General features: G+C 39.5%; 4 protein-coding genes and 3 long non-coding RNA genes across 12 annotated transcripts in view; 1 reads left to right on the top strand and 6 right to left on the bottom strand.

Moving 5' to 3' along the window:
- The window catches only part of LOC118469711 (uncharacterized), a 9715-nt gene extending 4388 nt beyond the window's left edge, over window positions 1-5327 (bottom strand). Inside the window, exon 1 of the long non-coding RNA XR_004846661.2 lies at window positions 5076-5327. This is a non-coding gene — a long non-coding RNA (uncharacterized LOC118469711). The remainder of the gene's footprint in view (window positions 1-5075) is intronic.
- A 703-nt stretch (window positions 5328-6030) lies between these two features.
- On the bottom strand, window positions 6031-7506 carry ptf1a (pancreas associated transcription factor 1a). The gene is made up of 2 exons (XM_023261664.3): window positions 6764-7506; window positions 6031-6515 (listed from the first exon to the last, which is right to left on the bottom strand). Exons 1-2 carry the CDS (start codon window positions 7380-7382, stop codon window positions 6313-6315), a joined length of 822 nt encoding a protein of 273 aa, XP_023117432.1. The 5' UTR covers window positions 7383-7506; the 3' UTR covers window positions 6031-6312.
- A 25202-nt stretch (window positions 7507-32708) lies between these two features.
- LOC118469713 (uncharacterized) lies at window positions 32709-33740 on the bottom strand. Its single transcript, XR_004846664.2, has 2 exons — window positions 33417-33740; window positions 32709-33267 (listed from the first exon to the last, which is right to left on the bottom strand). It is a non-coding gene; the product is annotated as an uncharacterized LOC118469713 (long non-coding RNA).
- Window positions 33741-77378: 43638 nt separating this feature from the next.
- Window positions 77379-126377, top strand: LOC111583293 (rab effector MyRIP-like). 5 transcript variants are annotated; one of them, XM_035958174.2, is made up of 17 exons: window positions 77379-77617; window positions 80572-80729; window positions 88043-88264; window positions 97443-97579; window positions 101349-101429; window positions 102387-102484; window positions 105322-105402; window positions 107178-107324; window positions 108036-108171; window positions 109938-110497; window positions 112956-114959; window positions 118890-118946; window positions 119884-120063; window positions 121047-121208; window positions 121838-121936; window positions 122043-122103; window positions 122774-126377. In XM_035958174.2, exons 2-17 carry the CDS (start codon window positions 80620-80622, stop codon window positions 122785-122787), a joined length of 4149 nt encoding a protein of 1382 aa, XP_035814067.2. In that variant the 5' UTR covers window positions 77379-77617; window positions 80572-80619; the 3' UTR covers window positions 122788-126377. The 5 variants fall into 5 exon arrangements, with proteins under 5 accessions (XP_035814067.2, XP_023148067.2, XP_023148070.2 ...); XM_023292299.3 differs by having other exon boundaries at window positions 109926-110497; XM_023292302.3 differs by lacking the exon at window positions 118890-118946 and having other exon boundaries at window positions 77380-77617; window positions 109926-110497.
- LOC118471790 (uncharacterized) lies at window positions 91910-93146 on the bottom strand. Its single transcript, XR_004849124.2, has 3 exons — window positions 93077-93146; window positions 92942-93005; window positions 91910-92398 (listed from the first exon to the last, which is right to left on the bottom strand). It is a non-coding gene; the product is annotated as an uncharacterized LOC118471790 (long non-coding RNA).
- LOC111583292 (plexin domain-containing protein 2-like) lies at window positions 123070-139087 on the bottom strand. Of its 2 annotated transcripts, none has more exons than XM_023292298.3 (14): window positions 136032-139087; window positions 133098-133300; window positions 132615-132758; window positions 132206-132275; window positions 131272-131394; window positions 130633-130751; window positions 130454-130553; window positions 130260-130355; window positions 129996-130077; window positions 129011-129071; window positions 128672-128900; window positions 127795-127830; window positions 127486-127640; window positions 123070-127131 (listed from the first exon to the last, which is right to left on the bottom strand). In XM_023292298.3, exons 1-14 carry the CDS (start codon window positions 136114-136116, stop codon window positions 126916-126918), a joined length of 1719 nt encoding a protein of 572 aa, XP_023148066.2. In that variant the 5' UTR covers window positions 136117-139087; the 3' UTR covers window positions 123070-126915. The 2 variants fall into 2 exon arrangements, with proteins under 2 accessions (XP_023148066.2, XP_035814065.2); XM_035958172.2 differs by having other exon boundaries at window positions 127486-127637.
- Window positions 139088-139567: 480 nt separating this feature from the next.
- On the bottom strand, window positions 139568-143745 carry LOC111583291 (peptidyl-prolyl cis-trans isomerase Fkbp12-like). Its single transcript, XM_023292297.3, has 4 exons — window positions 143633-143745; window positions 143497-143544; window positions 142777-142889; window positions 139568-141647 (listed from the first exon to the last, which is right to left on the bottom strand). Exons 1-4 carry the CDS (start codon window positions 143667-143669, stop codon window positions 141522-141524), a joined length of 324 nt encoding a protein of 107 aa, XP_023148065.1. The 5' UTR covers window positions 143670-143745; the 3' UTR covers window positions 139568-141521.
- Window positions 143746-144179: the final 434 nt, after the last annotated feature.

Raw genomic sequence — 144179 nt, 5'->3', positions numbered from 1 at the left:
CTATTTACATATATAGTTACCCCTTGTCCTCTGAAATCAGCCCAGCCTGCTTTATTTTATTATCATCTCAAATGAACTTTCTCCTGAATAGACTGTAGCCTAATATTTCATGATGGGGCACGCAAAAGCTGTGCACAATACCTCTAATATCCCCTCCGCTTTCAGCCACAACAAAGATCATAGCAAGACGTCTTTATGGCTAATTCAGTCAAAGGCACATCTCCCGTCCTCCAGCGCGGAGGTCAGCCCGCCGTGTTCCATCCACCAGGGGGGTTTTCAGAGGCCAGAGGCGGCCAGCTGGCTCCGTCACACCGACACCACACACACACACACACACACACACACACACACACACACACATCCACTCATTTTATTAGTATGAGCAGATAATGCCACAATGCAAGCAGGAAGGGTTTACAGGGTAGCATGGATATAAACTGCACTGCGTAAAAATGTACAAAACCGAGAACTTCTTAACTCAGACCATGGAAAACGTCAAGAATGCCCTTATGCAAAATAATATAAAATACTATATTTGTAATTTATACTTGGGTGGGGAGTGATATGGAATACAGCACTACAACACCAGCAATCTTGCTGTGATTTGCTGTGTGAAAAATTGAGCACGTTGCTTAAAATTAGACACCTGTCAAACCTGCTAAATGATTCTTACGTCTGTATTAAAATGGGTTTCCTCGTCATATTTTACTCTTTATCTCCCGTCTTGACCTATTGGTACAATTACTGTGCTTCAATAATAATGTAAATATGACAGCGGAGGAGTCACAACACATGGCACTAATGAATTGGTGACTGAAATCTCTCTGAGGTAAGTGTCAAAAGTCGGGCTTTCCATCTTTCCATCAGCTGATCACGTCACTTTAGATTTATGACCTCTTCTTAAAATCATTCACGGGACAAGGAGCTGCTCCTGTTTGTTGATGAAGCTCTTCACTTGTCCCATGCTGCTCTCACGGAGGCGCGAGGTACGGCAACGCGCAGAACACAATAACGCCAAACTGGAAACGTGTCTGAAGCTTTTACGCATGGGCACAATGGAAACGTAATCAGAGATAATACAGAAAACGCCATTTTTATAGGATGGTCCGAGGCAACATTTTTAATTTTACATATTCACAATCATCCTCTCGGACTGAAATTCACATTCCATTTGTGCAGCATCGGTTAACTTTACTTTGGCAAAACGCGCCTTGGAGGTGGAGTGGGGCGGAGTATGGTGGCGTATAATAAAATTTCTACGCAACTGGACTTATTTTACTTTAAGTTTTACTTTCATGAGATTTAAGAGAGTTGCGATTTACTGGGGGCACACTGACTTCACTCCCACTCTGTCAGTGCGTTGCAATTGATATTCATGCGTCAGAAGAGCAGTCCTAACAAATCCAAATGCCTCGCTCTCTGAGGCAAACATATGAAATGTTTTTTTTTTCTAAAATGTAAGTCTGCTATTAAGAGACGTTAATCTAACGATTTAGCCATTAATTCGTCTGTTCTAACCACTGTGGCTTTTCTTATTGGGGAAAGCTGTTCGTGCGCCCCGGAGCCACTTGTTGCCGGCGCATAAAGTTGGAGCTTTTGAGAAGTTAAATATCCCGGAAAGAACACAAGTTAGTATCTCAAGGGCCTTACAGGGACAAAAGACCAGCGCCTTAGCACCATATGCTTAATGGCTACAGCCGTCCAGCCTTTATTAATGGCAAAAAGTGGTCCTTTAAAAGTTGGAAAGGCTCCTTTATTTGAGTTAGATGGAGCACTTGCGCACAAAACCAGAAGCGCGCATTGCCATTGACTCGCCCCCTTTCTTTTTCTTTCAGGACTCTGAAGCGGCCACCGTCATCACCCATTTCACTCCAGCATAAGCTTTTCATCACCAGGCTTTGTTCTCGGTGAAAGTAATGCTGCGAATCAAAGAGATGACAATATTTTCCATCAGCTTGGAGACCCTGGACAAGAGCCCTCGAGCTTTGGCAAAATTCAGGGCCGGTTATTCATCCTGTCACTCCGCACCTGTGGTCCCGCATTCAGAGTATACAAACCTGTCCCTATTAACATTAATTATTCACAAACAACACAAAGGCTGAAATAGAGCAGGTTGAAGACTTAGCTTTATGGCTAAATGTTTTATTCCTCTGAAGATGTGCCCAAAGCTTTTTTTCTTCCTCTCGCTCGCAACTGAGTGCCCGTCTCTTTTTCAGTCTTGAGTAGCCCTACAGTTTACATTTTACAATCGCAGCATCTGCTTAATCTTGCGGATGAAAATATGACACAAAACATAGTTAACAGGGGATTTGTTACATCCCGGTAATGAGTGATCAACGCGTGAAACAATGGTGCAGGATGGCGAGAGCCGTATGGTTCCGAGGGCACTCGGGACAGTTTGCTCTCTTGTAGAGAAAGCACCAGGTGATGGCAAGAAAATCGCAATTTCGAGGACAAGAACACACCAAATCCACCTCCTTTCTCCCCTTGAAAAAGTAGAAGACATAAATTTAATTGGCTTATCAAGGCGCGGCGAAAAGACCTCGCTGTTAATTGGCTCCGGGTGCACAAAACAAACGCAGGGACATGTTTGGCCTGTCTGGCCCGCGTTGCGCTTTCAGCCCGGTGTCACATCATTGAAAATGTGTTTTATTATTGCAAAACGTCATGCTTTAAAGTGGCCATATTGTATCCTGGACAAAGGCTGATGGAACATTAAAGACGTGGAAAACGGTGCCAAACCCGTCTTGAAGACACTGCAAGGGCCTCTCTCTTTGCTTGTTTTTAGGCAGCTGCTGTCCAGGGACTCAAGCAAAGAGAAATGAAAAGAGACAAAGTTTGAACTACCAGGTGCATCCCCGGAGAACACGGGGCGACAGATCTCTTCCTGGGGGTAATGAAGATGTAATTTAGACTGGAAGGTCAACTCTTTTAAAAAAAAGAGAAAGAAAAAGAAAAAGACCAGCCGGGATGAGAGAATGATCCCTGCTCCTCCTGCCATACATCCTGTCTTGCGTCCTCCTCAGTCAGCCAACCCAGCAGACACCTTGTGTACTCGGTGCTCACCGTGTCCAAAAATCAGCCGCCCTGCAGAGCAAATCTGAGCGTAATGCGCCTGCGAAGTGGAGTGGCTGACCAGCACAGCCTCGCAGCTGGCCCACTGATGCCATTCTGAAAAGTAAAATTCTAAGCCAGAGGTATCAGTAATAACTCCAGGGGCTCTATTTCGCCAGCGAGATAATCTGCAAATCAGGCAGATTTGTGGCTCTTGCTCAGCGTCTCCCCCGGTGCGCCGAAACGGACACTCAAAGCGGATTTAAAAGAATTAGAGGCAATACAACCTTTTCCTCACTTCGACCTCATGTGTTAGTCAGAGCTGTGTAACTGACATTGATGTTTTAATTCGCCACAGACGTAGTAAACACGACTGCCTTTTTCCTTCATTACTTTTTAATTCACTTTGTGCCACAGAAGTCGACAAAATGCATGTTCAAAGTCGCTGGTGCGTAAAAGTGCCTACGTATTATTAGGTGATTTAATAGAGTATTTACACTTAAAACGGTGCATTTTAGGGAACATTTTTCACATGAAACACGTGAAATGTTCCCTGAAGGTTCATTATAATGAACGTTCAAGCTTAAAATTAATATAATTTTATGGCTAAAAATTCCTTCTTATAGCAGATACGAGAATAGCACAATGTAAGACTTCAGATATCTAAGTAGTTCTCTACTGTGCCTTTTATTATGGACATTACCTGTTGCACATATCACACTGCTTGCTGTGAACGACACTCGTGGTTACAAAGAGCCTTCAAAATAGTGAAAATACTAGTGTCAAAATACCCACAAAAGAGCTGTGAGTCCTGCCTTTAGTATTTACATGCAGGTGATTAAATCCACAATAGCGACGAATAACGGCCTCTTTCAATACTTAAACTTTTTCTATGCAATATGAGCATTTTTAATCTCTCGGGAATAATCTTGAGTTCATTAATTGAATGGAACAGGAGTCATAAAATCAAAGCTAAAAGTGGCGCAAACAGAAAACACTGGAAAGGTTAAGTGAAAAGCCGGCACATATTCCCTTCGAAATCTAAACTGGATTTTTTTTGTCGTTGTTGTTGAAATTATGTGTTTAATGTTGATTGACAACAGTTCCACTTTGGTGCAACAGGTTTTTGATATTCTTTGAACCTCTTTATTGTTGTTACCTCTCTGACATATGATTTTGTTTAATCTAGCTCTGGTAATATTTCCCGTCTAAGCGTCCAGAATATTTTCACAAGTAAGACTTTACTCTCCGAATTGTCTTATCCCTAGAATTCTTGATTATTCCCAGCAGTGTGGTGAGTGTGCAGCTCTCTGTACTGTAGGTGTGAAAGCGCCGTGCATGTCTGTGTGGTGAATCAGCGGCCTTTGAGCTCAGCGCCGGGCCTTTCTCAACCAAATTACCGCTTGGCGTGGCCCATAATGTCCAAGCCGGCGGAGAACTAAAGGAAATAAAACCTGTCAGACTGTTAAACAGTCGTGTCCTTTGAAGCCTTGCCAACCCCGTAGCCGGAGTGACAAGATAGCCGGGAGTATTTCAGCCTGTCCCTTCCGCTTGGCTGCGACCGCACCAAAGAATGTTGAGAGGCGTTTTGCGCTCCGGGCACTAAAACGCATCAACGACACAAAGGCGTTAAGGTGCGAGAAACTACAATGCTACCACTGTTTTAACCCTCGGCTCTGCTGTTGCGCACTCAAAGTGGAACCGGCCCTCCTGCCAAAGTGATGAAGTTGCATTGACTCACTAACATTTGACTTTCTAATGGCTGTAATAGGATTACATGCTCCTGTCGCGCTGGTAATGAGAGCGGACGGACTCCCAGAGGACCTGGAGGGGCCGCTGAGAAGACAGAGAGAGAGGAGGAAAAACATCCCCGGGACCTTCAAAATGTGAGATTGGAAAGCAGAAAAATGTGGCGTTTTATGAATGATTTTTGTCCCAAAAAAGAGTGAAAGAAATGAAGAAAGAAGTTCAACTCCATATCTGATAATAGTTGTGATAAATAGAGACGTGAGCTAACCCACCTGTTACGCTGGAGCTTTTGGAATCCTGAATCCTCAGAGCAGCCTTGCAGCGTGTCCTCCTCAGCCTTGTGCTCGTAGCTTTTGGGCCCGCTCGGTTCATGTATGCGGTGGTGTGTTGGTGGAGTGGGGGCGGCCTCAGAAGAGGCTGTGGGGACACATGTTGGAGGGATGCCGCTACCACGGGAAAATCTGTCCGGCCCGCACCTGCCAGCACAGAGCAGCATTCAACAGCCTCCCACCATCCTGCTTACACGCCCGCGTGCGCTTTAAATACCTTCAGCTGTTGTGGGTATACAGTCTCTTCTCATTAGCATGTCATTTGCATATTTATGTCACAATATTGGGGCTGTATCGGTTTGAGTTAACTGTCAGCTTCCCATTTTCTCACTCAATCAGACTTTCTGGTAAAAGTTAAGCGGCTCAGAGAGTTGCAACGTTCAGTGCGCACCACGCGCAACTGGGCACTATTTCCATTAGATATAAAGATATAAAGTGATTCTTCTTTCATTCATGTACCAGAAATAACGTGTATTGTACTGGCATGAGTAATCTGAAGGTTAAAAATTCACACTGATGTTCTGATCTTGTCAAAAGACCGCAGACCTACTGATTGAAAGGCTAAAAATAAAGTATAAAAGGCAGGTTTTGACCAGTGAGTGTCTACTTTCAAAAGCTCTTTCTCCGGAGCCTACCCTTTAAAAATCCAGCTGTCACTTTAATCATATCAAAAGTTCAGGAGATATAAGCCACATGTTGTGGCTTTCATCCGGAGCTGATATTTGCGCACTTACACTTCTAGAAACGTAACTTTAATTCGAAACATTTCCAAGCTCAATAATGAACCATGTGTTGATGTGTTATTTCCCACTTGACCAGACAGCACTGTTATTAGTTATGCTAATTCTGTTTAAATAATATAATAAAATGATATAGAGAAAGGAGCATACCATTTTTATGTGTAGGTGCATTTATTTGCAGACTGAATATAAATATAAATCATATCATTGTACACCAATATAAAAATACATTTTCTCTCTCATTACAGTTAAATTAAAATATATATTATCACTTGTGGAAAAAATAAATACATGATTGCCAGTTGCCTGAATTACAAAAACAAAATTATCAACATGATAAAACTATTTCGGCTACAACGTGGAGTACAATATCAGAAAATGGAAGCAGATCTTCACATTACAGTGTGTCTTTCAAGTGCACGGCGCACTGGTGTTCGTGTTTAGGCCACCAGGCCGAAGGGAGGCTCATTTTCAATGTCTGTCAGGCCCGCTTTATTGTGCAGTTTTCTGGGGTCTTCCGGTGTCCAGACCTTGGCGGTGCGGATGACGTTCTGTTCCCGGAGCTGCTTTTCATCCGACCAGGACAGAGAGTGACCGGCCAGCGGAGGCAGGCCATAGTCCGGGTCGCTGGGGGAGGGAGACCCTGGAGAGAGAGAGAGAGAGAGAGAGAAGTTAACGTTAATATAAGGCTTTTTATTCGTTCCTTTTCTTCATTGTTGTACTGTTGGCTACATGCGTAAAAAGTCAGGACAACAGATGCGTAAAAACACAGTTCAGAGGGATATAATTTAGTCTTTATGAAAATGCGCAAACTGTACACCAGTGCGCATCTTCTCCACACCACTTGTAATAAAAGAGGAATGAAGCTGCATGTGCTCTGCTCGGACTTACTTGTTCCTCTGTGGCATATGATGACCTTCTTAGGTTGCGCGTGCGTCTCGCTGTTGGAGTTTCTAATGGGCAGATCGGACTGCACGAGCTCGGCCAGGAAGTTGATGTAGCCGATGGCGAGCCGCAGGGTGTCCACCTTGGACAGCCTCTTCTCGTAGGGCAGGGTGGGGATGTGAGAGCGCAGCCCCTCGAACGCGTCGTTGATGGACTGCATCCTCCGTCGCTCCCTGACGTTGGCCGCCTGCCTCAGCTGCTGCATCTCCACCTCCGACCTCATCCTCCGCCTCCGTTTCAGTAACGGGACACCGCGGTGGACCATCTGAGGGGAAAGTTCCGGGGTGCTGTCGGCGCAGCTGTATGAGAAGGTGGAGGAAGAGGAGGAGAAGGACAGGTTGCCGTAGTCGTAGTCTCCATCGTGAGGCGCTGCTCTGTTGCCGCTGTCTTTGCCGTAATAATCTTGGAAATGATTGGTGAGGAAGTCGACGTCGTCATCCAAAAAGTCATCAGTGTCCAGGTGTCCATCTCTGGAGGACTGGTCGGTGAAGAAGTCGTCGTCGTCGAAGTACGGAGGGGAGGAGAAAGAGTCGAGTCCGGAGAAAGGGTCCAGCACACTGTCCATGTCTGTCCGCGCTGAGCCTTTCTCCTGTTGTCGTGGAAACAATGACACGTTGTTTCTTCTTTGATGAACTCGCTGCTCTGCTCTCTGCTCTGCTCAACACTTGGTTTTGGTTGAAGAGCGGCCACGCGAGGATTCTTTATAGCGACATCCATAGTCGCGTGCCGTGTGCCAGGAGAGCCAACCAATGACAGCTCGGTCCGCGAGGCGCACCTCGAGATAGTCGCGTAGAAGCCCCGCCCCCCGCCCCCGTCTAACATCTCTACTGTGACTGACAGGCTGCTCTGCTGCACCGCGCTCCCTTCACAAGTTACAGTTCACGTCTAAATGAATCATTTTGAGATGACTGCTTAAATCACAGCACTTCCACTGGTGTCACACTGTTTACAGCAAACGCCTCTGCTGCTCTAATTTAGATTAGAATGAGTTAACGTGACATTTTAGTTGTCCGTTCACCACCAAACAAGTGTCCGAGTTAACACAGGCTGTAAATAGGCCGAACTGGTAATCTGATAAAAATGAAAGGTTAAGTCAGTTACTTATATAGTTCAAGTAAATAACTACGTGTTCAGGCTGTTTCAGCCAAATACAACTATTCGTTCAAGCTAGACTATTCAATATATATATTGGCTGAAAGGATGAACAACTTGCGCTTAACACTTGGAATGGTTGTAACACTTTTGATATATCTATATTCTTTTACCGCCCTTATACCCCTGTGTTTTGAGCTTTAACGGAGAAAAGTTGATTTTATTATCTTATTTTATCTTGACACAGATTCCAAGAGAGCGCGGTGAGACTAAAGTTTGTTTCTCTGATTGAAGCAATTTCTAGGAAGAGTTTATTATTATTATTGTTATTTATGTAGTAGTAGTAGTAGTAGTAGTATTAATAATAATAATAATAATAATAATAATAATAACAACAATAATAAGAATAAGAATAAAAATAACAATAGCAATGTAGTAATAATAATAATAATAATAATAATAATAATAATAATAATAATAATAATAATAATAATAAAAATACATGCTATTGTTATTATTGTTGTTATTATTATTCAAGATTCAAGACCTTTATTTATCAGAAACACAATTATACATAGTATAATGTGCAGTGAAATGCACTGAGCCCCTGTTAGAAAAAAGAATACAAACACACTAGAGTTTTAGATTTAGTTCAACTTTTTTTCAAAGGAATCACCAAAAATACGGTTTTAGCCTTAATGAGCAACTAATGCTGCTCTTGAGTACCTCCCCGTGCTCCAGCATCTGACGCATCGCATTGTGTTTATCTCAGGTGGAAACAAATCGAATGCGTGAAAAAAAAGCGCAGCCGGCAGAAGACGTGTTGCTTCGAGGCTGCTCTTCCTGCAGCTCTCCGCTCATTTATTCAGCAGTAAGTGGGCAGAAATACATGCACCAGTAGAGTAGTCGATGCGCCACTTGTGCCAGCCAGTGCGGGTTTTGATTGGGAGAACTGGTCGACAAATAAAAGCGCAGTGGTGGGCCTCGGGGCGCGCGCCTCATTGACACCTCACGCGACAAATTAACGCACCCCGGTATACCGAGAGGAGACTGCCCACCGGCCTGTGAGCGCCCGTCTATTCAGTCCATTCAGTGAAAGCAGTCACTTTGTTCCTCGCAGAAAATGGACCTTCTGCAGGGGCAGGCTGCGTGCGCGCGCCCCGCCTCTGTGTGGATATTAGTGTTGATACAAAGCTGGAACGCGGGCCGCGGACCGTGGCCGTGGGAAGAAGGCCACTTGCGTCCTCCTCGCCGAGGCGAGGCAACATGTCGTGTTGTAAATGGGGCTTGTGTTGCTGTCTACATAATGAAGCTGTAGCTGGGAGTCGCACGTCTCTCAACAGACGCACAAAACACGCACATAGAGGTACCAACCAGGTGCTAAACGCAGCACCAACCTCCGACAGCAGCACCACCTCCATGAGCATCCATCACGCTCAGAGGGCCCCGACAGGGAGAGCTGCTGGAACAAGCGAAGAGGAGGAAGCACGATTGATCATTCGGTAACCATCCAGTCTGACAGTCAATTTATGGGTTATTCCAGAACTGATGGACACTTTACGTCCATGCACAAGAAACTAAAACATGCAGTTGTTGTGTACATTTACATGTCTTGAGACCTAATCTAAAAACAAAACAAACAAAAATAAAATTAGAATGTTTGAAAACGTTTTAACAAATACCAATTAAGTCTAGAGTTCCCCCTAAAATATCATTTTTCTCTTGTCCCACCCCCTGATGACGAAATTGAATCTCAAATGAAATTTAAATCTCCTTTTTTGGTGTTATTTTTCTCATTGATGTCTCTTGTAATTGTTGGAAAATTTTTAATCAACACAGTTTTTAAATAATAATTATTAAACATGGAACGTTGGTCCCACAACAACCCTGCTAGCTAAATATCTAGTTTCTACTCTCGAGAAAAAGCTAACATTAAAATGGATTAGCAACTCTGTACTGTGATTAGAGTAGGGTTCGAAAACACCAAATAAAACATGGAATAAAAATGGTACCACTGACGTGTAAGCTGAGTCAAACAAGCGTTGGATAATTTATTACCTATTACTCATGAATATTGAGCAGAAAATTGTAAAAGAGAAGGTTTATATTTCCAACAATTTTGAAGCCCAAATGTCCTCCAATTCTGGTATGAGGGAGCTGACCTTGTGGACGAAAGCGATAATTAAGACCTCACTTATTGTGATGAAACAGAACTAAAAGTGAAACACAGCGTGTCACACACATCATGTGCGGGAAAGAGTGAAAGTAGACCTGGATATGAAAGACCTGTCCATAAGAAACAACAGTTAGTGCAGCCCTCATGGTGAAAGTGTACCTTTGTATTTCCTGTGGTGTGTAAAAGTTGAATGGCCCCTGACTAAACAGCAGCAGGGGTCGGTTGATAATGAACTGCCTGCTGTGTCCGTTTTCTATATTCTTCTTCCCGAAGGTACACTACCGTTCAAAAGTTTGGGGTCACTTCCTTATTTCTGAAAGAAAAGCATTTTTTCAGGGAAGATAACGTTAAATTAATCAGAAATCCAGTCGAGAGCAGGGGTGTCAAACTCATTTTAGATCAGGGGCCACATTCAACCCAATTTAATCTCAAGTGGGCTGGACCAGTAAATCATAAAGTAGAAACCGATGATACCTACAGCTCCAAATTTTTCCTCTTGGTTTTAGTGCAAAAAAATGTACAATTCTGAAAATATTCACATTTAATAAACGATCTTTTGAGAGAACATAGTGCAATTCAGCATTTCAGTGCATAATATTTGACACACCTGGTCTAGATATTGTTAATGTGGTAAATGAATATTCTAGTTTCTGGAAACAGCTGATTTTAATGGAATATCTCCATAGGGGTACAGAGGAACATTTCCAGCAAACATCACTCCTGTGTTCTAATGCTACATTGTGTTAGCTAATGGTGTTGAAAGGCTAATAGATGATTAGAAAACCCTTGTGCAATTATGTTATCACATGAATAAAAGTGTGAGTTTTCATGGAAAACATAAAATTGTCTGGGTGACCCCAAACTGTTGAACGGTAGTGTACGTGATAGAAGACATAAAACCTGTAGGCTCATTTCAATTTAAAATGTGAACGTAATAACCTTCAGGATCCGGCGGCTTTCAAAGGGAAATGTACGTCCTTTTTAAAAAATATCCGTGAGCCTAAAAGTCCAGGCTTTGAAATGGTATATTTTTAAATTTTAAATTCCTTAAGCTCTACATGTGAAAAATCACATTAACTGAGGCATGTTTGTGTTGCGGCTTTTACACTGGATCTTGTCTGATGAACTGTCTAGGTGGTAAAATAATGATAATAATAATAATAATAATAATAATAATAATAATAATAATAATAATAATAATAATAATAATAATAATAATAATAATAATAATAATAATAATAATAATAATAAAAACATAAAAGTTCACCCTCGGAACAATGCCTTGTTTCAACTTTTTCACGAGCACTCCGATTAAAACATTGTCCCCTGTGTGTATGCATGTGTGCTTTTCACTGACAAGTTAGAAAAGTGTGTGTCTCACCCCTTCCTTTTTGCTCAAACCAGATGATAATTCGAACCGTGCAGGTTTTTAACGCGCCGTGACCGCGCGCTCCACGTCGTCTCATTGATAAACGTGCTGTCATTCTGAACAGGCCGACCTGCGCGAGCGGAGCAAGTGTTTGGGTTCCCATCGGTCTGCAGCATGCATGCAGACACACACACGCACACGCACACGCACACGCACACACACACACACACACACACACACACACACACACACACACACACACACACACACACACATATATATTGAACAACTAAATATTGTGATATTGTGATACAGAAATTAACTCTGTATGAGTAACAAATAATGAGTTAACATTTGTTTATGTGTGCTAAATTACAAATATCTTGGTAACTAATTTAAAGGTAACATTTTGAAAATTATCAGGTCACTATAGTTACACTACCATTCAAAAGTTTAGGGTCACATAGAAATGTCCTTGTTTTTGAAAGTGACGCATTTTTTCTTCAATGAAGACAACATTAAATTTATCAGAAATCCAGTCTAGACATTGTTAATGTGGTAAATGACTATTCTAGTTGGAAATGGGTGGTTTTTAATGGAATATCTACATAGGGGTACAGAGGTCCATTTCCAGCAACCTTCAAGTGGTCAACAAAGCAGAGGTTACGGTGATGGTCAAAGATGCATCTAATCAAGTTGCTAAATTACTGTTCAGTAAATCCCTTTAATTTGTTTAAGTCATCCAGATGGATAATCCCCTTGAGCCAGAGATTAGAGGGATTACCACTGAATCACAGTGTGAGAGGATTAGCTTCAGCACTAATTCCACACATTTGTCTGCCATAGTTCACTTTCTGTATTTCCTTTTCCTGTCCCTGACAGGTGAGATGCTCACAGGTGCTAGAAAACCCAAAGAAACACATTTAAAGTTTGGCATTAGACACATACAGACCGATCCATAAGTGTTTGGACAACAAAACATTTTCCACAATGTTGCCTCTGTACACCACCACAATGAACTTCATTGGTTTTGAAATCAAGAAATCAAGTTGTGACTGAAATATAGATCTTAAATAATAATAATAATAATAATAATAATAATAATAATAACAATAATAATAATAATAATAATAATAATAATAATAATAATAATAATAATAATAATAATAATAATAATAATAATAATAATAATAATAATAAAAATAATAATAATAATAATAATAATAATAATAATAATAATAATAAATAATTTAACTGTTTTAACTGTTCAGGAATTACAGTCATTTAACAATGTCCCTCCATTTTTACAGAGGCTCAGTTGGCTGATAAGGAGTTTGATGTTCATGTCTAACCTATTTCCTAGTTATTTCATGACAAATGAAGTAGGTCTGCAGATGAGTCCAAGTTTAATTTGCACCTGGCTGTACCTGGAAATTCTCACCTTGTGGATCAAGAGGTGTCGATGCACTTATATAGAGGCATTATTAAGTAAATTAAACAAAACAAACCTGTGAGAACAGAAACTTTAGAAGTGTTTAAACCAAACAATTTGTTACACTCTGTAACACAATGGAAGAAGACTAAAGTGGATGATCGAACAAAAAAACCCAATAAACATCCAGGAATGGTAAACAAGTCTCTTGAGGAGCCTGGCGTATCATTGTCAAAGTCTGCAATCAAGAGATGCCTTCATGAATACCAGAGGTTTACCTCAAGATGCATACCACTGGTAACAGTCAAGAACAGAGGGGTCAGATCAGACTTAGACTAGACAACACTACCGTTCAAAAATTTGGGGTCACCCAGACAATTTCATCTTTTCCATGAAAACACACTATTATTCATGTGCTAACATAATTGCACAAGGGTTTTCTAATCATCAGTTAGCCTTTCAACACCATTAGCTAACACAATGTAGCATTAGAATACAGGAGTGATGGTTGCTGGAAATGTTCCTCTGTACCCTAGATATTCCATTAAAAATCAACCATTTCCAGCTAGAATGGTCATTTACCTCATTAACAATGTCTAGACTGTATTTCTGATTCATTTAATGTTATCTTCATTGAAAAAAAAATGCTTTCAAAAATTAGGACATTTCTAAGTGATCTCAAACCTTTGAATGGTAGTGTAAATACCTCATAGTGTAAAAATGGTTATAATTATTTAAAAGATAATTTGGTCAGAACGTGGTCTAATTTATGGAAAGTTTAACTTAACAGTTATTTAGTAAATAATCAGTGTACCTTTGTTTTTGAAAGCTATGATTTACAGCATTTAGTTTGTGACTTGTTGAAGATTTCATAAGTTGGTTGGGTCACATAATGGGACCTTGAACTCCTGATCTCTTCTAAAATGATAGCAACAGACCTCAATGTTTGAGTTATCTGATCTGGCTCTACCAGGTCTCAGGTTGGTTGTTGGAGTCAGTCACTGGATTCCAGGAGTCAGTGAAGGTGATCTAGATGTCCAGATAGAAATCTTTGATTTTAAAGTTTGCTGACTACAGTCATCATTCTTTGAACAGTTCTACTGATTCTCATTAGAAAAAATGAAGCATGACAAGTAAATATCTCTGGGTTCCAGAGAGTAGCTTGCTAAATAGACAGGTCATCACTGAATTAGAAAGCACAGTATCTTGAGGTGTTCTGTAAGTATTGGACAATCTGCAATGCACACTTTACATGCCAATGTGCTGTACCAATGAGGGAAGCAGTGCGGCTTTGCCCAGGCTAGAAATATTCACTTCATTTTAAACTGTAACCACAATCAAAACCAATTACCACAGTGACAGCATGTTCAACAATTTCCTCATAGTAAAACCCCTCTACTGGAACATTTTTAAAATATTCTGTTGCTAGTGTAATGAAAATGCAAGTGAAATCTGGTAATTTCAAGTAAAAAAAAGTACTAGTGAGGTATGAAAAACAATTTGATTGGATTTGAGAATCCGGTCTGCACAGTGGCTCCATGGTTAGCACTGTCGCCTCACAGCAAGAAGATCCCCGGTTTGCTTCTCGGCCTAAGCCTGGGATCTTTCTGTGTGGAGTCTGCATGTTCTCCCTGTGCATGCATGGGTTCTCCAGCTTCCTCCCACAGTCCAAAACATGGTTAAATGGTGATTCTAAATCATCAGTAGGTGTGAATTGGTTGTCTGTTTCTATATCAAACTGGTGACCTGTCCAGGGTGTCCCCTACCTTCACCCTAAGTCAGCTGGCATAGACTACAGCATCCCCGTGACCCGAATGAGGATTAAACGGTGTATAGTGGATGGATGGATTTGAGAATCTTGGAAACCTTCAGAAAGAACTAAGCCTCTGTAGCTTCAGATAAGAAATATAAGATAAGAAATTCCAGTTGAAGGCTCTTGGAATCTAGGTGATCAAACTCTGCAGTTCAGTATGGTAGTATCTATTCAAAATCAAATGAAAGACAAAGACAGATCAAGAACAGTTGCTTCAGACTGTATCATTTGTCTTTAATGAGAAAAAACTAAGATGATGAGAGCAGGTCCCAGAGTGTCAGCATGTGTTGGATTAACACTAGGGAGGCCTGAGAATGGCACTGCATGCAAGCAGGATGTGGACATCACACAGACAGATCTCAGCAGTCTGCTTTTATAAAGGTTTTAATGCTTAGTTTTTGTATAAACCGTATAAACCCAAGAAGTGTTCCAGTTTCGGACTGTCCACCCATATAGGGTGTCCCTAAAGTCTGGACGCACAGGAAATCTCATTAACTATAATTTTTTTTGCCTCCAGAGATTAAATATAGCTTTGTCCAAAGAAGAAAGAGTTGAACTGATACTTCTCAGTGGATGTGAAGGATGGTCATATCAAAAGATAGCAGATGAATTTAGTCCACGTCATCCAAGGAGGATTCCGCTTGGCTTTTCCATGATGGCGAAGATGGTTAAAACATTTAAAGAAAGCGGCAGTGTCATGGACAAACCCTGTTCTGGATGACCAAATGTGTCAGCTGAAACTAAAGAATCAGTCATGGCTAAAATTCATGCTAGCCCCGAAAAAAATCACTTCCCTAACCCTAACCCTATCATTCGATATGTCCATCCTTCACTTCCACTGAGAAATACCAGTTAAACTCTTTCTTCTTTCAACAAAGCCATATTTAATCTGTGGAGGCAAAAAAAATATATAGTTAATGAGATTTCTTATGTGTCTAGACTTTAGGGACACCCTGCACAACAACAAGCATATAATTTGTTTGTACTTAGGTTAATGCTAAACAACATCTGACAGTTGTGTGGGAGCAGCAACAGCAATGTTTAGTGGCACTAGTAATTATAATGGAGGCAAAGGAGGAAACCAGGTGATGCAGTTATAGAGACACAAAGCTGGTTTTGAGTAGACTTTTACATGGGAGACAGCTGCAGATTTCAAAGCAAGTTCAATTCAATCTAATTCAGTTAAGTTTTATTTATATCATGCCAATTTGCATTTTGAGGTGTTTCACTTTGGAGGGTGAGGACTTTATAACATCATAAAGAAAAACAAATCCAAAGATTCCCGCTGGATTTCATTTCATGCCAACAGTGCAGATAGTCCACATTATTATTTTTTAACTGCAGGTCTTTGAGTACTTTAAACATACTTATTTTAAACGAAACTCCAATCCTTTCCTCAACCTAACCAAGGTGGTTATTGTGCCTAAACCTTCTCAAACTTGTATTATTTTACTGCAAGCATTGTTTTTTAACTGTGGCTTTGTGCAGTTTACCAGTGGCATATCTTCTACAAACAGTACTATCTGAGGGTATTTCATATCATGCAAGGGTACTTCAAAAATCCTCTGCCTCACCTTGAAACAAGGGGCATAACTCCTATTTTAGGGCAAGACTGTATACTACAAAGTCTTATATCGCTGTCCACAAAATCTCAAGCAATCAGTGAACAAAAAGAGAGAAAAGCTTCAAGCTGGCTGCTGTTGCTGCAGGACAGTACATCCAAACAGTACAGGTGGCAGAAGCAGCAGCGCCTTACTGACCTAGCCTGCGCTGTCTGACTTATTTTTCCAAAACTGAAATCCCAAATACCTGGTCGCCATGCTCAGAGTGTTGATGAAGTCATCCATGCTGTTGAGGAGAATCTGAAGGCTTAAACTGTGACCTTCTTCTGTGAAGGGATAGTGAAGCATGGACATCAGTGGAACAAGTGTATTGAAGTGGAAAAAAATGCTACAACAATTTCTTATGTTATTTTTTAGTATAGTTTCCTATGAAATTCTGGTGAGGCTGAGAACTTTTTGAACTACCCTTCAGTGGGTGACACTCAAATGACATAAGCTTACTGAGTTAGTGCAGGATGAGCACATGAATTTATGAATGTACCTAACTTTTTGGATGAAGAACTGGAGATGATGAACTCACAAAGTGGCTAAATGAAGTAATGTTTAATTATGGCCTATGCACTATCTCTACACCTACACAATGTTGAAGAGAAAATTCATTGTTGATGTAATGAAATTAACTTCTGTGACATGAATCTCTGCCTAAAATGTGTTGACTAATGGATGAGTGACTGTGTGACACTGATGTGTGACCACATTTTGGCTTTGTTTAACCTCTAAACACTAACCAGCTTTTCTGTTTCACTTCACGTTCATTGCCTTGCTCAAGGACAGTAGCTATTGGATGCTGTCGCCTCCTCAGCTTCTAAGATGGACTTAATCCCCAAAAAGAGACCAAAACACCACTCTGATTTCCATTTACCTAGAAGATAACTATCAAAAATACCACTGAAATGTGTCTCACAGTCCTCAAAAGTCCTTGAGGGTTCTTGCTGGGTCAGGGGACTGGGGTCAGTGTGGGCTGGGTAATTGTCTCCTCTGCTGCTGGCTCTAATTGATTTGGGCATTAAGGCTCCAGATTAAGAGCCAGGCTAATATGTGAGGAGGCTGGAGAGAGTCCGCGCTGCCCGGAGGCTGTTGATGTCTGCAGGGCGGATTGAAGGAGATTATCAGTGATTCTCCTATGCACAAAGATCTCAGCTGAAATATGTGTCTGGTGAAGCAGCAAGATAGGGTCAAGGTCTGAGGAAAGAATAATGACTTTTTCTTTTTTTTTTATAACCATATTTTATACTTTTGAGATTTTATAGTGGTACTAGAAAGCTCAAAATTGGTGATGGTATAAAGAACCTATTGTGACTTTGGAAACAGTGGTCAGTAATACCTTACACAAATGATGGAACTGAACTCTCTAAACATCAAGGTCTGTTTAGAGGTGTTGAGGAACATTAATGGTGGTTTAAAGTATTGTAAAGCATTAAATACAGTCGTAGAAAAAGTTTTTAGACACCCATAAAATTTTACACAATCTTAAAAATTATTATGAAATATTTGTAGAAAAATCTTTTTTGTGTTTCAAAATGTGTTGCTGCATTAGACAGACATGAACAAATACAGATGACATTCTATTGTTTATTATTTAAAAGAAAAACTAACAAAACTAAATTCTTGACAGTTTCAATATATCAGTTGTCAACATTCTCGGTGTCAGAGAATGTGTTCAATACTGAACAAAAAATAAGAAAATCATCACATCATCAAATTAATAGTTAATAGACCTGCCATTAGCACGCAGTAGAGCTCTAATCCTGGCTGGCATGTTCCACACGAGCCCTTCACACTGTTGAGGGGTAATCTTGTCCCATTCTTCTTGAATTACTGCTTTTAATTCTTCTAAATTCTTTGGTTTACACTTTGAAACTGATCTTTTGATAATCCACCGCAGATTTTCAATGGGGCTCATATCTGGGGATTAAGCTGGCCACTCTAAGACCTGGATACTGTGCTCCTGCAGCCAAGTTCTACTGGCCCTGGATGTGTGACAAGAGGCATTATCTTGTTGAAACATTCAGTTTTGACCTCGACAGAACAGGGCATGTGCAAAAGGGAGCATGTGGGTTTGGAGAATGGCACAATACTTGGCAGAATTCAATGTGCCATCACAGTCAGTGAGATGACCAACACCAGCAGCACTCATGCATCCCCAAACCATGATACTGCCTCCACCATGCTTGACAGTAGGTGCTGTACATGCTGGAGATAATGCGTCACCTGGCCTTCTGCGTACCCTCACATTAGCAGGAGGAAGATAAAGCTGGAAGCTGGACTCATCTGACCACAGAATCTTCTTTCAAGTTGTTCAGTTCTTGTGTGCTTGGGCCCCACGATGTGGGCTAACCTCTGTCTCTCATTGATCAGGGGCTTCTTGACAGCCTTGTCAGACCTTAAGCCATGATCTAAAAGTTGACCACATACAGTGTGGGTGGAACCTTGGACACCAGTTTGGTTTGACCACTGCTGCTGCTGAAGCTCCTGTGATGTCATTTGGCAGTTTCCCTGCACATGCGGATCAGGATGCGATCATTTCTTGCTGAGCACATAGACTATCCTGTCTGTTGCAGGTACTTAGACTGGAGTAATCTTCATATATTACCAGTACTGTGGAGAGGACAATAAACAGTTGCATCATTATCATTGCATCTATAAACTCAGTTTTTAATTTACAGTGAGGCCTAGTCAAAACTAACACAACAGTCCTGGAATAAATCCTCCTTCATTTTCAGTTTTTGTAGAATTCATTTTGGAGAAGTGTTGGTCCAATTGTGTCATTATTTTGGAAGATTGTTAGTTTGTGGTGCTGTTGAATTCAGGATGCACGGATAAGTGTTTGTATTGTTTTGTCCACCTAATTTATATCAATGAGGCTAAAGAACAGCAACACTAATTGTATAATGCAATACCCATACAAACAAAGAAGATATCTGTAAATCTTCAGGTTTACAGATATCAAACATACATGATTAATTAGACATCCATAAGATGAAGGCAAGATAAAAGAAAAAAGACAGCTCACCCAATGGCTCTCACATGTTTAAATCCTGTATTTATAAAAAGAACATGTAAACATATTGCATAATGCAAATAAAGGCTACAAGGCAGGCCATTGAGAATATTGTGGATTGATTTTTTTTTTATTTCTGCTTTAAAACCTGTCAACATAGAAATATAAGCAATGCATAGCTTAATGTCATTAATGCTCTCTCCTTATTTTTAATGTTATAATAACTATTTGTTATAACATTGCCATAATTCCTTCAATAGCCAATTAAAGAGATTTTTCTTTAAATACAGACAACATTTTATACATAGTTCATTTTGTATTAGGACAAATACAGAGCTTAATGTGTGTTTGAATTCCTTGTAGTTTGTCTAACCCATGTACTCCAAACAAACATGAGAAATGCTTCAATTATATCTGGCTTTTGTGAAGCACTTAGCCCTCTGGAGGACGGTGTAATCCTGAGGCAGACCAGGGTTATTTAATACTTGTTGCACTACTGCCATCGTGTGGTTACATGTGAAAACATAGATTCAGGATGCATGCCGCTGACCGAGTCTATTACCAAACATGTGGTTCAAAACTCAGAAAAACATCTAAAATTAGTAATATACACTGCCAATCAAAAAATTGGACACATATTCTCATTTAATGTTTTTTCTTTATTTTCAAGACTATTAACATTGTAGATTTTCACTGAAGGCATCACACACACACACACACACACACACACACACACACACACACACACACACACACACACACACACACACACACACACACACACACACACACACACACACGTGCACACACAGGTACTTACTTCACCACAACTTACTGGAAAATAACCAGCGTCATTATTATGTTGTAACATGTGGCCCAACTGTCCCCATCAAACCACTTTAATGTCTGTACCCAACAACAGACTACAGTCATGACCAGGTTAGCTTAACTTAGCATAAAGACTGCAGACAGTTAGCCTGCTGTATTTGAGCCTGCAGCCCACCAGAACCTCCAAAACTCCTGCAGGGTTGCAGCATGTTTCACCTGGAAGTAACTGGACAGATAGACAGATATGTACTGGGACATCCTTCTCTCTAATATAACATTAAAATGCTAAAGTTAGGACCAAAGGGACATATGAATCTGATCTGTTAATATGTCCTAAATATAGATATGAGTTTATCGATGTTGTACAGAATATTACACATAATGTGCAGCTTGGAAACATGTATGTTTCAGTGGTTAACTGAGGTACAAAATCAACCGATTTTGCACAATGTCACTCTTCGTAATATGAAAGATTTTGCAGGATTCAGTCAGAAGACAGCGAGTCCTTTTTGTTTTGGTCACCATCCACAACTGTGAGGTGTTAAAAAAAGAAAGATAGAAAAACACAATATCTGATTTGAAATTTTTATTTCTAATAAAAAGCACTTGCATTATTTTGTAAGCATTACAATTATCTTCATTCATTTGCTGTCTTTTGCATCTAATGGCATTTCCTGCAGAGCTTGACTCAAGATGTCTATTGAATGTGACTTGAACTGGTCAAAAGATGATCCCAGGACGTGGCAGGTCCTATAAAGTGGAAGAAAGATAATCAGTCAAATGTCATCCAAGTCAAAATTTACACTGTGATTGTTTTGTTGTTGTTGTTGTTGTAATGTCTAAACAATGAACAAACTCCAAGTAAATTAAGCTTACTCCTGTCAAAGTGCATCCTCCTCGTCTCCTCCCGCAGAATATCCAGTATGGAAGTTTCTGCTCCGTCTGTCGTCTTCCTTTCATTTGCTAAAAGATAATCAGTATAAGTGAAGGATTAATACACACAGACAAAACTTTCCTCTACTCAACAGGCCAAAACAACACAATCAAAGTTACCTGCAGACTTCTCATTGGATCAACAGGTTGTTGATGCTGATCATCTCTCAGCAGAGCGGCTGCATCAGCAGAAGTGAAGACTGTGGTGAGCAGGACGACCTGCAGACACAACAGGACCAGCAGCAAACCTTTGTCCATGGCTGATCCACTGAAGAGTGTGAAAACAACAGGTCTTTATGTAATCACTGACAACCAACCACTTCATGTGAATGAGGAAGTAAGAAAAATGAGCTAACACTTTACTACATCAACACGTCAGAGAGAAATTACATGATTTCATCACAATACATGTCTGCTGCTATTTTTTTTTTTTTTTTAGAAAAGAAAACTGTTTACTGTCCCCTCTCTCAAGTATAATATGGAAACATGGAATCACACATAAGTACAGAATTCACTGAGTGTCCACTTTATCAGGTTCACCTGTTCAATTGCTTGTTAATCAGCCAATCACATGGCAGCAACTCAGTGCATTTAGGCCTGTAGACATGATCCAGACGACCTGCTGAAGTTCAAACTGAGCATCAGAATGGGGAAGAAAGAAGATTGAAGTGACTTTAAATGTGGCATGGTTGTTGGTACCAGATGGGCTGGTCTGACTATTTCAGAAACAAAGATTTTCACACACAAACATCTCTAGGGCTTACAGAGAGTGGTCCAAAAAGAGAAGATATCCAGTGAGCAGTAGTTCTCTGGGAGAAAATGCCTTGTTGATGGCAGAGTTCAGAGGAGAATGGAGATTGGTTCCAGGTAATAGGAAGACAACAGTGATTCAGATAACCACTGGTTACAACCAAGGTATGCAGAAGATCAACTCTGAACACACAACATGTCAAACTTTGAAGCAGATCAGCTATATCAGCAAAAGACCATAGTAGTAACTCCTGGTTGCTACTGTTAGCTAGAGTCTGGATTTCAGCTGCAACATTCAGATGGTCAGAATTTGGTGTAAACAACATGAAAGCATGGATACATCCTGCCTTGTATCAACAGTTAACTCATCTCTGGTGGTGGTAGTGTCATGGTGTGGAAGATATTTTCTTGACACACTTTGGGCCCCTTAGTACCAATTGAGCATCATTTAATTGCCACAGCCTACCTGAGTATTGTTGCTAACCATGTCTAACCCTTTATGATCACAGTGGACCATCTTCTGATGCTACTTCCAGCAGGATAATGCACCATGTCACAGAGCTCAAATCATCTCAAACTGGTTTCTTGAATGTGGCAATGAGTTCACTGTACTCCAGTGGTCTCCACAGTCACCAGAATTCAATCCAGTAGAGCACCTTTGGGATGTGGTGGAATGGGAGATTTACATCATGGATGTGTAGCCGAGAAATCTGCAGCAACTGCACGATGCTATCAGGTCAATATAGACCAAAATCTCTGAGGAATGTTTCCAACACCTTGTTAAATCTATGCAATGAAAAATTAAGGCAGGTCTGAAGGTAAAATGAGGCTCAACCAGGTGCCTCATTAGACCGAAGAAAGTGGCCAGAGAGTGTAGGTGTAAGCATGCAGATCTGTATTTTGTTTTGTGTCTCAGTTCAGCTCTGGACCATGTTGGTTTTCCTTGCATCCCAGCTTCCACCCACCAGATGTCCTCAGTCTAACATTCTTATTTCCAGGCAGCCCACCTGTTTCCACTCTCCTCATCAGCTCTCTAGACTGATTCTCTCTTTGCCAGTTTGCATTTGGTTTTTCACCCTTTTTTTTAATCGAACTGTGTGTTCTAATGTCTTACCTGATTTACAGATTGTGATTTCTGCTTGCCCTCTGAGTTTGTTTGCTGGTCAACCTGCTTTGCTGCCTATATGGTTCTGTTTTTGTCTTCTGCCTTAAATTGTTCCCATAAATAAAGACTGTAAGCAGACAGTTGGCCTGGCATTGGGTGAGCTGACGACTAGCCTGGTCATGACTGTAGTCTGTTGTTGGGTACAGACATTAATAGGGTTTGATGGGGAGAGTTGGGCCACATGTTACAACCTAATAATGACGCTGATTATTTTCCAGTAAGTTTTGGTGAAGTAAGTACCTGTGTGTGTGTGTATGTGTGTGAGTGTGTGTGAAATTTCCCTTTGTTCAAGAAAAAATCATACTAAATCAGTACAGAAATAATAACTCATACACAAACACAAATAAGACAGGTGATACAATGTTAACACACACACACACACACCCCTCAGATCAACAACAGATTGTATGAAAACTGTCCAGGTAGGGTGTCACGGAAGCAGGAGAGGAGGAAGACCCAAGTTTGACTGTGACTAGGCAGGGAGGGAACAATTTAAGGCAGTTTATTATTTAAAAAAAACAAAAACAAAAACAGAACCATATAGGCAGCAAAGCAGGTTGACCAGCAAACAAACTCAGAGGGCAAGCAGAAATCACAATCTGTAAATCAGGTAAGACATTAGAACACACAGTTCGATTAAAAAAAAGGGTGAAAAACCAAATGCAAACTGGCAAAGAGAGAATCAGTCTAGAGAGCTGATGAGGAGAGTGGAAACAGGTGGGCTGCCTGGAAATAAGAATGTTAGACTGAGGACATCTGGTGGGTGGAAGCTGTGATGCAAGGAAAACCAACATGGTCCAGAGCTGAACTGAGACACAAAACAAAATACAGATCTGCATGCTTACACCTACACTCTCTGGCCACTTTCTTCGGTCTAATGAGGCACCTGGTTGAGCTTCATTTTACCTTCAGACCTGCCTTAATTTTTCATTGCATAGATTTAACAAGGTGCTTTCTTTTCTAAAAAAAAACACAGCAACAGATATGTATTGTGATGAAATCATACAATTTCTCTCTGACATCTTGATGAAATAAAGTGTTAGTTCACTTTTCTTACTTCCTCTTTGTTCACGTGTAGTGGTTGATTGTCAGTGATTATATAAAGACCTGTTGTTTTCACACTCTTCAGTGGATCAGCCATGGACAAAGGTTTGCTGCTGGTCCTGTTGTGTCTGCAGGTCGTCCTGCTCACCACAGTCTTCACTTCTGCTGATGCAGCCGCTCTGCTGAGAGATGATCAGCATCAACAACCTGTTGATCCAATCAGAAGTCTGCAGGTAACTTTGATTGTGTTGTTTTGGCCTGTTGAGTAGAGGACAGTTTTGTCTGTGTGTATTAATCCTTCACTTATACTGATTATCTCTTAGCAAGTGAAAAAAGGAGGACAGACGGAGCAGAAACTTCCATACTGGATATTCTGTGGGAGGAGACGAGGAGGATGCACTTTGACAGGAGTAAGCTTAATTTACTTGGAGTTTGTTCATTGTTTAGACATTACAACAACAACAACAAAACAATCACAGTGTAAATTTTGACTTGGATGACATTTGACTGATTATCTCTCTTCTACTTTATAGCGTGTGCAACCTCCTGAACCATCTTTTGACCACATCAAGTCACACTCAATAGACATCTTGAGTCAAGCTCTGCAGGAAGTGCCATTAGATGCAAAAGACAGAAAATGAATGAAGATAATTGTAATGCTTACAAATCAATGCAAGTGCTTTTTATCAGAAATAAAAGATTTCAAATCAGATATTGTGTTTTTCTATCTTTCTTTTTTTTAACACCTCACAGTTGTGGATGGTGACCAAAACAAACAGGACTCGCTGTCTTCTGACTGAATCCTGCAAAATCTTTCATATTACAAAGAGTGACATTGTGCAAAATAGGTTGATTTTGTACCTCAGTTCAATATTCTCTATAACCGAGGGTGATATGAAGTTGGTGTAATTTGAAAAATTTATGTGACATTACATTTCTCTTTAAACCTACATTCGTGTTTTCATTGATATGATCAAGAGAGACAGCAGGAAACAAAGCAGCCACATTATTAAATACACCATAAGTCAGCATTAATAATGAAGTGGTCCTGTGGTTGAACAAATAATTCCAAATTGGGCATCAAAGACCTAATTTCATTTGGTAAGTGGAAAAGAATTGGATATCACAGTGGTGTGCAAAAATCAGAACTCTTCCATTTTTGCATATTTCTCACACTTAAATATTGCAGATCATCAAATATTAATATTTGCTGAATATTGGGTACAGACATTAAAGTAACATGGGGCCAAACTTTGTCCATCAAACCACACTACTACAGTCATGACCAGGTTAGCTTAGCATCAACACTGTTAGCAGACAGTTAGCCTGGCATTGGGTGAGCTGACGACTAGCCTGGTCATGACTGTAGTCTGTTGTTGGGTACAGACATTAAAGTGGTTTGATGGGGACAGTTGGGCCACATGTTACAACCTAATAATGACGCTGGTTATTTTCCAGTAAGTTGTGGTGAAGTAAGTACGTGTGTGTGTGTGTGTGTGTGTGTGTGTGTGTGTGTGTGTGTGTGTGTGTGTGTGTGTGTGTGTGTGTGTGTGTGTGTGTGTGTGTGTGTGTGTGAAATTTCCCTTTGTTCAAGAAAAAAACTCATACTAAATCATTACAAAAATAATAACTCATACACAAACACAAATAAGACAGGTGATACAATGTTAACACACACACACCCCAGATCAACAACAGATCCATATAGGCAGCAAAGCAGGTTGACCAGCAAACAAACTCAGAGGGCAAGCAGAAATCACAATCTGTAAATCAGGTAAGACATTAGAACAGGCAGTCAGACTAAATCATGACAAAGCTCGGCTACACATCCATGATGTAAATCTCCCATTCCACCACATCCCAAAGGTGCTCTACTGGATTGAGATCTGGTGACTGTGGAGACCACTGGAGTACAGTGAACTCATTGCCACATTCAAGAAACCAGTTTGAGATGATTTGAGCTCTGTGACATGGTGCATTATCCTGCTGGAAGTAGCATCAGAAGATGGTCCACTGTGATCATAAAGGGTTAGACATGGTTAGCAACAATACTCAGGTAGGCTGTGGCAATTAAATGATGCTCAATTGGTACTAAGGGGCCCAAAGTGTGTCAAGAAAATATCCTCCACACCATGACACTACCACCACCAGAGATGAGTTAACTGTTGATACAAGGCAGGATGTATCCATGCTTTCATGTTGTTTACACCAAATTCTGACCATCTGAATGTTGCAGCTGAAATCCAGACTCTAGCTAACAGTAACAATCAGGAGTTACTACTATGGTCTTTTGCTGATATAGCTGGTCTGCTTCAAAGTTTGACATGTTGTGTGTTCAGAGTTGATCTTCTGCATACCTTGGTTGTAACCAGTGGTTATTTGAGTCACTGTTGTCTTCCTATTACCTGGAACCAATCTCCATTCTCCTCTGAACTCTGCCATCAACAAGGCATTTTCTCCCAGAGAACTACTGCTCACTGGATATCTTCTCTTTTTGGACCACTCTCTGTAAGCCCTAGAGATGTTTGTGTGTGAAAATCTTTGTTTCTGAAATAGTCAGACCAGCCCATCTGGTACCAACAACCATGCCACATTTAAAGTCACTTCAATCTTCTTTCTTCCCCATTCTGATGCTCAGTTTGAACTTCAGCAGGTCGTCTGGATCATGTCTACAGGCCTAAATGCACTGAGTTGCTGCCATGTGATTGGCTGATTAACAAGCAATTGAACAGGTGAACCTGATAAAGTGGACACTCAGTGAATTCTGTACTTATGTGTGATTCCATGTTTCCATATTATACTTGAGAGAGGGGACAGTAAACAGTTTTCTTTTCTAAAAAAAAAAAACCACAGCAACAGATATGTATTGTGATGAAATCATGCAATTTCTCTCTGACATCTTGATCAAATAAAGTGTTAGCTCACTTTTCTTACTTCCTCATTCACATGAAGTGGTTGGTTGTCAGTGATTATATAAAGACCTGTTGTTTTCACACTCTTCAGTGGATCAGCCATGGACAAAGGTTTGCTGCTGGTCCTGTTGTGTCTGCAGGTCGTCCTGCTCACCACAGTCTTCACTTCTGCTGATGCAGCCGCTCTGCTGAGAGATGATCAGCATCAACAACCTGTTGATCCAATCAGAAGTCTGCAGGTAACTTTGATTGTGTTGTTTTGGCCTGTTGAGTAGAGGACAGTTTTGTCTGTGTGTATTAATCTGTTGATCCGATGAGAAGTCTGCAGGTAACTTTGTGTTATTTTGACCTGTTGAGTAGAGGAAAGTTTTGTCTGTGTGTATTAATCCTTCACTTATACTGATTATCTCTTAGCAAGTGAAACAAAGAGGACGCTGTGGGAGGAGAGAAGGAGCATGCAGTTTGACAGCAGTAAGCTTAATTTAATTGGAGTTTGTTAGTTTTTTAGACAGTACAACAACAACAACAAAAATCACAGTGTAAATTTTGACTTGGATGACATTTGACTGATTATCTCTTTTCTACTTTATAGCTACTGCAAGGTTCTAAACTACATGTTTTCCAGTTCAAGCCACACCCAACAGACGTCCAGAATCAAGCTCTGCAGGAAGTGCCATTAGATGCAAACTATTACCCTGAATGAAGATAATTGTAATGCTTACAGAACAGTGCAAATGCTTTTAATCAGAAATAAAAGATTTCACATCAGATATTGCGTTTTTCTTTTCTTTTTTTTTTTTTTTTTTTTGCTTTCCACACAGTTCCACATGGAAGGCCGTTTCCGCCACTTCAAAAAAAAAAAAAGTCATATGCAATCTCATAGTTATGACTTACTATCTCATAATTATGACATTGTGTCTCATAATTTTGAGATAGCATGTGACCTTTTTTTTTTTGTTGTTCAAGTGGTGGAAACGGCCTTCCATAGTTCTGGATGGTGACCAAAACAAACAGGACTCGCTGTCTTCTGACTGAATCCTGCAAAATCTTCTGTATTATGAAGAGTAACATTGTGCAAAGTAGGTTGATTTTGTACCTCAGTACAATATTCTCTATAACCGAGAGTGATATGAAGTTGGTATAATTTGAAACATAAAAATTTATGTGACGTTACATTTCTCTTGAAACCTGCAGGCATATTTTCATTGATATGATCGAGAGAGACAGCAGGAAACAAAGCAGCCACATCATTAAATACACCATAAGTCAGCATTAATACTAAAGTGGTCCTGTGGTTAAACAAACCTTTCAAATTTGGCATCGAAGACCTAATTTCATTTGTTAAGTGGAAAAGAATAGGATATCACAGTGGTGTGCAAAAAACAGAACTCTTCCATTTTTGCATATTTCTCACACTTGAATGTTTCAGATCATCAAACTAATACTAATATTTATTAAAAATTATACAGAGATAACCCACAAAACCACAAATTCCATTTTATAATAATGGTTTATTGAAGAACTATTGAAAACCTTTATCAAACCTGTGAAAAAGTAAATGCACCCCTAAACCTAATAACTGGTTGGTCCATTGGCAGCAACAACTGCAGTTAAATGTTTGTTACAGCTTGTGATCAGTCTTTTACATCACCATGGAGGAATTTTGTTCCACTCTTCTCCACAGAATAGTTTTAATTTGGCCACATTAGATGGTTTTCTAGCATGAACTGAACCTTTAAGGTCTTGCCACAGCATCTCAGTTGGATTCAAGTCCAGACATTGACACATCTGGCACACAGCTCTGGATCGCAGCCAAAATCTGCCATCAAAGCTCTAAACTGATAAATACCACTGAAACATACATGTTTCCAAGCTGCACATTATGTGTAATATTCTGTACAACATGGATAAACCCATATCTATATTTAAGACATATTAACAGATCAGATTCATATGTCCCTTTGGTCCTAACTTTAGCATTTTAATGTTATATTAGAGAGAAGGATGTCCCAGTACATATCTGTCTATCTGTCCAGTTACTTCCAGGTGAAACATGCTGCAACCCTGCAGGAGTTTTGGAGGTTCTGGTGCGTTGCAGGCTCAAATACAGCAGGCTAACTGTCTGCAGTCTTTCTGCTAAGTTAAGCTAACCTGGTCATGACTGTAGTCTGTTGTTGGGTACAGACATTAAAGTGGTTTGATGGGGACAGTTGGGCCACATGTTACAACATAATAATGACGCTGGTTATTTTCCAGTAAGTTGTGGTGAAGTAAGTACCTGTGTGTGCACGTGTGTGTGTGTGTGTGTGTGTGTGTGTGTGTGTGTGTGTGTGTGTGTGTGTGTGTGTGTGTGTGTGTGTGTGTGTGTGTGTGTGTGAAATCTCCCTTTGTTCAAGAAAAAAACTCATACTAAATCATTACAAAAATAATAACTCATACACAGACACAAATAAGACAGGTGATACAATGTTAACACACACACACCCCAGATCAACAACAGATTGTATGAAAACTGTCCAGGTAGGGTGTCACGGAAGCAGGAGAGGAGGAAGACCCAAGTTTGACTGTGACTAGGCAGGGAGGGAACAATTTAAGGCAGTTTATTATTTAAAAAAAACAAAAACAAAAACAGAACCATATAGGCAGCAAAGCAGGTTGACCAGCAAACAAACTCAGAGGGCAAGCAGAAATCACAATCTGTAAATCAGGTAAGACATTAGAACACACAGTTCGATTAAAAAAAAGGGTGAAAAACCAAATGCAAACTGGCAAAGAGAGAATCAGTCTAGAGAGCTGATGAGGAGAGTGGAAACAGGTGGGCTGCCTGGAAATAAGAATGTTAGACTGAGGACATCTGGTGGGTGGAAGCTGTGATGCAAGGAAAACCAACATGGTCCAGAGCTGAACTGAGACACAAAGCAAAATACAGATCTGCATGCTTACACCTACACTCTCTGGCCACTTTCTTCGGTCTAATGAGGCACCTGGTTGAGCCTCATTTTACCTTCAGACCTGCCTTAATTTTTCATTGCATAGATTTAACAAGGTGCTTTCTTTTCTAAAAAAAAACACAGCAACAGATATGTATTGTGATGAAATCATACAATTTCTCTCTGACATCTTGATGAAATAAAGTGTTAGTTCACTTTTCTTACTTCCTCTTTGTTCACGTGTAGTGGTTGATTGTCAGTGATTATATAAAGACCTGTTGTTTTCACACTCTTCAGTGGATCAGCCATGGACAAAGGTTTGCTGCTGGTTCTGTTGTGTCTGCAGGTCGTCCTGCTCACCACAGTCTTCACTTCTGCTGATGCAGCCGCTCTGCTGAGAGATGATCAGCATCAACAACCTGTTGATCCAATCAGAAGTCTGCAGGTAACTTTGATTGTGTTGTTTTGGCCTGTTGAGTAGAGGACAGTTTTGTCTGTGTGTATTAATCCTTCACTTATACTGATTATCTCTTAGCAAGTGAAAAAAGGAGGACAGACGGAGCAGAAACTTCCATACTGGATATTCTGTGGGAGGAGACGAGGAGGATGCACTTTGACAGGAGTAAGCTTAATTTACTTGGAGTTTGTTCATTGTTTAGACATTACAACAACAACAACAAAACAATCACAGTGTAAATTTTGACTTGGATGACATTTGACTGATTATCTCTCTTCTACTTTATAGCGTGTGCAACCTCCTGAACCATCTTTTGACCACATCAAGTCACACTCAATAGACATCTTGAGTCAAGCTCTGCAGGAAGTGCCATTAGATGCAAAAGACAGAAAATGAATGAAGATAATTGTAATGCTTACAAATCAATGCAAGTGCTTTTTATCAGAAATAAAAGATTTCAAATCAGATATTGTGTTTTTCTATCTTTCTTTTTTTTAACACCTCACAGTTGTGGATGGTGACCAAAACAAACAGGACTCGCTGTCTTCTGACTGAATCCTGCAAAATCTTTCATATTACAAAGAGTGACATTGTGCAAAATAGGTTGATTTTGTACCTCAGTTCAATATTCTCTATAACCGAGGGTGATATGAAGTTGGTGTAATTTGAAAAATTTATGTGACATTACATTTCTCTTTAAACCTACATTCGTGTTTTCATTGATATGATCAAGAGAGACAGCAGGAAACAAAGCAGCCACATTATTAAATACACCATAAGTCAGCATTAATAATGAAGTGGTCCTGTGGTTGAACAAATAATTCCAAATTGGGCATCAAAGACCTAATTTCATTTGGTAAGTGGAAAAGAATTGGATATCACAGTGGTGTGCAAAAATCAGAACTCTTCCATTTTTGCATATTTCTCACACTTAAATATTGCAGATCATCAAACTAATATTAATATTTGCTGAATATTGGGTACAGACATTAAAGTAACATGGGGCCAAACTTTGTCCATCAAACCACACTACTACAGTCATGACCAGGTTAGCTTAGCATCAACACTGTTAGCAGACAGTTAGCCTGGCATTGGGTGAGCTGACGACTAGCCTGGTCATGACTGTAGTCTGTTGTTGGGTACAGACATTAAAGTGGTTTGATGGGGACAGTTGGGCCACATGTTACAACCTAATAATGACGCTGGTTATTTTCCAGTAAGTTGTAGTGAAGTAAGTACGTGTGTGTGTGTGTGTGTGTGTGTGTGTGTGTGTGTGTGTGTGTGTGTGTGTGTGTGTGTGTGTGTGTGTGTGTGTGTGTGAAATTTCCCTTTGTTCAAGAAAAAAACTCATACTAAATCATTACAAAAATAATAACTCATACACAAACACAAATAAGACAGGTGATACAATGTTAACACACACACACCCCAGATCAACAACAGATTGTATGAAAACTGTCCAGGTAGGGTGTCACGGAAGCAGGAGAGGAGGAAGACCCAAGTTTGACTGTGACTAGGCAGGGAGGGAACAATTTAAGCCAGTTTATTATTTAAAAAAAAAAAATATATACAAAAACAGATCCATATAGGCAGCAAAGCAGGTTGATCAGCAAATAAACTCAGAGGGCAAGCAGAAATCACAATCTGTAAATCACATAAGACATTAGAACAGGCAATCAGATTTTTTTTTTTTAAAAAGGGTGAAAAACCATCTGAATGTTGCAGCTGAAATCCAGACTCTAGCTAACAGTAGCAACCAGGAGTTACTACTATGGTCTTTTGCTGATATAGCTGGTCTGCTTCAAAGTTTGACATGTGTGTTCAGAGTTGATCTTCTGCATACCTTGGTTGTAACCAGTGGTTATCTGAATCACTGTTGTCTTCCTATTACCTGGAACCAATCTCCATTCTCCTCTGAACTCTGCCATCAACAAGGCATTTTCTCCCAGAGAACTACTGCTCACTGGATATCTTCTCTTTTTGGACCACTCTCTGTAAGCCCTAGAGATGTTTGTGTGTGAAAATCTTTGTTTCTGAAATAGTCAGACCAGCCCATCTGGTACCAACAACCATGCCACATTTAAAGTCACTTCAATCTTCTTTCTTCCCCATTCTGATGCTCAGTTTGAACTTCAGCAGGTCGTCTGGATCATGTCTACAGGCCTAAATGCACTGAGTTGCTGCCATGTGATTGGCTGATTAACAAGCAATTGAACAGGTGAACCTGATAAAGTGGACACTCAGTGAATTCTGTACTTATGTGTGATTCCATGTTTCCATATTATACTTGAGAGAGGGGACAGTAAACATGTTATGCTCCAGAAGCAGAGACTCACGTGCAGGCAATCACAACCAGTCCACAGAGAATGCAATACAATAATATTTATTAGGAGAGAGATTCAATTACAGGAGAAATTACTTAAGCAAAACAAAGCTATCTATAACTCAAGGAAGACCGCTAATGGTGGGAGGCTAAATAACAGGTAAGCTAAACTACATAAGATAACCAGAGGAAACTGTCATAGCCCAAACACTGTAACAGTGGCAGAAAAGACTAAATCAAAAGGACTACTCAACCAATAACCGACTAAATCTGTATGTGGCCAGAACAATAAACACTAAACTAGAGGAGAGTAGTCATGGAATCAGAAAACACTATTAACAGGAATTCGTGAAACAGCTCAAGCTGACACAAAACTACGATTACTAGAAACTAACTATGATTGGGTACCGGGAAGAGCAGGGAACAGACTGTGGAAGAACAGGACCGGGAAGGAAGTGGGTCCAGATGCTGGAGGTGGTGTGTGGCTGGAGCAGTGACAGAGAAGAACAGGTGCTGCAGAGGAATGGCGTTCCGGTGTACGGCTGGAGGTGAGACGGAGACAAGCCAGTGCTGCAGAGGTGAGTGAATGAGGCAGGATGTGAACTGGGAAACAGAGAAACACGATTAGAACGACGGAAGACTCAGGAGCTGGACAAAAAAAGCAACAACACTGACTAGTACAACAATCCAGCAAAGAGTGATGGCTGTGCCCCGCTTATATGGAGAAGGTGGTAGTTGCTGATTATTCCCACCTGCCTGTGATAACCGATGAGCAACACCTGCTCACACACCAAGCTCACGCCACCTGGAGAGAGACAGAGAGAGAGAAGAAACTGCCACTATGTGGCATTAGATGCAGAGAACATGACAAAACAGCTTTCTCTTCTACGAAACACAGCAGCAGACGTGATGAAATCATGTAATTTCTCTCTGACGTGTTGATGAAGTAAAGTGTTAGCTCACTTTTCTTACTTCCTCATTGTGGAATATTATGAAACTGTATACTGGCTTTACACAAGTCTGGCCTAAGTCTTCGGTCAGCAAGACTGCAGCTGATCCAAAGATTTGATGAAGAACTGTTTTATTGCATCCACATGAGGCAGTATACATCCAGGTATGATAGTGAGCAGAAGATGAGTGAGTGTTTGTATGTATGAATATGTATGTGGTTTCCTATAAAGGAGCAAACAGAAAAATATAATGAATAAATGTGCTACACACTAATAAACATGTATATGTGTGCAATGATAGTAACAAATACACAGTCGTATAACCGGCCTATCATTATATTAACACAGTTATATATGCATACGTTAATAAAGAATAAACATGGTTGCAATTGCGCTTAATGTCCACAAGGGCGCTCCAGAGGGCCACCTACAGAGGTTTCATAACTTGGCCCTCGTGTTTAATGGCGGACAGAGCGAGGCAGATCAATTAACCTTAGCAGAGAACATAAATGCGCTTTGGCACAGCGAAATCCCTCTATGTAAGGTGGGTTTTACATATAGCACATAGATAACAATATTTACAAACGTTTGGAATACTTACATAGGCATTTACACACAAATAAGCACAAACACACAAAAGTCCACGAGATGCGTCTCACTGTTGTGGCTCCCTCTGCGTACTGAACACCTGAGGAGCAGTGCGCATGTCATTGGGAGCCGAATGTGACGCAATGACGCTGTCTCTTAAAGGCACAGCAGGTAAGGGCAGGGAAATTTGCACACTCATTCACATGAAGTGGTTTTGTTGTCAGTGATTATATAAAGACCTGTTGCTTTCACACTCTTCAGTGGATCAGCCATGGACAAAGGTTTGCTGCTGGTTCTGTTGTGTCTGCAGGTCGTCCTGCTCACCACAGTCTTCACTTCTGCTGATGAAGCCGCTCTGCTGAGAGATGATCAGCATCAACAACAGCCTGCTGATCTGATGAGAAGTCTGCAGGTAACTTTGATTGTGCTGTTTTGGCCTGTTAAGTAGAGGAATGTTTTGTCTGTGTGTATTAATTCTTCATTTATATTGATTATCTTTTAGCAAGTGAAACAAAGAGGACACTGCGGGAGGAGAGAAGGAGGATGCACTTTGACAGGAGTAAGCTTAATTTATTTGGAGTTTGTTTATTGTTTGGACAGTACAACAACAAGAACAACACAATCACAGTGTAAATTTTGACTTGGATGACATTTGACTGATTATCTCTCTTCTACTTTATAGCATGGGCAACCTTTTGAACCATCTTTTGACCAGCAAAGGAAAGAAAGGGGACAGACGGAAAACAAACCAATTCCATTCCAGAGACTCTGTGGGAGGAGACCAGGAGGATGCACTACAGCGGGAGTAAGCTTAATTTATTTGGAGTTTGTTCGTTGTTTAGACAGTACAACAAAAACAAAACAATCACAGTGTAAATTTTGGCACGGATGACATTTGACTGATTATCTCTCTCCTACTTTTTATCTTTATCTTTCATTTCACAACATCTTTTGATCAGTGGAAGCCACGCCGAAAAATAGACATCTAGAGTCAAGCTCTGCAGGAAGTGCCATCAGATGCAGAAGATTGCAAATGAATGAAGATAATTGTAATGCTTATAAAACAATGCAAATGCTTTTAATCAGAAATAAAAGATTTCAAATCAGATATTGTGTTTTTCTATCTTTTTTTGTTTGTTTGTTTGTTTGCCACACAGTTCTGGATGGTGACCAAAACAATAAGGACTCCCTGTCTTCTGACGGAATCCTGCAAAACCTTCCATATTATGAAGAACAACACTGTGCAACATAGATTGATTTTGTACCTCAGTACAATATTCTCCATAACTGAGAGTGATATGAAGTTGGTGTAATTTGAAAAATTTATGTGACGTTACATTTCTCTTTAAACCTACATTCGTGTTTTCATTGATATGATAAAGAAAGACAGCAGGAAGCAAAGCAGCCACATCATTAAATATACCATAAGTCAGCATTAATAATAAAGTGGTCCTGTGGTTGAACAAACCATTTCAAATTGGGCATCAAAGACCTAATTTCATTTGTTAAAAGAGTAGGATATCACAGTGGTGTGCAAAAAAACAGAACTCTTCCATTTTTGCATATTTCTCACACTTGAATGTTTCAGATCATCAAACTAATATTAATATTTATTGAATATTAAACAGAGGTAACCCACAAAAGCCAAAATGCCATTTTAAAATGATGGTTTATTGAAGAATTATTGAAAACCTGTATCAAACCTGTGAAAAAGTAAATGCACCCCTAAACCTAATAACTGGTTGGTCCATTGGCAGCAACAACTGCAGTTAAATGTTTGTTACAGCTTGTGATCAGTCTTTTACATCACCATGGAGGAATTTTGTTCCACTCTTCTCTGCAGAATAGTTTTAATTTGGTCACATTAGATGGTTTTCAAGCATGAATTGTAATTTTGAGGTCTTGCCTCAGCATCTCAATTATATTCAAGTCCACACTTTGACTTAGCAAATTCAGAACCTTCATTTTGTTCTTTTTGAGTCACTCAGAGGTGGACTTGCTTGTGTGTTTTGGGTTATTGTCGTGCTGCATAAATCCTTTGTGTTGAGGTCATGAACTGATGGTGGATATTCTCCAGGAGGCTTTTCTGATAGAGAGCAGAATTCATGGCTCCATCAGTTGTCCAGGTCCTGTGGAAGCAAAGCAGCCTCAAACCATCACACTCCCACCACCATGTTTCACTGCTGGTATCAGGTTCTTCTTGTGGAATGTAGTATTAGCTTCACACCAGATGTAATGAACGCCATCCTCCAAAAGTGTACATATATATATATATATATATATATATATATATATATATATATATATATATATATATATATATATATATAGTGTAGGTTTTACTGTATGGCTAAATGATGTAATTCATGCTATATACAGTCATGGAAAAAATGACTAGACCACCCTTGTTTTCTTCAATCTCTTGTTCGTTTTAATGTCTGGTACAACTAAAGGTTGGAAGAGTTTAATTTCAGAGCTGATATCAGACATTTTCCATGGTTTTCTTGATAATAACTTAAACCACTTAAGTTCTTCCATCAGTAGCTATGACATTGTTCTGCCAAAATCAGTGATTTTTGGCATTCCATGTTTTGTTTTCTGTCTGTTTTAGTCACATGACACACACAGAAGTTAGTACTGATTCATAACCACTGTTTCTGATGACTGCCGCCATGCATCTTGGCTTGCTCTCCAGCAGCTTCTGAAATTTTGTATTTGCTGCTGCCTATCTTGGCCAGGACTCCCTTGAAAAAGAGGTTCTTTATCTCAACGGGATCTCTCCTGGTTAAATAAAGGTTAAATTTAAAAAAATGTTCTGCTGTCACAGCAGCTCATTCCTGTTGCATAAATTCAAACAAATTTGCTTTGTTTTTGGGCTTGTGGTTCTCCATTTTGTGTTTGATGACTTTCCACAGGTTTTTAGTTGGATTTAGATCTGGTGATTGAGCAGGCCAAGACGTGGTTCCAATGTTCTGGTTCTCCATCCAGGTTTTAACTGACCTTGTCTTGTTGGAAAATCCAGTCATTGAAGGCAGGAAAGAGTTTTCCAGCTGATGGAATAAGACTGCTTTCAAGAGTAGCCCTGTACATGACCTGGTTCATTTGTCCTGTTCCACCCAGACTGAAACTACCCCAGATGGTCACTGATCCACCCCCATGTTTTACTGTAGGGACAGACAGTCTGGTTTGTAGCTTCTCCAGGCTTCCTCCTCACCAGTAAGTTGGCTGGAGTGGGCATCAACTGAAAATTGGATTCATCACTGAAGAGAACTTTAGACTAATCATCAACAGTCCAATCCTTGTGATCCCCGCAAGGAGTAACCGGGCTTTCCTCTGCCTTTCCTTGGTGAAGGGCTTCTTCCTGCCATGTGTGACTTCAGACCAGCTTCACCAAGTCGCTTTCCAACTGTCCTTGCAGAACAAGTCCCATTTCTCCACAGTGTCCACTCATTTTAAGGTCCCTGGAGGTCTGAGGACGATTCCTGACACAGGAACGGATGAGTGACGGTTTATCTGGTGTGTAGAAAGACGTTTCCTGCCGAGACAGCTAGCAGTTTGGTAGAACCATGTTGGGCTTGTTTTTTCTTGGTGTACTGAACGGCTGTCTTGGAGATCTTCAGTTTTTTCGCTACCTGTCTCTCACTCATGCAAATTTCCAGCAGTGCCAAGATGGCTGCCTTTGTGGCTTCACATAGTTCTTTTGTTTTAGGCGTTATGTGAGAGCTGACAAGTTCAAAGTTCTGAAATGGCTTCTTATATACCCTGAGAATACAATTAAGCTTAAGCATGTCAAGTAGGACATAAAGTATTATGGAATCAGCTGCATTTTTAGTTGTGTTCATTGTATTCTTCAGATAATATACCTTTAGTGGTACCAGGCATTGAAATGAACAAGGAATTGAAGAAAACAAGGGTGGTTTAATAGTTTTTCCATGACTGTATGTACTCATATGTCTAAAAAAAAAACAGAAATAAAATTTTAATCCTTTACTAAGTTAACAAATAATGTTATATTAGCACAATAAGAGGTTATGGGTGGATTTGTCAACTCCATCAGCTTATACGTCAACTCTGTAAGACAAGGAATCTGATGGAGTTGATGCCTGATGGAGTTGACATAAGGGCAAGTATTTTCCCTCCAAAACATCTGTTGTACAATGCAGCTAGCTGGTTTTTCCTCAGTTGCTAGCTGTCTCAACAACCTCACTCAAACGTTTAAATTCAACCCACTATGGTTTAAAAAACTTAAAAAAAACGGAAAGACGGTGTTGACATGGTCCAGCTGTGACCATAGGAATATTGACATTGTTTATGTGTGGTAATGTTGCATTCAGCACAGCCAGGAAGACGAAAAGAGGTCTTCAGCAATATGCTGACCATGCTGTTGCCTGCTTTCATGAGGTTTATGAAAAATCTGCTGGAGTTGACTGAAACTGAGGACACAACTTTGATCGACAGCTTTTTATGGAAAATATTGTTTGACGTTCAATTCATGCATTGTTTTACATATTTATAACCCTTCTGTTTAATTTATCTGTATTCATAATTTTTGAGTTTTTAAATGTTTTTTTGGGCTGATCACTATTGTGAACCCTTGCTGAGGACAAATACAATAACATGGACCTTCTAAAGCTAGACCATACAATTAAAGAAAATTTCCCAAAAAAGACTAAAATGATTGCTAAAAAATAGCAAAGGTATACACAGTTCCTTTAGATTTAACTTTGTAAGTATAACAATTATGACAGATTTCTTGATTTTTGATGTAAATTAGACTTTTGTACGTCAGACATGTTTTGTCCCAACTCTAGAGAATGAGTGATATATAGTCTTCTGTTTAATTTCTGTATTGCAATCAATCCTCCAAAAAGCATCTTGAGATGATAATTATCAATTAGTAATTAGTAGTAAAATAAGTCTGTTTATATGCCATGTATCAATTTTGGATGATTATCATCAATGATTTGTGAACTTAAATAAATGTCGTGTCATTTTATAGTATTAGTAAAGGGGAAAAAAATCCTTCACTATAAAACCTCGTAGCTTCTTATTTGATCAGTTTTATCAGTTCGTCATTATTGTCTCCTTCAATTAGTAGTTTCCTGCTCATATACTGATCCATTTAGCCAATTACACCTTGCATTATGTTTTTCACTGACTTCCACTGACCCGAGTGCTTCACTTCTCACTATTTATAGATATATTTATAGAGCGATGCAGACGCAGAGAGCCATCCAGGGCTTATTGTCAACAAGACAGGTCTAATGGTGGATTCAGGAGCAACTTCGCATATTATCAGGGATATAGCAAAGTTCAAGGAGTTTGACGATGATTTGAAGCCCCAGACGTACTGCGTGGAATTAGCTGATGGTGTGATGCACACAAAATGTATGGTCACATTTGTGTTGATGTATGTATATTATTAAGCAATCTGTTTTTTGTCAATATTAAGGAAACAAACATTCCATTAGTGAGATGAAACACTCAGTAATTAATTTCACATTTATTGTGGTTAAAATCCTCAGTTCATTAGGAAGAGGGAGAGCGGAACCAGTGTGCTCAGGTGTTGTTCCGCCCAGGCTTCTTTAGGTGTGGGTTTCCGCCCCTGTCCTCAGAGGAATTTTGGGAAGATAAATGATAGGTTCGTGTCTTCATTCCTGTGAACCTTTTACTTGTGTTTTCCAGGGAGACACCGGACCAAAAATTTTTTGTTGCTGTGGTTGCAAGCTTTGGGACCCATAACAATGACACCAGATGCACTGGAGTGGCTGAACGCAGAGGAAACGCGGAGGTCGTTCTGATCGACAGCAGAGGCCACAACACGACCCTGAAAAATGCATTGTACATCCCTTCCTACCCGCAAGACATTTTTTCAGTGAAAGCAGCTACTTCGAGTGCAGCAACGGTGATCTTCAAGCAGGGAAAAGATCTCCTATAACACAAGGACGGTACAAACTTTCATATTCATGTGTGTAACAGTCTATATTATCTACAGACACTAAGTGATGAATGTACTGACAAACGTAGCAGTTGTCACGACCTACTGAAATGGCATGAGATCCTAGGACACTGTAATTATGATGACATCCAAAAGTTAGAGTGTTGTTAAAGGCATGACAATCAAGGGTAAAGTAGATAAAACTCCACATTGTGAAGTGTGCACTCAGGGAAAGTTTACCCAAACTAGGAACTGGGAGCATGATGTAAGAGCCAAAACAGCTTTAGAGCTGGTACACACAGACATAGCGGGACCAATAGACCCAGAGTCTAGAGATGGACATAGGTTTACATTATCATTCACTGATGACTATTCCAGTGCAGTGTTTGTATACTTTTTAAAGAACAAGAGTGACAGTACAAGCAACAGAGAAGTTTCTTGCTGATACAGCCCCATATGGGAAGATCAAACATATCAGATCTGACAATGGTGCAGAGTTCATGGGCAAAAGTTATCCGGCGTTACTGAGCAAAAACGGGATTAGACATGAAACCTCAGTACCTTATTCACCACACCAGTATGGTACTGCTGAGCGAAGCTGGTGAACTCTCTTTGACATGGCTAGGTGTATGTTGATAGAGAGTGACCTGCCAAAAGAGTTATGGACCTATGCAGTGCAGACAGCAGCTGTAGTGAGGAACAGATGCTTTAACAATCGCACAAAGCAAACACCATATTTCATGCTGACTGGAAGAAGGTCTGACATTTCCAAAATACAAAAATTTGGATCAGTATGTTATGCTGATAAACAGGACAAAGGAAAACTAGACTCAAGGAATGAGAAGGGGATATTTGTCGGTTACGACAAGAACAGCCCAGCCTACATGGTTTACACTCCTGACAATGGAAAGGTGCAGAAGCACAGACTGGTGAAGTTTGTAACCAAAACACATGTTGAGCATCAGACACACACAGACATAGCATTTGATGGTGATGACTTTGAGGTACAGAACAGGGTGAACAGGAATAGACAAAGAAATGAGGAGAGTCCAGGACATAGTGGAGACCAGGTTCCAGACACTATACCTGAGGTGAACAGCCAAGGGCAAACAGATGAGACCAAACATGAGCAGAAGTGATACCCTTCCAGAGTGAGAAACAAGCCAGGTTACTTAAGTGAATATGTATCTGGTGATGAAAGTGAGGATCAGGTACTGATGAACATAGATCACTGTTACAAACTGATGTGTAACGTACCTTTAACATTCAGGGAAGCTGTAACCTTACCTAAATCAAGGGAATGGGTTATTGCAATAGATGAAGAGATCCAATCACTGAGAGAAAATAACACATTTACCCTGATAAAATTGCCTGAAAGTTAGAAAGTAGTGGGGGGTAAATGGGTGTATGCCATCAAGAACAATGTGGATGGAACTCACAAATACAAGGCACGATATGTAGCCAAAGGATACAGTCAAAAAGTAGGTGTAGATTATGATGAAACATTTGCTCCTACTGCTAACATGGCCAGTGTAAGAGTGTTGATGCAAAAAGCAGCACAGGCAAACCTGATTTTACATCAGATGGATGTCAAAACTGCCTACCTACATGCACCAATAGATTGCGAGGTTTACTTGGAACAGCCAAAAGGTTATGAAGAGAAATCTAGCACAAACAAAAGGTTGGTGTATAAGCAGGAAAAGTCCCTATATGGACTGAAACAATCCGGCAGAAATTGGAACAAAACTCTACATGAGTATCTGAGTGAAAACAAATTTTCACAAAGCCCTGTTGATCATTGTGTTTACACGAGGGAGACAGAAAATGAGAAGATGATCATGATAATATGGGGTGATGATTTATTAATTGCTGCAAGTGATGAAAATGCACTGAATATTGTGACAGAAATGCTCACAGCAAGATTCATGATGAAGGACTTGGGAAAACTGACACATTTCCTGGTATTGATTTTGACCAAAGTGATGGATGTGTAAAAATGTCACAGAAGAAATATGTTGAAAGGATTCTTGAAAGTTTTGACATGCAAAATTGTAAAGCTAGAGAGACACCTTGCAAACAAAAACTGAACTATGCTGATGACGCAGAAATGTGTGATATCAGAAAATACAGAGAGGCTGTTGGAAGCTTACTTTATCTTGCAGCATGTACAAGACCTGACCTGAATTTTGTTGTAAGTAAACTTTCACAGTACTTTACTGAACCAACCGAAGAGCAATGGACTACTGTTAAACATGTACTGAGATATCTAAAGGGGACAGCTGAGAAAGAGTTGTGTTACAGGAAATGCAACATGAAAAGATGAGACTACACGCTTACAGTGATGCGGATTGGGCAGCTGATATAATTGACAGATGAATGGTGCGTTGATTTCTTGGAAGACCAAAAGGCAGCCTACTGTTGCCCTTTCCATGTACGAGGCTGAATATATGGCGTTAGCTGCTACTACTCAAGAGTGTATGTACCTAGTGCAACTACTAGATGGCATTGACAAATGTAAATACGCACTTCCTAAAGTCTATGAAGATAATCAGGGTATAATAGCTTTAGCTAAAAATCCTGTGAATAGACAGAGATGCTAGCATGTTGACATCAAATGTCATTTTGTAAGGTCAACTGCAAATGATGGGAAAATAAGTTTGGAGTATTGTCCAACAGACCTGATGGTTGCAGATGTTATGACAAAGCCTGCAACAAAATTTAAATAGATTAAGTTTGCAAAGTTTATGTTTGGAGATCAGTTATGTATATGAAAATGTACATGATCCAGAGTTGAGGCTTTATGATGTTTGCTTAAAATCACAATGTCAGAGCAAGTGGAGGTGTTGACATATATGAAAAGTGTGCTCTCAATTTGTGGAAATGGACTTCTATTCATGATGTCATGGAAATGAACCAATGGGGGGTGCTGTTGTTGATATACTGTTTTTGGTGCCGTCGTTGTTGCCTGTCTTATAAAGAGGAATAAAATGGTTCCAAAGAGGACTGATGCCCCACTGTTGTGAAATTATTCTGGTCTAGCACTGGGTGTCCACGCCAGAATCGCCGTGGAATTAATCTCTGCTAACATTTGTGACCTGAGAGAGGGGACAGTAAACAGCTTTCACTTCTACAAAACACAGCAGCAGATATGTATTATGATGAAATCATGCAATTTCTCTCTGACATCTTGATGAAATAAAGTGTTAGTTCACTTTTCTTACTTCCTCATTCACATGAAGTGGTTGATTGTCAGTGATTATATAAAGACCTGTTGCTTTCACACTCTTCAGTGGATCAGCCATGGACAAAGGTTTGCTGCTGGTCCTGTTGTGTCTGCAGGTCGTCCTGCTCACCACAGTCTTCACTTCTGCTGATGCAGCCGCTCTGCTGAGAGATGATCAGCATCAACAACCTGTTGATCCGATAAGAAGTCTGCAGGTAACTTTGATTGTGTTGTTTTGGCCTGTTGAGTAGAGGAAAGTTTTGTCTGTGTGTATTAATCCTTCATTTATATTGATTATCTTTTAGCAAGTGAAACAAAGAGGACGCTGTGGGAGGAGAGAAGGAGGATGCGCTTTGACAGGAGTAAGCTTAATTTATTTGGAGTTTGTTTATTGTTTAGACAGTTCAACAACAACAAAACAATCACAGTGTAAATTTTGACATGGATGTCATTTGACTGATTATCTCTCTCCTACTTTTTATCTTTATCTTACATTTCAGAGCATGCTTCGGCCAGTACAACCCACTCTGAAACCAGACATCTAGAGGCAAGCTCTGCAGGAAGTGCCATCAGATGCAGAAGATTGCAAATGAATGAAGATAATTGTAATGCTTACAAAACAATGCAAAGGCTTTTAATTAGAAATAAAAGATTTCAAATCAGATATTGTGTTTTTCTATCTTTCTTTTTTTGTTTGTTTCTTTGCCACACAGTTCTGGATGGTAACTAAATCAAAAAGGACTTGCTGTCTTCGGACTGAATCCTGCAAAATCTCTCATATTAAAAAGAGTAAAATTGTGCAAAATAGGTTGATTTTGTAACTCAGTTCAATATTCTCTATAACTGAGAGATATGAAGTTGGTGTAATTTGAAAAATTTATGTGACGTTACATTTTCTGATAGAGAGCAGAATTCATGGCTCCATCAGTTGTCCAGGTCCTGTGGAAGCAAAGCAGCCTCAAACCATCACACTCCCACCACCATGTTTCACTGCTTGTATCAGGTTCTTCTTGTGGCATGTAGTATTAGCTTCACACCAGATATAACGGACCTCATCCGCCAAAAGTTCCACTTTTGCCTCATCAGTCCATGTTATTCCAAAAATGTTGGGGCTCATACACACACACATACATATATATATATATATATATATATATATATATATATATATATATATATATATATATATATATATATATATATATATATATATATACAGAGATTAAACAGAAGACTATCTGTTTAATTTCTGTATTGTAATCAATCCTCCAAAAAGCATCTTGAGATGATAATTATTGAATATTTACATTGGAAAGATCAAATAAAACACTGTCATTGTTTTATTCATAGTACCATAAGTCTGTTTTTATGCCATGTATCAATTTTGAATGATTATTAATAATGATTTGTGAACTTAAATAAATGTTGTGTCATTTTATAGTATTAGTAAAGGGAAAAAATCCTTTACTATTAAACCTAGTAGCTTCTTATTTGATCAGTTTTATCAGTTTGTCGTTATTGTGTCCTTCATTTGGAGTTTCCTGGTCATATACTGATCCATTCCACCAGTAACACCTTGTATAATGTTTCCACTGACTTCCATTGACCAGAGTGCTTCACTGCTCACTATTTATAGATTCTCACAAGAACAGATATCGTGAGAGAAAAATAATGTTCTTAAAATGTGTCTCACAATCTGTCATCAGTGTGGTTTTCAATGATGAGGAAGAGTTAAAGTGTGTTTCTCAGAAGTTCTGTTGGACAGATTTTTGAAGCCCAAAACATAACTGCCGTGTCACAGCAGTCACATGATATAAACAAGTAAAGCACTGAGAGAGCACAGTACTCTGCCAAGGCTGTTCAGTTGTTGTATGATTTCTGACAGATGAAATCTTTTTTAAAAATCTGGGGTCCGCAACGGTGAATTAGTAGCAGCTGATGTAGAGTTCACTTGTTGCCATAGTTACAGTAACGCTGTGCCGCTATCTTGCAATGATACAGAAATCTGGAACAAATCTGTGGATCCAGACTTGAAGCCACATTACAGCAAAAATCTAATCCCTTGGTCCTTCCATTTTTGAGTAATGTTACCATCAGACAGACAAACAAACAAACCAAGGGTGATCGTCACATAACTCTGTTGCGTTCTTTGGTAGAGTAATCACACAAAAATTAAATTCTAATTGCGTCCTGGAAAAATGCATTGGATTCTGCTGCCTGTTTCCGCTACCACTCTACCAATATCTGTGGACTTTGACAAGCCGTCTGGTTCACCTGCCTGCTCCAATCCTCCATGATGCCACTGGATTCCTCCTTCCATACACACCACCTCACAGATGCCTTCCTGTCCCTCCCAGTCCCCATCTGCCAGTTAAGTTTTGTCCAAGTTTAGCCTGGAGTTGGTCGTTGTGTTTTCTATCATTTAGTTCTTGTGTTCTCTTTTGTGTTTTTCCTTCCAATCATGTCTCCTGTTGTCCTGCAAATTTTCCCCTCTATGTCCAAGTTAAATGTAGCTGATGTTTGTCGCTTGCCACCTGTGAGTTTTTGTGTTCTTTTTTGTTGTTACTTGAGAGAGGGGACAGGAAACAGCTTTCACTTCTACAAAACACAGCAACAGATATGTATTATGATGAAATCATGCAATTTCTCTTAAACATCTTGTTGAAGTAAAGTGTTAGTTCACTTTTCTTACTTCCTCATTCACATGGAGCGGTTGGTTGTCAGTGATTACATAAAGACCTGTTGCTTTCACACTCTTCAGTGGATCAGCCATGGACAAAGGTTTGCTGCTGGTCCTGTTGTGTCTGCAGGTCGTCCTGCTCACTACAGTCTTCACTTCTGCTGATGCAGCTGCTCTGCTGAGAGACGATCAGCATCAACAACCTGTTGATCCGACGAGAAGTCTGCAGGTAACTTTGATTGTGTTGTTTTGGCCTGTTAAGTAGAGGAACGTTTTGTCTGTGTGTATTAATTCTTCATTTATATTGATTATCTTTTAGCAAGTGAAAGAAGGAGGACAGATGGAAAAAAAACGTCTATTCCGGAGACACTGCGGGAGCAGACCAGGAGGATGCACTTTGTTGGGAGTAAGCTTAATTTATTTGGAGTTTGTTTGTTGTTTAGACAGTTTAACAACAACAAAACAATCACAGTGTAAATTTTGACATGGATGTCATTTGACTGATTATCTCTCTCCTACTTTTTATCTTTATCTTACATTTCAGAGCATGCTTCGGCCAGTACAACCCACTCTGAAACCAGACATCTAGAGGCAAGCTCTGCAGGAAGTGCCATCAGATGCAGAAGACTGCAAATGAATGAAGACAATTGTAATGCTTACAAAACAATGCAAAGGCTTTTAATTAGAAATAAAAGATTTCAAATCAGATATTGTGTTTTTCTATCTTTCTTTTTCTTTTTTTTGCTTGCCACACAGTTCTGGATGGACTCGCTGTCTTCTGACTGAATCCTGCAAAATCTTTCATATTAAAAAGAGTAAAATTGTGCAAAATAGGTTGATATTGTACATCAGTTCAATATTCTCTATAACTGAGAGTGATATGAATTTGGTACAATTTGAAAATTGTGTGACGTTACATTTCTCTTTAAACCTACATTCGTGTTTTAATTGATATGATAAAGAGAGACATGCAGGAAACAAAGCAGCCACATCATTAAATATACCATAAGTCAGCATTAATAATAAAGTGGTCCTGTGGTTAAACAAACCATTTCAAGTTGGGTATCAAAGACCTAATTTCATTTGTTAAGTGGAAAAGAGTAGGATATCACAGTGGTGTGCAAAAAAGCAGAACTCTTCCATTTTTGCATATTTCTCACACTTGAATGTTTCAGATCATCAAACTAGTCTTTATATTTATTGAATATTAAACAGAGATAACCCACAAAAGCCAAAATGCCATTTTAAAATGATGGTTTATTGAAGAATTATTGAAAACCTTTATCAAACCTGTGAATAAGTAAATGCCCCCCTAAACCTAATAACTGGTTGGTCCATTGGCAGCAACAACTGCAGTTAAATGTTTGTTTCAGCTTGTGATCAGTTTTATACATCACCATGGAGGAATTTTGGTCAGCTGTCCACTCCTGTAGGGTTCACTACTGTTCCATGTTTTCTCCATTTGTGGATAATGTTTCTTACTGTGGTTCTCTGGAGTCCCACAGCCTTTAGTAATGGGTTTGTAACTGTCGGGACTGATAAATGTCAGTAATACTGTTTCACATCTTTTCTTGAATATCTTTAGAATATGGCATCATGTGCTGCTTTTTGAGACCCTTTAGCTACTTCACAATGCCAGACATGCTCTATTTAGTGATGTTTAAGTTCATTAAGCCTGGCAGTAATCATATGTAGGTGTGGCTGGTGAAAGTGAACCCAGCTGCCAAATGAAATTGATCATTTGGTAGAATGGTAGCTGAGGGGAAAATCTCTTTTTCACATCGGGCAAGATGGTCTGGACAACAAGATTTTTGTAGTGGGGGAAATACTTTTGCACAGCACTCTATCTGCATCCAGCTATCTTCAGAATATCCACCAAAAAACAATTTTAAATTCATTTCCAGCTGATGAAGTGAAACAAGTTTTTAATCCTCTTCCTACCAGCAGGAATTGTGGCTCCCACAGATTAGTTATGTGGCTAAGAGGAGCACATATTAGCCCATTCTACTTTAAAAACGTGAAATCTGAGCAGATCCCTTGTACTATAAGACTGCAGTCATAACCAGGTTAGCTTAGCTTAGCACAAAAACTTCAGACAGATAACCTGCTGTATTTGAGCCTGCAGTCCACCAGAACCTCAGAAACTCCTGCAGGGCTGCAGCATGTTCCACCTGCAGGTAACTGGGCATTTAGACACATATGTACTGGGATATCCTTCTCTTTTCCACTAAATACCTGAAACTAGGTCTTTAATACTAAATTTGAAATGATTTGTGAAAACTGTATGGAGGCACAAAACCAAAGGTTAAAATGTTACATTTAGGATCAAAGAGACATATGAATCTGAAGTGCTAATCTTTCATAAATGCAGATATAACTTTATTTTGGTTGTAAAGAATACTGTAGGGTACGCATATCCTGGAAACAGTATGCTTCAGTGGAGTTTATCATTTTAGAGTGGGAAATATCCAGCTAGCTTTATGTCATCATTTATTCTAATGGTGTAGGTCCAGCTTTTATGTTTACGACATTGTGTTTGTGAGCTGTTTGTTAAAATACTTCAGATCAGCATTTAATTTGCATGCTTCAGATGTGTTGATTGTATCTTGCATTTTTTCTCTTTGCAGTGTCAACAGGTGACATATTCTGTCTGTTGTCTGACATATTCAGTACTTATAATACAGTCTTGAGTACTCTAAACAGAAAAGTTTACCATCTTTAACACCTTGATGAGAAGTCCAGTGCAGCTGCTTCATACTGAAGCTCTCAGTCTTGCCAAATATAGATTTTCTTACATTCTTTTCACTGTTAAAAAAGTGAGCATCAGCTGATACACCGATCAGCCACAACATTATGACCACTGACAGGTGAAGTGAAAAACATCGATCATCTTGTTACAATGCAACATTCTGCTGGGAAACCTTGAGTCCTGACATTCACGTGGATGTTTGACATGTACCACCCACCTAAACATTGCAGGTCAACAACCCCCCTCCTCCCATGGCAACAGCAGTGTGGGGAAGCAGAGCTACCCCATGAAGCTCACTGGGAGAATGCCAGGAGTGTGCAAAGCAGTAATCAAAGTAAATGGTGGCTATTTTGAAGAATCTCAAATATAAAAGATGTTTTGACTTATTTCACACTTTTTTGTTTACTACATAGTTCCATATGTGTTCATTCATAGTTTTGATGCCTTCAGGGAGAATCTACAATGTAAATAGTCATGAAAATAAAGAAAAACCCTTTAATGAGAAGATGTTTCCAAACTTTTGACTGGTAATCAATCAATCAATCAATCAATCTATCAATCTATCAATCTATCAATCTATCTATCTATCTATCTATCTATCTATGTAAACCAACAAATAAACAAAAATAGATATAGTCTGAATTAACTTGAAATGAAGAAAATTTCTATATATATATATTAAGGTGGCAAGAAAAGATGAATTATTTCCACTGACTGGTAATCAATCAATCAATCAATCTATCTATCTATCTATCTATCTATCTATCTATCTATCTATCTATCTATCTATCTATCTATCTATCTATCTATCTATCTATCTATGTAAACAAACAAATAAACAAAAATAGATATAGTTTGAATTAATTTCAAATGAAGAAAATTTCTGTATTTATGTTAAGGTGGCATGAAAAGACAAATTAATTCCACGAAATTCCTGTTGAATGTTTAAAATATAGACCTATTATTTTAATGTAACACAGCAGGTTTCACATCTTCCTGTCCATCTGACAGACTGTAGTCTTCCACCTGTCCAGCAGAGGTCCTCAGAGAGTCTCCACCTGTCATAATTCTTTCGCATTCCTTGGGGGAGTAATTACAATAAAAATTTAATTCTATTTGCCTCCTGGAAAAATGCATTGGATTGTGCTGCCTGTTTCCACTATGGAAGCAAATCAGACTCATCAGATTCTGAATTTTAAAAGCTGCTGAATTTCTTACTTTGAATTTGTTTTGCATCAAAATTACGTATGTGAATTTTTTATGCCTGAATTTAGCTCATCAAAATTCTAAAAACCAGTTAAAAATTCAATGTCTTCAAAATTCACCATCAAAAAATTCAATGTTCAAAATTCGCCATCAAAAAATTAAATGTTCAAAATTCGCTGTCAAAAAAATTCGCTGTTCACATCCGGGGGACTCAGGCGTAAACAATCGATCCTGGCCAAAATCGAACCAACGCCCAGCCAATCACGTGGCGCTCCTCCGGACATGTGACGCAGACGGTTCACCTCACAAGACCGGGGTCAACCACAGCTACCAGCATGAATGACGGTGCTTCAGTGAGTGTATTAATCCTTTTTGTCCTGTATGTGGTTTGTTTTTGTGAGAGTCAGTAAGCTGTAATGCATGCCGTTAGGTGCGCTAGCACAGCGTTAGCCGTGCTAATACAGCGCTAGCGACGCTAATACAGCGTTAGCCGCGCTAGCCGCGCTAATACAGCGTTAGCCGCGCTAGCCGCGCTAATACAGCGCTAGCCGCGCTAGCACAGTAATGAGGTCATACAGACAGCACGTTCTGCAGCTGGGTAGTTGAGTAACAATTTTATAAACGCACAAATGGGTGGAAGTGTGATTTATGCGCCCGAAAATGCAGTTAAGTCACAGAGCAGTGTAAAGAAACTGGTCACCTAGCAACCTCAATTAGTCTAGGTAACACTTTGTTTAATATGTGTGTTTTCTGCTCAAGTTAATGTCCTGGTTTGATTCATTTTAAATTATTCCTGATCTTGAAAGGTTTTAAACTGTGCAGTCAAAGTAGTTACAACTGTGAGCGAATAGCTTGAAATGAACTGCCCTAGACTGCCCTGTTCATAACCGACCATTCTTTCACAGCAGCTATATCAAGAGTTATTGTGCAATGATAGATAAATGCAGCCCATTTTTTCAACTGTTTCCTGTTTAGTATGCGTACCCTAGGTTGTTTTTGATCATTTGTTGTAGCCATTTATTTAATCAATTTTAATCCACTCCATAGCAACACCGTCTGAACTGATCAGTCTGGTGAAATTCTGGACTGGATGGGAGACTCTACCAAGAACTCTCTCCACAGAAGTAGTGAATGGCAGATACCTGACAGCCTCCACCTGCTATGAGACCTTACACATCCCAGGACATTACAAGGACTACACATCATTTAAGACTGATATCCTGGCCTGTATTTGCACTTGCCAGTCAAGATATGTTAGGTGTTGTTCTCTAGTTAGTTTTACTTGACTGACAAAACTAAGTGCACTTTTGGATTCCCTCCCCTACATGTTCTCCCAACTCACCTGACAGGTTATCTGGCTCAAGTATGCGTGTTTCTGCCATACATTTAAAGTATCTGAAGTTAAGAATATTTCTGGTGAACAATACATGCAATCACAGCATTAAAGCAGGAGTTAAAAATGAACTGGACTGTACTGACTTTATTTTCTCACTGGTGAATGGGATGAAAATCCGTTGCAATATTACAAAACAGCAGCCTACCAACCGAACATTGGAGTGGATGATGCAGTCGTCTACCTGCTGCACAGATCACTGACTCATCTGGAGAAACCCAACAGCACTGTGAGGGTCATGTTCTTTGACTTCTCCAGTGCTTTCAACACCATCCAGCCTTCTCTGCTCAGGGTGAAGCTTGAAGGAGCGGGAGTAGACTGTCACCTAGCTGCTTGGACCATCGACTACCTCACCAACAGACCACAGTACGTGAGGCTTCAGGACTGTGTGTCTGATGTGGTAATCAGCAGCATGGGGGCCCCACAGGGGACAGTGCTCTCCCCCTTTCTCTTCACCCTGTACACATCGGACTTCCACTACAACTCTGGGAGCTGTCACCTCCAGAAGTTCTCCGATGATACAGCCATTGTCGGGTGTGTATCTGAAGGGGACGAGCGGGAGTACAGGACAGTCATCTCTGACTTTGTGGACTGGTGTGAGCGAAACCATCTGCAGCTCAACGCCAGTAAGACGAAGGAGATGATCGTGGACTTCAGCAGGAGGAGGACACCCCAGACTGAACCGGTGAACATCCAGGGTTTGGACATTGACATGGTGGACACATACAGATACCTGGGTGTTCACCTCAACAACAAACTGGACTGGACACACAATACAGAGGTCCTGTACAAGAAGGGCCAAAGTCGTCTCCACCTGCTGAGGAGACTGAGGTCCTTTGGAGTGTGCAGGACTCTGCTCAGGACATTCTACGACTCTGTGGTAGCGTCTGCTATCTTCTATGCAGTGGTCTGCTGGGGAGCAGGGAGCACTGAAAGGGACAGAACAGACTGGTCAGGAGGGCTGGTTCTGTCCTGGACTGTTCCCTGGACTCCATAGAGGAGGTGGGTGAGAGGAGGATGTTGACAAAGCTCACATCCATCATGGACAATCCCTCTCACCCACTGCATGACACTGTGGGGTCTTTAAGCAGCTCCTTCAGCAGCAGAATGAGACATCCACCCTGCAAGAAAGAGCGCTATCGCAGGTCCTTCATCCCATCTGCTATAAGACTTTACAACATCAGCATCACTGGCTGATGTTAACATAAACTGGACCCATATCATTACCACCCCAAACCATAAAATTTGCACAGACATTCTTGCACTGCACATCTTTGCACTTTTAAACTTTATTTTTTATTTTTTCTGTTAAGCCACTTTATCCTCATCTCTCACCCTTGTATATATTGTAAATATTATTACTATTGTTCTATTATTATTTTATTCTTATCACTATGTCTACTGTTACATAAGCTGCTGTAACAATGTAAATTTCCCCTGGCGTGGGGAGAAATAAAGAACTTTATCTTATCTTATATATATATTTATTTATTTATAGGCTGACAGTATATATATATATATATATATATATATATATATATATATATATATATGTATATATATATATATATATATATATATATATATATATATATATATATATATATACACAATACTGTCAGAGCAAAAAATATTTTTAAATTGGCTGTCACTGTCAACCTACTTCAACAGGCATTTTTTTGCACATTGAAATTTGAGGTTGTTTGAATGACAATATCTCAGAACAATGATGAAGAATCTATAATACTGAACAAGTAGATCAATAATCTCAGATTATGGGTGAGTTGAAATATGAAAAAAATGAAGTGGTCTATGAAAAGTCCAGTCTTCGAAACCTGACATGTTGTTTTGTGTAATTTCTTTGTAAATTAGCCCTGCATCCAGTCATTACCATGACATTGGCATAATGGAACCATGACCACATATATCCTTCTGAATATAGTGGCATTTTTCCAATGGCAAATTTTCATGCTTTGACAGATACAGTGGTGGAAAAAAGTTTTCAGGCACCTTGAAAATTTTCCACAATCTCAAATATTATCGTGAAATATTTGTTGGAAAGTCTTTTGTGTTTCAAAAGGTGTGACTGCATTAGACAGACACAAATGATGCTTTTTTTGTTTATTGTTTACATAACTAACAAAACTAAATTCTACCAAAATGACCCAATACTCAAAATTTCTTATTTTTAAGGAACCAATGAATTTCAAGTTTTATTGACTTTTTTTAGGATTTGTTTCGTATTATGGCTGTGACTGAACTAATAGAAATTGCATTTGAAGACCTCAGAGGGAATCTTAATGCAATATTTCACAAATGTATGAGGTGTCCAAAAACTTTTTTCCACCGCTGTGTTTAATAGCAGTCTGATATGCTTATGTTAGCAAGACAAATAAATGAAAATTTCAGGCTTTTATCTTGAATTATTCTTGAGATATTATATATAATATATATAGCCTCAAATTTTAATGTGAGAAAAAAAAATACTGAAACTAGGTCTACGGTCCACTTAGAAAAATCTAAAAGTATTTGACATACTCAGCTAATATTTCACAGATACCATTATCTATACATGGGACAGACATAGTAAGTTCCAGTAAGTTACAAAGGAGCTCTGGGGATGTGACCATTCTTTGTCGCCCAGCTGCTCCTCTCTCTGAGTGCACAGTTGCAATGTACTGATTCCTGTTTTCTTTTTCTGAGCTGATAAGATGGTGTAGCTGTGTTAGTGCATTTAAAATAGCTGGGCAAACTTCTACTTGGTTGGATAAAGCATTTAAAAACACAAGTTCTTGTGTGCAAGTGAACTCTAAGAAGTCCAGATCCAGAGGCATGCGTCCGAGAATATGCTCCAAACGAGAACCAAGTCTCACATAAAGATGATTTAACAATAGTTCCTAGAACAGAGAAAAACAAAGTTATATAATGCAAACCACCAATGGGAAAAATGACTTAATCTGACTGAAAGACTAGACTGCCTCATTAGACATTTCTTTTAGAACAAATTAAGAGGAGGTTACACATACTAAACAGGAAACGGTTGAAAAATGGGCTGCATTTATCACTATCATTGCACAATAACTCTTGATATAGCTGTGAAAGAATGGTCGGCTATGAACAGAGGAGTCTAGGGCAGTTCGTTTCAAGCTATTCGCTCACAGTTGTAACTACTTTGACTGCACAGTTTAAAACCTTTCAAGATAAGGAATAATTTAAAATGAATCAAACCAGGACATTAACTTGAGCAGAAAACACACATAATAAACAAAGTGTTACCTAGACTAATTCAGTTTGCTAGGTGACCAGTTTCTTTACACTGCTCTGTAGGGTTGCCATCCGTCCCTTAAAATACGGAAACGTCCTTTATTTGACAATTAATTGTATTAATTGAATCAATACAGGATGCAAGTTGTTCTGTATTTTCATAAGTGTCCTGTACACGTCTGTCACACACTCATCAAAACTGCATAATGAATAAAATAAAACACAGGAAATATTAAGGGCAGCCAAATTCATCTTCGTAGGACCCATGTAGCGAGGACCCGATGCCAGGTCCAGTGGACAGACTTCAGACGTCTCTGTGTGTCCGGTCCTGTCCGGTCCTGTCTCTGGTTGCCAGGTTACAGACGCTGCTGCACCCGCACGTTTAAAAATGTCTACACCTGAAACTCCACCACGTCTAAATAAGCAAAAACGTTTGCAAATGTACAGACTGGAGTGGGAAGAGTGGAACCCCTGGCAATGGATACAAGGCAAACTGTGTTTTCTGTTGCTCATGGACTGGCTGAAGTAAGGCAGCATCAGGAGACAAACATGGAGGAAAGATTTTAAATATTTTCATTTACTGCAAATGAATGTCTACTCCAAATGTTTCACTAATAATCATTATCAGCCTTAAAAACCCACAAAACACCCCTCTATACTCAACCACACTTAGTACAGTCCGGTTCCCCCTTCTATAAATCTGCTTGGAATCTTCCACTTCCTGTTTGTCAAAGTGGCCTTCTACCTGGACAGGTTTTGTTGGAGCTCATGCAACAAACATTTTGGGTAACTGCACTTTAATATGGATGGATGACACTGAATTAGAGTCTATTTTAATGAGACTGAGTTAAGATGTGTAGCTTTGTCATTAAATAGTAAATTATTTCTCAGAATTCACAGAGAAAAGTCTGAAATGTTTGCTAGGTTAGCGTCCCACATGTTCTTTGGCTCAGCTAAAGCTAACTCTCTCCAACTTCTGGATCTCTTGAGTTGCTTGTTAAAATATCTTGCTAGAGGTGCTGAAGCTCAGAAAGTCTGAGATGTTTGTTCAAAATAAGCTCATTCTCAAGTCTTATCTGAACTGTCCTCTTTTGTTTGAACTTTCCCTAAACTTAGGAGTTAATGACAGAGCAGCACATCCAGACTCAGTCTCATTTATGTAGAGATTAAACTTCAGTGTCATTCATTGATGTTAAAGTGCAGTTTTTCAAATGTTTGTTGCACAGGCTCCCGACCAAACCAGTCCAGGTGGAAGACGATGTGAAGAGAAAGCTCCAGAGGATGAATATCACACATTTACATTGGAAATAAATGTCCTTTAATTAGACATTGTCATGCAAAAGTTGGATTTCCCTTTAATGATGTTCAAACCTTTGTCGAATGTTTTGTTGATGTTGGTTTCTAAGTGTTTTTTGACACTCGGTCCTAAAGACTAAAACCTTCTACGGCTCACAAGCTGCAACAATTCACACATTATCAACTATCTTTCTGACTAAACAAAGATAAAAAGTGAAAAACTGCCTGATTCCTGCATCATGAATGTAAATCTTTTTGGTTTTTATGACAGTAAACTGAATATATTTGGGTTTGCCATTTTATAAACCAAAACAAGAAATGAATTACTGGAGAAAACAATCAACAGATTAATGGTCAAAGAAAATGTGTTTTCCAACATATATGGCTGAATTACTCCAACATTACAAGATACATACAATTTTAATTCAATTTTATTTACATAACGCCAATTACAGGTGAAATTGTCTCAAGACACTTTATTTTTCCATTTTCTGTCACATTTAAAATATGACAAAGTAAGAAATTTAAACCGCTTGACTAATCCAATTTATTATTTGGTTTTTAAGAGACTAATCGACAACTAAAATAACTTTCTCCACTAAAACTAATAAACAACAGGTCAAATAGAAGGAACAGTTTTAAATACTGCAGTCCCACAATGACAAGAATAAAGTTTCTCAACAAAAACTAAATCTGCTGGTGGATTCCGATAAAGTCCTAATAAATGATAAAGTGTGATACTAAAGGTTTGTGGTGCTAAAAATGTCAAAGTAAAGATATCAAGTTGAACATGTGGATGGAGGTTGATAAAAGTTGACCTTCTTTCATTTCTCTGGAGTGACTCCATGGATTTTATGGATGCTGGTTAAAGACCTGCTCTTCTAGTCGTCTTCCTTCTAGTCGCTGTAAAAAGTCAGTCCATCCTGGCCGACTTCAACACCTCTTCATGACAACTTGTTCTGCCTCTGACCTCGTGGAAACACCAGAAACTCGGGAAAACCCGTGGAGACTCGAAGAACTCGTGGGGCGGGGGAAGGTGTGGTGGGTGGTGGGGGGAGGCGGGGGAGTAGAGGGGGGAGGCCACCACCCACCTCCCCGCCTACTCTCCACCCAGACTCCACCCAGACTCCGCCTTGGCTCTGCCCATGTGGTCACTTCAGGAACTACGATGCCAAAGGGACGACGAATTCATGTCTTTTCATCTGATCTGTAGCTCAGTGAGTTAAGGATTTACCTATGGAGCTGCAGGTCGCTGGTTCAAGACCAGACCCTTCTTAAACTTTTTGAAAATCCTGACAAAGACAAACAAAGAAAAATGCCACTGGTGGGTCTTGAACCTGTGACCTTCTGCTTGGTAGTCTATCTTCTTATCCCCTGAGCTATCTGCTCAGATACTAATTCTTCTTTTTTTTGCGCATTTGTCATCTATTTTTTGTTGTTTTCGATTTTTTTTTTTGAACTCAAGTCTCGACTCGACCGTTTTTCTCAGGAGGTTGGACTTCAGCCTTTGTGCTGGAGGGTTGAACCCTCAGTTCCAAGACTTTCCAAAGCCTCCACACCTCCCGAGTCCTCAGGACCTGAGCTTTCAGACAGTCTGAGGGCTGAAATTTTCTAAGTCCCACAGTAGTTCTCTGTTAGATTTGACTTTCAGACAGTCCAAGGACTGATATCTTCTAAGTTCCTGAGTAGTTCTCTGTTAGTTTGAACCTTTAGACAGTCTGAGGACTGAAATTTTAAAAGTTTCTCAGTACTTCTCTGTTAGTTTGAACTTTCTGGTTAACAGAAGCCTTAAAACTTGTGACCATGAGTCTTGATTTCACATTTAGACCATCCATCTGAGTTCTTCTCAGACCTTCACCTGTGGGTTTTTTAGAAATACTCAAACTTTGATTCTCTTCACTGAAGAGTAAAGTTTGTGGAAATCAGAAGGTAACATTAGTTTGATAAATGCCTTCAACTACTAGTAGACTTTATCTGGAAAGCAGTTTTCTGAAATGAGTTCTTAGTAAATCTGTCCACAATGAAACCAAGAACATAGAAAGAGGAAATGTTTGAAGAAACAACTTGATGTTTTCATTTCAGACTAGAAAACGCTTTCAGACCTTTATCTGTTTTTGCTCTTTTGATCATTTTATTGTTTCTTCTGTTTAATTTGATCTTCTAAAGTTTAACTGGTGTCTTTTCAAATGTTTTGTCTTTAGTTTGATTCTTCTTAAATGTTTAGTTTTGCTCTTTTCTCACCTTTTATTCTTTTCTAATGTCTGATTTGATTTCCAACTGTTTTGTCTTTTTAATGTTTAATTGTTTTTTCAAATGTTTTATCGGCTTGTTTGAAAAATTTCCTTTTCTTTCCCCGTGTTTAATTTTTCGATTAAATCTTTGTTTTTCTTTTTAAATGTTTTACCACCTTTTAATGTTTAATTTTCTTTTTAAATGCTTCATTGTATTTTCTGTTTAATTCCTATTTAAAGTTTTATTGTCTTTAAGATTTAATTTTCCAATTAAACATTTAATTTTTAATTCAATGTTTTGTATTTTTAAAGGTTTAATAATCTAATTTAATGTTTTGTATTTTTAAAAAATGTGTAATATTCTTGTTTAATTTTATTTTTTAAATGTTTAATTATCTAAAATATTTAATCTTCAACGTTTCATATTTTTGTTTAATAAATTTTGTTTAATTTCATAATTACGTTTTGTATCTTCTGTTTATTTAATTGTTTTGTCTGTTTAACATAATTTAATTGTATTTAATGTTTAATTTTCTTTTTAAAAGTTTTGTTGTATTAAATGTCTTTTTCCTTTGATTTAATTGCTTTTTTAAAATGTAGTTTATTTCTTTAATCTTTTTTTCTGTCAAGATTTTAACCTCAACCTAAAAAATATAACAAACCCTTAAATCACAATGAAAATACTTCTGTTGTCACAATCATGAGTTAGTCAATTATTCAGTTTATCAATTGAGCTTTATTTGTTCAGCACCTTTTACACAGATGACAAAACTGTGAAAAAAGAGAAAAAACTATGCTAAAACTATGATTAAAACAAAAAACATATTTTAAAAAAAAGATTTAACATCGTAATAAAATCTGTTGTGTCCAGGGGATGGAGAGAGTTTATTGAAGTCTTCTTGGGCTCACATGGGAAATCATTTAAAATATCAACTTGATATTCAGTCTAAGGAAACTGGAAACTGCAGAGTGACAGAAGAACCAACAATATCTCCTGTTTTCTCCTTTAATGAGTCGATTCTTGTGCTTTCAGACTAAAGAACTACAGACTCTTCACAACCTGCTCAAACTCTTGGTACAGGACCTCACCACACGGGTCAAGAAGGTTTCCATCTCATTTCTACTCTGAAGATCACCTTCTCCTGCTCAAACTGCTGACAAATGTTTCTGCTGCTCTAAAGTCTGGTCTCCAGAACTTCCTAAAAACTCTCAAAGTCTCTTCTGCTGCAGGTTGCTTTGTAGAACTGTTCCAGAAAACCTCACTAAACCACATGGAGGAGCCTCAAGATAGTCGTCCAAATGAAACCATACAAAAACCAAACTAGCACAACCCAAACGCTAAAGTCTCCTGCAGCCTACCAGAGAACCTCTGAGAACAGAGAATCAGGACAGGAACTCTTACCTTCTGGACAACCAACACTGGTTCACAAACAAGAATACAGAATGTGTCTGACCAAAAACCTCTAAAGACTCACTACAGCCAAGATGAAGACACAACTCAGCTGCATCAAATCCACTAATCACTGCACACATTAGCACCATGTGCTAACTGTGGCTAAAGAACCACATGTACCAAGACAACTATCCAGCACAAAGCCCTAAAACACACCAAGAAACACATTAAAGACGGTTTTACTGCTGGAAGCTGCAAGCCAACGCCTAAAGAACACACTAAAGCAACAGAGTCAAACCCGGTTCAGTGCTGAAGGGAAGCAGAGGAAATGTTTGTCTGCAGCTAAATAAAGCAGGAAGACACTGAGCTGCTCAGGTGTTCCTGATAACACCAAGCAGCCACCTGGACAGCCAATAGGAACACAGCTTACTGGAAGTCCAGAGGGCTGGGTTAGTGAAGGAAATTTAATTTAAAGTTGAAGCAGAAAGTTAATAAAGAAAGTTGAAAACCACCTTCTGATACCTGAAATCTCTGAGTTTTCACACAAAGAACACCTGAACATGTCAAACTGGCTTCATAGTAGAACCATCATTGTAAAAATGTCATAGTATGGTGTGTTGCTCAAAAAACATTAGGACCCGGCTGTCAGGGACAAACATGTAAGAAACATGAGAACAGAGAGAACCCAACCAGTAGGTCACAGTTTATCATCCCCCAGTCATCTCCTGAAGTCCATATGGTGAGAGACATCAGTGTCTGGTTGTTAATTTACCAGAGGATGCTTATAATCATGCTGATGTGGTCTGTACTCTACAGTATTTTAGTGACTCAATAAATGCCTAAGTCAACCCGCCCGGCCAGCAGGCAGATGGGTCCCCCCACATTAGAGCCGGGTTCTGCTCGAGGTTTTTTTCCCTGTTAAAAGGGTGTTTTCCTTGCCACTGTCGCCTTTTGGCTTGCTCTGGGGGTCAGGCATATTGGTTCTGTAAAGTGTCTCGAGACAATTTGACTGTAATTGGTGCTATATAAATAAAATTGAATTGAATTGAATTGTTTTATTTAAAATGCTTTTTAGTTTTTAATAAACATTTAACAGCCTATATGTGATCAATAAATGGCCTTTGCCTATCTTAAGAAAAATTCACTCAGAACTGTGATATGTTAACAGTACTAAATAAATCAATAAATACATGCATACACACAAAAATAAGTTAATACATTAACTGTGTTAAGATAAGATTTAGATTTTTAAAAAAGTTGTTTATGTTTTTGCAGAATCCAGTATTGCTCACTGGTTGGTCATTACATTTTATTAGTTTGATTTCACTGTTTAAAATGATGCCACCTCTTTTCAGACAAAACCTGTGATAATAAAACAATACAAAATTTTTAGTTCTGTGTTAATAAAGCACTTAAAGCTTTAAGTATGGCTAAATGCTTTTTTCAGAATTAAATATATCACTCCTTAGGTGGTAGTGGCCCCAAGTTCAGTAAAGTTGGAAAGATATTCACAGATTCGGGCTTCCAGTATCAATAACTCATTAGATATAGGTTGTCAAAACATAAACGGTGCCTCTTTCCCATTGTTGCAAGGCAGACAATGTGCTCCAAGCCCAGTTTTATCAAAAGTAGCTGTCTTTCAAGCTACAGGAATAACATTGGTGTCTATGGAGTGAACAGGGTCCGTCTGCAATTTGCAAAACCACTGCAACAGTAAAGAGAGACAAATATTCAATAACTTCACTCTTATACATTGTAGTGTCACTAAAATCACTGCAGCCTTCAACTGGCTCCTGTTGACAAAGTGTTTTAACAGAAATGTAAATGCTGTAATTTGATTCTTTTAATGAACCATGTAACTTGAATGGATGTGATGCTGGTGTGACCACAGTGCACACGTCTGATGTTGCTCACAGTGGTCCAAGGGACGCTCAGGGAGTTTGTGTGTTTGCTCAGACTCAGGAAAAATTACAGGGAACATTGCTCTCCAGCATTGAGAGTGTTTTAGGAATTCATTCATTGTGTTGTGAACTTTGAAGGAGCAGAAACTTTACAGCTGCCAAAGATATGAGCTCCAATTCTGGATGTTTTAGGAAATCAAGTTCATCAAATGAACACTTGATTTGTGCTGATAACTCTCATTAAATTACTGAAGAAATCTAACATAAAAACCTGTAAACTCTCAGGCAGCTTTTGTTAAAGTTTGTCTATAATTCTATCATCATGTTCTGGAACCAGGACTCTGCAGAAGTTCCTTCAATCAGATACTTGTGTGTTTCTATTTAAGGCCTCAGGTTTGAACGTACAGCAGAGGATTAGAAAGGAGTGATTTTAATGTTTAAATCAGTCCAGTAAATGTTTGGAGTAAAAATGATTAAAATTTTGATTTAGATAGATTTGTGTCAAAGAATATTGTAGAGTCTCACTTAAATATATCCAAATGAGTTCAGTGTATTTACATTTTATAGAATATTTGATTTCTTAATCTTAATACTATAGAGTCTGACCCTAAATATTATAATAATGATGTAAATCTAAATAATAAATAATATTGTAGTGCAGAGTCATTACATTTAATCAGTTAAACTTACATAATAAATATCACTGTACAATCTTAACCTGAACATTCATATTATTGAGGTAAATTTACATAAATCATGATATTCTAGAGTCTTAACTGGAATATGTCTAACATTAATCTTTTTGTATTGTGCTGATAAAAAACAATAACCCGACTTTCAGATAATATTTATTCACTGTGTATTGGCTAGTACAGAAGTATTAGTACAGAATATTATTTCTTGTTTTATGTGTGATAATTGGCAGTAAACATTCTAAGAAGTGGAAATTGTCAGGGTTGTAATAGTGCTGTTCTTGCACAATATTTGTCACTTAATTGCCCTCAGGATGCTGTCGTTGAGCTACCAGTTTTACAGAACAGGCAGATGTTGCAGCTAATGATGTTGTAATTCACATAAACAAGGAAACAAGTCCATCATAATTTGAATGTTAACAGTCCAAAATGAAAAGGTCATATACAGCTTTCCTATTGGGTTAAAGAGCCAAAAAAAAAAAACATGAAAAAAAACTTTGTAAAAGCGAGAGGTCGGTAGCAGCTTTAAAACTTACAACCCCCCCCCCCCCCAAAATATCTGTTGTACCCCCCGTGCCCCCTGCCCCCCACTAAAATTAATCTGGATCCACCCCTGTCTGACATGAAAGCTCGGATCATTCTGCAGTTACTGTCCTCAACGAGCAGCAGGTGGCGCTGTGAGCTCCTCCCCTTCCAAAGCACAGCCGGTCAGTCTAGTGACCTGCAGCATCCCACTGTCTGATTAGAGGAGACCCACATCACTCCATGTCCAGACGGCAGATGAATCAAAGTCTCTGCAGATCCCGTCCTGCTTACAGAGCAGGATGGAAATGAAAATGTTTCTTCACTGTCACACTAAAATAAATCACTGCATTTAGCCTCTAGTTCAGAAACATATTTTGGGTATTTTAAACTCACTTTTTGTCTCTCCCACAATGTTGATTACAATTACATGCAAACGGGAAATTATGCAAATTAGGCGATGACATCATTTAGCGACTTCTAGTGACTTTTAGGACAGCCAATAGCTACTTTCCTTACTGAGGAGTTGGCAACACTGGTCAAAACATAAACATAAATTCAAAGTAAGAAATTCAGCAGCTTTTAAAATTCAGAATCTGATGAGTCTGATTTGCTTCCATAGATTCCTCCTTCCATACACACCGCCTCACAGATGCCTTCCTGTCCCTCCCAGTCCCCATCTGCCAGTTAAGTTTTGTCCAAGTTTAGCCTGGAGTTGGTCGTTGTGTTTTCTATTTTTTAGTTCTTGTGTTCTCTTTTGTGTTTTTCCTTCCAATCATGTCTCCTGTTCTCCTGCAAATTTTCCCCTCTATGTCCAAGTTAAATGTAGCTAATGTTTGTCGCTTGCCACCTGTGAGTTTTTGTGTTTTTTTTTTTTGTTACTTGAGAGAGGGGACAGGAAACAGCTTTCATTTCTAAAAAACACAGCAGCAGATAAAATGGTGCAATTTCTCTCTGACATCTTGATGAAATAAAGTGTTAGCTCACTTTTCTTACTTCCTCATTCACATGAAGTGGTTGGTTGTCAGTGATTATATAAAGACCTGTTGCTTTCACACTCTTCAGTGGATCAGCCATGGACAAAGGTTTGCTGCTGGTCCTGTTGTGTCTGCAGGTCGTCCTGCTCACCACAGTCTTCACTTCTGCTGATGCAGCTGCTCTGCTGAGAGATGATCAGCATCAACAGCCTGTTGATCTGATAAGAAGTCTGCAGGTAGCTTTGATTGTGTTGTTTTGGCCTGTTGAGTAGAGGGACATTTTGTCTGTGTTTATTAATCCTTCACTTATATTATCTTTTAGGAAATGAAACAAAGAGGACTGAGGAAGCACAAACATTCGTTTGGGAGACAGTGCGGGACGAGACGAGGAGCATGCAGTTCGATATCGGGAGTAAGCTTAATTTACTTGCAATTTGTTTGGTGTTTAGACAGAACAACAACAACATAACTGTAAATTTTGCATGGATGTCATTTGACTGATTATATCGCTTCTACTTTTTATCTTCATCTTTCATTTCATAACATCTTTTGACCAGTTCTGGCCAATCCGAAACTAGACGTCTAGAGTCAAGCTCTGCAGGAAGTGCCATCAGATGTAGAAGATTGCAAATGGATGAAGATAATTGTAATGCTTACAAAACAATTCAAATGCTTTTAATTAGAAATAAAAGATTTCAAATCAGTTAGTGTTTCTCATTTTTTTGCCACACAGTTCTGGATGGTAACCAAAACAAAAAGGACTCGCTGTCTTCTGCACCATCTTCCATATTACAAAGAGTATCATTGCACAAAATAGGTTGATTTTGTACCTCAGTACAATATTTTCTATAACCAACAGTGATATGTTGGTATAATTTGAAAAATTTATGTGACGTTACATTTCTCTTTAAACCTACATTCGTGTTTTCATTGATATGATCAAGAGAGACAGCAGGAAACAAAGCAGCCACACTATTAAATACACCATAAGTCAGCATTAATAATGAAGTGGTCCTGTGGTTGAACAAACCATTTCAAATTGGGCATCAAAGACCTAATTTCATTTGTTAAGTGGAATAGAGTAGGATATCACAGTGGTGTGCGAAAAAACAGAACTCTTCCATTTCAGCATATTTCTCACACTTGAATGTGTTACGGATTTGACTGAGGCTCAGATGCAAGAGGGAGATTGAGACGGATCGGGTTCAAAAAACAAGATTTATTAATCCAAAAACTCAGATGCAGTTCAGTAGGCTAGGCTAAGGAACTGCTACAGGAAGTGACGCGACTACAAAGCGACGACTACACTTACTCAAGAAATACAAAAATGCCCGCAAGACTACAACAGGAAGTGAGGCAAAACTAGTGACCTCCTAAAACTATAGAACTACAATCTAAATTCAGAAGACTACAACAAAAGGTGACGTAGAAATGTTTGTGACTACGCAGCTGAAGCTATACAGGCAGAGGAACATACAAAAACACTAAATAAAGACAACCACCCTCGTTAGGTAACACCCTGGCAGGAAGGCGAATAAACCCAAGGTTCTAATTTACACAAACTGAACTAAGAGTGAAAATAAGTTTCACGAGTTACACAAGAATTAGCTCCAGCGACGGGTCGGGAGGGAGTGGAATCCAGTGGATGACGGAGGCAACAACAGATGAGTGCCAGAGGCTGAAGATGGATGAATGCAGTTGCCAGGTGGTCTTTGATCCAGGCAAGAGGGGGAGCAGGTGGTTATGGACGGAGGGAACCCAGACTAGAAGGGACAGAGCACAGAAAAAGGTTACCAGCGGTTCTTGTTACGGCACAGATACTGAGCAGAGCAGAACTGACGATAGATTCTTCACAGTCCGACACCGCATGGTGAGTGGAGTCCAGTCTTATTGTAGAGGAGTGACTTCTGATTGGTTCAGCTCCACCTGCTCCCGCTCTGCTGATGCTGATTGGAATTAACCACATCTGTCACCACAACCTCCGTGCCGACACACCTGAGAGACAGAAAGTGAGGGGGAAGGGGAGAGCCCTACTTACGGCCTGCAGGAGCAGGCCTGACAAAATGTTGCAGATCATCAAACTAATATTAATATTTATTGAATATTATACAGAGATAACCCACAAAAGCCAAAATGCCATTTTAAAATGATGGTTTATTGAAGAATTATTGAAAACCTGTATCAAACCTGTGAAAAAGTAAACACCCCCCTAAGCCTAATAACTGGTTGGTCCAGCAACAGCTGCAGTTAAATGTTTGTTTTAGCTTGTGATCAGTCTTTTACATCACCATGGAAGAATTCTGGTCCACTCTTCTCTGCAGAATAGTTTTAATTCGGCCACATTGCATGGTTCTCGAGCATGACTTGTCCTTTTAAGGTCAAATCCAGAACCTTCATTTTGTTCTTTTTGAGTCACTCAGAGGTGGACTTGCTTGTGTGTTTTGGGTTATTGTCGTGCTGCATAAATCCTTTGTGTTGAGGTCATGAACTGATGGTGGATATTCTCCAGGAGGATTTTCTGATAGAGAGCAGAATTCATGGCTCCATCAGTTGTCCAGGTCCTGTGGAAGCAAAGCAGCCTCAAACCATCACACTCCCACCACCATGTTTCACTGCTGGTATCAGGTTCTTCTTGTGGAATATAGTATTAGCTTCTTACCAGATGTAACGGACTCCATCTTCTAAAAGTTCCACTTTTGACTCATCAGTCCACGGGATGTATTGGGGCTCATATATGCACACACACACACACACACACACACACACACACACACACACACACACACACACACACACACACACACACACACACACACACACACACACACACACACACACATATATATATAGTCTTCTGTTTAATTTCTGTATTGCAATCAATCCTCCAAAAAGCATCTTGACATGATAATTAGCAATTCATAATTATTGATAATGATGGAATAATTACATTGGAAAGATCAAATAAAACAGTCATTGTTCAATTCATAGTACCATAAGTCTGTTTACCTGCCATGTATCAATTTTGAATGATCAGTGATTTATGAACTTAAATTGTGTCATTTCATAGTATTAGTAACGGAAAAAAAATCCTTGACTATAAAACCTCGTAACTTCTTATTTGATCAGTTTTATCAGTTTGTCGTTATTGTGTCCTTCATTTGGAGTTTCCTGGTCATATACTGATCCATTCCACCAATAACACCTTGTATAATGTTTCCACTGACTTCCATTGACCTGAGTGCTTCACTGCTCACTATTTATAGATTCTCACAAGAACAGATATCGTGAGAGAAAAATAATGTTCTTAAAATGTGTCTCACAATCTGTCATCAGTGTGGTTTTCAATGATGAGGAAGAGTTAAAGTTTGTTTGTTAGAAATTCTGTTGGACAGATTTTTGAAGCCCAAAACATAACTGCCGTGTCACAGCAGTCACATGATATAAACAAGTAAAGCACTCAGAGAGCACAGTACTCTGCCAAGGCTGTTCAGTTGTTGTATGATTTCTGACAGATGAAATCTTTTAGAAATTCGTGGTTTGCAGCAGTGAATTTGTAGTAGGATCACAATCATGTGATCGCAGCAGGCAGCTGACGTAAAGTTCACTTGTTGCCATAGTTACAGTAACGCTGTGCCGCTATCTCGCAATGATACAGAAATCTGTAAAAATCCGTGGATCCAGACTTGAAGCCACATCACTGCCAAACTCTAATCACTTGGTCCTTGGTCCTTCCGTTTTTGAGTAATGTTGCTGTAACTGTCCAAAGACAGTGATTTTTGGAATTTCAAGTTGGTTGTTTTTTGTGTTTATTTTTTATATGTTTGAATTCTGTATTATAATTGTTCATAATGTAAGAGGTGAATGTACACCTTTAAGAGGTCACATGGCTGCGTTTTAGCGCGGGGTCACCCGTGTGAGATTGTGGGTCATAGCAGCACGGCTACAGAGGAGAACGCCATTGTTACTTCAGAGAACGGCATTATTGCTTCAGAGGATGGCATTCTACACGGTCTGAGAGGCGCACATGGTGAAGTGACTTTTGGATTTTGTTTGTTTTTATATTTTTTCTATTATTTGTTCACATGCATTGTCTGGCACTGTTGTACTGGCGTGTGGGCCCTAGCGACAGAAGGCTAGTTTGGAGTGTGTCTAATTGTAAATGTGGAATTATGAAATTTTGTATATTTTTGATATGTTTGTATGTTTTTTATTGTCTTAGTTTTCACGGTGTCGGCAGACTGCAGGGAATAAAAAGTCAAAAGACATCTGTATGAAGCGTGGCCTTCTTTACGTCAGACCGGAGTAGCTACAGTTGCCATCAGAGAGACAAACAGACGAACCAATGCCGATCGTTACATAATTCTGTCGCATTCCCTAGTGGAGTAATTACACAAAAAAAATTTAATTCTAATTGCCTCCTGGAAAAATGCATTGGATTCTGCTGCCTGTTTCCGCTACCACTCTACCAATATCTGTGGACTTTGACAAGCCGTCTGGTTCACCTGCCTGCTCCAATCCTCCATGATGCCACTGGATTCCTCCTTCCATACACACCACTTCACAGATGCCTTCCTGCCCCTCCCAGTCCCCATCTGCCAGTTAAGTTTTGTCCAAGTTTAGCCTGGAGTTGGTCGATGTGTTTTCTATCATTTAGTTCTTGTGTTCTCTTTTGTGTTTTTCCTTCCAATCATGTCTCCTGTTGTCCTGCAAATTTTCCCCTCTATGTCCAAGTTAAATGTAGCTGATGTTTGTCGCTTGCCACCTGTGAGTTTTTGTGTTCTTTTTTGTTGTTACTTGAGAGAGGGGACAGGAAACAGCTTTCACTTCTAAAAAACACAGCAGCAGATATGTATTATGATGAAATCATGCAATTTCTCTTAAACATCTTGTTGAAGTAAAGTGTTAGTTCACTTTTCTTACTTCCTCATTCACATGAAGTGGTTGGTTGTCAGTGATTATATAAAGACCTGTTGTTTTCACACTCTTCAGTGGATCAGCCATGGACAAAGGTTTGCTGCTGGTTCTGTTGTGTCTGCAGGTCGTCCTGCTCACCACAGTCTTCACTTCTGCTGATGCAGCTGCTCTGCTGAGAGATGATCAGCATCAACAACCTGTTGATCCGACGAGAAGTCTGCAGGTAACTTTGATTGTGTTGTTTTGGCCTGTTGAGTAGAGGAACATTTTGTCTGTGTTTATTAATCCTTCATTTATATTGATTATCTTTTAGCAAGTGAAACAAAGAGGACGCTGTGGGAGGAGAGAAGGAGGATGCGCTGGGACATCAGTAAGCTTAATTTGTTCATTATTTAGATAGTACAACAACAACAATAACAGAACAATCACAGTGTAAGTTTTGACATAGATGTCATTTGACTGATTATCTCTCTCCTACTTTTTGTCTTTATCTTTCATTTCAGGGCATCTATTGACCAGTACAACCCACTCTGAAACCAGACATCTAGAGTCAAGCTCTGCAGGAAGTGCCATCAGATGCAGAAGACTGCAAATGAATGAAGATAATTGTAATGCTTACAAAACAATGCAAATGCTCTTAACCAGAAATAAAAGATTTCTAATCAGATATTGTGTTTTTCTATCTTTCTTTCTTTTTTGTTTGCCACACAGTTCTGGATGGTAACTAAATCAAACAGGACTCGCTGTCTTCTGACTGAATCCAGCAAAATCTTTCATATTAAAAAGAGTAAAATTGTGCAACATAGATTGATTTTGTACCTCAGTACAATATTCTCTATAACTGAGAGTGATATGAAGTTGGTGTAATTTGAAAATTATATGTGACGTTACATTTCTCTTTAAACCTACATTCGTGTTTTCATTGATATGATCAAGAGAGACAGCAGGAAGCAAAGCAGCCACATCATTAAATATACCATAAGTCAGCATTAATAATAAAGTGGTCCTGTGGTTGAACAAACCATTTCAAATTGGGCATCAAAGACCTAATTTCATTTGTTAAGTGGAAAAGAGTAGGATATCACAGTGGTGTGCAAAAAAACAGAACTCTTCCATTTTTGCATATTTCTCACACTTAAATGTTTCAGTTCATCAAACTAGTCTTTATATTCATTGAATATTAAACAGAGATAACCCACAAAAGCCAAAATGCCATTTTAAAATGATGGTTTATTGAAGAATTATTGAAAACCTTTATCAAACCTGTGAAAAAGTAAATGCCCCCCTAAACCTAATAACTGGTTGGTCCATTGGCAGCAACAACTGCAGTAAATGTTTGTTTTAGCTTGTGATCAGTTTTATACATCACCATGGAGGAATTTTGTTCCACTCTTCTCTGCAGAATAGTTTTAATTTGGTCATATTAGATGGTTTTCAAGCATGAACTGAACTTTTGAGGTCTTGCTTCAGCATCTCAATTATATTCAAGTCTACAGTTTGACATATTATATACATATTATTTACATTGTGGAATCACGTAGACGGACCTTAACTGAGGCCAGTAACACCTACAAATCTTTTAATGTTCATCTGGGTTCTTTTGCCACCTCCTGCATTAGATATTGACATGCTCTTGGAGGAATTTTGGTCAGCTGTCCACTCCTATAGGGTTCACTACTGTTCCATGTTTTCTCCATTTGTGGATAATGTTTCTTACTGTGGTTCTCTGGAGTCCCACAGCCTTTAGTAATGGGTTTGTAACTGTCGGGACTGATAAATGTCAGTAATACTGTTTCACATCTTTTCTTGAATCTCTTTAGAGCATGGCATCATGTGCTGCTTTTTGAGACCCTTTAGCTACTTCACAATGCCAGACATGCTCTATTTAGTGATGTTTAAGTTCATTAAGCCTGGCAGTAATCATATGTAGGTGTGGCTGGTGAAACTGAACCCAGCTGCCAAATGAAATTGATCATTTGGTAGAATGGTAGCTGAGGGGAAAATCTCTTTTTCACATCGGGCAAGATGGTCTGGACAACAAGATTTTTGTAGTGGGGGAAATACTTTTGCACAGCACTCTATCTGCATCCAGCTATCTTCAGAATATCCACCAAAAAACTATTTTAAATTCATTTCCAGCTGATGAAGTGAAACAAGTTTTTAATCCTCTTCCTACCAGCAGGAATTGTGGCTCCCACAGATTAGTTATGTGGCTAAGAGGAGCACATATTAGCCCATTCTACTTTAAAAACTAGTAATCTGAACTGGTCCCTTGTAGTATAAGACTACAGTCATGACCAGGTTAGCTTAGCTTAGCACAAAGACTTCAGACAGTTAACCTGCTGTATTTTAGCCTAGGTCTTTAATACTAAATTTGAAATTATTTGTGAAAACTGTACTGAAGCACAAAACCAAAGGTTAAAATGTTACATTTAGGATCAAAGAGAAATATGAATCTGAAGTGCTAATCTTTCATAAATGTAGATATAAGTTTATTGTGTACAGAATATTGTAGGTGTGTTTATTGTATTTTAGAGTGGGAAATATCCAGCTAACTTCATGTCATCATTTATTCTAATGGTGTAGGTATTTTTGTTTACCGCATTGTGTATGTGAGCTGTTGGTTAAAATACATCATATCAGCATTTAATTTGCATGCTTCAGATGTGTTAATTGTATCCTGCATTTTTTTCTCTTTGCAGTGTAAACAGGTGACATATTCTGTCTGTTGGTTCAATAAGATACTCAACAGTTACACTTCTCAGTTACAGAGCAGAAGATTATCCAGAGCTGTGCACCAAGCAGAAAACCACACAAAGTCTGATTTGGAATCTTTTTATTTCTACTTTTAAAAAGCATGTGCATTGTCTTTTTTTGTAAGGATTACACTTATTTTCATTGTTTTGCAATCCTTTTCAATGTGCTGCACTTCCCGCAGAATTTGACTCCAGACGACTTTGTGTTCTTTGGGTTTGACTTGATCGTGGTTATAGATGGTTTAGTTGGAGGTGGTTTCTAAAAAGCAGGAGAGAGATAATCAATCAAATGCCATCCATGCCAAAATTTCCCCTGATTTTTTTTTTTAGTTGAACTGTCTAAACAAGTAAATCAAGCTTATTACTCTGAAAGAGCTGCATCCTCCTCGTCTCTTCCCACAGAATCTTCTGACTCTAATCTTTATCTCCTCCCCTCCTGTTTCTCTCACTTCCTATAAGAAAATCAAGATAAATAGAGCATAAATACATGCAGAAAAAACACTTTACTCTACTCAACAGGCCAAAACAACACAATCAAAGCTACCTGCAGACTTCTCATCAGATCAGCAGGCTGTTGTTGATGCTGATCATCTCTCAGCAGAGCGGCTTCATCAGCAGAAGTGAAGACTGTGGTGAGCAGGACGACCTGCAGACACAACAGAACCAGCAGCACACCTTTGTCCATGGCTGATCCACTGAAGAGTGTGAAAGCAACAGGTCTTTATATAATCACTGACAACCAATGGCTTCACGTGAACAAAGAGGAAGTTAGAATATTGAGCTGGCACTTTACTTCATCAAGACATCAGAGAGAAATTCCGAGATTTTAACACAATAGATATCTGCTGTGTTTTTAAGAAGTTACAGCAGTAAAATAGAAATGGTTACCATGGTGAAATTAATGAACAACAAACTTTCTTTAAAAAATATAAAAAGAAGGAAAATATATACACATATACAGTGTACACAGCAAAATGCTTTACACTGAACACAAGCCATTAATTCTTACAGTAATATAGAAATCAGTGCAGGGCTCTAAATGTGATTCAAAATAGCTCCTTTGTCATCATTACACAATGTGTACAGCTCTCAATCCCAGTTCCTACTTTTACATACAGTCTATGGTAGGTACAGTGTTATTGAGTCCCAAAAAGTTTCCAGCTGTCCCCCATGACCAATCAGGTTCAGTCCAGAAGGGATTCCATGATGCACCAAGATGTTGTGGTAGACCTTCTTATTTATGATACCATGGATTTCAACTCATTTGCCCATGCTGTTTCCACAAATGGAACACCACACCATAATGGAATCTCCACTGTGTTTAACTGTGGGTCAATGCATCTAACATCAAAACGTTCTACAGCTTTTCTGCAGACATAAACACGATGATGCTGACCAAAGAGTTCAAACTTGGACTCGTCCGTCCAGAGTACCTTTCTTCAGATATCTGCAGTCCAGTGTTTGTGCTCCCTGGCAAATTTTAGGCATTTTTGGATATTTACAGGCCTCAATAATGGCTTCTTAGCAGCTGTTCTTTCCTTTAAGCCTTAAGTTGTCTGCTTATGGTCATTGCGGAGACTTTCTCAGATTCTGATCTAGAAGCATTAATCTCTGCCTCAAGATCAGCAGTGGTCTTCCTTCTGTCTCTACAACTTCAAACTACTGTACTACTGTAATTTGGCATCTCAATCCAAAAATAATAATCTGCTCTAATATTTTTTTCAGCTTTTTTGTAAAACGATAAATCTGAAAATTCATGGATAACAACTGGAATTATATTTTAGCATTAAAGATATCATTTTGAATAGAGAGCTGCACATACTGGTGGATTAACCATTACAGAAACATAAAAAAATATTTTGATAATCAGCAATACTGTCAGTTTAGGGCAGCAGTGCCAAAGCTATCTAGCTAGCTAGCTAGCTATCTATCTAGCTAGCTAGCTATCCATGCCAACCTGTTTTTCAGAATGCCCAGTTTTAGAGGTTCCTGTGTTCCTATATCAGCACAGTTAATATGCAGAAGTAAGTGAATACACTGTTTTTAAATGTGTGTTTTTTTCCATTGATTTCATCACAGGTAAATGACATGCAGTTCATTATTGTGCCAACAGTAAAATAAAGAGGAAGCACTGCTGAAAGGAGGCAACGTCCTCAGATAAGGCAGAGACTATGTTTTGAAATCAGTTGTTCAGAAGAGTCACTGTAATCTTCCAGAAATGTTTCTACATCAGTTCTGTCCTGAGAATGTCTTACATCAGAAACTTTTGCTGAATTTGGACCGATACAGTTTTTGGGGAATTTTCCAACTGTGAAAATATATTGCACATTGTTTGATGACTGACTGAATGGACCTACCAGGTCACATTCATGGTGGTACAACTTGTGTAGTGTGCTGTAGTATTTAGCATAATATCTGTGCAGTGGTACTGGCTTGGTGGTTAGCACTGTCGCTTTGCAGCTAGCAGATCCCTGGTTCACATCCTGACCTGGACCTGGGAGTTTGCACTTCCTCCCTGTGCATGTGTGGGTTTTCTCTGGGTATATACAGAAATTGTGCATTAATAGACAACCCTGACCTGTTGTGGTGGTGCATGATTTGGAATGGACTGTTTCTGGCAAAGAAGGTACACTGGCTTGTTCTTTACCTCCACAAAAGGAAGTTCTTCCTCCCATGACTGCTGAAACGTCCTGTGTTCATCACACTACTAGTGTTTAACTTTCCCACCGACAGCCATGAACTCTACTTTGATTAATCTTCTTTTGAGTTGTAATAGGGGTTAGCAAACAACCTATTGGTGTATTCCCACCACGAACTGCTACAGTCCCACAATTGCAACACAACACTTCTTTCACACAAAGAATATATTTTTAAAAAAAGAAACAAAAGCAATACAAAGTGATACAATAGGACTACAAAGAGACACACAAAAACCACAAAATGATACACAGTACTACAAGTAATGCTAAACGGCAACAAGAGATACAAAACAGTAATCAGAAGGGTTAAAATAACAACAAAGAAACACAAAAGTTCTGAAGAGTGATGCAAAACAACTATAAAGAGGCACACAACAGCCACAAACAGATATAAAACAACCAGAGTGTAAAACAACAAAAGGACTACAAATAGATGAGGAAAAACAGAGAAACAAAACAATCACAAAAACACAGAAACACCTTTACATCAGAATTTGTGATGCAGAGATAAAACACTCACAGAGCTGAGCTGGACACACATATGCTGAGCTCAGTATAAAATGTACAACCAACTGTCTACTCATAATAGATATTTAAAATACTGAAGCTAATACAGGGGCTTTTTGGAAAATGATTTACAATAATAAATTCATAAATAACAAAAGAATGAGAAATAATGTAAGTTGTAGCATAGATTTAAACTTGCAAGAATCTGTGAACTCATGGTCTGTTACTTCCTTTGTCCGTTCTGACCACGTTAGGGTGTGGGAACCAATGATTGCACCAACAACCAGTTCCACAGAAGCATCGCAAAAAAAATGACAAAATAGCAAAGATTGAGCCGTGGTAAGAGAAACACACTCTCACACACTCTGTTCTACACACCCTCCACCACTCACATTTCTAGGTGTTGATGGTTGTGAGATTGTAAGGGGAGGGATGACTGTTGTTCTGATAACATGACAACATGTGGACATGAGACATGTCCTTATTTTCAGAGAAAAGCAGTTTTTAACATTAAATGCATCAGAAATACAGTCTTGACATTGTTAATGTTTTAAATGACTATTCTAGCTAGAAACGGCTGGTTTTTAATAGAATATCTACATAGGGGTCCAGTGTTACAGGGTGAGCTGGAGAACCCAGGCGTAGACAGGTGAATTTAGGAAAGACTTTTATTAAACCAGAAAACTAAAACAATACATAAATGGAGAACTGAACTGGGAGGAAACAAAACTAAAATAAACACTATGAATTCAAAAACGGAAGATCACTAAACTAAAACTAAGCTAAGGAGGGGTACTTACAAGATGGGGAAACTGACAACAGAAGGAGCAGGGAAGCAGGCTCAGGAAATCTGGGGCGAACGGAGACGAGACTGGAGCTACTGGCTGGAGACAAAAGCAGGGCTAGCGAGAATCTGAAAGAAGACTGAGTCCTAGTGAGGGAAATCCAGAGGAGGGGAAAGCAGAGTCCGAAAACAAAGTCCGAAAGCAGAGTCCAAGAAGGCATGTGGGTAACTATGATCCAGCAGGGAGTGAATGAACGGACAGAGCTTAAATAGGTGGAGAACAGGTGAATGGAGTGATCTGATTATTGCAGCTGACACTCATTGCAGTAATTAGCTGATGGCAGAATGCAGGCAGGAGAAACAGGGAGAGAGAGAGAGAGACATGAGGGAGAGGTGACAGACAGAGTGAACCAAAGAGACAGGACAAAACAGAAACAGATCAGAACCCAAGGGTAAAGGAGAAAAAATGGGGAACAAGGGGAAAGAAGGGCAGAAGCTGGAGCAGGATCATAACATCCAGAGGCCCATTTCCAGCAACCATCACTCCTGTGTTCTAATGCTACATTGTGTTAGCTAATGGCGTTGAAAGGCTAACTGATGATTAGAAAATGCTTGTGCAATGATGTTCACACAAGAATAAACATGTGAGTTTTCATGGAATACATGGAATTGTCTGGGTGACCCCAAACCTTTGAACGGTAGCTTAAGTGGCGGAGAAACTCTGTTGGATGTGACATCAAGACTGCATTGTAATAAGACACCACTTATCCAGTACTTATAATACAGTCTTGAGTACTCTAAACAGAAAAGTTTACCATCTTTAACACCTTGATGAGAAGTCCAATGCAGCTGCTTCATACTGAAGCTCTCAGTCTTGCCAAATATAGATTTTCTTACATTCTTTTCACTGTTAAAAAAGTGAGCATCAGCTGATACACCGATCAGCCACAACATTATGACCACTGACAGGTGAAGTGAAAAACATCGATCATCTTGTTACAATGCAACATTCTGCTGGGAAACCTTGAGTCCTGACATTCACGTGGATGTTTGACATGTACCACCCACCTAAACATTGCAGGTCAACAACCCCCCTCCTCCCATGGCAACAGCAGTGTGGGGAAGCAGAGCTACCCCATGAAGCTCACTGGGAGAATGCCAGGAGTGTGCAAAGCAGTAATCAAAGTAAATGGTGGCTATTTTGAAGAATCTCAAATATAAAAGATGTTTTGACTTATTTCACACTTTTTTGTTTACTACATAGTTCCATATGTGTTCATTCATAGTTTTGATGGCTTCAGTGAGAATCTACAATGTAAATAGTCATGAAAATAAAGAAAAACCCTTTAATGAGAAGATGTGTCCAAACTTTTGACTGGTAATCAATCAATTAATCAATCAATCAATCAATCAATCAATCTATCTATCTATCTATCTATCTATCTATCTATCTATCTATCTATCTATCTATCTATCTATCTATCTATCTATCTATAACAAACAAATAAACAAAAATAGGTAGTTTGACTTAACTTCAAATGAAGAAAATTTCTGTTTATATTAAGGTGGCAAGAAAAGACGAATTAATTCCACTAAATTGCTGTTTAAAGTTTAAACTATAGACCTATTATTTTAATGTAGCACAGCAGGTTTCACATCCTCCTGTCCATCTGACAGACTGTAGTCCTCCACCTGTCCAGCAGAGGTCCTCAGAGAGTCTCCACCTGTCCTCATCTGTCCCATCTCCTGCAGCATCTCACCGTTCACACCGCCTAAACTGCTTTCTTTCACCATTTCGAAGCTGCTGCGTTTTACCCTTTTATTTGCTGATTCTGCAAACAAACACATCCTGAAGACTGCACTGTGATTGTGGCAGCAAGAATCAAGATTATTTCTTGTGCTTTCAAGATGTATTTTCGAACAAATTGGTAGTTAGGAATTTCTTGAAGCAAAACACAAATCCCCCACAGCAGTCATCCTCCTCTCCAGACCCACTTCCAGCTCCTCCATGCCTCCCTGTCTGCTGGACTCTGGCCAGCCTCTGCTCTGAGTCTGTCTCAGGAACCAGGACTGGCTGCACTCATCAGACCAGCTCTCAGCACACACACTTTTCACAGCTTTCCCTCTACTTTTGATTCAGAGAAAACTATTTATAAACGCACTGAACACGCGTTTTTCATCGGCTCAAGGATTATTCAGGAGTAAACGGAGAGTTTTGTCCGCTTTTGCGCGGCTGTGAGGGCGCACCGGAGGCCTTTATTTCAACCAGAAGCGCAGCACACTGACACCGGTGAGTTTTTATGATACATACATAGAAAGATCGCCTTTAAATAACTATCTGTCGTTTGCAACCTGACAGGAAATCCTAGAAAATCCTAGAAAAAAAAATATGTGTGTGTGTGCGCGTCACTTGAAGGAAGTTTTCTGAAGTTAGTTTGGTTTGGATAATATGGTGTATGTTTGTTCAGCCTCCTATGATTAAAATAGACATGATTGCAGTAGTTCTCACATCAGAGCCTCAGCAGGACAGTTAGAGCTGCAGTCATGTTGTATTTAGTCATATAAAAGCTTCATGTCTGAGTGAAACAGAGATTTCCTCCTCAGGAATGCTAATGCAGAAAAGCCCAAATCCTGCTCGGTGTTAATTCCCCTGGTTTACTTGTGCAAGTGGCTTGGAGGACGTCAAAATGCGTTTTTTACTGCTTGTGCACACAGTCCTGTTCTGTATAGTGTTAAACTGGAGGCTGTTTGTGTGAGCTGCCAGTTTTAATGCAGATATTACAGTTATAGGCTGCAGTAACCAGAGAGGACATTCATTCAGGAGACAGTATTTAATTGATTTATAATATTTTATGACACTCATGTCTTAATCCTTAGATGCATAATTGAGTGAAAAATGTCCCGGTGACGTTGTTTTCTTGCAATATCTTTTTAATGATAAATTTTAATCATTTCATTTTCCAGTTATTCCTCAGAAAACATGTTTTTATGTCATTCCATTTAAATTTATGAGTTACCTTTTATACCTTTAAAGAATTTGTAATATTTGTGTTACTACCCCAAGCTCTTCGTCACTGATAATATCATACAAGAGGCGATGCAGTATACAAACTTGGAGGGATGGAGAGCAGCAAAAGCTGGAGGAAAAATGTCAACAAAATAGATGTTGACATTCTTCTATTGCTGTTCTGTGTAATATTCTTCTTTTTCAATTGTCAAAATGTTCAAAATCTGTTATAAAGTGAAAAATAAACATATTTCAAATATGAAATTATTCTTGTGTGGACAAAACTATAATACAAACAATAATACCAAACCAAAATGACAAAAAATGACATAAAACACATTGATTCTTATGGAAGAGTGTAGGGTCCAATCATTCGTGCATCTAAGGGTTAAAGTACTTTAGAAAGTTATTCAGAAGTTCCATTCTGTACATGCAGTATGAGCTTTATTGTACCCGGAAGATTCTCTACTTGAGAGAAAGGGCCAACATAATTGCATCAAAATACTGGATTGCAAGTAAAACTACTGCAATCAAAAACCCACCAAAGCAGAAATACAGTAGTTATATTATCAGCAGATGTATTTCATTCTGCACAAAACTGGTCTCGTACTGTATGTTATGTACATGCACCAATCAGGCATAACATTATGACCACCTTCCTAATATTGTGTTGGTCCCCTTTATGCTGCTAAAACTCCTCTGACCCAGTGGGGCATGAACACAGGAACTCTGGGGATGTTCTGTAGCATCCGGATGGTGGCAGTGAATTCTGTGGGTCTTGTGGGTTGCAGGGTGGGATCTACCTAGATCAGACTTATCCTGGCACATCCCACAGATGCTCAATACGATTTGGATCTGGGGAGCGTGGAACCTGGGTGAACAGCTTAGCTCTGTCGTGTTCCCTGGACCACTCCTGAGCAGTTTTTGCATTGTGTAGTGGTGCATTGTCCTGCTGAGGGTGGCAACTGGCATCAAGGACTGCTGTTGCTATGGGAGGTAGGGGGTACATGTCAAACATCCACATGCATGTCAGGACTCAAGGTTTCCCCAGAAGAAAGTTGCATTAAAATAAGATGATCGATGTTATTCACGTCACCTGTCAGTGGTCATAATGTTGTGGCTGATCAGTGTATGCAACAGTCATTCATGCATGAGCAGCATTTTAATTCATTTAGTTTGGTAGATCAGTTTAGTGTTGTACAACCTTGGGTGCACGGCCCTCTTAAATGTCACATGATCAATCTCATGGGCTGTGAGATGAGAAACAGAGTCAAATAAAAGTCACACAACACAAGTGCATATTTATTTTCAAACATTTTTGCCTTTGTTTTTGTAGGTGAAATAATAGATGTGTTACTTTACATGTTCTCTTTGGAACTGCTAACAGCTTACTGTCATATGAGCCCCAAAGAGTCAAAAAGATTGAAAAAATAACTAGGAAAATACACTGCCCAGCTAAAAAAAGAAATTGCACACTCTAATATTTTGTTGGACCACCTTTAGCTCTGAGAAGGACACACATTTGTGGTGGCATCATTTCAATAAGCTTCTGCAATGTCACAGCATTTATATCTGTCCAGAGATGCATTAATTTTCTTCCAAGATCTTATATTGATGAGAGAGTCAGACCGCTGCTCAAAGTCTTCTCTAGAACATCCCAAAGATTCTCAGTGGGGCTGAGGTCTGGATTCTGTGGAGGCCAATCCATGTGTGAAAATGACGTCTCATGCTCTGTGATCCACTCATTCACAATGTGAGCCCCATGAATCCTGGCATCGTCATCGTGGAACATGTCCATGCCATCAGGCAAGAAGGAGTGATGCAAATCAGCTGTTTCCAGCTAGGATAGTCATTTACCACATTAACAATGTCTAGACTGTATTTCTGATTCAATTTGTGATCGTCATTGAAAAAAACAGCTTTTCTTTCAAAAATAAGGACATTTCTAAATAACCCCAAACTTTTGAACGGGAGTGTAGATGGTGTTTTTTAAATTAAAGTAGTAGGCAAAACTGTTTGACAAACACAGCAGAGCATAACTTTAAGAAATTTACTGGAATATAACATAAAGTACTACAAAATAAAAGTATAAGTATTTCAAAATTGTTTTAAAGTGCAATGCTCTAGTATAAATACTTAGCCTGCTTTCCACCTGTTTTACAGTATAACGTACTGGATGTATATCAAGCTGCTCCAGGACCTTTTTCACTGCTGTGTTGTGTTTTTCTGTGTTTTAGATGAAAACAGCAAGCTGATTGGATCCTCCGAGGGGCTGAGTGTCAGTGATGGGTCGGAAGCTGGATCTGTCGGGACTAACGGACAGCGAGGCGGAACATGTGCTGCAGGTGGTGCAGAGAGACATGAGGCTCCGCAAGAAGGAGGAGGAGAGACTCAGGTGAGTTCTGACCTCAGTGGTAACGGAGGAGCAGGTGGAGCCTCAGAGTGATTTGAGGAAGTCCCTGAACTGCAATAAATCTCTTTTTCATTGTTTTCCTCTAATTCATTACATGTTCATCACTTTACAAAGATTCTTTCCCTTATTCTAACTCATCCTCATTAGACTAAAACCTACACTACTGTTTAACCGAGACAATTTCATGTTTTCCATGAAAACTCACACTTTTATTCATGTACTAACATAATTGCACAAGGGTTTTCTAATCATCAATTAGCCTTTCAACACCATTAGCTAACACAATGTAGCATTAGAACACAGGAGTGATGGTTGCTGGAAATGTTCCTCTGTACCCCTATGGAGATATTCCATTAAAAATCAGCCGTTTCCAGCTAGAATAGTCATTTACCACATTAACAATGTCTGGACTGTATTTCTGATTAATTTAATGTTATCTTCATTGAAAAAAAAGCTTTTCTTTCAAATATAAGGACATTTCTGAATGATCCCAAACTTTTGAATGGCAGTGTAAATCAAAGTTAAAACGATGAAAGTAGACTAAAATGAAAGCGTCATATTAAAAACACTGTGGACTTACAGGAGGCGTGTGCCTGTTTTGTTAGTTTGCATTCGAGACATTTGTTTAGACCTAGGTGGAGATTTCCCCTCCTGCCTCTCTGCTCTGAGGTTTGTCCTGAAAACACTGGGGAGGATGTGAAGGCCTTTCCTGTTGCACTCAGACAGCTTCCTCAAGGCACAGTAATGTGGTAATTAGCTGGATTTTAACCGAGTCTGTGGTGCAGATCAGAGTCTGGGAGCTGCACAATAGTGGGAAATGATTAGTCTTTGCTTGTTGCTCAGAAGTTAAGACTAACACGGTTATGTCATTTCCCTGTGACTCTCGCATTATTCCTCATACATTTTTTACAAACCATTTACATCTTACCAGTTTACTGCTCTGCTCAGCTTAAGATAAAAGCTTTCTGAAATTAAGGAAGCCACCCAAAACACGACCACACATACAGAATAAAACTTGGGGTCTTCATATGGACATTTTTCTTCATTAGTTTGGATGTTGTTTTTGTCTCTTTGACAGTGTGAGTTCAACCCTGAAGCCAGTGCTTGCAGCTTAACAGAAAATGTGGTTCCTGCCTAAAATCCAGTCCAGTCTGCTGAAAAAGCAGATTATATAACTTTTAATAGGATAATTCCTGTTACTGTAGTGGCTGTTTTGTGTCTGTGCACAGTCTTCAGTAAACATGTAATTATTTGTACTAGTCTACATGATTTTAAACAAATCATTTTCTACATTTGCAAAATAGTTTAACAAATACACGTACAGGCAATAAATGAGGTGCACATAAGGACACATTATAGTGCTTCACTTTGGCACGACACACAGTGCATCTGCAATCAATGATATTAGCACATATTCAGGTTTAAAGGCCACTACAGATCTCTGCCCTTATTCTACAAAACCCCATAAAAGATCTAAACATCTTCCGAAAGGCAGAATTTCTGCTCAGTCATGAATGTAGCAAAACAAATATCCATCAAGTCAGAGGCCGGGTCTGACTTCCACATTGTATCATATGATTTGCTTGTAATAAACACACCAAAATGGTTATTTTATGTGTTGCTTCAGATACGTTGTATGGGAAGAAGATCACTACAATTTCGGGCATAAACACAGACCCACACCTGTAAGATGAATCTAACATGAAGAGGTGTGTTGTAGCACTTTATCTTATCTCTAAGGTATCTTTAGCTGTTAACTACCAATAAAAACTAGTCTCAGCACAATATTCACCAAAGTTACATTCAGCATGTCAAACAAAACTGTTCTCCTTGACTCTGATAAATTGTTCCCATTGGATGTCAGTGTGGGTTGTACATATTGAGGGTAAAAGACGTCCTCAAGCTGCCTCCTGCTGTTCAAATGCAATCACATCATGTCTGAAGGACAATGAGTCATCTTTTTGTAAGAAACCAAAGCAGATCCCCATTCAAACCTTCAGACACGAGGAACATCAGCAAAGCAGCGTTTCATACAAGCACACATCAATCGACGTCAGCTTATCACTAAGAAACAGACTTTCTGTGAGGTTTGCTGCCTCTGACTCAGCTTGAGCTTCTCCTCGCTTGTTCTGTTTTTATGCCTGAAGCTAGAAAGCTCCTGTAGACGCTTGTGTGTGAGGACAGCACAGCACACAGTCTGATGGCCTGTTCAAATAAGAAACATCATCACTGCTCCAGTTTCAGTGTCCAGTGTTGGTTTCTGAGCTTGGGGGGTTTGTAGTATCATGAGATGCAGTTCTGTGTATGATTCTGCATGTTACTCCACCATCTTGCTGTGAGCGTCTCACTGGAGCATCAGGGTTATTTATATCGTCCATTGAGCTTCAGTAATGGATGTACTGTCTCTCTGTCAGACAGGCATCTGAGGGACACTGTTAAATTTTTATAGTCTGAGGGTTACATTTGTCTACTGCAGATTAGTGCTGTTAGAAATTCCTGTTCCAGAAATGTGGCTTTCAGAAACGTCAACATCCAAATGGTACAGGTTGTAGATTAGTTTTTAGATTTCAGAATCTCTGTGACTTTAACGTGTTTTTTATTTTCTGATTCTTCAGTATTTCCACATTGAATCTTTTGATATGTGTAACTGTGTTAAGTTATTTTCCTCTTCAAAATTTTGAACGGTAGTGTATAGCGTTTGATAATACCTCATTTACATATGTAACATGCAATTTAAGAAAACTTAATACATTAAAAATGATCATTTTTTGGATTAGTAATCAGCTGGGGAAGTTTCATGATAGCATCTATTTGTAAAATAATGTCCCCTATTCACTGGTAGTGTTTCCCCTTAAGCCTACTTTTTCCATAAATCAAACACAATCCACAGAAGTTCACTGTAAAACCATTGCTTAGGAAGGAAATAAACGAGTTTTCTTTGTGGTAAAATGTGAATATTGTTGTACGTGGGGAGCTGTGAATGTGGATGTTATTTCTGCTGTACATTACAGTTTGTTATTTGAAAGTGAAACTTTAGACTCACAGTGGCTCCTTGTTTGTCCTCATGTTGTCAGACTCCATCAGCCTCCAGCTGTAATCACCTATAAATGATTCACTTATGGTTGCTGCTCCTGCTGTCATGACGTGTAAATAATGGATTTTTTTTTACACTTTCCTTCCAGTGCAACTTAGACCAGTTTCTCCTCTCTGTCTGCCTTCATCTATCTTGTTTTTCTAATTTCTTATTCTATCCTTTTTAAGACCCTGTCAGAGGTGTTGGCTCATGTTTACAGGGAGTCTGTGGAACTACCAGCTATTTGCCAATGCATCAGTGCTTTACTGTAGTAGTTCTTTGCAGGAGTGCTGTTAAGAAATGCTAAATGTTGCAGTTACATGAAAAATACAAGGAGGCATGATATAATGATTTGAACCTTTCAGTGCTAGGTGGCAGTCACAGTACTGAATGTCACTGGCAGAAAATAGCCACTGATTTGGTCCTCTGACAAAACCTAGTTTATATTTAGACTCATAAATTTAAAAAAAACTCTCTAGTAGATAGCAACAATAATAATTATAATAATAATAGTAATAATAATAATAATAATAATAATAATAAGAAGAAGAAGAAGAACTATAAAAGCACTCAGAGAGCACAGTACTCCGCCAAGGCTGTTCATTCCCCCATATGGCTTTTTCAGAAATGCAGCATTTCTTTTTTAGAAATGCAGCATTTGTTTATTAGTTATTGATGATCAGAAATCACAACAATATAGAATGTGACCATTTAATATAGATGTGCCCGCAAACGAAATAAATTTGCACTGAGCACAGGTGTGTGTTATGCATGTGTATGTTATGTACAGATACCAAATCGCGTGACTTAAATATGCAGCGGGAATTGATGGGACTCGGAAACAGCCCCACAATTTAATCGGTTGTTCCTTGTGTCATTTCCCACTGATAAGTCATGATAAGTCCACAGCGGTGGATTTGTAGTAGGATCGCCATCATGTGATCGTCAGCAGGCAGCTGACGTAGTGTTCACTTGTAGTCATAGTTACGTGCCACCATCTCGCAATGAAACAAACGTCTTTAACAAATCCATGGATCCAGACTATAAGCCACATCACTGTCAATATCTAACCACTTGGTTCTTGTGTCATTTCTGACCTTCCCTGAAAATTTCATCCAGATCTGTTAGTCCGTTTTTGAGTGATGTTGTGAACAGACAGACAAATGTATGCTGCTCGTTCCTTGGCGGAGTAATAATACATTTCATTTGTAAAGCGTTTTTCTTGGAGCTCAAAGATGCTTTACAGACATAAAATCAAAGCAAGAACAGTCAAAGTAGAGCAGGTATAAAAGCATAAAACAGTTGAACATTAAAAGCAATCTTGAAAAGGCGAGTTTTTATGAGGGATCTGAGGGATCTGAGCAGTCTCTGATGTGTAGCTGGAGGGAGTTCCAGAGGCTGGGAGCAGCGACAGAGAAAGCTCTGTCCCCCCAGATTTGGTGCTTGATTCTGGGTGGTGGGGGAGGAAGTGAGCACTGGAAGATGAGAGGTTACGGGAGGGGCTTTAGGGCTGAAGCAGGTCTGTGAGGTAGAGGGGGTGCTGGTGATGGAGGACGTTGTGGGTGAGGAGAAGGACTTTGAATTCCGTGCAGTGTTTGACAGATAGCCAGTGGAGGTTTTGGAGGATGGGGGTGATGTGTTCACATGAGCGGGTGTGGGTGAGGAGACAGGCAGAGTTCTGGATGAGATGAAGTTTATTGAGGAGTTTGGAGGGTAGACCATAGAGGGGGCTAATGCAGTAGTCGAGTCTGGAGATGATGAAGGTGTGGATCAAGGAGAGAGATGGCTGGAGACGAGCAATGTTTTTCACAGGAAAAAAGACAGTTTCAGTGACGTGTTTGATGCGCTGTTCAAAAGTGAGGTGGGTGACAATGATTAGTCCAGGGTGGCAGGTGTGAGAGGAGGGAGTCAGGAATGAGCTGTCAAGAGTGAGGCAGAAGGAATGGATGGACTGGATGAGGGATTTGGGCCAGATTTGTCACAGTTGAGTTGAAGGTAGCTAGTTTGCATCCAGGATTTTGTTCCAGAGAGGCAGTTTGAGAGGGTGGAGGAGGTGATGGATTTGATGGAGATGTATAGTTAGATGTCATTGGCGTAAAAGTGGAACAGGAGATCGTGACAATGGATGATGTTACCAAGAAATACCTGTAAATATGATTATTGTCCACACAAAGGCCTGTCACAATTCTTACTTAAGCATTTGAGTGAAGTTATTTGAGCTGACTGTGATCTCTTTGCAGAAACAGTTGGATGAAACTAACAGAAATGTCACTAAATCAACAGCGTTTTCCACCATTTGCTTCTTCTGCTTTGTTTTAATAGCACCAACTGTATATCTTAACCTTTCATATTCTCCTGACTGTACTTTGGTGAGCTCCTGTTGTCAATGATGTCTGTGACTCAACACCACAACACTGCTATGGGCACACTTTAAGTCAAATGTAAAAGCAGAGTCTAATAACATGGAGGAGGAAATGTATTGGATGTGTAGCAAAAAAGTGGTGCTCAAAATACCACTAATGCAAAAATGTAAACTAACAGAGGCATAAAATGAACAGAAAAAGACAATTACCTCGTTAATTTCAACAATACAAATAATTGTGACAGCGCTGCCAACACAAAAAGAGAAGTGTGCAAACAGAGGCTGCAGCACCATGCAGATGAAATGAAGTCTAATTGATTTCTTAGGGGACTAAATAAATCAGAGATTTCCCTTAAATAAAGTACATACTCCTTGAATTCACAGGCAGTTTTAATTCCATGGCTTTAACCAGTTTGTCCAGACTAGATCAGTGCCTCACAAACGGGTTTTGGTTACCGGTTGGTAGCAAGAATGAGAGGCGATGATGTGGACAAAAACAATATTTTAATTCCACTGTACAAGAAGCAGATTGCAGTTAATCATGTTAACTGCATCCCTCTGCAGCACAGCAACAGATTTGTTTATGCTGTATGAGTAATTTGTGCCAAATAAAAGGAGCTGCTGTAGCACTGTCAGCACTCACTCACTGCTGGGAAATCTGCATTCAGATGGAATCCACATCAAACTGGGTTTAAATAAATTAATTTAAGAATTGAAATGCAAAATATTAGACAAAACATATTGGATACAGGATAAGATGAAGTCGCCATAGAGTTGCAGATGTTAACACGTTCATATGATGTTTTTTTATTTGCTGGAAATATGAGGGAAATATCATTATTCTTTGGAATCGTTGTCTGGTTCGAACACATATGGCTGAATAATTCCAACACTGTGTGTGTCATTGTGTCATGTAGAGTAGTTTAACAGTGTGTTAGGTGAACTGGTGTGCTCGAGCTGCAGCGAGTGGCAGAAAGGTGATGACTTCATAGATCAGCAGATTCTAGTGGAAGCAACCATGTGGAGTTTCATGTGAGCCAGGTTAAGACAGAAAGGAACTCTTTTTTACGAGAAAAAATATTGAGAGGTATCTATCTATCTCTCTATCTATCTATCTATCTCTCTATCTATCTACCTATCCATCCATCCATCCATCCATCCATCCATCCATCTAGAAAAGTAAGCAAGAACACCCTCGTCCACAAACCAGATAAAGCTCCAGCAACTTCATTCACCTTGTGCTGTGATCGTTTTCTGAAGCTATGATGAATATTTTTGTACCATCTGTGGCCATATGTACAGACAAGCCGCTGCCGTGGAAACGCACTGCAGCGTTCTTCAGCTCAGCCTTTTCCTTCAACCTTTACACTTAAATGTAAGTGTATCTGCTTAGATATTCAGTCAGACATGTATGAATGAGGATTTCTTTTCTGATTGCGTTCTGAAGCCATTTCACCTTGAAATGAATCATGTGTATAAAGTTAAAGCTACGATACATATTGCTGCATTTTCAACAAGCATGTACCTTTTGTTGATGTTTAGCAAATGACAAAATCAGAATGACCCAAATTTGTAAAACCACTTCAGTTTATGGTCCATTTTCATTAAAGGGAGAGGCAGAGGATCAGTGTGTCTGCTGGGTTATGTGCACTCTGTGTCCTCGCTGGGATAATCATCCTATTTGACACAGTAAACCCATGACCGTTGTATCTTCCCCTTCTCATCCTACATACATAAACATCTTTTTTTACAAACAGATTTTATGCAACTCTCTCTCTCTCACACACACACACACACCCCTTGTTTCACTATCTCCCTGCCTCTAACCAGCCTCTCTCTCTCCCTCCTCCTCCCCCCCAGTGAACTGAAGCAGGAGCTGGATGAGGAGGGCAGTCGCTGCCTCCTGCTGTCACGGCAGAGTTGCTTCAACCAGCGCTGCTGCATCCGCTGCTGCTCGCCATTCACCTTCCTGCTCAACCCCAAACGCCAGTGCAGGGACTGCCACTACAACGTCTGCAAGGCCTGCCGGGTTTACAACAAGCAGGACAAAGCCTGGCTCTGCTCCGCCTGCCAGAAGAGCAGGTAAGGTCGGTGGTGGCACCTGGAAGTGCGGAGGTTTGGATACTGTGAGTGTGAGTGTGTGATATACAAGGAGGCTAAGTTAAGGATAAAAGGCTGAAAGTGACGTCAAAGGTTATTAAGGTTTTACTCCGCTGCTGGAGAGATGGATTTAGCACTTATCACACACAACACAGTCAGTAAGATACAGTACTGGATAAAGTGTCCTCTGGCTGGAATATTTGGACTAATGCAACATGACAAGAGTGGAAGAGAGACAGACTTTTGAAGCTGGAGGTTAGAAGATGTGAAGCAACAGAAAATGGATTTTCAAAGGCAGTTTTTTTCTTTTGTTCAAGGGTTCTCTTCATGAACGCAGCAATTGTTTCATGTTACAGAAAACCTTTGGTGTACTATTCAGATGTGTACATTTTATACGGATCACTGCATACAGTGTCCAGATTAGGGACACTTGTAGTCAATTTCTAGTTTACTCACTTAATGACCATGCCTATTGGAATAAATGAAATTTTCTAGTGATGAACATTCCTTGGGTTGACATTTTCTTTTAAAGGTCAGATTGGCTTTTTTCAATATGTTTTTCAGTGCTGGGTACACTATAAGAGAACTAGTTTATACAACAAATCGATGGCAAATGTCTTGAATGGTATTTTGTAAGAGAGCTGAAAAGTTGAATAATGTAATTTAGGAGGCCGAGACATGACGGGAAAAGTGACAGAAGTAATTGTGTAAGATGGAAAAATATAGCTTGAGACAAAAGTTGCAACATTTCTCACCTCCATGTGTCAAAAGATCTTTGGCAGTAATGTGAATGATCTTTTAAAAGCTGGATGGCAGGAAATATCAGTTCTATCATCAGGACATATGGTCAGTTTGCTAGAAGAGCTGCAACAATTGATCAGTTAGTTGTTGGCTATTAACTATTCTGACATCCAAGTAAAGTCTAAATTCTCTAATTACAGCTTCTTAAATGTGGATATTTTGTGGTTTCGTAACTCTTCTGTGACATCAAATTGAATACTTGTGGACGAAAGATATGTGAGGATGTCATCTTGGTCTTCTGAGAAACACAGATTGACATTTTTCTCCTTTTTCTGACATTTTATAAACTCAAACATCTAATAGATTAATTGAGAAATAATTGTTAGATTAACTGACTGTAAAATTGATTGTTGGCCCAGTTTGGGACATGAACTGGGGATCCACTAATTACAAGGAGACAGTGCTAACCACGTAGCCTAAAATTTCAAATTCACCTACAGGAAGATACATAATCCACCCATAAAGACTCAAACCCATTGGTTCCTGGTGTGATTAGACAACACGGATCACTAAATTTAAAATGTCAACACTATAATAAAGATGTGGGAGCCTAAAATTCATGATTTTAGTGTTTAAAAACAAATAACCGCCACATTGGAAATGCCTGAAGTTCTGTAGTTCCTCAGAGAAAGATCAGGTATCATTTTAATGAGGAAGGTGTCAGCGGTTTTAATTGGTGATGAGGCTGTTTGAGAGAGACAGAGCTGACAGGAGAGCTTAAAGCCTCCCTGACAGTTATCTTTGGATGTGGATGCAGCAGGAGGAGCCTGACGGTAGGCGACACTCGGAGACTTTGTGTGTCACCTCTGCTTCCTGTCAGCTGTACTGTACCGTTGATACACTCACGCTGCCACTCTGAACAGATGGTAACTCATTAAACATGCTGACATGAATATCTGTGCAACTGTCACTCCTAAACAATCATTTCAGCCCCACTTCATTTTAATCTGAAATACACTTGAAGACAAGACATGAGTGGAGTTATGGTAATTACACTGTGCATAAATTAGGTCTGTATCGCAACACTATTTGCTCTTTAAAGTGCTACAAAGCTATAAACAGACATTTTTCTTCCATTTAAAGCCAAGTCGGGTAAATGTCTTAACTCGGTCATATTGTCTTTTGAATAATTCTAGAGTAATGAGATGGTCTCAGTGAGAAGAGGTGTAGCGTTTGTGTGTCTACCTCTGGTCCTTTTCAGGGGGCGACTGACCTGAACTGTCCTGGCCAATTATCAGATCTGATATTCAACATTTTTCTGATTATTTGTACCATTATTATTTCCAATAGATTCCTGATGAAACACATTATTTATTTTGTCTCTGTTGCTGTTGCCTCTTTCTCTGTGGTCTTGAGCAATTGGTTACAGGTCACAGATGTCAGCTGATCAATACTGAAGGTTAAATTTTTGTAAAGGTATTTTAATTAGACACGTAAAAGACAGAATTTCAGTGAAGTTTTGCATTGGAGTTTATGGACCCTTTGGTGTCATAATCTAAATTTTGACAGTCAAAATATACAATCAAAATCTAAATTTTGACACCATGATTTGTGTCAAATTTGTATCTGCTCTGTCCCCTTGGTTAACAAGAAAAGCGCTCAGAGAGCGCAGTAAGCTACAAAGGCTGCTCAGTCATTGTATCATTTCCGATGGGTAAAATCTTGAAAGGATATGTGTCAGAAATCATGGCCCCATAGAATGTGGTCATTTAATATAGATGTACCCACAAACAAAATGACCTTGTGCTAAGCACAGGCGTGAGTTTTGCATGTATACATTATGTACGGATACCAAATCGCATGACCTAAATATGTAGCGGGTGGCAGGAATTGATGGGACTCGAAAACACCCCCACAATTTCATCAATTGTCCCTTGTATTATTTCCAATGGATAAGTCCTGATAAGTCTGCAGCGTTGGGTTTTTAGTAGGATCGCAATCATGTGATCATCAGCAGGCAGCTGACGTAGTGTTCACTTGTTGTCATAGTTACAGTGACATCATGCTGCTATCTCGCAATGATACAGAAATCTTCAACAAATCTGTGCATCCAGACTGTAAGCCGCATCAGTGCCGAAATCAAATCACTTGGTCTCTGTGTCATTTCTGACCTTCCCAGAAAATTCATCCAAATCTGTTAGTTCAGTTTTGAGTAATGTTGCACACAGACAGACAAACAGACAGACAAACATACACCAAGCGTTATTATTCCGCCGCATTCTTTGGCAGAGTAATAATGATTGCAATCAGTATCTTCCTGTCTTTCACTAGTGACTGAAAGATTGAGGATACAAGGGGCTAAATTAAATGTCCTCAGTAGCTTGTCTGGGATCAGCCTTAGAGGTGGGAGGCCTGAGTAGAGTCAGCTGAGGTGGTTCAGGTATTAGGATGCCTCCTGGGGGCCTTACTTTGGAGGTTTTCCAGGTATGTCCAATTGAGAGAAAAATCCTTGGTCAGACCCAGAAATTGCTTGAGGGTTTGTATATTTCATGTGGCCTAGGAACAGCTCAGGATTCCCCAGGAACTAATGGAAAACGCTACTGAGGAGACTGACGTCTGAAATCAGCTGCTAACTTGCTGCCACTGTGACATGACCCCAAAAAGTAGAAGAAAGTTTATGGATGGAATTAATATCTACCACACACATTGGCTGTCCCCCGGTCCATCTAATACTAAACTAATGCATTTCTGTAGCCTACATGCCGCTACTATTAGCGCTGTATTAGTACTAGTTTGTAGTTAGAGTATTGGTTGAATTGGGCTCGAGATCAGACAGATCTAAGTTCGGCTCTAGGAGTGGAGGAAAGGAGACTGAACACAATGATATAAGTTTTAGGTGGTACCAATTATATTATATTTTGACAAAGACAAACAACATTTAACATTTAAAGTGAATGGCCATTCATGAGAAGTGCAGAATTAAGTCACAATTATTTCTCAAGAAAACATTATTCAATGGATCCATTAACACACGGAAAACGATCCATTAGACGCGCAAAAGAGTTCTGAAGTTCAGCCGAGATAGAACACACGCAACAGTTCAGTGGCCCAAATTGTCCAGAGTCCAGAGATAAAGGGCCGTGTCCAGGGAAAGGGAGTGTTGAGCGAGTGGTGAATGGGTTTGGGCCAAGAATGAGTTGTTGCGAGGGGCAAAAAGTAAAAGAAAGGGGCAGCTGCCTTAAAGGAGCCTCCTACCAGCCCAACCAGGTGGAGGAGGTGCAGGAGGTCCAGTTCAGTTCACTTCAGTTCAAGCTCCAGGGTTCTTCAGGCAGTGTGGGCCTATAATTCTTTGGGTCTAGCTCGCCATCACCTGGCCTATATAAAGGACAGGACTAATTAAGTTTCCAGTGCGCACAAAATAAATCAAAATACATTCAAAAAGACCAGTGCCAAATATTAATTATAAATAGCAGTGTCAATTCTTATATTGTACAATATATAAATAATCAAAGTTCAATTCAAAATATAAATCTCAATTGAATAAATAATATAATATTTGTCATATTAAAATATTCATTACAATCAAAGTGTCAAAAATACTAAGCATCCAAAGCTAAAGTGCATAATCAGTCACACTGACTAAGTGGACTGGGTTTAAAGTGCATGGAGATGCATAGGACCAATAAACAAATCAAACTTTGGCCTAAAAATGGCACTATATGCATTTAAAAGTCATAAATAGGTAACACACATTTCAATAAGTAAACCACAGTGATTTCGTTTAATTTAATTATGTATATTCTGAGAACCGGGCATGAAAGATGATGCTAACCAGCCCCATTCAAATTAATATGGTGGCATGGCTAGTTGAACCCTATAGGAAATGAATGAGAAGAATGCTAATGCTAACGCACTCACCAATTCCTTCTTTAATCAACACCCGCGACTCCACACGATGCCTGGCGGCTCCGGTAGTTGCCTCCTATAGTTTGAGACGTGTTGCTTTAGTTTTAAAAGTTAATGTTACGAAATTAAGCGAAAATAGCACCGTACCTTGCAGCAAATGTTCCCAACACGTCCCCCTCTCGAAGCTCGCGGCTCGCGAGTGACTTCCGGATATAAAACAACCCGATTGGCCGCGCACCGTCACGTGACAGGACGCACAGCGTGACGTATGACGTCATTACGCATTTGACAGGACAGTTTTGGAGGCGGGAATGGAGAATATACTTATTTATTTATGTTTCTAACTAGGGTTTTATCACCCGGGTTACAATTTCACTGTAACATTGTATATTCATGAGAAAATAAGAAACTGTCCAAGCTCTCAAAATCTTGCAACTGATATTTTGGTCCGATTATTACCCATCAACTGTCGTCACATTCTGTTTCAATAGTCTGGACATAAACAATAGTACACACAAAGTTAGTGACAGACTAATTAATTAGAGCCAATTAAAGGCCATTTTAAGATAAAACAAGGTGCTAATTATTTCATGAGGTTGGTAAACAACCCAAAAAGAAGCAGTGCCCGCCCCTCAGGTCAGTTTCACCACACTGGAGGTAGTGTTAGCCGAGAGAAGATGTAAGACTTAAATTCCTGGCTCTAATAGAAAAAAAATTAAATAAAATGTGTCCTGTCTGTATTATTATAATGATTCAGGTATTTTGGCAAGAAACTTATGTTAACTGAGAATTGTCTCATTGAGGAATGTGTTTAACCAGCTAAATTGTCTGACAGGGCCAAAAACAAAATTAACAACAACAAAAAACAAGAAAAACACTCAGAGAGTGCAGTACTCCGCCAAGGCTGCTCAGTCGTTGTATGATTTCCAACGGATGAAATCTTTTAAAAATTTGTGGTCCACAGCGGTGGATTTTTAGTAGGCTCGCAATCATGTGATGAGTGTTCACTTGTAGTCATAGTTACAGTGATGCTGTGCCACTAAATCTTAAACAAATCCATGGATCCAGACTATAAGCCACATCACTGCCAAAATGTAATCACTTGGTCCTTGTGTCATTTCTGACCTTCCCTGAAAATTTCATCCAAATCCGTAAGTCCATTTTTGAGTAATGTTGTTAACTGGCAGACTGACAAAACAGCACTGATTGTCACATAACTCCGCTGCATTCCATGGTGGAGAAAAAAGTAATTGTGTGCCACTGTTACTCCAGAAGGAGCAGTGTTTGGTGAACATCTATCACATTCACATTAAACAACAACTGGTAACTGTTTGGCCTAAATAACAAGCTGCAGTTATAGTGTTATACCTGACAGCTGTGGCTAAAGTGATAAACACTATAACTGCTAAACTCCAACAACATAATGTCTGCTTTATATATTGGCCATCAGCTGCCCCGATCTCTAAATATATAACATCTGTCATTTAAAGACCCATATCCATAGACCTCTACATGAAATAACATTTAGTCTTGACCAGGTTCGCATACTAGTTTTTTTTTTTTTTTAACATGCAATTAAAGATTCATTCTGAGACACTTGAGTGTGAAATATTCCCGTTACTCAACGCCACTTTCTTCATGTGGATTTAGTAGCATCACTGTGGTTTGTTTGCTCTCACTTCACTGCGTACAGATCAGAAAAGCTGCCCAATAGCAGCAGCTGCATTGTTTTTCCATCTCACCTTTCTCATGTCAGAGGGAGCAGTCACAAGAACATGACAGTGTTGCTGTTTAATCGCCATCTACCTGCTCAGTTCCAGTGTAGAGCTGCCAGCGTGGGGCCTTGCAGTCTTGTAGACATCGATGTGACGCACTTTTGTGGCTGCACCAGCATCCACTCTGCCGTCTGGTCTCTTTGAATAAGCAGATAAACTCAAAGACGATTTGAATTTTCTGCCTGCTGACTCTCCTGTGAACCTTCTGCTTTATTACACAGCTGCAGACAGTGTTTGACAAACAATATTAGCGACAGAATGGAATTTTAACCTGCACAGCTTTTTGCAGCTGGATATGTACTTCCTAAAGACAAAACAAGGGCATCATGTTATGTGCATGTTATGCTGTACATTACTTTTGTCACTGTCAAAAATATTTTGTTGTCTTACAATAACATAACTAGATGACTGATCTAGTGGCAATTAATTGACCACTTATCCTGTATTTCTTATGCAGTTTATCATAAATAGCAGTTTAATACTCACACTGTAGCTGTTTTCTCATCTGTTTCTGCCTGTATCAATTTAATGTACTTCAGTGTTTTGGAATGAATTTGTCATTTTAGGAGTTAAAATTATTTTTTTGTCTGGTTAACAGTGGCATTTCAGATATTTAGGATCCTGTAATAATTTAGTGCTTTGCCTGGTTATGAGAATAATCTGTTGTTCTATATTAATTTCTTGTATTTTGTCCTGCATTTTTCAGTTGTAAATATTGCATTGTTATTTTGGTTCTGGATTTTTGATTTGTTTACTGTCATTTTGAGAGTTTAGTGATTTGATTTCTTTGGCTCATACTTTTGAGGATATTTACGATGTTAGATTTTATTCTGCAAACTATTAGAAATGATCTCTTTTCTGTGGACCGATAGTTTCTGTACAATAAAGTATTACAGAAATCTTCTATTTTTGCACATTTCTCTCACTTAAATGTCCCAGGTCAAACTAATATTTATTTTTGTTGAATATTATACAGAGATAAATCAGAAAACACCATTTTTAAATAATTGTTTATTGAAGAATTATTGAAAACCTATGTTCTCCCTGTGATAAAGTAAATGCCCCCCTAAACTTAATAACTGGCTGATCCTTTGGCAGCAACAACTGCTGTCAAATATTACAGCTTGAGATCAGTCGTTTACGTCACCATGGAGGTATTTTTTACCCAGCGTTCTCTGCAGGATAGTTTTATTTCGGTCACAGAGAGGGTTTTCTAGCATGAGTTGTCCTTTTAAAACCTTGCCTCAGCATCTCAATTATATTCAAGTCCACACTTTGACTTGGCCACTCCAGAACCTTCATTTTGTTCTTTTTGAGCCACTCAAAGATGGACTTGTTTGCATGCTTTGGGTCATTGTCATGCTGCATAAATCATTTGTGTTGAACTTTAGGTGATGAACTGATGGTGGATATTCTCCAGGAGGATTTTCTGATAGAGAGCAGAATTCATGGATCCATTAGTTAGGACAAGTTGTCCAGGTCCTTTAGAAGCAAAGCAGCCTCGAACCATCACACTAACACCACCGTGTTTCACTGTTGGTATCATGTTCTTCTTGTGAAATGTAGTATTAGTTTTACACCAGATGTAATGGACCTATGTCTTCCAAAATTTTCACCTTTGACTTACCAGTCCACAGGATGTTATTCCGAAGGTCTTGGAGCTCATCTAGATATTGTCTTTGCAAATTCCAGACAAACCTTTACCTTCTTTTTGGTCAGTAGTGGTTTGCGCCTTGCAGCTCTCCATTTTCTCCCAGTGTCTTCCTTCCGTGGAATCATGTAGATGGATCTTAACTGAGGCCTGTGAGGCCGGCAGATCTTTTAGGGTTCATCTGGGTTCTTTTGTGACTTCCTGGATTACATATCGATGTCCTCTTTGAGAAGTTTTGGTCGGCTGGCCACCCCTGGCAAGACTCACCACTGTTCCATGTTTTCTCCATTTGTGGATAATGTTTCTCACTGTGGTTCTCTGGAGTCCCAGAGCCTTAGCAATGGCTTTGTAACCACCCAGACTGACAAATGTCAATGACTTTGTTTCACATCTTTTCTTGAATCTCTTTAAATCATGGCATCATGTGCTGCTTTGTGAGACCCTTTGACTACTTCGCAATGTCAGAAAGGTACTATTTAGTGATGTTTACATTCAACAAACTTGGCAGTAATCATATGTGAGTGTGAATGGTGAGATTAAAACTAACTGCCAAATGAATTTGGTCATTTGGTAGATTGGTTGCAATTACTTTTTCACATAGGGCAAGATGGTCTGGATAGATTATTTCCTTCAAAAAATAAAATTATCATCTAGCTTCATTTTGTGTTTTCTTGAGTTATCTTTGTCTTGCATTAAAATTTGTTTGATGATCTGAAAGATTTAAAGGTGACAAATATGCAGAAATAAGATTTCTGTAGGGGGGTAAAAAACTTTGGCACGGCACTGTATCCTCATAGCTAGCTCTACTTTATTTGTTATTCCTTAATATATTATTTGGTCCCATGACTAACAGTGTGTGTGTAGGTTTGTTGTCATTTGTTTTATGAGTGTTTCTTAACCATACATTGGTGATTTAATGGATAGCCAGTCAATGTGCTTTATCTCCAGTGTGACCTTTGTGTATAAGTGTACAAAAAACCACTTTTCTCACAGTTGGTATGCGGATTAAAGTGAGTGTTAGATATATTCTAGATATATATTTCCATATACATACTGAAAATGAAGCTGCAGTCTGTCTGTCTCTCAGGTTGTTGAAGACACAGTCGTTGGAGTGGTTCTACACCAATGTGAAGAAACGCTTCAAGAGGTTTGGCAGCGCCAAAGTGCTGAAGACTCTCTACAGGAAGCACCTGGCAGAGCACAGTGCGCTTTCAGAGCTTACTGGTAAAATATTTTTATCATACAAGTTAAATGCTTACTGAAAATTTTTAGTTAAACTGTATGGCACCGAAGCACAAAACAGTGTTACATAACAGCAGATATGACACCTAAAAGTGGACTAAAACCCTCCATAAGACTGGTTCACATGGTTTCTACAGGCCTAATCCTGTGCTAAACACTGCAGACAGACTACAGAAGGAAGAAACTACTCTCATAAGAAATGGTCATATGTCTTCTTAACTGCATGAGCTCGGTTATTCTTTTGAGTGTACATTTGTCTGATTTCATACTGTAAAGCAGTGGAGAACAGTAAGTTAGGAAGAGAGTGAAACTGGATTAAGCTCTTGGCGTTCATCTCACGTAACTTCAGCAGATTACTCAGATTGGTTGACAAGTCATTTTTGTTCAGGTCTTCCATCCAGTCAGTGCTTCTGTATTTGGATTTTGTTTTATAGTGTAAAGTGTGTGTGAACACACCAGTCACAGCTTACATGAACACTGTTTTCACCCTTTGAACAACACAAACCCACCAGCAGATTTGAAAGTCATGTTGTATTTTTTTTTAAAAAAGTCTTTAAAATGTTGTCCCACATCGGTCCAAAACCTTCTATAGGTGTTAAACTGGGTTGAGGTCTTCACAGCTGAATGAGAAGCAAACCCAGGCAGGGTTAGGAGCCAGCCATGCTGAAAATGTAGTAGTACGATACAGCGCTTTGAATGGAAGCGCATATGCTGCAGCATGTAGGTCTAGTCAGGGACAAAGCATCTCCAGGCCATGAGTTCAAGACTCTGATCTGACTGAACCGACAGGGGATTTCGGAGAATTATGTGTGTTTTGTGGGCGAGAGGTTTCTGACTGCAGATGATGCAGAGCTGTGACCCCTGTGGGAGGAGGATGGATGTGGGCTGACATCTGATTTAGGTAGCTCTGCTTTCATTTTCCACTCGCACACATTTTCATTTGTTTTTGAGTGACCCGCACTGAAAACTCACTTGTGTTTATTCATCTGCTAAATCAAATCTGAAACTCATGGAAAGTCCTGCTGATGTTACAGTGTGAGCTGCATGAATACTACCAGGATTAATAGAGCTGAGACTTGGAACTGAATGCTGTGTGATTCTGAATCCTGCGTGAGACTTGTGTAGCAGTGGAACATTCCCCTCAAGACTCTCCAGCACAGCCCAGTTATTCAACAATGCTCAGAGACAATCCTCTTCAAGACTAAAGCAAAAGAACAAAGTGACCCCGAGGAGCAGAGAAAAAAGGCAAGAAATACAGACATGCATCACAGGACGAAAGCTGTAATCTAATGTAAAAGTACAGAAAAGATTCTCTTGTTATCAAATGACAAATGATTATTTTTTTGATTCATTGTTTGTCAAAAACTGCGAAAGATGTCTAATGCTACGTGTGCCCTGGATCCGTAAATTTTCTCTTTTATTTTGAAATCACTTCAGCGAAAAATATTTCTAAAAGCATTGGAGGTGAGAAATCACCTGTGCAATTGCTAAATCTGTCCTCGTTTTAGTGCAATGACGGCTAGTTTAGACATTTGATGAAAGTTTCATGAAGTGTCGGACCTTCGCTCTCCACATCAAATTTGCCTAAAGTAGAAGTCAAGTCAACTTTATGCAATTGAGTTAAGGGGAGACGCACACACCGCAACGGAAACAGCATGCAACGCAGTGTGTTTCACATAGACGATGAGTTTGTATAAAAAGTTTGTATAAATGTAGTTGGACATATTGTTGTAGATTTATTATAAATCATGTTCATTGTTATAAATGTATTTTGAAGAAGCAGGAAGAATAGATTTACAATCATTTGTGTAAGGAGAAGGGGTGGGATTAGATAAGTTTTGACTTCTTTCCGCTCCTTTTTGAGGAAGTTATTCATTGTCTTCTATTATTGTTACTTTGCGATGGGACGTGGTGGAGTTATGTGACGATCGGCGTTGGTTTGTCTGTCTGTCTGTTAGCAACGTTACTCGAAAACGGATTTGGATGAAATTTTCAGGGAAGGTCAGAAATGACACAAGGACCAAGTCATTACATTTTGGCAGTGATGCGGCTTATAGTCTGGATCCACTGATTTGTTAAAGATTTCTGTATCATTGCGAGATAGCAGCACGGCATCACTGTAACTATGACAAGTGAACACTACGTCAGCTGCCTGCTGACGATAACGACTGGGATCCTACTACAAATCCACCGCTGCGGACTTATCGGGACTTATCCGTCAGAAATGATACAAGGAACAATTGATTAAATTGTGGGGATGTTTCCGAGTCCCATCAATTCCTGCTGCCTGCTGCAGATTTAGGTTGATTCAGTATCCGTACATAATGTACACATGCAAAACACACACCTGTGCTCAGTGCAAGGTCATTTTGTTTGTGGGTATATCTATATTAAATGACCACATTCTATGTTACCGGGATTTCTGATCATCAATAACTAATAAACAAATGCTGCATTTCTGACAGTGCCATATGAGGGAATGTACAGCTTTGGCAGAGTCCTGTGCTCTCTGAATGCTTTTTTTTTTAGTTGCAATGTTCAAAATAAACTTTCAACAATCAAATCAAAAATATATTTTTTGGAATTGTCACTGGTGGTTGAATTTAGTTTTTAGTAATGCCATTTCCACCATAAATTGATGCAAAAGTTCACAAATTGCTGCATAAACATCCACCAGAATGCAGGAAATGACATGTTTATTCAGAAATCTACACCCGTGTACTAGCATGTTATGAAGTGAAAAAATACTTATTGTTACTGTCTGGTTCTCAGTTTTAGGTTTTCTGGAAGATCTAAAGAGACTTTACTGCTGATGCTATTCTGCATTACGACTGACCTAAACCTGCTGTAGTACACATTGCACAGGAGTATCTTACTGTCTGCCGCACAGTTTATGTACTCATGCCTGCCGCTGTCAGTTCCTGAGAGACTCACGCTGCCTTCAGGCTTACAGTGACCTTCAGCTGCTGTGTTCGTCATGTGTCTTTTACTTGTCCCTGTGCTGGGGCCAAATGTGTCCCGACTCATTACATGTTACAACACAGATGTCTGCACACACATCTGTAAGGGTCACTGGAGCAAAATCCCTGCTCTACCCCTGAAATGCATTCTTTGATATCAGTTAGCAGGTTTTTTTTGCTGCATTTTCAAAACACTCTACAGTTCAGTTCACTTGATTTAAGTGCTGTCTTTAGCCCGTAAAATGATTGGAAGTGACCCTGTGTACTCCACTGTGCTTTTGGGCATGCTGGACACAGATCAGGCTGCCTGGTAATGCCACACACGAGTTTGCTCTAATGCACTTATGTAACCACAAATGGCTGCATTGTTGCGTGAATATTTACAAGACATGGACAGAGTTCAGAGCTGGATGGGGAAACTCTCTGCAATTATCAAGATTTAACATCTCAAAGCTCAAACTTAAGAGATACTGTACATTCTGGTTTGTAACCCTACTTACAGCACAGATGTACTGTATCACCAACACGTTTTTTTGTGTTTTTGTGTTTATTTGACATAACACATAGGGCACACAAAAGTAAATCTTATCATTGCTGCAACATTTCATCGTTAATATTTCACGTTAAAAATTAATGGCCATGACCCAGTGAAACACAAAAGGAGCCCTTTTTATTCTCTATAATCCTCCATCTAATTTAAAGGTTCACCCTGATCTAGTTGTAGGATTAATTCCATGTGAATGTCCTGTATCTGTCTTTTCATGTCCATGTCTACATCTGTGTGTCTACAGAGGGCAGCGCCTACGAGGAGAGCATCTGCAATGAGGGCAGCATCTGTGGGAGCGACTCGACTTTCTACAGACAAACTGAAGGTAAAGATGTACTTTATGAGGATTTCACTGATGCCTGTTTACACTTTCTACCTGTTTTTGTAATTAATGTGCACAATTTCATCCTGTTGTTTTTCATTTTCGTGTCATGCCAAAACTTGACCCACTGAATATGAAAAATCTGACGTTTTCTGGTAGCATATACAGAAAACCAAACTGTCAAACTTATCAAAACCAGAAACCGTGAAACCACATAGCAGATTTTCAGATTTTCTCCTTTCCAAACCAAACTGCCAAAAATCAACAAAATTCAGCTTGATTTACGGCATTATGAGTTCTCTCTACTTGTAGCCCTGGTTGTTCAGTTTTAGTTAAGGTTCAGGACTTTATATTACAGTGAATCTAAATGTGACATTCACTGGGTGTAATGTTTATACTGTTAATACTGCTCATACTGTATCTACCTTCAGTAGCACCTTCAAACTGCATTTCATTATCTTGGTACTTGTACAGTGACAATAATGGACCCGGCAACGTTTGGCCCTCAGAGTAGCTGCCCTGTTTGATAATCCATTCTTGTGAATAAGTGAATTGCTACAAAAGTCACAGCACATTATCCAGTTCAAGGGTCTCTGGGGGTCTTTGTAATCCTCTCATGCATCCATAGGCTCAGATTTGTTCCCAGCAGACCTGTGTCTAATGCATCACGGCCAAAAAAAACCCCCAAAAACAGCGGAGAGATGAATTGTTAAATGATCTTGGTTGTAATCTTTTGGCTCAGGTTCCCAGTTGGATGTGGAACAGCTGTGTTGGTCTGTTTTCTGCTCTGCCTCCTGCTCTGTTCACTAACAGGATGAACCACTGCAGAGCGGCCTGATGGTGGCGCCTCCATCTGCAGATCTGAAAATCATCCCTCCCTTGATTACAAAAAGAATGAATCCTGTTTTTGCTTGATTTTGAGGTAATAACACAATGAGTGATTATTGTGTTTGTGTTTAGAGCACAGCATGGCAGAGACGCTCACTGTGGCCATGCGGGTGGCAGAGGAGGCCATAGATGAGGCCATTTCCAAGGCTGAGTTCGACACTTCGAGTCAGGTTATTTTTGTTTTCCATGTCATAGAAGGGTCATTCCAGAACTGGAGGACATTTTGGCTTCAAAATTTTAAAAAAAATCTGTTCCTTCTCTTTTGCAGTTTTCTACTCCATATTCATCAATAATAAGTAATAAACTATCAAAGGCTTGATTGACTCAGCTTATGCATCAATGGTACCATTTTTATTCCATGTTTTATTTCTTGTTTGCTAACCCTACTATAATCACAGTAACAGGGTTGCTAATCCGTGCTAATGTTAGCTTTTTCTCAGGAGTAGAAACTAGATATTTAGCTGGTTGTTACTGCTGACCAAGAGGACAAAGTCACTGATGGAAAAAAGTCAAGAAAAAAAAAATATTTGTCTTATCCTGATAATATGAGGTAGAGTGAGACATTCAAACAAGGCAATGTTATGAAACTATGAAAAATAGAAGAGAGGACATACAGTGGGTACGGAAAGTATTCAGACCCCTTTAAATTTTTCACTCTTTGTTTCATTGCAGCCATTTGCTAAAATCAAAAAAGTTCATTTTATTTCTCATTAATGTACACTCAGCACCCTATCTTGACAGAAAAAAACAGAAATGTAGAAATTTTTGCAAATTTATTAAAAAAGAAAAACTGAAATATCACACGGTCATAAGTATTCAGACCCTTTGCTCAGTATTGAGTAGAAGCACCCTTTTGAGCTAGTACAGCCATGAGTCTTCTTGGGAATGATGCAACAAGTTTTTCACACCTGGATTTGGGGATCCTCTGCCATTCTTCCTTGCAGATCCTCTCCAGTTCTGTCAGGTTGGATGGTGAACGTTGGTGGACAGCCATTTTCAGATCTCTCTAGAGATGCTCAATTGGGTTTAGGTCAGGGCTCTGGCTGGGCCAGTCAAGAATGGTCACAGAGTTGTTCCGAAGCCACTCCTTTGTTATTTTAGCTGTGTGCTTAGGGTCATTGTCTTGTTGGAAGGTGAACCTTCGGCCCAGTCTGAGGTCCAGAGCACTCTGGAAGAGGTTTTCTTCCAGGATATCTCTGTACTTGACCGCATTCATCTTTCCTTCAATTGCAACCAGTCGTCCTGTCCCTGCAGCTGAAAAACACCCCCATAGCATGAAGCTGCCACCACCATGTTTCACTGTTGGGATGGTATTGGGCAGGTGATGAGCAGTGCCTGGTTTTCTCCACACATACCGCTTAGAATTAATGCCAAAAAGTTCAATCTTGGTCTCATCAGACCAGAGAATCTTATTTCTCATAGTCTGGGAGTCCTTCATGTGTTTTTTGGCAAACTCTATGCAGGCTTTCATATGTCTTGCACTGAGGAGAGGCTTCCGTCGGGCCACTCTGCCATAAAGGCCCGACTGGTGGAGGGCTGCAGTGATAGTTGACTTTGTGGAACTTTCTCCCATCTCCCTGCTGCATCTCTGGAGCTCAGCCATGGTGATCTTTGGGTTCTTCTTTACCTCTCTCACCAAGGCTCTTCTCCCACGATTGCTCAGTTTGGCTGGACGGCCAGGTCTAGGAAGAGTTCTGGTCATCCCAAACTTCTTCCATTTAAGGATTATGGAGGCCACTGTGCTCTTAGGAACCTTGAGTGCTGCAGAAATTCTTTTGTAACCTTGGCCAGATCTGTGCCTTGCCACAATTCTGTCTCTGAGCTCCTTGGGCAGTTCCTTCGACCTCATGATTCTCATTTGCTCTGACATGCACTGTGAGCTGTAAGGTCTTATATAGACAGGTGTGTGCCTTTCCTAATCAAGTCCAATCAGTTTAATTAAACACAGCTGGACTCCAATGAAGAAGTAGAACCATCTCAAGGAGGATCAGAAGAAATGGACTGCAGTTGAGTTAAATATGAGTGTCACAGTAAAGGGTCTGAATACTTATGACCGTGTGATATTTCAGTTTTTCTTTTTTAATAAATTTGCAAAAATTTCTACATTTCTGTTTTTTTCTGTCAAGATATGGTGCTGAGTGTACATTAATGAGAAATAAAATGAACTTTTTTGATTTTAGCAAATGGCTGCAGTGAAACAAAGAGTGAAAAATTTAAAGGGGTCTGAATACTTTCCGTACCCACTGTATGCACATAAATATCCTCTACCGCCATTTAATCAAGTTCCTTCTTAATCTGACTTCTCTGCTTTTTCTGTCCAAATCAGATTATGTTAAACCATCGGGATTATGCTGCAGCTCAGATGACAGTTTAATATTACAGTATAAAATAAGTACAGGTCTATTGTTAGGCCAACAAAAAAGCAAAAGAACATGAATCCCGGCTCAAGTTAAAGACAAAGTAGTGATTTTGACTTCACAATTTAAGATCACTGTTCACAAAAAACTCAAAAGCTTTTTAGAGGCTAATGAAATAAATGAAGTATTTCCCTACTGTTCCTGTATTTTATACTCCAACTAATGTACATAAATCTAAATGAACCTAAAGACACTTGAGGTTTGGTTTGACTATTGAGACCAGAAACCTATAATTAAATCAACTGTTCATATGGGAAATTATCTTGTTTTTTTGTTTTCCTATTTGTATTCCTATTTCCTATAGTGACCCCAGAATTCCTATTTTATTTTATCACCTGAACCGTCTATAAGTTTCAACCCCAAAGCATATTTCTGCTTCTGAAGCCTCTTTCTAAAATGTCACTGTTAGAAAATATTTACTTCCCACTAATCTGTTAAAGTATCCCAAGGCTTTTGAACTGAGTACAGCAGATATGTATATCTAGAAGGTATATTTAGAGTAGTAATCAGCTTTAAGGGGGGGGGGATGTGTGTGTCTAAATGTGTGTGTGTGGTGTTGAACAGTTTTCTTATTTGTGTCCTTTTATTAGGAGAAGCAGAATGAGGCACACTATCTGCGGGAGCACAGAGGAGACCTCATTGAGGAACTGGCCAAAATTATCATGCAAAAAGTAAAGAAATGTCTTTGTTTTCCTTTTCAATGGATGTTTTATGGTGTATAATTAGGTTTATTTTGTGTCATCAGCAGAGAGTTTCCAACCCTCTGAATCCCAGAACCAGGTTTGGAAATCATATTATCTTAAACAAACAAACAAAAAAAAAAAAAACTAAGAGAAAAAGAAAAGCAGTGAAAGTGATGCCTTTTATCATTTTAGAACTATTTTGTTTTAAACTCACTGATTGGCCTACCTAACTGTGATGTGACATTCCATCGGGAATCTTAACCAAAGCCAAGCTTAAAATTATTACTCTAATCAAAATCACTTTATTTCACATGTATCATTTAACCCCTGTGTTGTCCTAGGTTCAAAAGTGACCCCACCACTATGTTTAATAGCAGAGAAAAACACCTAAATGATCTTTTTTCAACTTGAAATTCAATTACTTTTCCTAAAGTGACTCTACTATCAGAAAAATGAAACATTGCCTACAAAGATGGCACCACCTGCTCTCTCTTTACTGAAGCCATGAGTGCAGTTTTCAGTTATCAGTACCCAGCAGGTCATAGATCTGGTAATCCAAATATTCGGATCTCAAAATAAATATTCGGATACCATCGACACGACCGAATATTTGGGTCCAGCCCTAGATTATACACCTTGTAGATGGGAGCAATGATTGAAAAGATGCGAGAAGACTAGTATTTTGTAGCTGAATTTTGTAGTTGGAATCCATTGTACAGTATACAGTACACTGTTGTTTCCCTTCAAAAATGCATTTAAAGCTACTTTTTGTACATTTGTGGTACTTTCTTCAGATATAGAAGTACTGTCTCTTGCTAAATCAATAATGTTTACACCTATGCAGTACCTTTAGCAGCAGTAATAGTGATAAAACCTCTACTTTAGTAAAGAAACAGTTATAACGTGTGATGTAATATAAACGAATGGTGTCCACTGATTAAACACAGTCTTTGTGCCCTCTAAAGAAGGAAAAACCCAGACATTCACAAAGTGTGTGATGCATGACAGGATGGTTTTTCATATAAAGTAGATTTTGGTTTGAAAATTCAATAAAGCTTCTCTATTTTAGAGGCTCAGTGGAGGTGGGTCATTTATGACCCTGAGGACAAGAGGAGTGTACAGGATCTTAAGACCACTTGTAGCAACCAATAACGTAATAACGGCCAATAGTGTAATACCTGCCAATAACATAATAATTTTGGCCATTTTAAATGTAATAAAGCCAATAGCATAATAACTTGCCAATAATGTAAGAAAATTTTTGAGCCAATAAAGTAATAACCTTTTGCCAATAATGTGATAAGTTACAATGTTAACAGTCTAGAATTAAAAAATCCTTTGAAAATATCATAATTGCAACTGAAAAAGTAATAATTCATAAATAGGACTGCATTTCTTCTCTTCTATAGAAGAGAGCCGAGAACTAGACAGAAGATGACTGTTTCATTAGTATTATGAAGCTCTGCAAGGCTGCTGGACCAACAGTGTCTAAGTTTACACATAAAATGTGTAATTCTAACTGCTGTTATAGTGAAAGTCCAGGACTTTATGTTGCAGTAAAAAAATAAGCTCACAGTGAGTAAAAATGTGAAAGGAGCATATAGACAGTTTCAAACTTTTTGGATTCGGAGGGTTAAATTCATATCTCCTGCACACGATAACACAAATCCATTTATTTTCTCTTGATAATTAAAACCAGCTGATTTTTCTGGTCTGGGACTGGAGCCGTGTGCAGTGCTAATCCTGCTTTCTGTGTACGGAAGATTATTAGCAGGAGGAAGACTCTGGCTGAGATGAGAGCAGAATATGACCAGGACTTGCCCCTGGAACGCAACACTGACCTTCATCGCCATCATCAGCCTGCCTGCGATCAGACCTCCAGCTCCCTGAAACACCGGCCGAGCCTCTGGGTAAAAATACATCAGGGTTATATTTGGAGATTGCCACTACAATATATGCACAGCTGCATGGAAGTAGCTCTGTACCTTAATCTCAAGTAAAGGATTTCTATTTATTGACAAAGATTTAACCAGTAGTATACAACTTTTTGGGTTAAACCCTTTAAAAAAACACACAAAGAAAACAGTGTTGCAGTTAAGATGTTTCTACCCAAGAAAAAAAAAAATTCTTTAAATCTCTTCATGGTTTCATTTCAACTTGTAGAACCCCAAACAGCTAAAATTCTGTCCCAAAAATGTTAGTAGCACAGTTTCTTCTCGTTCTCAGCCCCTGAAATTGATCTTTTAAGCTTTTGTAGGATCTCTGCTTTCAGGTTTTATACCATACGTTAAAGTTTACATGCATTTAGACACACATTGACCCACTGCAGCAGCAAAAGCACTGATGCATTACTTCTAACAATATAAAAATCACATGATGTCACATATGTGCTGAAATTTCAGTCTCAGTATGTTCGCTTAAATAGGAAATGCAGGACTTAACTCCACTACATGTGGTTTTCTGTCTGCGCATGCTGACCTCTGCTGGCCAAACTGCTGAAAATGCTCCTCTGGTCTGATTTTATTTCTAGTTGTTCAGTGTGACAACAGAGGATTAAATCAAACCAGAAGAAACGTGATTTTTGTCCTGAATTCTCCAGTCATTTTCATCTCTGTCCTCAGAGGTCTCACTCCGCCTTCTCACTGCTGGACAACGACCCTCCCAATCTGGTACAAGACTCCTCACAGGCGCTGAAGAAGGAAGGTGGAGGGTCGACGATGACCACTTGGAAGAGTGTAGACCGGCTGGACAACGCTGGTAAGGTCCTGTTGTTTGAACCTATAGAACCCGCCAGTAGGTCAGCCACTACTAACTCATCATGCACAGCCAAACTTGGTCCAGACTCACTGATATCAATTCCAATGTTTTCAAAGATGCCAAATACAACAGGGGATGTGTGTAATGTATGTATACAGTTCCAGTCAAAAGTTAGGGGTCACTCAGAAATCATCAATCTAGACATTGTTAATGTGGTAAATGACTATTCTAGCTGGAAAAGGCTGATTTTTAATGGAATATCTCCATAGGGGTACAGAGGAACATTTCCAGCAACCATCACTCCTGTGTTCTAATGCTACATTGTGTTAGCTAATGGTGTTGAAAGGCTCATTGATGATTAGAAAACCCTTGTGCAATTATGTTAGCACAAGAATAAAAGTATGAGTTTTCATGGAAAACAGGAAATTGTCTGAGTGACCCCAAACTTTTAAACAGTAGTGTATGTTTTTCTGTTCCTGGAGTGTGGCAACAGGCTCTTACTGGTCCTGTGTATTTTTTTACAATTGATTTTAACGTTATTTTTGTGGACCTTGCCATTAGTCCTAAAAATGGAAGTTGCATTTTTAAATTTTTTTAAATAGTTTTTTCTCACAAATCACTTTTGAAAACCTGAAACAAATTTTTAAAAAAATGTTTTTCAAGTGCCCACATGTTACCAGTAATCACAGCCTGCAGTTCAGCTGAAATGTCCCAGAATTTTTGTCACATAGCTGTTGGTACAGCTCAGTTGCTAATGGCATCATCCTTTTAGTTTCTGGACTCTGGTTTGTGCAAACAGTTTATTTTTTGGTAAATTTTAAAATGTGACTTGCTGAATAAAATGATTTTTGATGAAGTAGTATGATTTTAGGTTTTTGACAGAAAGGCATAGCACACATGAGTAGTTCAAGGAGCATTGTAAAGTTGGAAAAACAGCCATTCTTACTGTTTGCACAGTTCGGTAGAAACAGTGTAACTTTGGGAGCCTTTAAAGATGACATGCCTTCAGAGGGCTGCGCTGTGGATTTGTGGTTAGCACTTTCGCCTTGCAGCTAGAAGATCCCCAGTTCGCATCCCCGCTTTCTCGGGATCTTTCTGCATGAAGTTTGCATGTTCTCCCTGTGCATGTGTGGGTTTTCTCTGGGTTCTCTGGCTTCCTCTAACAGTCCAAAAACATGATGAGGTTAATTGGTGATTCTAAATTGCCCGTAGGCGTGAATGTGAGTGTGCTGATGGATGGGTTTCGGAGGGTTTTGACGCTTAGAAGGTTAACGTTTTTGTAACTAGTTACTTTGCAGAGTTTAAAAATAATAAATATAAATCAACTAATAAATTCTGCTGTGTTGTTATAGGTCAAGCTACCCAGCAGTATATAAAGTAATTACAAAGTGATGCACACATTAATTAATCAACAACTGTAATCCAATGATAAAATAACTGATCTGTATAGTGAATCATTTTACTTTAGTTACTTTAAGTACATTTGATGCTAATACTTTTATGCTTAAGTGGGATTTTGAATGCAGGACTTTTACTTACTGAGCATTTTTACTCTGTAGAAATGCTACTTTTACTAACACATCTAAGTATTTGCTCTACTACCAGTGCAGCTAATACCTGCCTCCTGTTGTTTTTGTTTGTTTATGTCGCTGCGTGTGACTCTACTCTTTGTTTGGCGCACGATCTGTGCTTGTTTACATGATACCTGCATGTGTGTGTGTGTGTGTGTGTGTGTGTGTGTACGACATGCGGAGGTGTGTCCTCAGTGCTGAAGAGCGTAGATGGGAACTGGATCGTCCTGCAGAGCGCCCAGCTGTCTCGTCCCAGCCTGCTCACCAAAAGGAAGAGTCAGGTCTACAGTGCCTTGGAGAGGGAGTCTGGAGTGGTGTCCGCCTACGAAGGTCTGGGCTCTGACAACGAAACCAAGCCAGAGCCTGACAGCTCCTGGGGTGCCGTCCTCCAGGAGATCCACAGGAAGATGACAGACTCTAACTTCAACCTACACGACAGCGGTGACAGAAGCCCGTCGTTGCCGATGGACCGCCGAGGCAGCAGAAACGACGTGCTTTCAGACTCTGAGGTGAACTGGAAGCCCAGTAAACCTCTGCTGGCTCTTTTAAAGCGGAAGGTGCCTGCGGAGATCAGGAGACCTTCATCATCCCGGAGAACGAGCATCATTGATGTCAACTTCAATGTGGAAGTAGCGGGAGGAGCAGAGGAGGAGGAGGATGAGGGGATTAAGGTGGTTGCAGAACCAGAGACCGGAAAAGTGAGAAGGAAGAAGAGGAGGACCAGAAAAGAGCCAGCAGCTGCTTCTAGTGTGTCGGTAAGAAATACATTAAACTAGATGCTGAAGAGGAGGCGATGTCACACTGGGCCATCAAACATGTGAAACTGCCAGACTTTATTGTGTAGCTTGATACATTTAAATAATTTTTGTTAAAACTAGAACGCAACAAGGTGATTACTTGAATGATGAATCAATTTCCTACCTGTAATTTTGGACAAAGGAACTGTTCGCATCTACTTCATGGGAAATATTTGTAGTAAAGGGGCAAGCAGATCAAAAAGTTTCAGAGCCAGCACACTGTTCAACTTACAAAAATATATTTAGTTGAAGGTGTTTTGGTGCTAGACCTTAATCAGAAAAGTGGTTTGTGACAATGGTGGTTTGCACTGTCGCCTTGCAGCGATAAGATCCCCGGTTTGTGTTCTGGGATCTCTCTGCACGGAGTTTACATGTTCTCTCTGTGCATGTCTGGGTTTTTCTCCAGGTTCTCCGGCTTCCTCCCACAGTCCAAAAAAACATGCTGAGGTTAACTAGTGACTCTAAATTGTCCCTAAGTGTGAATGTGAGTGTGATTGTTTGTCTCTATGTGTTGCCCTGTGATAGACTGGTGACCTGTCCAGGTGTCCCCTGCCTTCACCCTAAGTCAGCTGGGATAGACTCCAGCACCCCACGATCCTACTGAGGATTAAGCGGTGTGTAGATAATAGATGGATGGTTTGTGACAAAGAGAATCCATGTTAAATAGGGAGCGGTTGTAACTGTGACAAGTTACATTCCCCCATGTCGTATAGGAAGGCAGGAATCCCTAAACATCTTTCTACTGAATGACAACTTTAAATAACATGCAGAAAGAAAAAAACATTCCATATAGCAACAATTCTATTCCCAAACTTTCTACATAAAATGGATAAAATAACATGCTGTGAATCTTAAAATTCTCAAGGACCACACAATATATTCATCACCAGAAACCTTCACACGGTAACTGAAAAAAGAGCAGTGATGAATAGAATCATTCTTTAATTGTTCAACCAATAGAACAATATTTGTCAATAAAAGAAAAAATATTAATGGTTGTTAGTTGGTTGATGAAGCCAAATTAGGCAAAAATTCTTTGTTCTCTAAGATTATAATTTATCTGCTTTTTTAAATTTTGGAGTTTTTGACTGTTTGTCAGGTCACACAAGACAAAATATCACTTTGTTGTTTGTAATCGTACAAATATTCAATCGATTTTTTTGATATTTAAGTATATAAGTACTCAAAATAAGGTGTCATTATCAAAATATCTGCAGTCATGTCTGTCTGTGGTAACAATAGTATGATTAAAGTGTTGGAAACCCCTCAGGTAGTAGCGTCGTACAACTCATCAACATCACAAACGACAAGGATTATACAGTAAAATCAGCACGAGGTTAGGATTTACTGCAGAGCTGAAAGCCTTAGTTGGAGCCCTCTGAACCCCTGGTTCAGACTGGTGGATTTGAAAGACGTTATCTTTTTAAAAATTATTAAAATGACATAGTTCATCAACCTAACTGTAAAAACCGAAACAATGATCAGATTTTTAAAATTCTACAGCCCTTGGACTACTCATCTGTGACATGCAGTTTCACTGGAAAACTAAACCAAATCTAAACTTAAAATATTTCTTCAGAAACACTCTATTCTGTATGTATTATTTAAAGACGTGAATAAAATGTTTGCAGCAGCCATCCATCCATCCATCCATCTATTATCTATACACCGATTAATCCTCATGAGGTCACGGGGGGCTGGAGTCTCTCCCAGCTGACTTATGGTGAAGGTAGGGAACACCCAGGACAGGTCACCAGTCTGTCACAGGGCTACACATAAAGACAAACAATCACACTTTGCACCAGCCAAATTCTGGAAAAAAAATAAATAAATAAAAAATAATAAAAACAAAAAGCTGTGTTCCTTGGTACAGCTCAGAAGCAGTGACTGACTCGGCTGAACTGCAGGATGTGTTTACACAGAGCAGAAAGGAGGCAAGTAGGGAAACAAGTTACAAGTGCAAGTAATAAAATATTGATATTATGAAGAGTCACTATTTTTCCAATATTGCCCCTGTGAGCAAAAATGTTGCACATGTTGATTCCATTTTTTTTGCAAAATGGAAAATCAAATCAAAGAAAAACAACCTTCATTTGTTTCAGATTTATGGCATTTTAACTGTCATAGTGCACTCAAGACATTTCAGAGCTCCTTCTACTTCTAGCCATGTTTGTTTTGCTTCCATAGAGGTGCAGGACTTTGTATTGAAGTGAAAAATGAATGAGCAAAGATGTGACAGAAGCAAAAACAGCTTCCAGATACAAATACAGGAATCCCAGTGATGATGCATCAACAGTTTTAGGAATTATAAAGAGATACATCAATGCTGACTATATCTACAGACATCAAGGAAAAACGCACCAGGACCATAAAAAATATGAATATATATTTCTAACTCTATTTCTTGCTTTCACAGGATTTAAACAAAAATGACAACCACACTCTCCGCTCTGATGATGCTGGGACCCCTGACACTCTGACCTCTGGATCCACGACCCCTGAATTTTCAGACCACGAAGGTGACCTCACTGCAAATCAGATGGATGAGGAGCTCGTGTTAAATCTCCAACAGCCTGCAGGCCGAGTTTCTGACTCCTCCACTAGAGAAGAAGAGCTCGATGAAGTGGGAGATGCTGGTAGTGATGGAGAGATGGAGCAAAGCAAGGACAGACATGAAGAAGACGAGAGCTTGTGGAAGATGGAGGTTGAGTTGGAAAGAGGAAGAATGGAAGATGAGGAAGAGAATGAAACAGATGATGAAGAGGTGAAATACAGATTGTACAGGCTTGTTGCACAGTCCAGACTCGCATACTTCTCTTCTACTGATGATGAGCTGGACAAGGCGGGCCAGAGTGAAGGAGAATGGGACAAAGATGAAGATATGGAGGAGGAAGATGAAAAGGCTGAAAGACTCGCTTATAAACTCTGTAAGTTGGAAAAAGAAGTCAGAGCCGCACAGTTTTCGTCCACAGAAGACGAGCTGGACAGAACTGGCATCGAAGAGAGGAAAAATGGAGAGGAAGAGGAGGATGGGAGGAATGAGGAGCTGGCGGTGAAAGTGTGCAGATTAGCTAATCAAGTCAACGCTACCCAGTTTTCATCCACAGAGGATGAATTAGACAGAGCAGGCAGAGGCGAAGACGAGATAGATGAAGTGACGCTGTGGAAACTGCAGGCAGAAAAAACTGTTCAGGGAGCTCAGCTGCGCGATTTAGCGAGTTTAGTCAGCGCCTCTCAGTTTTCCTCCACTGAGGATGAGCTCGATAGAGTTGGAGAGGATGAGGAAGAGATAGAGCAGGAGGTGGATGACAGAGGGACGGAGAGCAGAAGTGAGGGAGGATTGGAGAGGAGAGAATCCTTTGGAGATATAGATGTGAACATGTTTGATTTGTGGGATGAAATTGAGGAGAGAAAAAAAGAGGGCAGCGATGAAGAAGTAGCTAGAGAGAATGTTTTGGACAGTGAAACAAAGGCTGAGGATGTTGAACATGATGACTCTGAGGAAAATAAACACTGCAAGGAGGTGAGTGTAACAGAGGATGAAAAAATAGCAAGGGGGCACTCAAATGACAGAAAAGTTTTTCAAAGAGACGAGGCTGGGAAAGAAAAAGCGAAAGGAGAAGAAACTGAGTTAAAAACAGAAGTGGAAGTGGAGAAAATGAAGAGGATGATAGATTTACACGAGGCAAAAATTCAGCAAGAGAATCAGCCAGAGGCAAAGAGGACAGATGAAGAGAAAGGAGATGAAAAGCTTGAGAAAGACAGCAAAGAGAGTGTGGGGAGAAGGGAAACCACAGCAGACAGCGATGAAGAAGACGCAGAATTTAGCAGAATCATCAGCAGCATGCTGATGATGACTTTGGAGGACATGCAGGAAGAAAGTATAAAAGATAAAGCTGGAGAAAACAGAGGGAGACACAGAGAGCTACAGGATGAGATGGATAAGATGGGAAGAGAGAGTGGATGCAGAGAAAAGGCTTCAGAGGAGACAGAAGGTGTCTCAAAGGGACATCAGAGTTTCAGTGAGAAGTCAGAGTCAGGGGAGTATGTAAGTGAGGAAACTGAAAGACATATCTCAGGAAAACAGAGCGCAGACGTTACAGGCAGAACTGAAAATGTGCAGGAAGACAGACAAATTAGTTTGTTGAAAGAAAAACCGACAGTGGTGACAATCAAAGACACGTTTGAGACAAATGAGGCTGAGTTGACAAGTAGAAGAACTGAAGTAGATGATGAAGACAAACAGGATGGAGGAGCAAAAATGGCAGCAGAGTGGCAGTTAATGGAGACACAGCGAGACACCAGAGACTGTGAGAAGAAAGATCTAGATGGAAGAGTTGAGGAAACCAAAGACGACGCGGAGCTGAGCAGCACTTCCTGTCTTCCGAGGGGTTTGCTGACGCCAGAGGAGATTCAGAACGTAAGCACTCAGCAGGCAGGTTCACAGGCCTGTTTCTACCACTTCCTGCCCACTGACAGTCTGCTGAGTTAGAGCAAGAATATGTGACTTCTGAAAGGGAAATGTAAAGATAAATCTAGAAGCAATAAAACACATCATCACTTCAGTACATTTAGGGCTTTTGCTGCTATTAATGGTCCAATACCCACATAAATAGTAATACAGGGTGTCCCTAAAATCTGGACACATAGGAAATCTCATTAACTATATTTTTTATATATTTATATATTTTTTATATTTTTCTAGTTAGGGCTAGGGTTCGAGTTAGGATAAGGGAAGAGATTTTTTGGGGGCTAGCATGAATTTTAGCCATGACCAATTCTTTAGTGTTGGCTGATACATTAGGTTATCCAGAGCAAGGTTTGTCCATGACACTGCCCGTTTCTTTAAACTTTTTAACCACCTTCACCACTGTGGAAAAGCCAAGTGGAATCCTCCTTGGACGACGTGACTTCATCTGCTATCGTTCAATAGGTCCATCCTTCATGTCCACTGAGAAGTACCAGTTCAATTATTTTTTCTTTCAACATGCATATGTGGGTTTTCTCTGGGTACTCTGACTTCCTCCCACAGTTCAAAAACATCCATCCATCCACAGGCCACCAGTCTATCACAGGACTACATATACAAACATTCACACTTACATTCTAAAATCTTCGATTCTAAATTGTCCGTAGACTTGACTGTAAGTGTGATTGTTTGTCTCTGTGTAGCCCTCTGATAGACTGGTGACCTGTCCAGAGTGTCCCCTGCCTTCATCCTAAGTCAACTGGGATAGACTCCAGCCCCCCTTTGACCCTAATGAGGATTAAGCGGTGTATAGATAATGGATGGATGGATGAGATTTCCTAGGTGTCCAGACTTTAGGGTCACCCTATACTCTTATCTATCGAACATCTATCAACATGATCTGACCCTAAAAATCTTATTCGACACAAACCACTGAAGATAATATCACACTCACTAGATCACTCCATTGCTTTGTCACTTCTATTACTCCTCTCACCTCCTGAATTTGTGTATTCACAACATTTCAGCTCAACTCTGCCATGTGCAGTTTGCATTTGAGCAGCTGATTCACTGTCCTTAGTAAATTCAGAGTGTGCCAGTCAGCTCTGTTGAACCTTCACATGAGCACATATGAGCAAAAGCTAATGTCAAATGTTGGCAGACTCAGAACACTCCCTGACTGCTTTATTAGCAACACTTTCAACATTTTCATTTTATTTTACAAGGTCACAAAGGTGGTATTTCTGTTTTGTTTCTTATTGAGGTTACAGTGGGTGGTTGTGGTGAACTGGACTATATTATACTCACATACACAACCGTTCAATGGTTTGGGGTCACTTACAAATGTCCTTATTTTTGAAAGAAAAGCAGTTTTCCCTCAATGAAGATAACATTAAAAGAATCAGAAATACAGTCCAGACATTGTTAATGTGGTAAATGACTATTCTAGCTGGAAGCACCCGAGTTTTAATGGAATATCTCCATAGAGGTACAGAGGAACATTTCCAGCAACCATCACTCCTGTGTTCTAATGCTACATTGTGTTAGCTAATGGTGTTGAAAGGCTAATTGTTACGGGTTCAGTGAGGCTCAGGTGCAGGAAATGAGGAAGGAGACTTAATGAGTCTTCAAAACAAGGTTTATTCACAAATTCAGGAAGCGCCAAAAACTACAAACATGGCCGGTGGAACAAACCGGAAGTGACGCAAAAAAGCGTGACCAGAACTACCACAGCGAGGATTCCCCCTAGTGGGCTGGCGGAGAATAACTAAAACAAAAGAGCTAACCTACGTTAGGTAACACCTAAATAGGAAAGCTAAACAGAACAAAAACACGAAAATCAGAAGGACCAGATTCACGAGTAACATGAGCCAGGCTATAACTGGCGAACAGAAATCTACGCTGGTACTAACAGCGGACGCAATAGAAATTCAAAACTCAATAGGAATTCAAAAGGCTATGAAGCGAGCAGCAGTTATAATATACACAAACACGCAAGAACTAACACTAGATAATTCAGATTCACCAGTCTGAAATGCTCGTGCCCAGGGAGAGCATGAGTGGATGGGGAAAACGAGGGGAGAACTGGTGCTCGGCCGGCAAAGGGAGTAGAACACGGCTGGCAGGTGTACCGGGGGCTGCGGCGACAGGCACGTGGCGGTATGGTGGATGGAAGTGGCGGACACTGACCAAGTGGGTTTCGGACAGGAGTGGTTGGAGTGGTTAGCGGCCTGGTTTCTTGATCCGAGTGCTGCAGGAATAGGTGGCACGAACTGGCGGAACCCAAACTAGAAAAAGCAACAGAAGAATTACCAAGGGATTATCGACTTTGGGAGACAGAATATTCTGAATGAAGCCTAACTGTCGCTCTTTTACGGTCCCACACGGAATGATGAGTTGAGTCAGGCTTTATTGTAGAGGCAAAGGCTTCTGATTGGCTCTGCTCCACCTGTTCCCACTCTGCTGCCGCTGATTACATTCCCACCTGCCACCGCAGCCCTCATGCCAGCACACCTGTAGAACACAGAGATGGAGGGGAAAATGGGGAGCCCAATCTAACGCCTGATTGGGGCAGGCCTGACACTAATTGATGGTTAGAAAACCCTTGTGCAGTTATGTCAGCACATGAATACAAGTTTGAGTTTTCATGGAAAATGTGAAACTGCCTGTGTGACAACAAACTTTTGAACAGTTGTGTACATGAAGGTGGAGGGAGGATAATCACCTTTCTGACGATGTCAAAAGTAGAATTTATAGCAGAGCTGTATGAGGTGCTGCTGATGATTCTGCTAAATTCTCTTTCAGTTCTCCCCACACTCTCTTTGCTGTCTTTCTCAAACTTTTCAGCTCCTTCCTCTTTATCTGTCCTCTTTGCCTCTGGCTGATTCTCTTGCTGATTTCTCATCACTTCCTCAACACTTTTGTGAGGTTAAACTGACATGTAAAATGTGCCTAATACAGTGCTCTGTGACATTATTGGGATAGTTTGTAGACTTTATCTTCACACTGTGTTTTAGCATTCACCACTATTTGTACTGTCGTAGTTTCTCTGATGTTTGTGATGTGCAGGTTAGGAAGAAACGTCCGTTGACACTGACTTACTCAATAATATGTTTATTATAAGGAAGAACAGCATCAGTCAGACAAAGACAGTCTGGGAGAATTCAGCCAAACGAACCTCTCCGAACCCCAACTGGAAGTCCCTTTTATATGTTCTAAACAAGGAGGGCAAATATGCAGTCACAACAAATAGTTTCAGCTAAAAGACCAAAATAGCAAACAGAGGGCCCTGTCAATCTTTCTCCTAAACCCAAGAGCCCCATCACTCAAACTCTTGGACATAGGTACCCTAATAAGGGTCCCTTCTAAAAGGAGAACGCATTCCATTGTAATAGACCATACCTCCCAGATTCCATATGATAAGTAACACATCAGATACTACAGTACATTGGCAATACATTAGAAGTTAATTGGCTGTAAAACACAATTTAACAGACTGATTGTTTTGCTATTACAGCTCAGCTAACGTTAGACATAGCTGTGTACCTGAAGCAAGTCTGTTTCCACCTAGCTCACAGATTTTAGTATGAAAATTAATTCTTAAATAATAATGGGTGGACCAAAGGATCTGAACTCGGGGTTCACTTACTCTCCTTCTTAACTGCGTCTCATTTTGAAGGAGAATTGCAGTTTGTGGAATCTGAGTTAAGATATATGACTTTTAGCCCGTGCTACATGTATCCCTCACAGGCTCACTTACAGTCTAATAACTGAGAAACTCTCCCTAAAAATGACCCTTTTCAATGCAACTAACTTGTTACTAACACCTTTTTTTCTGCTGTATGTGCTGTTTTCTTCTCTTCCATGCCGTGTGAACTGTAGGGTAGTGACACAGAGCTTTACAAGACTATAGAGATTATATCAACTCTGCTGGAGCAGGTAAGAATGGACTCATTTCAGTTTAAGAGGGAGACTAAATGGAACCAAAATTGATGTTGGTTGTAGATTAGGATGCTGCTGTGTTTCATTTGCTGTTTTTCATTTCTCATCACTTTTCTATTTTTCATGCATGCAATTTATTTTGTATGTTTATTTTCAATATGCAGTTTTTGTCTATTCGGTTCACAATTGTTGGTCATACACTACCGTTCAAAAGTTTGGGGCCACCCAGACAATTTCATGTTTTACGTGAACACTCGCACTTTTATTCATGTGCTATCATAACTGCACAAGGGCTTTCTAATCAACAATTAGCCTTTCAACAGCATTAGCTAACACAATGTAGCATTAGAACACAGGAGTGATGGTTGCTGGAAATGTTCCTCTGTATCCCTATGTAGATATTCCATTAAAAATCATCTGTTTCCAGCTAGAATAGTCATTTACCACATTAACAATGTCTGGACTGTATTTCTGATTCATTTAATGTTATCTTCATTGAAAAAAAATGTTTTTCTTTCAAAAATAAGGACATTTGTAAGTGACCCCAAAGTTTTGAATGGTAGTGTATGTCACCTTATCAAATATTAGGCAATCATTACCTGCTGAATTTATTCTAGAGTCTAGAATCCTTTCTGCTGTTAATCCATAAAACTAAGTGGCATTAATCAGAGTTTTACCTTAGAGCACTGCCAGCAGAGTATGTTTTATGAATCAAGCTGTGGGGAAACTCAAATAAAAAGCCTTGAATCCAGCACACATGGTTAAAAAAGCAACATTTCAGTCATGCATAGTGAGGCATCAAACAACCACTGTGGGAATACAGTTGAGTGTACAGAGTAGTCTTCCTCGCTTTTGTAACTTATGAATGAAATTACTCTGTCTGACACGGAAATGTCAGGAGCTAGCAAACTCCTTGTGTGTGTTTCTGCTGTAGAGATACTCGGCAGTGTCTCTGCGCAGCATCACCACTGAGGTGTTGAAGGTGCTGAACGCCACCGAGGAGCTGCTGCAGGGAGTGGAAGGAGGAGACAACGGCCGACTGTCCACCAGCTCACTGCCCCCCGACACCGACCCCGGCAAACTGGACCAACAGTTCTCCAGACTGGAGGAAAACGTGAGCTTAGTTCACTGTTAGTTGCTGTACTTCTAGCTGATGCTTGAAGCTAGTTTTCAGTGTTCAGGAAAGTACTGCTCCCCAGTTCTACATTTTAAGCCAGGGGTGTCAGACATACGGCCCATGGGCCAAAACCGGCCCGCCAGAGGGTCCAATTTGGCCTGTAGGATGCAGCTAATAATTTCAGCTCTAGAGCAGTGAGTGGTTGTTGGGTATCTGGGTAAATAATGAAACTGATGTGTATATGAGGGTTATTGCGGTCCAACAACAAACTTTAGCTCCAGACCTCGTGAGAGGTTCCAGCTTGATGTTGAGCTCTTAAAATTAATTCATTATGAAGCTAAGAAATATTAAAGGTTTTTCCTTTGTATACATTTCCTAATTCATATTTTTGCTTTGGGGATTATAAGTTGAAACGCTTGCAATGCTCTGTCTTGCACTGTGTTGATGTCTTCAGTCCACAGGCCAAAGAAGAGGCTCACAGCAGAACTGGGTCTGACAGTTTTAAAGGTGAAAGCAGAAACTGAAGTTGCAAACTGCAACAGGAGATTTCTCTGGGCCAATAAAGCTTAAAATATCTTATACACTACCATTGAAAAGTTTGGGGTCACTTAGAAATGTCCTTATTTTTGAAAGAAAAGCAGATTTTTTCCAGTGAAGATAACATTAAATTAATCAGACATTGCAGTCTAGACATTGATAATGTGGTAAATGACTATTCTAGCTGGAGACGGCTGATTATTATTAGAATATCTACATAGAGGTACAGAGGAACATTTCCAACAACCATCACTCCTGTGTTCTAATGCTACATTGTGTTAGCTAATGGGGTTGAAAGGCTAATTGATGATATTTTCATGGAAACATGAAATTGTCTGGGTGGCCCCAAACTTTTGAACAGTAGTGTATATAATTTTAGGACAACTGCAATTAATGTAGTTTTTCAGAATAAATAAATGGTGTGTTGAACTGGTTTGCTGCAGGTGTACGTGGCGGCTGGTTCAGTGTACAGTCTGGAGGCGGAGCTCAGCGACCTGGAGGAATGTGCCAGGGGAATCTGCAGCTCCACGTCCGATATGGAGCTGTCTTTCCTGGAGGAGCAGGTGGCAGCAGCAGCTGCCAAAGTTCAACAGTCTGAGCTGCAGGTGCGTCAGAGCTGGATACGCAACAGAGTTTAGATTTGAAAGTGGCATATAAACAAAGTTTTGGAAGAGCAGACCGATACAAGGACCATACTCATGCTGGGAAAAAAAAAACACAAGGTTCAAACTTTGACCTTAGTCTGAATGACTTGTTACACAGTTGGCTTTAACTGGTTTGGGACAGTGTCTTGGTGGTTAGCACTGTGCCTTGCTGCTAGAAGATCCCCGGTTTGCATCCCAGCATTCCCAGGATCTTTCTGCATGGAGTTTGCATATTTCCCCTGTGCATGCGTGGGTTTTCTCCAGCTACTCCTGCTTCCTCTCACAGTCCAAAAACATGATGAGGGCAATTGGTGATTGTAAGTTGCCGGAGTGAATGTGTTATTGTTTGTCTCTATATGTTGATCTCTGATAGACTGGTGACCTGTCCAGGGTGTCCCCTGTCTTCACCCTAAGTCAGCTGGGATAGACTCCAGCCCCCCACAACCCTAATGAATTTTAAGTGGTGTATAGATAATGGATGGTTTGGGAGAGGTTAAAGTGTAACAGTAACATTTGGAAGCACATTGGGGGATTTAGCTTCTTGTTGGTTCAAGAACACTATACTTTACACATTTATGTTTCTGGTGTAGATATCTGACATCTCAGCAAGAATAGCTGCTTTGAGGAGTGCAGGCCTCAATGTGGACGCACAGTCACGCTTCACTAAGACGAAAACTCTTCCAGTTATGGTACGGTACCTGCTTACATTCATACAGTACAGTGGAAGTATCAGAAGACGATGTCAAACTTTGTACACGAATAAAACATATCTGCATTTTATTTATCTTCTTTCAGCCTGTTACCCTGGACTCCTCTAGACAGCTAAGGCGGCGGCTACCTGCACCACCAGTGAAAGGTAAGAAAGTCAACGTCAGTTCCGCATTGACTATATATAGTCTATAATAATTGTCTTACTAGTTGGGGTCGGCAGATATTTGTCGGGATTGAAACAGATTAGTAATCAATGAGAAAGATAACCGGTATTAGACTGCCAGTTAAACCAGACAGCAAACTGTATTTCCAAGGATGTACTGATTACATTAGAAAGGTTTTTAGTTTGCATAATGACAGACCCACATATATTTACTTTTGCTGGATGGTTAACATAAAAATACTACATTATCATAACCTCCTAGTTTAGGATTTCAGTTCTGGAATTTACTTGGTAGTCTTTAGTGACCCAGTGCAAATTACTGCATTGTTCTCATCTGCTGCCTGAGTATTGGGTATTGGTGTACTGAATTAGTATTTTTGATAATTCGTGTCATCATAGCTGTAAAAGCACAGGAGAGATCAAATGTAATGATGGCTCAGTTCCAGTAAATATCCCCAGAATGAGCACTCCTAACTCTATTAGTCTTTTTTTAACAAGGTTTCCCAGATATGTTCAGCTAAAATGTCTGCTGTGCAAAGTGCTTACAAGCATTAGTGTGTATGCTAGTGTTATTTTATTTTTAGTAACTTATGTTTTTGGATTGCAAATTAACCAGTGTTTCTCTCCATTTTTTTTCATACTATTTTACAAGACAAGGAAACCTGAATAACTGAACCAGGACTTTCTGCAGTACCTCCCAGCACAGCAGTGCCTTGACCCCTGTCGCTCTGCAGCCTGCAGACCAGTCTTACACTATCCCTTCACACACCTTTGCCTTAATATAGTTTTCAACTAAACATGCCTTCAAATAATAGGGGACACTAGCACTGTATGTGTATTTTAAGTTGTATGCCACAGATAATGCAGGAAATTGTTGTTTCTTGTATTGTCCTGTCAGAAAAAATGTTGTAGTTTAAAGTGGTGAAGTAAGTACATTACACACCAGTGTACAAAAAAATCCAATGTTTTAATTAGAATACATTTTATAAACTTCACTTTAACACTGCTGTTCATTGTAAAGGCATATTTTGGTTCCTTTGTAGTGGGGTTGTATGAGGTACTTACCCAGACAGTCAGTGTGTTACCTACGGTACAGTTAGGCACCACCTCTTTTTGAAGCAGCAAAGAAATGCTCTGAATGGGATCAGCAGCAAAGCATATTTTTACCACAGCCCTTTCCTTTGGCACTACATTTTATTAACCCTAGAACTTCTGTATTCCTACGCTTAAGCACACCAGTGCAATGCATTGTATTACACTGCTGAAACTGTGAGTGACACAGCTGAAGGATACAAGGTGCAGCATTGATTTACTTACACGTAGAAATATGGAAGTTCTAATAAAATGCAAACTGTGAAAATATTCTAGACATAGTGTACACTTGAAGAGATACACACTACTGGTCAAAAGTTTTACAACGCCCCAATTTTTCCATTTTTTTTGTTGGAATTGAAGTAGTTCAAGTCCAACGAATAGTTTGAAATGGTACAATTGGGGGGGGCAATATTCGAATCTCAAAAATAATATTTGGATACCACTGTAACAACCGACTATTCGGATATTCAGGTCCAACCCTAGTTGTAGCTTCCTTCGATTCTCTCTCAAGCACTCTGTCCCTGTCCAACACTATGTCCTCAGAGGAGTGTCCCCTCTCATTTAGATGCAGGTGCACTGCTGAGTCTTTTCCTGAGGAGCTGCCTTTCCTGTGTTGTGCTATGTGCTTTCAGAGCTATTGTTTAGTCTCCCGCTTTACATCGGCCTGTGCTCATTGCATTGAACTGCATATAGAACATTGCTCAGCCTATGTTTGGGTGTTTTACCCTTGGGGCGAGCCAGTTTGTGTCTGAGAGTAAATCCTGTGTTTGGAGTGCACCAAGATGTAAGAGAAAATCCTGAGGAATGAAAATGTTGTTGTGCCTTTTCCATTTGATGTTTTTTTCTGAATCTCTCAGCTGATTTAATGAAGACCCAGTTGGGATAACCACAGGTTGGCTGCTTCTTATTTCCCTCTGTCTTGATAGGGCCATTCTCAGCCCAGTGCTGTAAGGTTCTGATAACACCCAGCTCATGTTCCAGTCAAATAGCAGCTTTCCGTCTTTATGTGTAGGTTCTGGGTCCTCATTGAGTTAGCTAAGAAACCTGAAAAAACACCAAATAGAGAAGAAAAGAGCAAGCAACAACATCGTCAGCCTGTATATAACTGGTGTGTCGGAGAAACTTGAAAGGATTTTTTTCAAAACATCATCCCAGTGCAATGGTTTTAACTTGCGGATAGAACACCTAAACATGAGCTGAGCAACACCATATATGCAGTCCAATGCAGCGAGTAGTCCACAGGCCTACATAAAGGGAGAGACTAAACAACAGGTCTAACAGCACATATGGCACAACACAGGAGAGCAACGTCCTCAGAACAAGACTCAGCAGTCTACCTTCATCTAAAGGATAAGGGACACTCCTTCAAGCACAGCAACGTTCGCATTCTAGACAGAGACAGATGGTTTCAGAGAGGAGTGAAGGAAGAAATCTATGTTAAACTAGAATAACCTTCTTTAAACTGGGGAGGTGACCTGTGGCACCACCTCTGAGCCCCATACAGGGTGTCTCTAAAGTAAAACAGAATTTTGTTGAAAGACAAAAGAGTTGAACTGGTACGTCTCTGTAGACGTGAAGAATGGACATATTGAAAGATAGGGTTAGGGTTAGGAAAGTGATTTTTTGGGGCTGGCATGAATTTTAGTCATGGCCAATTCTTTAGTTTCGGCTGATATATTTGGTCATCCAGAACGGGGTTTGTCCATGACACTGCCTGTTTCTTTAAACTTTTTAACCACCTTCGCCTCCGTGGAAAAGCCTCCTTGGATGACGTGCATTAAATTCATGTGTTATCTTTCGATGTCAATCAATATTTATTTATTTTTGCCACTGTCCAATATGGGGAGCTGCTATTGGCTCCCACAGATTGTTAGAGATACAAAAGGTAGACCCTCCTCCTGGTTAACACATAGATAATTATAATCCAATACAATGTACACTACCAGTCAAATGTTTGGACACTCCTTCTAATTCAATGTTTTTTATTTATATGTACTATTTTCTACATTGTAGATTAATACTGAAGATTAACACTTTATTGTTTACAACATAATTCCATATGTATTTATATATAGTTTTGATGTCTTCAGTATTAATCAACAATGTATAAAATAATTAAATACAAACCATTACATGAGAAGATGTGTCCAAACTTTTGACTGGTAATGTACATTACTCTGAAATGAACCATTTTGCACAATGAATACTTCTACTTTTTAATCGAATACTTTTACTCCTAACACCGTAATTCTATCCAGTGCTATTGTGACTTTTACTTAAGTACAAAATCTGAGTACTTCCACTACTGACTGAGAGTAAGAGACTGCTGAGGCGTTGAGATGACTGTTGAAATGGACCAATCAGAGAAGTGGGGTCATCAGCCGCTGTCCTTGTCTCTAAAGTCTCAGAAGTCTACTAGATATGTGAGTGAGCATGGAACAGTTGGAGGCGTATAATCAGTTGAGTTCATGCTTGTCACAGCCCCATGTTTGCAGGACCACATATGTGCACGCGGAGCTAAAATGCTCAGATGCATGGATGGTTTTCTGCTCGTGGATACTGTGCCTGGTTTTCACGTGTTCAGGTTTAGAGCGTAATTAAATGGCATAAAGTTGGGGGCAGTAATCAATACCTGCAACCCCAACCAGTCAGTGAGAGTGAGGAAGTTTCTTGGATAAGAGGTGTAATGTCTTCACCAAGTCCAGCTAACTTTTTCTGAAGCACTAACAATATACATAAACATGATCATGGGCAAGTACCTCATACAACTGCACTTTAAAGACACTGAACTATCCTTTTAAGTCGTAAAAAAAATAAAATAAAATGAAACAAATAGTGTACAATAAGTAAAAAGACAGAAACTATTAGCAGTAGATGCAGTTACTGGATGAAACCTGCAATTTACATTGTTTATACCAGATATCCAATATACACATGACACATACATGGGAACAATTACAGCATGATAGAAAAATGTTGTGATACTATATCATGTATAAAATTAATATAAAAGAAAAGTAATTATGGATAATGTTTAACTGTATTTTTCCATGGTTGTGTATGTTGTAGCGTACATATTTGTACAGCAAAGCAATCAGTAAATGTCTTCTGCCTGTATTATAATTTCACAGAAAATAAAGAAAAATCTACATTACAAACACTTGCTGCAGTGTGAGAATATCTTATATTTTGGCATTAACGGTCTGAAAACACTGTGCACCCTGTTTGCCTCTCAGATGCAGGTGGGTGTACTGGTGAGGAATTTAGTCTGTATTTTTGAGATGAGGAAATGACACCCAAATATGACATTCCACTTTATGAAGAAGGTGTGGGAAGGACAGCACTGGAAAATAAAGGCCGTCTTTGAGAGGAATGGTTTCAAAACATTCACCAGTGCCACCTCTCACTCTGTGATGCAGCTGTAAACACGAGCATATGACCTGAGCAAAGTACAAAATAATAGTATTTTTGTCCTTTATGCCTTAGAACAGTTCTACGGCTCACCAAAATAAAGCAAACAGGATCTGACGTTACAATTTCCACACTGAGGTTTTTGTGTCTTTCAATGCTCAAATTGTGTCTTTAAAGTGAACTTGTGCAACAGCTAAATAGGAGAAAAATCTCAGCATTCAAGGAAGGAATGCAAACTCACATAGAGAACCAGCTCTGTCCCAAAGCCTCATGGATATGTAGTATTGGTCAGGAGCTGTCTGAGCCGAGGAAACGCTCCCTCTGATCAGGAACTATGAAACCTTCCTTCTGTTCGCTTTCTCTTCTGTCAGAGATGACAAAAGACTGTTTGGGGTCGATGATCACCGAACCTTCTTTGTCCTGACCGGGAGTCTCCACCTCAGTGTATGAAGGCCGACCAGATCCCCGTCTGAACTTCATGATTGGCCAGCGAGTTGGGCGTCGCTGTGGGGAGTTAAACAGAAATGAATTCACGAGCAGGACTGTTCACAGAAAAATGAATATAAAATAAAGACATCTAAAGTTCTTTTTCTGAGTTGTGTTGAGGAAAATTCTGTTTTCCAACATTCATAAGGATCACCCATCCATCCATCCATCCATCCATCCATCCATCATCTATACACTGCTTAATCCTCATTAGCGTCATGGGGGAGCTGGAGTCTATCCCAGCTGACTCAGGGTGCAGGTGGGGACACCCTGGACAGGTCTTCAGCCCATCGCAGGGCTCATAAAAATCCTATACTCATTTTAAAGTGCCCTGCTAGGACTCAGTAAAAGCTGTAGTTCAGGTACACTCACCTCCATGAAGAAAAGACTGGCGCTGGAGGTGGGGTAGTTGTACATGTAGATGGACATAAAAATGGCTGCTGCCATGACGAGCATCACCACAACAATGCCTGCCAGGAGACCAGTCTGCAGCCCCTCATCACTCTCCCCTGCATCCTTGTCTCCTGCTGTACAAAGATTACAGTGAGACTGACATTATCATCAAGCCTGTTACAGGAAAATCATTTAAATGATGCTGGAATCACAGAAGAACTTTACACAGTGGATTTACTAGTTTCAGATGTAAATATGAATTAGAGTGTGTGCCCATGAATGACTTACGTATGTCATTGATGTGCAAAGCGATCTCAGTGTCATCTGGAAAAGAAAAACAATGATATGATACACTACTTGAAGTATGTCACATCAAAATCGCTTTTTGAAAAATCCACTTTCAAAGATGTGACCATGTTCAATTTCAGTGTAACACAAAAGCTTTGCTTTAAAAATCATTATTTAGATTTAATGTTAAGTTTTAACTCAAGAACTGTAGCACACTTGACTTGAGGTGAGCTAGTATATATAGATAATCCAAAAATGTTTTGGTTTTTTTGGGAATTGATTTATATTTCAATGGGATAAAAAAAAAAAAAAAAGAGTACAGCTACTTACAAAGTTGAACTGTGCTTTTGCTTGAATTGGGCATTGTATTCCTTTCAGCTTTCAAACAGTAGCCAGTGCAGCCAAAAATAACAGCCTTACCATATTCTTTCCCAACCAGAGTGATGCACATACATCAGGTCATCCTTCAGTAGCTGAGGACACTATGCAGTATTTAACATAGCGCTGTATACGCTCAGCTATGAGCTAACAGCAGGCTGGGAAATAGCTGACCACTTGACCCTTACTTAATGCTGTCAGACCTGACAGAGTACACCGGGCATGGATACTGTGCAACAACAACAAACATTAATTTATGAGGTTGTAACGATGCCTGCCCTGAGCTGTGATCCGTACTAACTCACTTAGCAACAAACAAGATTCAATTCAGTGATGCCATCAAACAAGGGGATGCTGTACAAAAGGAGTTGTACAGCTGTCTTAGAAACAAATAAGCCCATATCTGCAAATAGTAGAGTTTTAAAATCATTAAACATACATATTCTAAATATATACATACCGTTCAGGGTTTATATATGTGTACAGCATTTGAGTTTACCAGGTGCAGATTTGCTGGTTGGAGGCTGTGGACTCGATATTGTTCTTCTGCTGTAGCTGCTGTGTGTCGAGGGGTTGCTGACAGTGGTGGTTTTGCTGAGGGGCGTGGAAGTCATCCCAGAGGTCCTCTGCTGCTCTGAGGTTGCTGTACCAGGAGTGGTTGTGTGTATCGGGTGCTGTGATGTGTTGTTTGTGACTTCTAGTGTCCGCAGACATCGAGGATCACGTCTCTGGCAAACAAAAATCAGCAAACTCTTGTGTTTAGGTGACAAAAATACTGCAAAGTTCTAACTCTGTTATGAAGTCTGTAGTTCACTGCAATGCAAACAATAAGGAAAACCTCTTCAGGGCAGCCGTGGTCAACCCAATCCTGTCGGTTACGATCAAAGCCACTGGAGCATCTGAGAAAGGAAGGAAATATTGTAATTGTTAAAGCTTCATCTCCACAACATATTGTATGCAAAGTGCTCAAAGTTTCCACAAATGGTAGCAGCTGATAATATTTTTTAAATAAAATGAAACTGATCAGAAAGAAGGTGTGGAAAATATTGACAACATACTATACAGTTTTTCACTCCAACAAAACAACGCAGCCTGTAGTAAACCTTGTAGTCTCAAGGCTAACTGTACGAAGCTATAAAATACATTACGCAGATGTCCTACTCCCATCTCAAAGATTGGGATCAGGGCCGATCAAGGCATTTTTTTCAACTGTTCTGTATCAACACAAACCTAAACCCCATACTTTGTTTATGTGTGCTCTCACACAGGTGCTATAAAGGGAGCGGCCAATTTGTGGCAAGATGCTGGGGATGCGTTATTAATCAATAAACTGATAACACAAAGTGAGCACAATAGACATTTGTCCTGTGCTGATATCAATGTTTTAGCAAACAGACACATGAATTAAGCCACAAAGACAGGTCTGTTAGATATACTACTAGAATGTAGAGATGCTCTCCTAGTCCCAGCTTGTCTCCAAAAACACATGAGAACATTAAGTATCACCTAAAGTCCAAACCTACATTCAAAAGTAAGATCATGGTTTTTCCTGCACATTTTCAATGGCCCCCAATGAATATATATTTTTTAAAATTTCATTGTTTACAAAACCATCTACATTAGAATTTTGCAAAATTAATTCTTGCACAAAGGGAAAGATTTCCAAACAGGACAAAAAAAAATATTAATACTGTTGCTGCCAAGAAACCAAGAAACTCAAATTATAAAGATGTAACCATTTGTAGAGATTTTCTATTACTATATTTTCAGGAATGTGCAGCCTTCTCTGTGGTATGTGCTCACTGAGGGATTTTCCAGTTTACCTTTGTAGCCTACTGCACCAACTGCAGTTAAAGCCAATCTGAGAAGTGACACATGGGCCACAGCTGGAGAACTGCAGACATGCTGAGAATAAAGAAAACAGTGAAGGTTGAGGAGGAAGAAACGGCTTTTCCTTCTGTAAATAAAACTGGAATGCATTTTTCCTGAGCACCCTGCAGTGCAAAGAGCTTACAACTGCTACTGTCAACAGTTTTTTTTTTACTACAAAGCTTTTCTCTTTTTGTATTCATATTTAAATTGCTTACTAGGGAGAGGGAGCATCTCCACTGCTGTAGAACTGGAGATTTTTGATTTGGGGATGTCGACTTTGTGATACTCATAGATGGTTCGCCGACGAACATCTAAGGAACGTCAGAAAATATGTGATGTTTTCAAATACTGGTGGAAAGTGAGGTGCTAAAAATGCAGTGAAGTTTTTCAGAACAAATCTGCCACTCACTGGGAATCTGCTCTATCTCATGAAGCACCACAAAAGCATCTGACAAGCCCACTTTGACGGGATGATTCTCAGAGCTGATGTTGCTGATGCTGATAGGAATCTATGAAATGCAAAATGTTCAATGAGTTACCCTATTTCTCATTATAAAAGCAAAACACGAAGAGGAAAAGGAAGGTCACCTCTCTGTAGGCAAAGACAATCCGTCCACCGCTGTGCAGAACTGCCTGAAACGTGAAAGTTCCCAGACTGATGTTGTCCTGGAGATGAACGTGGTCCCACTGAACCACCAACGCAGTTCCTAAATGGGGGACATGGACATTCAGACTCATATTAAAAACATACATTACCGTTCAAAAGTGTGGGGTCATCCAGACAATTTCATGTTTTCCATCATAACTCACACTTTTAACATAACTGCACAAGGGTTTTCTAATCATCAATTAGCCTTTCAACACCATTAGCTAACACAATGTAGCATTAGAACACAGGAGTGATGGTTGCTGGAAATGTTCCTCTGTACCCCTATGGAGATATTCCATTAAAAATCAGCTGTTTCCAGCTAGAATAGTCATTTAACACATTAACAACGTTTAGACTGTATTTCTGATTCATTGAATGTTACCTTCATTGAAAAAAAACTGCTTTTCTTTCCAAAATAAGGGCATTTTTAACTGACCCCAAACTTTTGAACGGTTGTGTATATTTAGTAAAAAAAAAAAAAAAAAAAGAAATTAAATTTAGAGCATGTAACAAAATTAAACACTTATTAATAGCACTGCAGACTTATTTTAATGAGAAAAAGAGTGAATCTCTCCTACCGTTATCACAGTAAAACACAGTAGAGTTTTTGGACATGCTGGGGTCAAAATTCGCCATCAGTGGAGCGATATACTGAGTGGCTGTGAGCAACCGATGGATTATATCTCCAGTGTAAATGAAACCTGGCAGAGGATGACATGCACAGATTGCCATCAGCAATTTGTAATGTGGGGACAAATTGATAGTATGACATATTTCCATCAGTCACTACATCAGCAGTGCGAGTTCCTGTTCAACATTTTTGCACAGAGAATGTTCATATTATGCAACAAAATTTAACCAGTGTGGCTCTATGTCAGCACAGCAAGCAATACTTTAGTTCTACATTGTTCAAACACACTGTCATATGCATTAAAAAAGAATAAAACGTAAACACAGAAAGGTACTATTTAAGTGTGCTGATTGATTTTTCATATTGTGAGCTAGTTGACAGTTAATTTTCTGCATGTTTCTCTACTCTAAATCTCTTCACATCTAAATTCCAACTGAAATAATAGTCTCATAACGTTTAACATTTTCCTCAACATTAGGACCAAACTACATCACTTCCCTTTGGGAAATGTCTCAAAAAATGTGCAAAAACGGCTGTGATGGGAGCGCTCTCTTCCAGGATGATTCTGCCCCCATCCATAGGGCACTTACAGGTAACTGAGCGATTTTCCACCAACATGTCAGACAACACTCTCCACCACCGTCATCAAAACATCAAATAAGGGAATGTCTTTTGGAAGAATGGTGTTTATCCCTCCAGGACAATCAGTGCTGCACATGGTGGCCCAACAATGACATTTTATGTTGTTTTTTCTTTTCATATGGTACCCATCTGTAGCGCAGCATCTCAAAACATCTCAGAACAGTTACTGAGCCTCATAATACCTGAGGAGGCACCTTGTACAGAAAATGAAAAACACTGTGTGGTTCACAGTCACTTACCTCCAGTTGCAACAGTGATTTCTTTGAGTAAATGGCCATAGAAAGGAAAGTCAAAGGAAAGATTCACTCTCTGTAAACAAAAACATAAAGTGAAACATTAACTGTACCATAAAAGATGGTCAGCAACATGAAAAACATTTATTTTTCCAGATTCTTTCATTATATCAGTATTAACTGTATGTGGAGCAGTTTGTTGTGTGTAGAGAAAGAAAACTTAAATAACTCTCTAATGGGCACTTCATTATTAGGACGTACGTGCAGTTTGGGCATCAGAATTATTATATAGGGAAATTAAAACTTTTTTATTCACAAATGTCCACATAAATCTGTAATTTAAATGTTTATATTAGTTCTTAAATTTGCATAAAACACTGACTGTCCTACTTGTTCAGACAGGCTGATTTCTTACCTCTGCTTGTCTGTGTGTGTTGGACAGAAAGCCATGGACCTTCCACTCGTCCTCCTCCATGTCGTCAATGTTCACCCACAGCTCTTTAGCAGTTGTGTCTCCAGGACCATAGATTTTAGATGTGTAGTAGACATGATCAATGTCCTACAACATCATATAAGACTATTACATTCTCATGTTTGCTTCTTCTCCACTTGTACGTTCTTAACAGTGCATGTAATTTTCTAACAAATTACATACTTTCTCATCTGAATTAGCTATAAAAATATATTTGCATTATGTTATCAGCCAAATGTCACTGCTTGAGCATTCATTCAGGCTACAAAGTAACACATGGAACTGACATTTCACAAGTTAAAAAAAAAACAAAATACCTTATTTAAGAAGAATCTCATTAACCAATAAAATCTGTTTTTTGCTTTTGACTTTTACTCCCACATTTATTCATCTGAGAAACCTCTACTACCTGTAGAATGACCTCACCACAATCTGTGTAGAATTATCGTGTCCTTCCTCCATCAGCAGGTCAGGCTCCGACTCCTCAGGCTGGTGCCGGTCTCTGTAGTGGCCCCTCTTATCTGCAGCCCAGCTAGGGGCCCCAGACCTGGGCCCAGATGTCCACCTCTGCTCTCTGGACTGGTGGTTCTCTGTGACTACGTATGACTGCATGTTAGTATGGTGAACGCCTAAGGAATCAAAGATGAGGGACAAAACTTGACGTTGTGATGACATTCGCTGCCTTAATGTGTCTTTTTAGCCATTAAAGAGGACATTAATACATTGATAATACTATCAAAATGCCACAGATGTGTGTTGATGCTTGCACAAGTGGGTAATATTATAGGACAGATTTTATAATTAAAGGTAAAAAAAAATGTGTATGAACGCAACTTCATATATATGCTAAGCAGAAAACAAATACAAGATTAAACTATTTCACTAGTATTTTGTTTTAAATACATAACTAAGAATAAAAAAGGCAGGACAAACGAGCCTACACTTATTTAGCCAACATTTTCTTAAATATCTTAAATAGTACATTAACTACATACTTGTCACATAGAGTAGGGACTATCAGAAGGATAAACATAAGGCAACCCAAGATAATCCAGTTGAAATGAAACAATGTAAATATGATATTTTTCATAAAAAGTACCACTTAACAAGCAGCCATTACACACATAGCATCATTGCTATGAGTATTTCCCTCCATATAAACATCATATGGTTTGTCACTTTATTAGTTATACCTAATAAACCTAATGTGGCTTAATACAACAGTCCTGGACTAAATTCCAGCTCCACAAAAGTTAGAGTGTTTGTTATGTGCTTAAACGTCTTTAGAGATGTTGTGGTTTGATTTTACAGTCACGTTGAGGCTGTAATTTACAGTGCTGCTGAATTATTTGTGTTACACTGAAAGGCACTTTCAGTATTTACTCTACCCTAATTCATAGAAAAGGGATGAAGAAATTAGTACAAACTACAGCCTTCAAAGGAGACCACTATGAAACAGTTCACCTTAAAACTAAACATCATAACCTTAATTAAGGTATATTTAAATGCACGGCTTTTGGATTAGAGTGCATCAGATTTGCTTAGGGCATCTACAAAGCTGGTGACTGACCTGCAATAAAGATCTTGAAAGAGGCACACCGCATACATGATACCGTCAGTGTGAAGGAATAATAATTTCGCTAAGTTAAAGCTCCTTTTTTGGGGCTGCACAGTGGGCTGGTGGTTAGCGCTTCTGCCTTGCAGCTTCCCATCATCTTTCTGCATGGAGTTTGCATATTCTCCCTGTGCAGGCGTGGGTTTTCTCCGAAAACTCCGGCTTCCTCTCACAGTTCAAAAACATACTGAGGTTAACTGATAATTCTAAATTGTCCCTAGGTGTGAATGTGAGTGTGATTGTTTGTCTCTATGTGTAGCCCTGTGATAGATTGGTGATCTGTCCAGAGTGTCCCCTGCCTTCACCCTCAGTCAGCTGGGATAGACTCCAGCGCTACCACGACCTTAATGAGGATTAAGCGGTGTATTGATGATGGATGGAAAGCTTCCTTTTGGGGGAAGTTAGACGTGGAGAATATCCGAGCTGTCAACAAATCAGTTCCTACATCTTTGTCTCAAATGCAACCGCACGTAAACAATCAGCAGGTGCCATGTGGCAAACATGCATGGTCCCTCTTCCCCTCCAGTGACAACAGCGTGTCCAGCTCTTCTCTTCACAGTGGAGGGTGAAAACATGCTTCACATTCTTCACACCAGCAGCTCCAGGACCAGGCATGTGAGGCTGGGCAGCCGTGGGTGTTGTGTCTATATATCTGTCACATGGTGGGCTGTGGGGGCTGCAGAGGCCTCATAACCCTCCATCTGTGTGTTTGTGTGACTGATTTAATCTGTAGTTGTAGATATGTCGTTTTATTGGTGACACAGCTGAGAAACTCCAAGTATCAGGAGATCCTGCTCTGTAAGTTTAGTTGGCAAAAAGAGTGATTCTTTTGCAGAAACCTGCAGCAACATATCACAGAAGGACCACATCTCTAATTAGTCTCCACCAATGACCTCGAAGTAAGAATTCGCCACCTGGTGGCTGGATGTGTTTCATCACATGAACACAGAAAATGGCTCCTGAAAAAGAGCTGGTTTGAATTTGTGATTTATTTTTCCCGGTATGTATGGTCAAACAGCTGCTTCCCCATTGTAGTTTAAACACCTTGCAGGTGATTTTTCAATAGGCCGACGATAAAATACATGTGAAAATGGAGCACAAATGAAGCATAGTCAACCTAAAAAATATTGGTAATGACTAAACCTACCATTAAAACCAGTAGTTCAGTGCTTGTAGTGTGAAGAAAATTCAAATGACAGCACTATACTAACATTAGGTGACAGTACAACAGGATGTAATGCTAAAGCTATCAGGTGTACAGCTGGAAAACTGGTTGCATTGGACAAAACAAGAGTGTTTTATATACACTACAGTTCAAAAGTTTGAGGTCACTTAGAAATGTTCTCATTTTTGAAAGAAATAGTTTTTTTCAAAGAAGATAACTTTAAATGAATCAGAAATACAGTCTAGACATTGTTAATGTGGTAAATGACTATTCAGCTGGAAACGACTGATTTTTAATGGAAGATCTACATAGAGGTAGAGAGGAACATTTCCAGCAACCATCACTCCTGTGTTCGTGCAATTACGTTAATATATGAATAAAAATGTGAGTTTTCATGGAAAACATGAAATTGCCTGGGTGACCCCCAACTTTTGAACGGTAGTGTATACACTAAAGAAACATTAGGAACACGTATTATCTTTGCTACACAATGTGTAGTGCTATATGCTGTCTGTACCTAGCCTGTACAAAATTGCGCAAATGGACTTACTTCTGATTAAATATGATTTAACTTACTTACCATAAGCAGGTGTTAGCTTCATGAAGCTTATCTGAAACTGGACAACAATGACCAGACTCGTAACGACCTCAACCATATTTTTCATTTTCTCCAACTTCAGCTACAGAGAGCAAAGAAAGCCGGCAATTGGCGCAATGAGAGTTTGCGCCGCTGACTTCGTATTCTTCAACGTCTCTGTCAAGTTACAGAAATGAAAAAAACAAAAAACAAAACAGAAAACTAAAAATAAACAAAAACGCAGCTAACTCAAAGTGAACTCTTTCTGCAGCCTTGTGTGAAGTCTCTCGTTATGTTATTGTCCATGTTGAACTTTCAGATTATCCGCAAACCATCTGTGCGTCAGTGCAGCCTCCAGCACTGAACCGCTGCTGCGCTGATGACAGTCTGGACCTGTGGACGCGTTGCATTCAGGTGCCGTCGTAATTTTCACAATTACACATTCTCATTCGTATACTTGTCATTTTGACCACATTTTATATTCATGAACTGAAAACAAATTGTTTATATCAAACTGTAAAAATCATACCTACATGTTGTAAGAAAAAGCTGTGAAAACATAACTATGTCAATCTCCTGCCATATTTATTTACACAAGTTGTATGCTAAAGTTTTATTATTATCAGTTGCAATTGTTTCAATACCACAAAAAACTGAATTAAATTATCAGGATTATAAACCTAAAGACAGATCCAAAGAAAAACTATGATGTTTAAATTACGTCTCCATACACTCCACTTGCAGAGATTAGGACTATTGCAACAGTTAATCAATGGTAACAGTCAGTTTCTAAACTGTAGGACCTGAATGTGCAAAAGTGGCACTACAGTTGTCAACAATGACATTAATCGCCAACTATTTTGATAACTCATTAGCTGATATGAGTAATTTTCAAGGTCCAAAAGGGGTTTTACTGTCATGGGAAGGACAAAAGTAGACATTTGTTCATCTTATGCTTTGGAAAACACTGATTGACATTTTTCATCATTTCTTGACAATCTAGAAACCAAACAAATAATCAGTTAATCAAAAAAAGATTGACTGATTAACTAACGAAGAAAAATAATTGCTTGTTGCTACCCTATTTCTAAGATAATTTGTGACGTAAAAAATATTTTCTCACAATTTCATGTAAAGATTTAGAAAAATGTGTGCATGAGATGTTGCAATAAAGAAAAGTCTTTTCAAAGTTATACTACTGCCAGTGGTGGAATGCAAACACATTTACTTGTATGTATGAGGTATGTGCACTTTTCAAATACTTAATTTTATTAAATATTTGTTGATTTTTAATATTTTACATCTGTTCCACTACATTTCAGAGGGAAATACTGTTGTCAGTACTCCACTACATTAATCTGATAACTTTAGTTACTTGTTCTTTGCAGGTTCAGATTAATAATGTAAAATGTAACATATAAATACTATATAATATGGTAAAACTTGGCAAACATAATACCAGTGGAAAAGTGAAGTTACCACATGGCATACAAAGTAATTAAAATTTAAAAAATAACATTTACCAATTGCTAATTTTAAGCAAGGTAACCAATGCCGCACCAGTAATTTCAAATTAATTTAATATCTGTGCTTTAAATACATTATGTTGCTAACACTGTGGTATTACTGCTTTCTTTGGAGTAATTTTCAACCTGAATGTGCAGTAAGGTTGTAAAACTACTAGGAACACGTGAGTAATTCCAACTTTGCCCACTAGATGAAGATGAATTGTGGCATGATGAAAAAAACTATAACCAAAGCAAACTACATAATTACATTGTCATTACTGGTAGAATGGGGAACCATAATGCTGTATTATATCTACAACAGTATGCCTTGTTACTCTGACAAAGAACGCGGCAGAGTTATGTGACAATTGGCATACATTTGTCTATTTTTCTGTTTATCTGTGTGCAACATTGCTCAGAAACAGACTAACAGACTTGGATGAAATGACACAAGGACCAAGTAATTAGATTTTGGCAGTGAGGCCGCTTAGTTTTGGATCCATGGATTTGTTAAAGATTTCTGTATCATTGCGAGATAGCAGCACGGTGTCACTGTAACTATGACTGCAAGTGAACATTATGTCAGCTGCCTGCTGACGATCACGATTGCTACAACAAATCGACTGCTGGGGACTTACCGGGACTTATCCGTTGGAAATGATACGACAACTGAGCAGCCTTGGCCAAGTGCTGCGCTCGCTGAATGCTTTTCATGTTAACTTTGCCATGAACTGGTAATCCAACAACTCATCGTGTTTCTGTAGTGCTGCTAGAAACATGACTAGGAACATCTTGATAGCATTCAAAAATGGGGCCACATATTTTTAGTAAATGCACTATTATTTGAATATCAATTTCTGAAATAAACAGATAATGAATTCTGAGTGTATGGTTTGACAACATCCATCCATTATCTACACATCGCTTAAACTTCATTAGGGTCACGGGGGACTGGAGTCTATCCCAGCTGACTTAGGGTGAAGGCAGGGGACACCCTGGACAGGTCACCAATCTGGTTTGACAACCTGCATTTCCTAAACATTAGTGTTTTATTAGCATTCAGAAACAGTCATACATATTGTAGTCAGAGAGGAAAAATACGAGTGTAAATGCTACTCTGCTCTGATTTTGTTTGGATCCACGAAAATTTACATATTCATAAATATCTTTTGCATGTACACTTCAGAGTATTATTGTATGAATGTAATTTATAAGTAGATCTCTCCAATGTTTTGCTAATTTGTGTCGTTTAATTAGGACAGGAGCACAGTAGTTCCCGCTCATTTATAGAAGACTAATTTGAACCTTGTACGGTGACTGATGGCATCAGAAAAAAGAAAGGTGCATTCTAGATATCTTAGCTTAAAAATTAATTCAAGAGGGGATGGTTGCATGGACAAATGCATGTAGTGTCTCTGGCTCTGACATACACTCCCAGTCAAAAATTTGGACATAACTTTTCAATGTTTTTTTTTGGGGGGGGGGGGGGGTTTAATGATTTTTTACATTGTAGATTATTACTGAAGACATCAAAACTATAAAAGAATACATATGGAATTATGTTGGAATCAAAAAAGTGTTAATCTTGAGTATTAATCTACAAGGTAGAAAATAAAACAATAAACAGCATTGAATGAGAAGGTGTATCCAAACTTTTGACTGGTAGTGTAGAAGGTACATCGCAGTCATCATACTCACTATTCAAGAAGTCATATTTAATGAAAGTCCTCATCAACCACATCACTTTAAGTTCACAGCTAATCAAAGGATGGTAAAACTTTAACTACTAACCTTGCAGAACTAAAACTGTTCACTGTAATCTAACTATTCTCAGAGCAGAATCCACTTTATGTCATGAAAAATGTCTAAATCCTGAAGTGCCAATCTGTCCAAAGCAAACGGTGAAAGGTGTTCCAGCTTAATTTGTGATAAATCACTGTCTTCTAAAATTTGTAGCACAGACAGGACTGAAAACAGTTACCTACACCAATTCCATAGCATCATTTGTTCCCAAAGACAATGAATTCAACATTTGTACAGTGTACTGTTTTTAATGCCTGAATGCAATACCCACAGATAACATGATTTCTAAGGGATGATAGTGGAAAAAAAAAAGGTTCGAGTTATGACATAACACAAGGACACTTCAGGCCGAACCAAACTAGAGATCATCTTGAGATGGGATCACACCAGCTGTGATGCCCACCAACACACCATTACCAACTGAGAGAGCGTAGCTACTGTTGTTTTCAGCTAGTGAGACAGTTAGTGTAGTAAGAACCACCACCAAGGCCGTCTGGACAGGTGTTCATTTTGTTGCATGCGGGATACAGCTGCAAAACTTTACAGGTCTGTACATGGGATGTAAAAAAAAGGCCACATTTGATGCTGGGTGTTGTCTGACCCTTGTGTACTTGTATAGCAATTACATTTAGTACAATGTAGTAAACGTAATAACTGCTATTACATGGGTACACGTTGATAGGTGCTGAATTGGTGTGATCCCATTCAGATGATCTAGTTTCACCTTGTGAGATTGTGTATGTCACCATTCCAAACTGCCATACTAGAGACACCTATTGTAGGGAGAACTATCGCATAGGCAGTTCTAAACACTTCGTCAGGTGTTTGTATGTCAGATTTTGTCCACACAATAACTGTACAAGATGCAGTCATAAAAGATTACAGGTTGTGTGGTTGTGATCAAAATGACGATTGTTGTGGCATCGTCTTGACCAACTCTGTCCACAGGCACACATGGCCGAGTAGTCGAAGCTGTCTTTGTGTTGGTTCTTGCTAAAGTAAATGTCTCCAGGACCACATGTCATAACACCAAAGATGGATAGACTCACAAGGTGAAAATTATACCAGCTCCACTGTCACAGCCAGTAATGGCCCAAGAGGATAGTTTAAGGAGCACAGGTGTCAAAATCTGATCCCAATACTACAAAAGGCAACACAACTCCGGAAAAAAAAAACAATTAAATCACACACAGTTGTTTCCAGATATACCAAGTATTTGTTTGAGCTATTAACTAAATGAATCTCTTGCAGGAATAATGGTATGCCAAAAGAAACAGAAGCTTTTTACTAAGGGTGTTACATGTGCATTTTTTACACTAAGAATTATTACCACTCTACTTAAAACACTGGAATAAACACAGGTTTGCTGATAAGACTAGGGTCCAACATGCATTTAGTGCCAGTGGTTTAGTTTTTCTTGATGTTCTCGTTTTTTTCCCCCTCCTACTTTATTATGTGCCCTTTCTGCTGTGTAAACATTAACAGGCAAGTGCAAGAATGAAGGCAAAATAAATCCTCAACCAAAGCTGCACTGCATGACTGACTCAGTTGATGAGAAATAGTTTTGAAAAGCCCTGACTAGCTTAAAAAAATCATATTCATTTATCTTTTATATGACCCGACACTGTGATTTAAAACATTACATTTGCTGGACTTTTACAAGAATAATATTTTGGGAATGATTTCTTACAGAAAGCAAGATGATAAGATTGATACTGCTCGTGTCTGTGATCAGTAGTACTGACTGAAAATATTACGGTACAGCCGCTCCTGTGGAATAATAACTCCAACAGGCTGCTTGCCTACCTGTGTTGTCTGTGCACTTTCTTTTTTGGATGAATTAAGCAAAAAATATAGAATGCATTAATGAGACACAGAAGTGCTGGTGGGCATATTATCAATCTTCTCATCTGATTCTCAAGAGAAACCGTGTACCCCAAAACATTGTAGAACTCCTTTAAAGACCTGAGCCTCATCTTAGCACCAACAATATGACTGGCGTGAGCATGGTTTTCATTGTTTGTGATGCTCCTAAATTAAATCAAGGTATCAGAATTATTTGTACTAGGATTAATTCATGTCTATCAATGCTTCTGACAGCAACTTTAACTGAATGGTTATTTGTGCTGGAGATGTGGGTGGAATGAAAACAACTGAGAAGAGCAACCTTAAATTTAAACACTTAAAATTTCAGAAGCTCCACTTCAAAGATGAGAGTTGCATTTGCGGGGATGATGGGTGGGTATCCGCGGGCGCCATACGCGTAGTCCGGTGAGCAGGTCAACCTGGCCAACTCCCCGCAGCTCATCTATGGAGGCAGTGAACAGCAAGTTACATAGAGTTAGTGAAACAGGCTAATTAATTGATGGCAGGGAAACTCAGGTAATTTACACTTCCATAAAGCTGTATTAAAAAACAATAATTGTCAATATCGATGCAGCAGAAGCAAAGAGATCCTGACGTGTAGTCCCAAATACGGATCAACTCCAGAAACACTGATCTCTCCAATTCCTGTAATGCACATTGATAGCAATCGTTGCCCACTACATGCAGACTTATCACAATCCTGCTGCATTTTGTAAATCACAAACAGTTCACTATAATATATGTACCTGATGCAGCTTGGTGTAACTCATGGTGACTACCTGGCTCTGACTATTTAACAGTCCCACATATATGAGAAAAGGACTAAAAGAAAACTCTACACACTCATGTTTTGGTTTGCTTTTGTGAATGAGGTGTTACATCTGATTAGGAGGTGAACCCATGGCAGGTGAGACATGAGAGTGCAGATTTTTCTTTAATCAGTCTGTATCGGGCTGCTAGGTATTTAACACTAGCTAGCCAGATATCAGGTTGATGTCAAGGAAGCACAAGAGGAGTAGATAAATTAGTCAACATCCTTGTCCTTTATTTCTATCTGTAGTAACACTAAGTGGGGATCTGTTTACTTGAAGTCTCTGGAAGTAACAGTCCAGAGCGCAGTGGAATCACTTCTAATAACAAGAATGACCATATCTGTCAAGAAAAAATGATATTTAAGGTAGTTTTCCCAAATGATTCAACCCTACATGTGACCTAAAAGTCAATGCCTCAGTCAAACTTCTGTCATGGAACAAGAAAAACCTTAAAATCCTAAATAGGCTGAGTTTTTGTTTTTGTTTGTTTATTTTTTTATTTTTTTTAAAGAGCTGCAACAAGTAAGTGATTAGTTCAAGCTTCAACTCGTCTTTGACATTGAAATAAATATCTTTGGGTGGTGGACAAAACACATTTGTAGACGTCAACTTGACTTTCTGGTAAAATTCGTAAAAACGTATGTGACTCCACCCACATCACTCCACCCTACAGTATTTCACCAGTGAAGCAGTATCATGGCAGGAAATAGATCTTTGTGTAAATTCAGTGAAGTGACCCTTGAATGTCCCTCTCCTTACCCTAGCTACACCTTCATCCCAGCCACGGATCACTTCTCCTTCTCCCAGTCTGAACTCGAAGGGCTCTCCCCGGTCCCTGGAGGAATCAAACTTCCTTCCATCCGGCAGCGTTCCTGTTCAAAAGCAGCCATAAAATAGCATGTTAGCCCTCTTTGACTACATATTATAGCCAAAATACTGCGATTTGACAGTTCGTGGAGTAACATGTTAAGTATAACGCAACACTGGGAGAAAATACACTGCTTAATGCACACAACACTGCACTGTTTGAGCAGGGCTAGTTCGACATTTTGGGACATTGGTGTGAAGCTGCCTCGGATACGGTTAGCATGGTGTAACTTAGCACAGCGGCTGCGAATGAAAGCTAGCTTAGCTCAGGTTGTATATTTTTAGTTTTTTTACGTGTACAACGGTGAATTTTAGAATTGTGTGTGTGAGTTGACATTTTCGACAGCTTTTAGGACGGAGCCTTGCTATCCTCCACCTCATTTTCAGACTGTGCTAAACAAGGCTAAGCTAAGCTAATCGTATGCTAGCTGTATTTTCCTACCACCGTGCAGATGAATGGCACAGATTTTCTCATCCGACTCTCGCTGTAATTACCAAATGACTTGGGGGCTCATTTAAAATATTTCAAACAGTTACAGTGCTGGGTGGTTTTCATTTAAAATGAAAGCGAATTAACAACCTTTGACCAATGCGAAATAAAGCGAGTCTTACCGACGTAGTGCACCGTAACCTTATGTCCCTTCTTCGGGTAATTCTGCCCTAGATGGTGAGAATACAGGTTAAACTGATACAATCTGAAAAGGAAATATGATACTGAATTTACGGAGTAACTGCAATATATCGTTACCATCCCCCGGTTTTATGACTTCGACGTCTACTCCCATTGTTCTTCTGGCGCAGTGTTCCCTCTGCCTGCAGCTGTCTGACTGGAGCTCTACCTCATGCAGCGGGTTGCCTCGTTCACTGAAGCCTTCACGTCTCACGTGGTTTGGAGGGTTTGTCAGACTGAAGGCAGTTCATGTCTGTGTAGAACTGCATGTACACTAGCACAGCAGTGAGATGGGGATGATTGTATGTTGGTATCTAAAAGGTAATTGTTTTTATTTGCTTCACTCAGGGGCGCAGTAGTGAGGTTGTCTGACTAAACCAGGGGCCCAGAAGCCCCACAAAGGTGCCCTATGAAGCAAGTTTGGCCAGGCGTTGTGTAAGCTGGCTCAGAAAACCTAAAACTCCAGTCAGAGTAAAAGGGTATCACAACAACTTATTTTGTTAACCAGGTTTTCTACATCAGGCTTTGTGTGACCTCATTAGTCGGGAGTGTTTGATGCACTGTGTTACTCCTGCTCAAAATGAGCGTGTTAAGATGGAGGACTATGAGAAACATAAAAGATGAT

Source organism: Amphiprion ocellaris, chromosome 10, assembly GCF_022539595.1.
Source record: "Amphiprion ocellaris isolate individual 3 ecotype Okinawa chromosome 10, ASM2253959v1, whole genome shotgun sequence".
Classification (NCBI taxonomy): Eukaryota; Metazoa; Chordata; class Actinopteri; family Pomacentridae; genus Amphiprion; species Amphiprion ocellaris.
The sequence above is the reverse complement of the archived record's forward strand: the minus strand, read 5'-3'. Positions and strand labels throughout refer to the sequence as shown.

Coding starts and splice junctions, on each gene's coding strand:
- ptf1a (XM_023261664.3), bottom strand. CDS start 7,382: ATGGACAGTGTGCTGGACCCTTTCTCCGGACTCGACTCTTTCTCCTCC. Junction 6,516..6,763: donor CATATGCCACAGAGGAACAA/GTAAGTCCGAGC, acceptor CTCTCTCTCCAG/GGTCTCCCTCCCCCAGCGAC.
- LOC111583293 (XM_023292299.3), top strand. CDS start 80,620: ATGGGTCGGAAGCTGGATCTGTCGGGACTAACGGACAGCGAGGCGGAA. Junction 102,485..105,321: donor AGTTCGACACTTCGAGTCAG/GTTATTTTTGTT, acceptor TCCTTTTATTAG/GAGAAGCAGAATGAGGCACA. Junction 110,498..112,955: donor CAGCTGCTTCTAGTGTGTCG/GTAAGAAATACA, acceptor TTGCTTTCACAG/GATTTAAACAAAAATGACAA.
- LOC111583292 (XM_023292298.3), bottom strand. CDS start 136,116: ATGAAAAATATGGTTGAGGTCGTTACGAGTCTGGTCATTGTTGTCCAG. Junction 130,752..131,271: donor TGTGTTTTACTGTGATAACG/GTAGGAGAGATT, acceptor TCCCCCATTTAG/GAACTGCGTTGGTGGTTCAG. Junction 127,831..128,671: donor AACCAGCAAATCTGCACCTG/GTAAACTCAAAT, acceptor TTTCTTTTCCAG/ATGACACTGAGATCGCTTTG.
- LOC111583291 (XM_023292297.3), bottom strand. CDS start 143,669: ATGGGAGTAGACGTCGAAGTCATAAAACCGGGGGATG. Junction 143,545..143,632: donor AGTCATAAAACCGGGGGATG/GTAACGATATAT, acceptor CTCACCATCTAG/GGCAGAATTACCCGAAGAAG. Junction 141,648..142,776: donor GGGATGAAGGTGTAGCTAGG/GTAAGGAGAGGG, acceptor CTGCCTCCATAG/ATGAGCTGCGGGGAGTTGGC.